This window comes from Polypterus senegalus, chromosome 5 (genome assembly GCF_016835505.1).
Source record: "Polypterus senegalus isolate Bchr_013 chromosome 5, ASM1683550v1, whole genome shotgun sequence".
NCBI lineage: Eukaryota > Metazoa > Chordata > Cladistia > Polypteriformes > Polypteridae > Polypterus > Polypterus senegalus.
In genome coordinates, this window is record NC_053158.1 from 54,901,075 (window position 1) to 55,016,823 (window position 115,749).

At 36.8% G+C, this 115,749-nt stretch overlaps 1 protein-coding gene across 1 annotated transcript; it reads left to right on the plus strand.

Moving 5' to 3' along the window:
- The first annotated feature begins 13,983 nt into the window (after positions 1-13,983).
- On the plus strand, positions 13,984-112,198 carry b4galt6 (UDP-Gal:betaGlcNAc beta 1,4- galactosyltransferase, polypeptide 6). The gene is made up of 9 exons (XM_039754659.1): positions 13,984-15,021; positions 64,857-64,973; positions 69,153-69,266; positions 72,613-72,737; positions 76,348-76,464; positions 84,630-84,817; positions 90,166-90,288; positions 107,482-107,583; positions 111,586-112,198. The coding sequence occupies exons 1-9, from the start codon at positions 14,907-14,909 to the stop codon at positions 111,731-111,733; spliced, it is 1,149 nt and encodes a 382-aa protein (XP_039610593.1). The 5' UTR covers positions 13,984-14,906; the 3' UTR covers positions 111,734-112,198.
- The last annotated feature ends 3,551 nt before the right edge of the window (positions 112,199-115,749 follow it).

Sequence of the window (115,749 nt, forward strand, 5' to 3'; positions counted from 1 at the left end):
AAAGTTAATGTTTTGGAATGGCCAAGTCAAAGTTCTGACCTTAATCCAATTGAAATGTTGAGGAAGGACCTGAAGCGAGCAGTTAATGTGATGAAACCCACCAACATCCCAGAGTTGAAGCTGTTCTGTATGGAGGATAAGTATAATATTTTTGTCTCATTAGTTTAACTGGTTTCTCTTTATCTACTTTTAGGACTTGAGTGAAAATCTGATGATGTTTTAGGTCATATTTATGCAGAAATATAGAAAATTCTAAAGGGTTTACAAACTTTCAAGCACCACTGTAAATCCACATCTGGCAACACTCAATACCCCAAAATGACAAAACAAACACAGGACTTTAGAAATTTGTGCAAATTTCTAAATAAATACATAAAAAAATGGAAATATCCCATTGGCACAAGTATTCAGACTCATTACTTAGCACTTACTTGAAGCACCATTGGCCGCAATTACAGCCTGGAGTCTTCCTGAGTATGACGTCACAAGTAGAACCTCCCAAGCTCTGTCTTGTTGGATGGAGACTGTGGGTGGACTGCTATTTTCAGTTCTCTCTCTGAGTTGTCTGTGAGACACTCATGATTTGGCTTTGCTTTGTGCTTAGCGTCATTCTTCTGATGGAAGGTGAATCTTCAGCCCAGTCTGAGGTCCAGAGCACTCTCAAGCAGGTTTTTATTAAGGATATATCTGTACTTTGCTCCATTCAGCTTTATTTAAATGGTATCTACACTTGCAGTCCCTGTCATTGAAAAAGAATTCCACAGCATGATGCTGCCACCACCATGCTTTACCATTGGAATGCAATTGCACAGGTGATGAGTGGTACTTTGTTTGCTCAAGGGATGAATCTTTTCTTAGTTTCAAAAGATTGTAGAATCTTGTTGAAGAATCTCCCAGTTGAGAGTTCTTTAGGTGCCTTTCCACAAACTCCAAACGGGCGTCCATTTACTAAGAGGAAGCTTCCCTCTGGCCACTCTGTTATAAAGGTCAGACTGGTGAAGTGTTGCAGTGACAGTTGTCCTTTTGGAAGTCTCTACCATTTCCATACAGGTTCTATGGAGTTCAGACAGAGCGACCATTGGGTTCTTAGTTACCCCTCTTACTAGAGCCCTTTCCCCATGATTGCTCAGTTTTGCTGGACGGCCAGCTCTAGGAAGGATTATAGTTGTTCCAAACATCTTCAGTTTAAGAAATATAGATGCCAGTGTGGACTTGGGAATCTTCAATACTGGAGGATTTTTTTGTAGTCTTCCTCAGGATTTATGTCTCAACAAAATCTTTGCTTAAAGCTCTGCAGGCAATTTCCTTGACCTTGTGTTTTGTTTTTTTGCTCTGATACACATTGCTAATTGTGGAACCTTTTATAGACAGGTGTGTGCTTTTCCTATTCATGTGTAATTAAAATAACTGACAACAGGTTATTCCAAATAAGGCATAGGAACGTCTCAATGATGGGCAAAAGAATGAGATTCATCTGAGCCACAGTAAAGGCTCTGAATATTTGTGTAAATGTGACATTCATTTTTTATTTTTAATAAATTTGCCTAGATTTCTAGATTTCACTTTGAATGTTTTCTGAATACACTATGCATCCAGTATACAGGTCATCCATCTGAAGTAAAGGATGTTTGGGCCTGGCCAGGACTTGGATGGGAGACCATTTAGGAAAAGCTTGGGTTGCTGCTGGAAGACGTATTGGTAAGACCTGCAGAATGCGCTTACCCTATTGTCTGAATGTGGATCCCAACACCCTAGTGCAGTGATGGGGACACAGTGCTGTATAAATGGCACTATCTTTCGGATGAGATGTAAAACTGAGGTCATTAAAGATCCTCAGGCATTCGTCATAAAAGTATGATGTATCCCAATGTCCAGGCTAAACTGACCACCATGGCCTAGTCATTCTGGACCCAAAATCATGATCTGTCTCTAATTGGCTCTCTCTCTCACCACTTCATCACCCAACAGTGAGCATACTGGCTCAGAAATGGCTGCCGTCCTATTATTAACCAGGTGGGTGCTACACATTAGTGGTGGTTGAAGTGGTTCCGCCACTCACTGAAGCGCTTTGAGTAGTGAGAAAGCACTATATAAATTTAAAGAATTATTATTATTATTAATAATAATAATTATCTAGTCCTCACCATGACCTAAAATAAAAATAATCTCAGGTGACAAATACCACACAACAGAATTTTACCTTACTCTTATATTATATATTAATAATATATTATATTATATTTACCTTACTCTTTTACTTACTATTCATCAAAAAATGTAGCAAAACACAGAAGAGATGTGTGAAAAAGTGTTCACTTTAAATAACATTGTTACTCATACAATGCTGTTTCTGAGAAGTGAGGAAGGAGACACATATATGTCTACAGGTATCCCTAGTAAAGCAGCCAGTCAGTGCAAACAGGAAAATATGACTTTATAGCATGTCAAGGAAAGGTTGTTCCTGGTTACATAGAACACAATGAACTTGTGGAAGTGTACATAGCAACTTAATTTTCCTTTTACAGATGCAGAATTAATTTTAATTTAGAAATTTACTTTTTACTTTTAGGATGATTCAGCCACATGATGGTTAAGTTTCAAAAATAATAGAATCAAGAGCTCCCGCACTTTGCTTGTTTTGGTTTAGGTGCTGTCAGTAAACAAAATAATTCTCATATAAATTGAATTTTAAGTTGAACTTAGTGATTTGCAACAGCAGCTTTCCATGTACTGACCTGTCTTGTGGAAAAAACACAGTAATGTTCTGTGTTTTTCTGTGTCTGCATAAGGAAAATATACAGCATGTGGCATGTTTAAAAAATGTATTGCACTCCTCTGCGTTAATATGAACAAAGGCATAAATAGAATTGATTTTACTGTTGTGGTACAAATTTAATGCCATACACAGGTGCAGAAAGTAACAAAGGGAAACACTGAAGTGTGAATGAAGTATTAATGAGTGGTATTTTTTGTTTTTCCCTTTAAATCCTCAAAATCCCTTTAGTGAGTTTCTTATGTTTCTTTTGTTTTGCAATTGTGAAATAGCCTGTGAAATACATTTCAGTGTCCATTTTGCAAAACTGTTTGTGCATCATAATTTGACTGTTTCACTCATCACTAGTGGTAATCCCTTATACTTCACAAGTGATGAGTGTAAAACGTCACTTGTTTCAGGAACACAAGAGTATCTGCTCTAATGGATGAAGAATAAAACTTATGCTGGGTGTTAACATTTACCCGGGGAAGATAGGTACAGTTTAATGAAAACAACCAAGTTCCCACCTACAGATGGTGAGAAATCCATGCACCTTTGCCAGAAAGAGGCATCTGGTATCAAGAAATTTGAACATTTTTTCTCTTTGTTTGGCCCTCCATGATTAGTCTTTTCTTGCTTTGCTGATGAAACAAAGCTTTACTAATGTAGCTTTCTTTAATTTTTGGTAAAGTTGTTATGATATTAGAATGATGTCAAATACTGTATATGCTACATACATATATATATATATGTTTTACAATAAAGAAACATCACTCTGTACTTAAACTAGTGGAAATACCAGAGGACCTCCAACATAATAAAATAGCCACTATATTTAACACTTATAAATAGGAGGGGTAAATAATACAAGCTAAAATCAGCAAGAAAATAAAGGTGACACAATGATAAAATCCTGATATTTCAGGATGTCATATGTTTGCTGACTGGTGGCATGTTTACCTAATTGCTCTTTCAAAAATCCGCAAAAGCAATCTCACAACTAGAATAACTTCTTCTCACCTTCAACTTCTTCCTTGACACTTTTTCTTTTTTACCTTTTTGCCAGTTCAGGCATAACTGCAAGTGGCTTGAGTATCACCGGAATCTGGATGGACACTGCCTTTTAGACCTAGTGTTACCAACCCCCAAACTAAATCCTGCAATCCTGACATTTTTTAACCATGTTTTAAATTCAATGAATCAAAAATGCATGGCAGATTGTAGGTTGTCAACGCACTTCCCACCAGAGTGTCTTTTGTACTGTCAGAATAATGTAGGCTTACCTGCCAGTCTGCTGAAATGTTCCTGTCAGTATGATGGCCCTTGAAAGTTTCCATATGGGGCATTCCCTAAAGTATCAGTGAATACTGACCCATGACTACCTCAAACATCGGCACTTAAAGGCTCCCAAGTCTCCAGTTTGGGTTCATTTGTTTCTCACAGTACCTAGAAATGGACTATAGGACTTTTTTCCTGTCTTTTCCCCTTTTAAGAGTTTCATTAGTCATTATGCAATATTCATTTTGTGCTATCTATTTTGGTATCTCAGTTCTGCTTTGAACAGTATGTGTTTTTATTTTCATGGAATTTTTATTGATGCAATGATGTCAAATTAATCTGATTTCCATCAATATGTGATCCACATACAAGATTTAAACCTAGCATTTATCAAAAAAAGTCCTGGCAGGATTCAATGTACAAAGTATACAAATGTCATAAAATTAGGTGGGTGATGTCCACCTTGTGAATACAGTAATTACTGCCCTGTACAGATAAGATTTAATATTTGCGTAAATTGATTTATTATTTAAAAACCAGGAGTGAGCATATATCAAAAATAGACTATAATTGATGTTCACTTGTTCTTTACTAAAACATTGTGTACAGTAATAATGGACCAGTTTACACTTTGCACAATTTACATGGAAATATGTCAGTTTCTCCAGAGAACTTCATCAATTATAGGGTAAATAATTACTACTAAAAAGAGAAGTAAAGTAAATAAAACAGATTTTTGATAAATAAAGAAAGGCCACAAGTTACCTCTGGCAAAGTTACTAATTACATGTGTGCTTGGCACAATACTTTAACCTGCTGCTTGGGTGGAGTTTGTACTTTCTGCCTGTGTCTGTATGGGTTTACCTTGATAGACAGGTTTTGTTCAACATCAAGAAAGATACGTATGCTAGATCAATGGTGGATGTATTATGTGACAGATTTGCATTCTGTTTGTACTAGGTTGCAATCCTTGTACTGGTTCCACAGCCCAGAGCTAGATTAAGTTATTTAAGTAATGGATGGTTAGTTTCTTTTCACTTAATACTTTAACCTTATAAAATCAGCGTGTGTCTGAGTCTTTTTTTTTGATAAATACGCATTTTAGGTGAGTAGGTCTCCTAGCTTGCAATTAATCTTAAGGAATCTAAAGACTGGCAACTTACTTTTGATATTGCTGGTCAACCATAAACACCCTTAAGGTCAATTATAAAGTGAAGTTCTAACTTTCTTTTCTCTTGAATACTACTCCAAACTGTTTTACAAAAAAAGCTAAATATTCTTACATTTGTGCCAAACTGACAGCTGATAATAGAACAGCCAGCATAGATTCCAAGGTTTTAATGGTTAAGTTACTAGAAATAACACTTACCAGTATAAACTGGACTATCCACACAAAATTTCAATGACATTTCTATTCTACAGTATTATGTTCACATAAAGCCTTAAATTATATGTCACATTACCGGTATTGCTGAGTTCACAGTGTAAGTTCAGCAGTAAGGCCATTTTGCTTCTTTTGTTAATCAGCAGAGAATATCGAGTTCCAGCGCTGCTGAGGCACTCCCATTTGTTTTTAGCAACACAGGCCAGAACTGAAGACGATCCTAACTACATTCTTTCTAGGAAAATCTAGTTTAGAAAGTAATCAGTAAACAAGTGTCTGCACTGGATTCAATAATCACAAATCCAGAAATCTATTTATTATTAGAAAAAGTCTCAGTTTTAGATTACCTATTATGAGTGAGGGCACAGATCTCCAAGCAATCCAAGTAGTTTTTTACTAGGGTATAATAAAGGCATTTTAAGTGACCAAACAGATCTTCTTGCTCACCAGTACAGAACTGTGATTCCTGTGGTTATACTCCATAAATATAACTAATTGTCAGACACACAGAATTTTATATGGTGAATCTTAATAACAAGTTAAGAAAGCATGGACATACCTGAGTTCTTGACTTGGAACTTCCTAATGCTGGACAAAGCCTGGCAGTCAGGGTTCTGATTGGGTTATAATAATTAACCCTGGTTTAGCTATTTCAAATGAAACAGTATTAGGTTTAGCTGAATGTAATGTTAGCAGCTAAAGATTAATTCAGCCAGAGATGTTAAAATTATATACTAATAATACTTTATTATAAATAAAAAAGCAATTTGAAATATTTAAGTATAACTGAGTGTGGGTGTGTGCCCTGAGATTGGATGATATCATTTCTGGAGGTTAGTTCCTGCCTTGGTTTCAGTGCTGATGGGAATGGCTCTTAATTCCATCAGCCCTGTAGTTGAGTTAATGGGTTCAGAAACTGGATTGATGAATGAACGGTCTATATTGTATTTGGCAGGCTGCTGAAGGATGTGTATATGTAAGGTAATAGGCAGATATTTCCACTGTCTGCAATCATGTAATTGAGCCACTTCTGATTTTCAACAATGATTTTGTCTGCCTCTCAGAATGTCAATGCTAAGCTCAGATGAGGGTTATCTCCCTGCAACAATGAAATCAAAAGAGATTGTTCAAAAAATGGACAAACTGCTGGATAGTCGATAATAGTTATGTAAACCAACCTTAGAATGAATGTTGGTGGTTAAATTTATGTCCACTTTTACTTGATTCTGGATTCTGAGTGGGGGTCCTTTGAGTTTAGCCTGTATTTCAGAGTTTTGCCAGCAGTGTTTTTCTGTTAGCTAACAACAAAATCATAACAACCAATGCATACTCAAACATCATCATGAATGGCTGAATTTGATGCTTGAACAACATACCATTACTCTTCTTGTTCTACCTAAGCTTTTTCTTGATCTAGATGTCAGACTCTGCTTTCATGCATATGCAGTGCTTCAATTTATCCTTTTTATTACATTAAGTTTCAATTAAATCATTTTGTTATATTTCATATTGTATAAAATGACATAAATGACATAAAATAAAAAGTGAATAATTTAGATTAGAAACCACAAAGTTAAAGTTACTTCCCCCTACCATTGACTTATTCATTTTGAGACTTTAAAAATACTGATTTAATCTGCTCACATTCCAGATACAGAAAAATTGAACCTTAATAACAAAAAAGGTGCTGAACTGTTTTGTTAAAATAAAGTAGGATGCTACATTATACTATTCTATTTTACAAGTACAAATAAATAAAGGATTTTTCTTGCAAACTGCCCAGATAGTGCTCCATCAAATGTAGCTTTCCTGCACTGCATTTAATAGTTAGAGTGTACAGACCTATTTTAAAATTACCCTTTCCTTCTATAATATAATACAGTACCTCTATACCGGAAAAAATAATGCTCAATTTCGAGGACTCAGACAGCATTTCTGCAATATATAAAACCATTTTACTGTCCCTCCCTTTCAAAGATCCAGGAGAACAGTGGGAAAATGACCTCTTACTCCATATTTCAGAAAAGGAGTGTAAAGTAGCAGTGCAGCTACTTACAGCTAGTCAAGCTCCATATGCTCAAAGCATACAATTATTCAACTCAAAATTATATATCAAGCACATCTGTCTCTCTTAAAATTGTCCAAAATGTTTCCAAAATGTTTAAAAGCCTATTAGACGGCCTTGGTGTCACAATCCATCCTAATCCACTAACAGCTGTGTTTGGTGTACTTCCAGATGGGCTTAAAGTGGAGAAAGACAAACAAGCTGTAATTGCCTTTACTTCACTACTGGCACGTAGACTTATCTTGCTCAACTGGAAGAATTCTAACTCTCCCATTCTAAGTAAGTGGGCAACTGATGCTATATACTATTTGAAATGGGGAAAAAATCAAATTCGCTGGATCTGTACAAAATGTTTTCAAAACCTGGCAGGATCTAATCAACAACATTTCAGAATAAGGATTTAAATTAAGAAAGTAGGTTGACTCCCCTATTTTACTCCATTTATCTTTATTCATTTATTATTTTATCTATTCATTTGTCTTTACTAGCATAAAGTTTTACACTGCTGGCCTAGCTCTCTTTCTCAGGGGTGGGGGTTGATTTATTTTGAACCTTTTTCATTTTTTTTCTTTTTGTAAAACTCGAGTTATGTGTATTGAGTGTTATTTGATTTTGAAAAATTCAATAAAATTAAAAGAAAAAAAAAATACTTGGAAAAAGTAGTTGCCGTGCAGCATCAGTCTCATCGTAAGCATCACAATTTATGTGAGAATTTCTGGACTGGCTTTTGCACTGGTCACAGTTCAGAAACAATGACATTATAAGGAAATGTTACAGTTTTCAATACCTTTGACCACTTTATTCTATAACATTACGTTGGGCTTTCAAACGCTGACCTCATCTGGGGGCTTATATTTATCAGATTCACAATTTCAAACGTGTAGAAAAGTGCTGAGAGTACTCTATCATTGTATTCAGAAGTTAAATATGATGTCCTACAGAACACAGTACTTAGACCTTTACTGTTTTCATTTTACACACTTTCAATGAGAAATATTTTTTGGTATTTGGTACACATATAATTAAAAGACAAAAAAATCATTTTTACTCATATGCAGATGATAATCAACTATAACTTTGTTTTAGAACAATTGACATGTCTCTATTAGTGTCATTAATTTATTGTGTTAATTAAAAGAGTGGAAAGATAATACCTACTTGTCATTGAATACAGAAAAACAAATCGTATTAAATGGAGGAAAAGATGCAAACTGTAACAATATTATTTTACTTTTTAACTTTGTCTGAATATTAGTTTTAATGAATCAATACACAGTTTAGGCATTTATCTTTGACACTTTATGCCTTGTAAAATACACATTACAATGTTTTCCATCTTAAAAATACTGAAAGATTAAGACAGGTTCTAAATATGTAGGATATTGGCACATGAATGCATACATTTATATCTAATAACCTCACTTCGCTCACCAACCCCCGGCCTGTGCTACGTGCCAGCCACTTCGCGTTTCACCAAACAAAAATCTTTTAATTCTCATGGATACACCTCTTCATTGGGAAGAAACACTACTTTTCCCTGAAAGCAACATGAATTAGACGATCTACAAGTCTCTGACTTAAAGTTTAACTCCGAGCAATATCTACATACTTCTGTCATATCACCTATGTCCATATATTCAATCTTTTTTCGCTGTTCCGTTGTTTCACCAAGTAATAATTTCCATTTGTTTGCACTAATGCGATCTTTACTATCAATTTTTTGAGACTTTCATTATCTCTAACCTGTTCTGCATGTGTATCACACCACCATTTTCTGAACCTCTTTATGATGTTCTACTTTGTCATCTACTCTTTGTCTTTCATTTCCAGCCCCGGGTGTGGTTAAATCTCTTGGTACAAAGCCTCGTCTCATGGGACATGAAATTATATCTCTGATAAAGGATTTTTTTTATATAATAGAGATAACTGACTACTGCAATGCATTATTCACAGGCAGTTAAAACTATTCTGTATGCAGCTTTCAGTTAATTCTAAATGCTGCTACAAGAATCAGTAAAAGAATGATAAAGTATGACCACATAACTCCAGTTCTTAAATCATTACATAGGATTTCAGTTAAGGTTAAAGCTAATTTCAAAATTCTCCTTCTGACATATAAAGCCTTAAATGGCCTTGACTCTACTCACCTACCTGAATTTATCACTACTTACACACCAAAACATGCATTAAGATCTCAAGATGCCAAACTACTAAATATTCCACTGATTAACAAAATTGTGGCCGGTGGTCAAGAGTTTAGCAACAGGGTCCCAAAGCTGTGGAATAATCAACCTGCTTATATAAGCAATATCCCATCGGCATTATCTTTAAAAAGCAGGCTGAAGACATACTAATTTAGTATTGCATACACTCACTACAGCTTCCGATTAGCTGTGCATATTGCATCTGTTTGTTAGTTATGTGTATCAAAATGTAAGCATTACAATAATTATGAACTGGTACTAACCCTCCTCTAATCAAATTTGATTCTTGGTATCATGCTATGGTATTTGATGCCACTGCTTTACCTCCAACCTGTTTTCAAAGACATTGAAGATACTGGGAGTATCGTAATCGATGCATGAAAAGATTCTGTAATCACATTAGATAGCCCAGCACAGACTTACACTGCAGAAAGTCCAAAACAGGTTGGCTATGCAGTTGCCCTAGGTCTCTTGGACTGTGATAATGTCAGGCATTGTCTTTTGACTTTGTGAAATAACTGGCTGTGGACTTCTCAGGTTATTTATTTATTTTATTTCAGAGATGCTGCTGAATGAAGCTTTTGTTTTCCACTCCTCTTTAATCAACTGGCCATCGCTCAAGTATAATGTAAATGGATATGAATTGTTAACTACCATTTGTGCTATTCAATTTGGTAATGTTTACTTTTACTGTATGTTCAAACGATGTTGTATCTTTATGTGTACTCATGATGTTATTAGTAATTTGGAACTTGTTACTAACATTTTACCTGTGAATGTGTCACAGCACTTTAAACCTGCACTTATTTAAGAGAATACAAAAATCAACAGAATTGAATTAAATCTTATACCCTTAGTAGCCAAGGGAAAAGCAAACAATTTTGTAAAATGTTTAATAAGACTAATGAAATAAAATAAGAAGTTAACTGCCGTTTTAGACAAAGATTATTACCATACATCTGCAAATATAAAATTGAATGTATTGTTATAAAATACCCAGTCTAAATACTAAATGAGGATAAACAAATCCAGAAAAAAAGAAACTGTACTGTTTCTTTGGTGTCTGAAATGATATATAACTGAGTGATCAAAATGTTTGATTTATTTTCAAGTACATCATCAAAGACTATAAATAATTAAGAGTACACTGACATCAGCTGTCTATATCAACTCGTTTGTATCTTTCTGTGTTTAGTCCATGATGGGTGCATGGGCCCAATGTTCAACATCAAGTGTGGAGAGAGCTGCAAAGGTTAAACATATTTTATTTTAATTCTAATTCAACACATAAATGCCTGACTCCCATTAAACCTGTTATATTGTTTTATATTATTTTTGTGGGTTAGTCATGTTTGGTTAGAATGTCTGGACTTGAGCCCAAATCCCAAGATGCAATGCAAATCACTTCACAGATGCTTTTTTACAGTGAATGTCCCTGTTTGTTTATTTTCTTCAGGTATACATTCATAGTATTACTTTTGTTTTAGTACTGTTTCCCTTTCAACAAATGTGTTCTTTATATTTTCCATCCTTATTTTGACATTTGGTTGAGGCAGACTTTGGATACATACGTACACTTTTCTTTCCAATTTTTCCTTTATTTTAGCAATTGGTATTACAAGTGGTTTTAGAAGGATCATTGATGCGCTTGTTATGAATCCTGGCAATATTTAATGAAAAATATACTAAGGCCTAATTGCTGAACTGGTCACAATACATTTTACGGCCTTGGCATTTCTTGAATTGCATATGTAACACTATATACTTATGATGTCTATTTTATATTAATGTAATTATTATTTTATATTAGTATTTATGTGAATAGTTTGTTAAATTAGTGAAAATTACAGAGAAACCATATCATACAAAGTACAGCACTCATTTATGTGGTAAATGGGAGGTGCAATTTACTGCTTCACCTAGGGCATCAAAAATGCTTTAGCCAGTACTGCCCGTACAGGCCACACTCAGGCAAGCACCCTCAGCCCTCCATCCATGGTCAATTTCAGAATCGTCCATCAGCCTGACAGGCACACCTTTGGAATGTAGTGGGAAACCAGTGTAGCTGTGCAGACAGCTCTGACTATTGCAGATGCGCCTTATACTGTATATATCAAAGCTCTAGTCAATGCAAACTCGACTGCAAGTGTTCTTACACAGACCTGGAACAGCGAGTACGTAACACTGCTCCCCTTTCACTGGCTCCCTGTAGGATTGAATATAAAATTATGGTACTAACCTATAAAGCGTTAAATGGGCTTGCTCCAGACTTCGAGTAACCTCCTCCATTCACTATGTCCCCATTAGGCCACAAAGGTCCACTGATTCTGGCAATCTTATTGTGTCCCAAAGCAATCTGTGCCATGTGAGTTACAGAGCCTTTAGCTCCACTGCACCCAGTCTTTAGAATGGCCTCCCTAAATTAAAAGGCTCAGCTGACTCTTTTCATTATTTTTAAAAATACCTGAACTCCTAAAAAGTATTGGTTCACGAAGGCATTTAATGTACCCTGACATTCTGAAGCTTCTTCCAACATATCCTCTCTGCCCTGGGGTTCAATATTATTTGTATTTGTATTACATTTTTTATTTGCTCAAGTTTTTTTTATAGTATTTTGTATATTTTATATTTTACTGGTTAATTGTCTCTTATTCTAATTAAAAGTCGTGTACTTCCTGTATTTATCTATATTTAGTATTTTATGTGGATATTATTTGTTTCCAATGTTGTATATGCTCTGTTGTTCATTTTGAATTTACATGTAATACTCTGAGCACGGGAAAGGAAAATTATAAAAAAAGTGTATTATTACTATTGTTATTGTGTCCATAGAAATTATGTATGAATGGTATGAATTTACTTCACTTTTTTGTCTGGCAGCGCCATGATTCACTATTCATGTTACAATTTTTGGGCTTCCCTCTATTTCTGGCCCACTGGACCTAAGAACCATAATTTTTAGGTAATTTTTGGAACATTTTCAGGAAGGTACACCTTTATGATAAGGAGTAAGGCGTAAACCAATACATGCCTTCAGCAAAAATGATCAGAAGAACCTAAAGTTGTGCATGCCCCATCAACTGACCCCAGAGGTTTACCTCCCAATGAGATAAGACGGGTCAAACTTACTCCTTTTAAATAAGCTTCGAAAAAAATGGGGATCGGTAATATAGGCAAGTGGAGTGAAATTTTATGCTTTTTTGAGGTTGTTGATCAAAAAGATGGTAATAATTTTGGTATTGGTGATCCTAGTCCTCTAAAAGCAATTTACAAAAGGTTAAGAATAACAAATGTCAAACACAAGCATGCATTTTATACTATTTCAAGGTCAGTGGCTACAATCTTGATGTGATTTTTCGTCCTTTTTAAGGGGGGAAGTCCAGGGGGTGAAAAATTACGGATTTATATTACAATTGCGATTATTTAGACATCGAATATTTCTAATGAATTACTTCATACAACTTAAAATTTAAAATATTTGACATAACTATTCTTGTTTATTAATTACTTATAAATACATTGGGCTATTGCTAATTGCGGAAATTACATGAGCTGGATAAGAACTTCGATTTCTCACCAGTGCCGTGAATTTAGATGTTATTTTTACTTTGTTAAAATCATACCGTGTTGAAATAATCAGTGTATCAAACAGTGAATGCCACAGAGGAAATGTTACGTATGCTGCGCCTCCCCGCCACCATATATGGTACATCAATGTACTCATTATTTTGAACTCGCACATGTGGAATACCAGTACAACAGTAATGTCGGATTTAGCTGAAAATGTATGAATATTCAAAGAAGAATAGTGCAGCAATATTACTGTGAAGTGCTAAAACAGACCAAAAACTCTGATATAGTGCTCTTGCAAGTGTGAAATCTATCTACCAATTACCTTAACAAAACATCCAAACCCATTGGGATGCTTTTTGAATTTGACACTTTGCCCAGTCGACACATAAAATGAGAAGCACGTACTATGCGCCAATGACCCACACTGCATTTACGAGGGGGAGTGTACATCATAAGTTTCTTCGCTAAGTACGTAGAACAAAATAAGCATCCAGCAAAGATATGATAAGTTATGAGCTCGACATATAACATGAAAAAATTAATAGGCGTCAATATAATAAGCAAAGCTACACACGTCCACTTCATCCCAGTAACAACGCTTTCCCCCTAACGGCATACCAGTAGACTAGCCCGGGAAACTGTATACTTGTATTTGGGAGTTCTAAAAACGTCACCGCTTCAAAGCGCGAGAGGCGGGGAATGACAGTAAAGGGCGTGGTTTTTTTTAGAAAACTCCGTAATCCCACAGTGCTCTACTGCAGTTAGCTCGTTTCTTACTCTTTTTTCCTTGAAAAGAAGATAAGCAAGCGTGGGAGGGGATCAGACAGACAGTGAAAGCAATGGACTACACCCACCGGAAACATAGTCCGCAATGAATTAAAATGGAAGAAAACAGCTGTATTGCAACACCTTTTTGATCCAGAAAGTGGGGACACAGTTCATCTCACGGATTTGGCATATTTGCGCATTCGGATGACTTTTGTCTATATGTTCATTTTAGAAATGTAAAGGTATGTGGCACGTAAAAGCCTGTCAATGACGAAAAACGGGAAACTCAAGTGAGTGGCGTCTCCCCCCCTTCCCCACAACCCTTCTACTGCTCCCGGGAAACCAGCAAACGCGGCCAAAGAGAACAAGAGGGGGCAGTGCGGACACAGTCGTATTGTTTTAGGATCATTTTACATTTTTGTCGGCGAGTGAAAGAAGTCGTGAACAGGAAAGGTCTTGTGGTTTCTTCGTCAGAGTCAGCCGGCATTCTCGGTTGGGACGCTTCCATCGTTGATAATGGGCGGACAGTGCTGACATTCCTTTCGGACAGGCCCCTTTTTCTTCTTCCTTAACTGTGAATCTGCGCTTGTTTGGCAAAGAAAACTACTTCACATCTTGGCTTTTTACCATATCTGTATTTTTGCCTAGGACCCACTCGAACGCCCGGAATGATGCCGACAATACCTGCAGCCTGACGTCTTAAGACATTTTTTGACATTTCCTCGTTTGCCAGAAGGAAGAGGAGGGGAGGAAACTCGGAATCCACTCACTCTTCATATATGGGCATCCGCGGTTTACCCCCAGATATTAAGAAATAAAATATTTTAATGGGATTGGATTCGTTCATCGTGTTCCACCGCCACCACCTTTAATGAGAAGATGCCGATTTTCAAGAGGTTACTGCGGGTGTCCAACCGCTCCTTCCTGGCCTTCATTTTCTTCTTCTCCTTATCGACATCCTGTCTCTATTTCATTTACGCCGCCCCTGGTATAGGTAAGAATACATTTGTATCTTTTTTCAGGCATATTGCTTCACACATCTTTAAAATGGTTACATTTTTAAAATTATGATTTGACAATCGATTGTGTTGTTTTTTTTCAGTGGACGTTGCATTTCTGTATTTTTTTCGAATGCTGTCTATTAATAGGATGCGAGGAAAAGTTGGGCCGATATGCTCCTATCATTCCTAGGTGTTTTGGGGGTGACTAAAAAGTCCCCTCTTTTCTGTATGTGCTCGCGCCTTTATCTCCCAGGTTTATTCTGTAAACTGGAGAAACGAAAGGGCACAAACAGTTGGTTCATACGTTGTATCCCAGCAGGTCTTCGGTTTTCCTACCGTTCAGTTAATAGGCCAGTACAACCAGTAAGGAAGGATTCGGTTAATGAATCCAATTGAGGATCAGTGACAGTGTGTAGTCACGCCTTGGAATGATTGATCCACCTTGAGGCGCAGTATGCATTAGTAAGCCCAGCACACGTGCGAGCCCATGTATACAGGGGGCGTCATGTGTTCTTCACTTGTATATTGGGGATGTACACATGTTGACAAAATGAAATGCCAATATTTCCTGTAGAACAGTTTCAATCGAAAAGGCGTTTTAACAAAATTAAATACCCTGTTCATTGGATCTATTTAGTTAACAACCAGGCATGCCAGATATTTTCAGTTTCTGTTTTCTAGTTTGTAATATGCACAATCATAAATTTTTGAGAATCGGCACATTACATTACAGTAAGATCGAATTGAATACCACACATAAACCCATAATATTGTAGAGCATGTGAATAAAATACCTGCCAACAAAAGGGAAGAGCCGCTCATTCCAAATTCAACGCTTTTTTATCTCCTGCACATGTTTTAGGTATATCCACACACCTTTTAGAGTTTCCTGATCAAGTAGAGTTATGCATTTAGAAATGGTCGATGCTATGTTTAAGGTGTGGTTTGTGTTAAATTTTCTTGCTGGTTATAATTTTATGTTACCTTAAATTTATCATGATATTATAATGCAAAGTCACCAATTTACATTTTTACAGCTTGCATTTCCTTGCACAGCATCTTCAGAAAAGATATTGAGATTTTACTCAGAAGCACAAGTCAGCATATCCATGTCAAATACCTTACTGGGTATGTGAAAAATGTAGGCATGGGTAGCTTTTTAAAATAATGTTTTGACCTTGCACACAAAACCACAACGTATTTAAACTATTTTTGTAGTGAAAATCGTATCGTTTGTTATCTGTGGAGGAACGGTATAATCGGGCACAGTGCTTTAAACAGTAGTGTTTATTCATGTTGAGGTAATTTGTGAATTTCAAACTTTGATGATGGAAACCAGTTGAATTAAGAAAGACTTCATTGAGTGTTCCTGTTGAATGTTGTGTTTTGTTTTTATAAATCTCATTTAAAAAATCTTATTTACTTTTGAATGAAGTGACTTTGGTTTTATTTATATATGATGTCTTAATGCTGTCATATTGATCTTGTTTTCTTTGGGGTCTGCTAAGAAGTCATTGTTTTTTTTTTGTCTGTGCAAATTCTTTTTGAGGGTTCCTAAACATTTCAGAAGCATATAGTGCCAATAATTTTAAGTTTGCATAGTGTAGAATCATTACTGTCAGCACAGAGAATAAGGAAGTGATGAATGTAGGGTTCTTTTTCAATTGAAATTTAAATAGTTTGGGTTCAGATTGACAAACTGTTTATTAGGCAAATCCAAACACACATACAACTCTTATGGACTATGACTCTGTGTTCTGTTGTGGTAGAACATCTGGACCTACTGAATTTTGCCTATCAGGCAAAGATTGAAGTGGAGGATGTAATTATCTGTCTGCTCCATAAAGACTTATTCTCCTCTGCACGATGTGAAGATTGTTTTCTTTATGTCCAGTTCCTTCAGTACCACCCAGCCATCCCTGTTAAGAGTTAAGTTCAGAGATATGCAGGTGGATAAGCCAGTGGTGCTCTGGTTAATGGAATATATGTCCATCAGACTGTAGTTTTTGTAAGACTCTAGCAGAAGTGAACTACACTGGAACACTATAAAGACCACTCCTGTCTCCTTATAAAGATCACTCCTGTCTCCTTATCTCTTTATGCCCCAGACTATAAATATGACACCAATTTATCTGAAATTTTCAGATGTTTCTGAACATATGCGGTGTATTGATAAGGGTAATGAGACAGAATCAGGTGGAAGACTTTGTTACTTCTTGCAAAATAATTTTCTGTTTCTTAACCTAGGCAAAACCAATGAACTGATTGATTCCCAGTGCACCAAACAATCTCTACAATTACCCATTCTATTGTTTATTAAGATGGGACACACTCTTAGCTCCATGGTGTAATAGTGATGGAGAGAATTAGGACAAAATGGAGTGCCATTATGAACAATTTTGCACATCCTCTTTTTGACACACCTACACTGGGTACTTTGTGTCAATGAATTATTCAGCAGAAGTGTGTCAAGAAGTGCAGTTGGGACTTCTTCATATCAATGGCAATGTGCTTGCACAAGTGTTTTTTTTTTAAAGTACAAACTGGCCTTGCAGATGCACAGAAAGTAGAAAATAAGAATTCTGAAAATTAAAAGTGTAGCATAATGCAGTACATTTTAATGCTTCTCTCTTGACAACACTGTACTGTCAGGCCTTATAATTATTTTTACTCACAAGCATATACTTAAGGTTCATAAAATGTTTAGAGGTTGTTTGTTTCCTTGGAGAGGTGTAATGTTAGGAGTTTTGTCTTAATCTGTTAATACCTGACAAGGTTAAGGTTAATAAACAAGATGAGTCAAAATTATGTTGGCTCTAATGGTACTGCTATGTATATACTTTTTTTGTGGACAATTTATGTGCCACATATAGTAAATGTGTTGAACATGATAACGAACAGGTTGAGACATTCCTCTAAATCATCTTGCGTATATGAAGTATGTTTTGTGAATAAATTGTTTCCACCATTCAAAATGTTAACATAATTTTGACTCGCCCTGTACTGTATCTAAACATCACCATCAGCCTGTTTAAGAACCCAATTATTAGTTTGCATAAATATATGTGTACATGTATGCATGTTGTGTGACCCACTAGGGTATGGATGCAATAAATACTCTTTATTGAGGGTATGTATATTGTTGTTGTGTTTTTTTTAATTTTATTTTTAGTAGGTTTACATCCATATGTCCGTCATTGCTAATTTAGACTTGAAACCTAAGTTACCACTAAAAGCAAGAACTACTAGACATACATAGATTCTTCTGGTTAAACACGGTCTCTGATTCTTGTCTGTTTCTTTGTGATCTTAAAATTATTTGTGTATAATGTTGGAATGATGTCATGTATTGTAAATTATGCTGTTAAATGTATTTTCCACTTGTCATGTATATGGATGTATCATCAAGAGATATTCCTAGTGTTGCCTTACTGTAATAATATTTAATTTCCTATGTGACATTGTAAGTTGAAACGGTTCGTAGTTGATTGCAATTGGGGATATAACCACTTTAAGTTAAACTGTACAGGATATTAAAATTAAATACTGATCACAATCATGAGCTGAACTTGATATTAACAAAAATGTATATTACCTATAAAGAGACTTAACAAATTAAAGAATTATGATTAAAGCAACTGAAGCAACATGAAAATATTTGTAACATTAGTTTCATTGTTTTATCACAATTTGGTGGCAAGGTTCACAATGCTTTTGCCCATTCACACTGAAACAAGCTCTGGCGGTGGGCGCACTGTGAATACTATACATTAGAACTATTTGAGCTCCATCAGTGAAGAATTTAGTTTCACATACTGTATGTCTGTATCCAATTATCTATCCTCTGATTATTTTGGTTTGTTTTTTTGTTTGTTTTTCCATTCATTTACTGATTAGAACAATATTGTGGAAATTTATGCTTCACACACACTGCATTTTGGCCACCCCACATACCCAAAAGTGTGATCTTTTCGCATTTTTATCACTTCTTTTTCAATTGCATTGCAATTGCAAAGAGCATTTCAATTAATTAAAAAGGAACAAAAAATGAATATTGGGGTTTCAAGAGCTTGTTTCTTTAGTAGTTTCTTCAATGTCATCTGTGATTTATCATGGGATTAGTAGAACAGTGGACTCCAGTGATGTTGTCAAAGGTTAGTCAACAGTTTAGTGTAACATGCCCATTTCATCTTTAGCAACACTTCTTCAGAATTATGCCTTTCTTGTCTTTTATGTAATTTGGATGGTGTTTCTTTTACTGAACAATCCATTGCATTTTAATAATTTTGTTTTTTTGTATGTTTGTGATACTACCGATACATGTTATACTTTATAAGGCTGGATGGTTCACATACCTACTACAACAGGCAGCATACGGATCATGGACAATTCTTAATATGTCTCAGCATGAAGAGTGGTTACAGTTGGCTTAATCAGCAGTAAGAATGTATTTATGTCCTGAGCTGTTTCATAATGTCGTATTAATGGAAGTAGAGTGGGGAGGTATAGAGGTCTCAATTTTGAATATTCAAGACTTTAAAAACATTGAAAGATATTCTAAACTCAGATCTGTAAGGCTTTCGTGCCTTGAATTTTACAGTTAGCTACTTTTTGTTTTTAAATGCAGCTTGAACTTTGGAGTAGAATACTCTGGTCTACTTAGAATGCTGTATGATGAAACTGATAGTGAGTACATGTTCTTATGGGGCAGAACTGACCTGAAAAGGGTACCCTATGGAGGGGTATTAATGCATACACTGACTTTTTCGGTATCTCTACCAATTGTTTTATTTCTTTGGTTATAATTAAAAAAGAGAGAACATCAATAATTAGGATGCATAGCCTTTAACTATTGTTAAAAAAAGAAAGTATAGATTTTATAGCAAATTACTAGGAGCAGAGTTGTCAATAAGTGCTGTGAATATTACAGTAGGAAACTACATGAAAGCATGTTTACTGTAATTGCTGTACAGTACTCTATAGTTCACTGTAAACACCACTTCAGTAATTTACAGTAAAATAAACACTTAAGTCACAGTGTAAAAGGAAAAAAAAGTGTCGTACTTTTACAGTTTTCAATGAACACAGTTCAAAATTGTAAGCGTGTCATTATAAATGTTTATCTGTTATACATAACACACACATACACACAGCCTATATCAATTGTTAATATAAAATGAAAGCAAAATGTAAAACTTTTTTAACAGGAGTAGATTACATCGTGTTCTCTGCTTTAGTTATGGAAAGATACTCTGGTTAAGAAAAGGTTATACATGTTGCCTTGTGGATAAGGATGTGTCTACGATATATGTTGTGTGTCAGGATGATCAGTTTATTGAAAACAACCCACTAGGTCTGTGCCATATCCTATTGTCCAGTTTAAATTTTTACATGACGAAAAGTGTGTTTCCTGATATCAAAGATAAATGTTCGCCATATCCTATTGTCCAGTTTAAATTTTTACATGACGAAAAAGTGTGTTTCCCGATATCGAAGATAAACATTCCTGTACACACACAGCAAAGCCACAAGCCCAAACAGGACAGAGAGTGAGAACAGCATGTGACCCTCTGATGATGATTTAGTACCTTAAAAGGGGATCTAGTTCAATAGTATGAAAGTGGTTTAGCTAGAACATGACAGACCTCCAACAAAGCAAAATATGCAAGAAACCTGTTACAGCTAAAGGTGGAAACACAACAAACTTGTTACTACTTGAAGCAAAAACACACCGTCCAGAACAACCAGGTAATGAGGGCACACAAGGAAATCCTGGCAGCTGGTGATGTACAGCCAAAAAGTGACAAATAACTCAAGTATGCATCTCTGGAACATTCACTAGTTGCACTCAGTATGACAGGAGGTGCAAACGGTGGATGGAAATGATTGATGTGGTTACATGTTGTTTGGCTAAGGAAATGCAAATCTAAATAGTGGAAAAGGAGGGCTTTACGCAAATGGTTAAAAAGCTCGACCCAAGATACAGCATCCCAGGTAGGTTTTGTTGTTGACCGCCTTGCCTGCGATGTGTAAAGTATGTTGTGACAAAATTTAGCTTTAATTTTAATAAGCTGTCAAAAGAAAAAAACAACAAATAAAAGCGTTGTTTGAAAGTGCCTGGTTAACATTCTGAGCACACCCCCATCTTGACAGTATCTCTAATGTGATTGGTTGAATGAGATGAAGTATTTTGTTCTTGCAATTGGATTGGCCAAAAGAAGCAAATGGTGAAGACTTGACGAAGACTGTGTGTACGTGGAATCCGCTCCCTGACTCCAGCTTCTTTTTGCTTTGAATAGGGAAAGGAGTGAGAGAGAGAACCACCTGGAACACAGAAACACAGAAAGGAAGAAGTTTAGTGATAAAGTACCAAAGTGACCACTAGCCTCATACTCAATAGTGTGGCAGCCACTAATGATGGCGAGAGGTCTTAGCGTGCCGGAAAGTTTCCGTCTGGACTGGTTTGCAGTTACGAAGGAATTGCAAAGAAAAAATGAGACAACGCTCTGTGAGCCAGGAAAGAGAAAGCTGTTGGTTTTCTTCAAACAAAGTTTATTTACTGTTTTACTAGGGGGCTATGCCCCCTGCTTGCTTTGCTCGCCAACCCCTGTGTTTGATTAATCGGATATACAATTTTAAAAGCATTTTTTTTTCTTTCATTTCATTATTTGCACTTTTACTTTAAAGCTTCATTAAAAACAATATTTGGAATTACCTTTTCTTCAAGGTCGCATTAAATTTTGATTCCGTTTTTGGAGACACATTGTGACAATGCAACTTATAAGTGCCCATGAGTAAATATTGCTTCTGTTTCTCTAATAAATAATCTGACTTTTTCAAATGTTTGTCCCTGTGATTTGTTAATTGTCATAGCAAAAGCTATTCTCATGGGAAACTGTAAACATTTTAATACGATTGACATATCAAGATCTCCTTTGGTGTCTAATGTTATTTGCGGAATATATACATTACCTTTCTTGTCGCCCGTTAAAATTTGCATCGCTTCTCCATGATCATAAATATACACCTAACCGAATTGTGTTTTCTATGAAATTAAACTTGTTGTTGGTTTAACTGTTGCGGCACCACAGATTCTCATAGTGTATGGTCCATTATTGTGTAAATCTACGTTTTGTGCATTGAATGATGTGAAGATGAAAAGACTTTGTTTTCTGCTCTTTGCCTTTTATTTCTGACCTCGCTTTGTCCTGCTTTTTTTTTTCAATTACACCTAGTCCTGATGATTAATTTCCTTTTATTTGCGCTAATGAGATCTTTTCTATCTTTTTTTGATACTGTAGCGACTGACGTAATAAAGTGTCTCAAAAGTTTTACTTGAACAATCACTGACTTTGTAACCCCAAACACAACTTTCTAGCACCCTCTCCAACCCCTCACCCCCCAGGTCTCACCCCCTCTTACCGCATCAATCAATTCCCGCTATCAGTTTTCCGTGCTGTACTTCGCCCTCCCTCAATCGGATCTAACAGTCGCTTAAAATAAAAAAGGCTTCAACCTGGCTGGCACGCTGCACCCATTCTTAAAGAAACATTACCCCAATAAAACTGAAACCTCATCTACCCCTATTCTTAATGCATAAACTAATCTTGAACTATGAAATGAATTTAACATATCTTGGCAGAACACAAAAAAAAAGTTAACACACAACTTGGTTCACGCAGGCTGTTTTATTTTTGTTCTGCTACGCATATAAGTATGTGTGGGGTGGGGGTGGGGAGAGTGGCTTGCTTAAGATTTAATGAGAAGTACTGAAGTCTGTAAGATTATAAATTATTTTTCTGTAAACTTTTGACAATAAGGATGGCTTGTTAACTCTCAAAGTGTTTACTTGTACGGTTCCAACACTAACATTCTAACTTGCCTTATTTCATGGTATATCCATTTTAAGCTTACACAAAAAATAGAGGCAATGTCACAGTTCCAGCACTGATATTCTACATCATTTGATGACAATCTGAAAAGGCAATTGCTATTATTTTTAGTTACTGTTACTGTTTATATTTTGACTGAAGGTTTGCTTACATGTGATCTTAAAATTTGAAGTCAATTTTATTAGTTGACAATATTGTGCAGGCTCCGGAAGAGTTAGAAAGTTAAATTACTTTAGTTATTATAATTGAAGATGTGAGTTCCAAAATCTGCTAATTACACCTTTTGTTAAAATTTAGTGAACACGTGATTGTGACTTTTCATGCAGTTGGTCATGTGCCGAACATATGTTTGAGCTTCAAAATCTGCTAATTGCAACAGTGTACCGCTATAGTTTTAGGGATTTAGTTTCAAAATCTGCTAAGTATGGACCCAGATTAATTCCAAAGTCTGTTAAGTAGGGCAGCCACTCGGCGCCTTGCATTTTGTCACGTGATCGAGTTTAATGGCAGACATTAGCATGGAGCAAGGAGAGTATGAAGAGTTAGTTTCTAAAGCTAAATATCCACGAAAGCGAATTAGAAATGTTGAAAATTTGAGAAAAGTTGTGGGGAAAAAAAGAGACAATATAGCGGCAGTGGAAAAACGTCACACGTGTCCTGCAAGCATGCATATGTTACTCGACATCGGGGAACACGATGCGAAGTTGGGCGGCTGACTACTGCAGACACTCTGAATTTTTATAGCGATTTCTACTGCAGCCAAGACAAACGCAGCCAAGATGCATTCATTTTGACACATCTTTCCATATCGAAACCAAAGCTTCCAAGACAAAAAAAGTCACTGAAGAGAGCAAACACAGTGCAGTATTATATTCGGAACACAACAGGAGAAGAAATAAGAGTTTGTCAAGCAACATTTTGCTTGGTTTTTGTTGTTGGACTATCTCAAGTAAATGGTTTGACAAGTCATTGGATAAAGATGGGTCAGCAAAAACTAGATCATTGTGGTGGGGCACAAGTGAAATCTTCACTGACAGTTGCAAAGGATGAAATCAGGAAACACATTGAGAGTTTTCGGTGCCGCAGCAGCCACTACAGACGTCCAGAAACAAACATACCGAAAATACTCCTGAATGCTCCTGAACTTTGTGTTAGACGAATGTGGAGGATGTTTCTGAAGGCAAATCCTGGAATGAAAATCAAGTATAATCTGTACCTCAAAATTTTCAACGCTGAATATAACCTTTCCTTTGGAAGCCCAATAAGCGACACGTGTTCTTTTTGCAAAATAAAGAAGGCAGAGATAATTCAGACGACAGATTCGGCCAGAAAAGCTGAACTTATCAAACTTCGTTTCCACGAGATGCAGGCGAAGCGTTTTTACACTTTATTAAATCATACTGACAGTCCGGGCCTCAAAACAATGACTATTGCTTTTGACATACAGCAAAATCTGCCTTTACCAAAGACTTTGATTTCTAAGGCATTCTACGCTTGTCAGGTTTGGGCATACAACATGACCTTTGTTATACAGTGAGTCCTCGTTTATCACGGTTAATCTGTTCCAGACTCTACCGTGATAAATGAATTTTCGCGAACTAGGATTCTTTATTTATAATTCGAATATTTTCGCAGTTAGAGTATAGAAAACCTGTTTACGACCTTCTAAATATGTTTTTTAACATTATTAGAGCCCTCTAGACATGAAATAACACCCTTTAGTCACCATTACACTCGTATTACCCAATATATTAGACAAAATAACAAAAAATAAGACATATTAGACATTACAAATATCATATTACTAGACGTACTCGCCTTTTAAGGCGACCGACTTTTATCCTCAGTTTTTGTGTGCTCCATGTGTACATCAGGCATGTAAGCGTAGAGAATGAGAACATCAAAGTGCCCATTCATAACATCTCCCGAAAACCAAACTTTTTTTTTTTTATCCCCTCAAGTGCCTGTCCAAAGTCGTACAATGTCAGCCCTAATCTGTACCGCTAAAGACGGAGTTTCATGCACTAAATAAGCTATAGATGAGAATAAGCAAGCACCATCTCCCCTGATATTTACTACGCTCTGAGGCATTTGTACTCCATCAACATTAATTATTTCCAGAGACATAATTTTGTCTATTTTTCCAGTGTATCATGCACAAAAGCAAGGGAACGATGAGAGCACTAGAACTCTGCTCACATCGCGTCGCTTCGTACCTCAAGCCGCAAGTAGTAAGTCTGTAATAAGCGGAATACCGCTACGATTTGCACTCGCGGGACGGAAGGACAATCCAGAACGCTTTTTTATAGTAGATTATTGTACTGTACATTTAATTGCACACAACCACTAACCTACGAAGGTACAACCTCAGTAGGAGAGTCTTCAGCAGGTGCGTTGTTGTCTTCAATGAAGAAGTACTAGGCAGTGGGTGTCTGGGTACGCGGCTTAAGAACATCTTGATAGGCAGTTGCTGGCGCTGTCTTTTCATATGCATGAGGAGGCTTTTGTAGGGTATTGGCATCTTTAATCATATCCAAGAGTTTCACCTTCTCCTGGATAGTAAGCATCTTTCTCCGCCGCTTAGTTTTATTGTCAGAAGGCTTAGAAAAAGCAGCACATTTAGGAGCCATTGTAGGGCTTAGATAAAAGTTCTCAGAAAGCGCATGCGTAGTGATGTAAGCGTGTATGAGAAAAAAATCGCGATAGAGTGAAACCGCGAAAGTCGAAGTGTGATATAACGAGGGATCACTGTACATTCAATTGATGGAAACAAGGCTGCACAAGACAAGGACCATGTTTTTATATATACTTGGTGTGAAAGTAAAGCAATGAAAACTTCAAATGAATGTACAAGTGCCAAATTCCTCAAGATGTTCAATTGTTGAGATTATTCTCAGACAGCTGCGCAGCTCAGAATAAGAATGTAAACTTGCTCTCAGCACTTAAACATTTTGTTGCAGTAAATCGGCCAAACACCATCATTCAACAGTTTTATCCGATACGAGGTAATTTGTACATGCCTCCAGACCGAGTGTTTGGATGTATTGAACGAAGGCTTCGGCAATATGAAACTGTTCTGCTGCCTGAAGAATATTACAGTGTGGTATCCGAATTTGCAACTCTCCGAGTTTTAGGATCAGGCTGGCAGGTGTACAACTACAAGTCAGTAGCTGCAAAAGTCTGCAAGAAGAAACTGCTGTTTCAGCTCACAAAGGCTCGATTAACGCAAGTTACCAGCATTAATGTCGAGATCAAGATGACATACTCGGAGAATTTTGCAGCCACTCTATTGTGAAATGTGGCAGCAAAATAAAGAACGTTTCACCAACTGTACTGCAACTTCACTGCTGTGTCAATCCTGCAAAGGCTAACAATGTGAAAATGCTCTTAAGCAAAATGGGAGTCAACATTGATGATTCAGAGACACTCGAACAGTTTTATAGCCCCATCATAATAAAGGCCAGCCAAAACAGTAAAATAGTTGCTGATAGTGATATGGAAATGGATGACGATGAAGATATAGACTATTAATGTCTCGAGATTTGACATTCGTTCTGTAAACAAACATTTTGGATTTTAGGTTTCTCAAACTTTCTATGTACTATTCGGTAAATTAATACTTTTGAAGAGTTTTTCAAATATTTTTGTTAGGACACTGTTTAGACTTATTTTTGTGAAGTTCTTTGTTTTCTATTAAATATTTCTTGATCAGCTTGAGTAAAGATGAAACTTTCTTACAGTAAATCATCTAAAACGTAGCCTTTGGTTAGCACCAAAACCTGCTAAATATACATTTTTTTTTTCATTTATTTGCAAAAAATAAAAAAAATCAGATTTCTCATCTATACTGTAAATGACATTCACATATGAGGCAAATGACATTCAGCAAATAGAAGTTTCAAAATTTGATTTTAATTTCTTGAAATTTATTTTCCTATTTATCTCCAAAATTTATCTTTTGTACTTTGCTGATTTTGGAACTGAGCTCTTCAATTGTTCAACTAAAAGGGAAAACATTACCTTGGCTACTTTTGTGCTTACGTTTGACTTATGCTGTGTCACACTGTATACAATGCTGTGTTACTACTATTGCACTCTAAGGCCGGGGTTATACTTCACGCGACACGATGCATGCTGCAGCGGACACTCCTGCTACGCAAGCGTTGTAGTGTTTATACTTGCGCGCGTACTTTACGTAAATCTGGAGGAATCCACCAGGTAGCAGTGCGAGATATTATCGCTGTGAGAACATGTTCGGCTTCTCTGTGTTCTGAATTGCCTAAAACCCCTATTAAATTCCGATAACACCTTACCGCAATATCTCTGAAAAGGATGTTTATTGTTTTAATCCATAAATCCAGGGATGTATGTGTCCATTCCAGGAAGCATTGGGCACGAGTGAGAAACAGTCCCTTGGCGAGGCCTCAGCTCATCGCAAGGTGAATACAAGCACACACATACACTAGCGTCATTTTAGCGGCACCAAATCCCCAAATCTGCATATCTTTGGAAGGAAACCGGAGCACAGTGTGGAATACCAGCAACATAACTCCCTGCGAGACAGCAGTGCTATCGCTCCACCACCGTAACACCCCCATGTGTGTAATTATTCCCCCATGTGTGTATTTATTAACAGTATTCATTATTTAAACGAAATTATATGTAAAATGTAACATACACATTTTAATGCATTTCATCATGAAAGTGATATCAAGTATAAATCTAAAGATTCTAAATGTGCAGAGAGTTGGAATATCATACATTTAATTTGTTCTGTTTGGCGATCTATTGCTGCTTTCCGCTGCTGAAGCAAAATGCCGACATACAGATGCATTCATGGTGCTTTTATATTCAAGCGTCGCATATTCCCGATCATAATGACACAATAGATTTTAAAAGTCTCACATACCATACCATCTTTTGTGCCATCTATTTTTTATTGTTTTACTTTACCTGCTGTCAGGTTCAAGAAGCTCGTAGCGATTGAAAACTGGGATGACGTTTACGACCGTCTGCTTTAATGATAAAGTAAACTACGAGGTTAAAGTGGACATTTGAGATTAAAGCGAAATTTCCACTTTAATCACAAAATACACGTTTTCACCGTGTCCTTCATTTTTTTCTCAGTGGCTCAAATATAATGCTATACATTATGTTGCTGTTGTTAAGTTGCAAAAATTAAAAAATAAAAAAGACATATATAAATTTTTTAAAGTCTCACATACCATCTTTTGTGCCGTCTATTTTTTTTTTTTTTCTTTTTGCAACTTCACATCGGCTACATAATGTATAGTGCTGTATTTGAGCCATTCATCAAACAGCAAAGTGTGCACATCAATCCCTGAAGGATCTCCATAGAGGCTTGCTGTCACATGTAGATAGTAAACAGAGACTCTGACGTCACGTTCCGACTTTTAGCACACTGCGCCCCCTGACTTTTTGCTGGTACTGCAACTTGCGCACGTGTCGCGTTAATTTCTGAGGACCTGCTCAGAGGACGCGTGAAATGAACGTTGGGAACGCGTGGCAGCCATGATGCGGACACGTACGCATTCTGAGTGTGAAGTATAAATGAGCCCTAATGCTGCACCAGCTGGCACCTTGTGGCAGCAGATTCACACTTTGAATTAGGTAGTCTGTCATCAATGACAGTAGCTCATTGGAAAAGAAGGATGGAAAATACCTTTCATTTTGGTTTCACTAATAAATGTTGCTGCCTACAAGCTGCAATGACTGATAATACGGTGTTTGGCATTTTTGTTTCTAAATTTCCTTGAAATATTGTGATATAGTTTCAAGGCTATATCGCACACCTCTACAACCCACCCTAAATTCTCTTCCACAACCACACAAAGCCTGCAGCATTTGGGGAAATTTTAAGTTTCTTTATGATCTTTAAATTTCTTTCTCACTAGCCTTTATCCCTAAGGGAGCATTTCCATTCACAAATTGTCTGTGTGCAAATAGTGTTTTCCACCATGAATAATACAGCAGAAAATGTAAGAAACGTCCTGAAAAATGGTCTTAACTGTACAAGGTAATCCACTTAACTGTTTTTTTGGTCTGGTTCACATTACTCAAAAATAATCAACCTGAGGTGAAAGGCTATATAATATTTTAAGTTGTATCAATTTTATACAACAGTACCTTGGGGAAAATAGTCCATCCAGATTCTGAGGTTAAAAAAGAAAAGCTAAACTATGTTGTCTCAAGAAGGAGAGGTTATGTAGTGTGTGCGACTGGATGCTTTTATTCCCAGCAAAAAAAAGTTAGACATCTCTGGATGCACTTCATTTTTCCCCCTAAAAGTAATTAAATGTAAACAGAAGCATAAACAGCTTTCAGTGGCATATGCCTACACGTATAGCTACAGTATAGGCTCTATGCAGTAGTATAAATCAGCCATAAGGCCGCTCTCGCCCTTAAAATAAACAGACATCTTCTACTAGATGAAATAAGATATACATTTTCATTTTACTACCTTTAATTATTTCTATTGCGCACACACATTTGGAATATGATTTTTCTATTATCAAAATTGTGTAATGATGTTTATTACAATGCATTTTAAAAACATTTCTTTATCCCCTTTTAATTGTCACAAAAACATGCAAATGCTTACAATTTTGAAACAATTGCATTTTCAATCTTAATTGTAAATTTCTGTAAGTTATCATACCTAAACCTTTAATTACAGCTGTGTCTATGGCTTATTTGTATTTTAAGGTTATTTCTATTAGTGAAATGAGACAAAGTTTAGCTGCACCTACTGCCTGATGCTGCCAAGCTTACAGGGCTTGTGGTTTTTTAAGAGCACTATACTGGAATTTATAGGTTTAGATAATTGATTTTGGGTTGACTTGTGGTTGGTTGTGTTTTTAGTATACAGACCAGATTTGATAAAAGAAGTGTTGGCGATAGAGAGGAATGCATGCCTTTCAGCATTTTTATTCTATAGACTTCATTTTTTTGCCTTCTGAAAACCCACAAGATAGAGTTGCAGTACTTTTTTTCACTCATTTGGAAAGAGCTTGTCTGCCTTCTGTTGTTTAATTAATAACTGATATTGTACTTTCAAGAAACCAGTTGCTGACCCTGATAATCTGAACAATTTCCGACCAATTTCAAATCTGCCATTTTTATTTTAAATACTTGAAAAACAGTTTCAGCACAGTTACAAGTACATCTAACTGGTAATGATCTATTTGAGCAATTTCAGTCTTGTTTTTTTCTCTTTCCATAGTACAGAGCTTTGGTTAAAAATTCTAATGATTTACTAATGGCCACTGACTGTGGGCTGCTGACCATTTTGGTATTGCTTAACCTGAGTGCAATGTTTGATTCATTCTTCCATAGTATTTTGTTAGACATATTAGTTTCAATTAGAATCTGTGATATTTCTTACACTTGGTTTACATCATATCTCTATAGTCATACACAGTCTGTTTAACTCAAGAAGTGGTGTTTCCCAAGGCTCTGTTTTGGACCCTCTTTTATTTATTGTCTATCTTCTATGCCTTGGTAATATCTTTAGGAGATTTGGCATTCAGTTTCACTGTTAATGGTGATAACACCCAGTTGTATTTCTGCACAAAGTCCAGTTCTGCCCTTCCTCTCCTCATTCTTTCTGACTGCTTATCTGAAGTAAAAAAAACTATCTCTTTTCTAATTTTCTCAAACTTAATGATAACTTAATGATTCTCTTCATTGGCACAAAATCTGCTCTCTCCAAACTTGACCGTTTTTCTTTGACATTTGATGGTTAAATAGTTTGTCCTCCTCAGGTTAAGAGCTTGGGTGTCGTCCTCGACAGCAGTCTTATCTTTCAAAGCTCATGATAACAATATTATCCAGTCCGCTTATTCTCACCTTTGCAATATAAATCATCTCTGTCCATTCCTCACACATAACATTACTGCTGTTCTTGTACATGCTCTGGTAACATCACATATAGATTACTGAAATTCTGTATTGGCTGACCTCCCTTACAAGCTCCTACATAGACCTCAGCTGGTCCAGAATTCTTCTGCTCGAGTTATTACCGGGACCACCTCTGTAGGACAAATTACTCCAGTTCTTTGTGAACTTAATTGGCTCCTGGTTCAATACTGCATTACTATCAAGATTCTGCTATTAACATTCAAAGTTCTTCATAGGTCTCGGCTCTTCTAAATATTTATACACCCACTTGTGCTCTTAGATCTTTTTACTTAAATCTCTTAGATACACACACTGCTCGTTTATCCACCATGGGGCCTAGATCCTTTAGCTGTGTTTCTTCTCATCTTTGGAACTCCCTTCGTCAAGATATCTACAACATTGATTCCCTTCCCATCTTCAAATCCAGACTTAAAACTTAATCTTTATAACTTGCCTACTCCCATTGATTATACAGTGTTAAACTTTTAGGATCACATATATAAAATGTTATTTTAATTGTGTATTGTTATTTTAAATTGTATTGTTTATTTTTTAGTATTTATATCATTTTATTAATTCTTCGATTTGGCAAATTTTCTTTTGAGTTTTTTTTTATTTTTTATAAAGGTGTCCTTGAGTGCCTTGAATGGTGCCTTTAAATAAAATGATTTTATTTTTAAGACTTTTGCCAGTCCTAAAGCTCAGTTATACTTAGAGGGCATCACAGCTGTTAGGGTGCACTAGTGTGCGTGTTGTGTACATTTCGTCAGAAGTTGTGGTGCTCAGTCCCATGCCATGGTGTGGTAACTCAGTTTATTGCTCCACTTTCTTTAATATAAAAATCAGTTTACTGACCACTGGGTGAAAATCATTTGATTTAGATTGGCGACAGATCAGTCAGATCATTTAAACTAAACAAATTAAATTTCTCAATATAAAGGCCATGAACACTAATGTGTTTGTTGTAATGTTCACAAAGCTTTCCTGGGTAATTAAGATAGCTTTGTTTATGCAGCCACTCCTCAGAAAATTACTTGAAGTAATTTTCATTTGTATGAGGTATCCCACAGATGTAGTTGTTCAGATTAGGAAACAATTACATAGTATTTTCAGAGTATCATTTGCAACTTGTAGAACAGGGGTTCCCAAGTTCAGACCCAGAAGACCACTATGGCTGCAAGTTTCTAACCTAATTATTCAAGATACTATTTCTCAGTCTCTGTTTTTTCAAAAAAGACAAAACTTGCATAGAGATATTTTAATGTTCTAACTTTATTTTCAAAATTTTCATTATCATGGTCTTCATTACAATTTTCCAGGTGTCCTGGCCATTGTTTGCTAATGAGCACATTAGTGGGTCTGATACTCAAGTAGCTGCAGCTAGGGCTGTGCGATAGTCACATAATTCTTTCAAAAGATCAGTGGTCGAAACCATCATGGTTTGGGAAGGTTATGATTAGAGACATGCTTTTGTATTACGAATAATTAGCTGTTTTACCCTTGCATCACGTAGAAATTGTTTACACTGAGTGGTGGAGTAATAGTGTGCAGGCAATTTACCTCGGGGTGCAAGAGTTAGTTTTGTCGTCTCACAGTTGGTTGGTTAATTCCAAGTTCATTTCAGATAACTACAAATCACAATGTCATATTAACATTAAGCTCTCAAATGATATCTGCCTCATTAAGTGGAATTGTTTCTCTGCTGGGTACTCAAATGTGGCACTTGGTGCTATGGCCCACCTACCATGCTGTTTTGCTTGCCTAAGGTAAAGTCCTCTCTGATGGAGGATTGCAGGAATCATGGGAAAGAGGGGTCCTTTCATCGGATTAGTGCTATTCCAGCAATGAAATGGCCAAATGGGGGCAGTTTGATGAATGAGGTCTTCAGGACTCTAAACAAATCCAAATCATATAATGTGATATCATCTACTGTTAAATTCTACTCCATACTTTTAAAATTTTTATTTTTATACTATATTGAGTTTTTGTTCTGTTCTGTGTATTGTACTGTATTGTATTGACCCCCTTCTGTTTGACACCCACTGCACGCCCAACCTACCTGGAAAGGGGTCTCTCTTTGAACTGCCTTTCCCAAGGTTTCTTCCATTTTTTCCCTGCAAGGGTTTTTTTTTTTTTGGGGAGTTTTTCCTTGTCTTCATAGAGAGTCAAGGCTGAGGGGCTGTCAAGAGGCAGGGCCTGTTAAAGCCCATTGCGGCACTTCTTGTGTGATTTTTGGGCTATATAAAAAATAAATTGTATCGTATTGTAATTGAATAAATGTCTACCAACAGGAAACTTGAAGTTAATTGTTTCTCTTTCTACCATCTTCTGGGCAAAATAAAAGTGACTTGGTATGTATTACAGAAAAAAAAACGTACTTTGTATTGTCATGGCTTGGCTATGGCAGATTTTTTGCCTGTTCTTATCATGGGTGCAAATGAGATGCTGTCAAAGGTGCATAATGCTGAGTGTTGATTGGTATTGAGAGTTTACAGTATAAGATGTACATGCAGAAGTACAACAACACTGGCTCAAAAAAATAAAGTAACACACTAATTTTATATAGAGAGTAATCCGTTTATTTCAGGTTTATTATTATCTTGTGTGCACAGTTCAGTTACATTCCTATTTGCATGCAAGCACTGCTTGAATTGGAATCTCCTAAATTGTTTTTATTTTTATACAATGGAGCATGGGGCTCCTCTTTGAAAGATGGTGGGTGTGTGTGTATTAGGATACGATATTGATCCCAATGAAGCGTCAAACACCACTCATATTGGCCCACTTTAATTACTGCCCACAAGATCAAAAGACACACTACCACTTTGCTTGTCCACTGTTAAAATCTTAACTACATAGGTAAAATATAACACCACAATGTTAGACTCCAGCTGTCCTGCAACCCTTCCTGGGATAAAACAGATGGTGAATTAAAAAAAAAAAAAAACACTGCAATGTTGCTTACAAATTACATTAGGCTGATGATCAGCACCCAACGTATTGCATGACATTCCATCACACAAACGAGCAGCTTCAGGGGACTCTTGAAACGAGCAAACAAGACAAAGTTTCAAAAGAATTTGAAATTGTGTGGTTACAGTGAGTAAATATTTTAAGGATAGTGAGCTATCTAAAAGAGTGAGAAACCATGGGTACCAAGAGTCAGCCGGCACCACAGCAAGCATAGACCTGCACGCGACCAGTTGAAACTTTTCGTCTGATGCATTGATCAGGCTGCCTTCCCTCAACTGCAGTGCAGTCCTATTAAGTTAGCTAAAATAAGAAATCTCACATGCCTACTAATGCGAATATAAGTGTACATCAATGATGTGCCCAACCAAATGGCGATGGATGATATCGTTGGCTCAGTCCTAGCTGCAGCCTTTCAGTGTTCAGTTTTGTATATCCTGGTGTCTGCCTTCATTCATTGATAATTTCCATTATTGGATTGCAATTAAGAGAGTAATAAAAGGGAAAATTACTAAAGAGAGGCGTGCTGTGACAAACATTCAGATTATTTCTAAATGTATTATAAATGTAAATCTCGCATCACTGTGATTGCATAATGCATTTAAAAGAAAACAATTGCCTGTATGTATCATTCATTAATTTACTGATGCCTACTGGTGCATATTTATCATTTTCCTTGCATTTTAAATTCTGTTTTGCTTATTTTAATAAAGCAAATTTAATACATGCCTGCATGGTATTTTTAAAGCATTTCTCATTGTTTTTTAATTTATTATCTAACTCATTATTCCTCTGTTTCCTGTAATAAATGATTCACTGTGACAAAGACAGAGGTTGGCTTCAAGTGCCTTCTTTGTTTCCAGGAGTAGATTCTGATTTCAAGTGTCTAGGATATGTTACTGTAATTTACATGTAAACATTAATCACATCTTTAATTATAAAAGGTTTGCCACGTATTTGCAAAATAGCCTTCAGTCGTATAACTATTCCAAATCAAGCTCTGCCATTGCCCTCTGTTCCCCATTAAAAACTGAGGGATCAGCTGAAGAGGAGATTGCCAGTTATTGTGGTATGTGTTGTTTTGTTAAAAATGATTATTTCTTGAGGAGGAATGATTTTTTTCTCAGAATAAATATACTTCAGTTAAATGTTGGAATTCGCTTTTATTTTTTATTTATTTTTTTTAAATAAATAATCCTTTTTACCCCAGTTTATTAGGAGTGCCAATAACTGTGGAGGAGACTGTGTAGCATTTTAAAGAGCATAAGTTATATGTAGAAAATTTCAGCTATGTAAAAAGTTACCTGCAGATGCACAAACAGATTTATATAAAATTAATAATTTGTGATGATTGACATGGAACAGTGTCTAGAAGAATATTCTTTTTATGGTCTAAAAGTGTTTGCTTTTGTGTTATACTGTATTAATCATTTGAACGCCTGGTATGTTTTTTGTCAATTAAACAACATTGTGTTTAATTGTAGTGTTTTGAATGAGTATTTAGCTACAGGCACTTTTGATACATTTTGATGTCTCGGATTGTAAAGGATTGATTGGTTAAGTTGTATTTTTTTTTCTCCTAATTGATTCACAAAGCCTGATACACATTTTTAGCTGATGTATTAAAAAGGGAAATAACGTGCGGTATTGTGTATACAATAGAAGGTCTGAAGTTGTAATTGCAAGCATACATTTCCGGTGATTAATACTTCAACAAGTGACATATGTCTTGAACTCGAACCATATAGGAAATTGTGGGTCACTTGTTTTAAATGAATTAGTGAGGTTACCATATTTCACATCTTTATACAAATAGGTCACACAGTATTGTAGAATAGAATAAGTTTGAACTGTGATTTTACTAGTGGAGCAGTAGAAGTCCGGCAAATGGCACAAAACTGCAAAATGGTTGAATTGCAGAATCGATTGCATATACAAAGTTTTTACTTTTAAAACATACAGTACAATCAGTAAAGAAATTTTTAACTGGAGACCTATTTTTAAATGCTTAAATTTTTTATAAGACAAATATAAACAGTAAACTAGGTGAATTCTTTTCAGAAACCAAATTTAAATTAAATACCCAGTAGTTTTTATTTAGACATTTAGTGAACTACAATTATTTATATTGTAATTGCTATGCGTGTCTCTTTTGAAAAGTAAAGTTTTTAAATGGAATATTTTACTGAATAATACAATTGTTACCTTGTCACAATTAACAAAGATGTATCATGACAAGGTATAGGTAGGTATGTATTAGCCTTGTTTAGTAGAAAGCTGTTATTTCTGGTTGTACTAAAACATGACAAAAACATTTTAGCCTAGTCAAAATAATGACAGTTCATCATTCAAGCAATTAAACTCAATCAATTCTGAAAATTTAAATAACTTTGAAAAATTCCTCAAGAGCAATTGCCAAAATCATCAGCTGATATAATAAAACCAGTTCTCATGAGGACTTCAAGTTAAAAACAGGCCAAGGATACCCTTTAAAACATGAGATACGCTTACCAACTTCAGAAACTGTCAATTAAATGCAGATGACAGCTCAAATAATGCTTTATTGAGTTCAAGTACTAGGTACATCTCAATATCGCCTGTTCAGATAAGTGTGTTTGATTCGGGTCTTTGTTAGAATTTCTGCAAAGAAACCACAGCGACCACTCTTGAAGGAGACAGGATAAAGTACTTGGGCCAAGACATATGGAGAAAATCTGTCTTTTCCAGTTCAAAATTGAGATATTTTTTTGGTTCCAATTATGTGGCTTTGTGAGATACAGTAAATGTGTGCTCATACCATGCAGCAAGTCTGGTGAAGTTTGTGGGTGTGTTTTACTGGTGACACACTTAACCAGCATTCATACTACTATATTAATCAAGTGCCCCCTTTTAGGTTTGCTTTGAGTTAGGTTGTCATTTGTTCTTTGTCAGAGCAGTGGGCAACCAAAACTCCTCTCCAAGCTGTGTAAGGGCTATTGATGTTAACTCACCACTTTTTATCTTTCTTGAACTATTTACACAATTTATAATACATTCAACATCAAAGCTTGTATTATGAGTAAAACATGAATTTTTGTGCAGGATTGCAAGAGTCGCATGTTTTTAAACCCATGCCGGGAAAGAGAGTTGAAAATTCCACTCTGGCAGTTCTAGGTACAGTTGAGGCAACTTTTAATTCAAATTGACCATCTTAAGATGTATGACTAGTCTGCAGCCGTGATGAAATGAGGCGCTCTTTATCTTCATTCTAAGCAATTTTTTTTTTTTTTTTGAAAACTTCCACAATTATAGACATAATGCTTCTTTGAGGCAGACCTTTGTAGTTAGTAGTTAAATGGTATAGAATGCATTAGCTGTAGCATAGAATTACAGAGATAGCAGTCAGAGAGGCTGCTAGAGTATATCTGCATACTTGATTGTTAAATTGGTGCTGTTTCTTCTTCCAAAGGAGTGAATATTAACCTTGCATCTAAAATGTAATGAGTGTTTTGAAACCATGTGCATATTACATTGTATGGAATCAAATAGGATTTAGATTCCAGTTATGAGTATATTACTGCTGAACAATTGCTGTTCTGCGGTTAATTCTGAATGAGGCAGCAAAAAATAACAAAAGCAGTAGACTGGTTATGTGTGTTATGAGGTTCCTTGAAAACAATGCAGGAAAAACTGGTTTTACCGAACTACAGTACTCTAATGTATTGATCTTCAGTAGAGTAGCTTATTGTTATCTTTGCAAAATGAAAACGAGATAAAATTTTAAAAATAGGGAGATATTTGGAAAAGGAAAGTATCAGAAGTATATTTTATAGTTGAATAATTTGCATTGACAGTCAAATATTTTTTTCAGCAATTATTTTTAATCAGGTAAAGTTTCCTTTACTGATACAAACAAAGGTCTCAAAAACGCAAATGTTAAGAGTGATAAGTCTGATTTGAAATGTGTTTTGTTACAAAGTGGACTATAATGAGATCCAGTATATCTTTGTATTTACTAATTAGTGTGACACTGACATCATAATTGTATTTTAATTTTTTTTTGCTATTCATTTACACCATAATTTATCAATTATTGAACAGAAAATGCCTAATAAATTGGTATGCCATGTGATAAGAGAAATCATGCAGACCTTTGTCTTAATGTTATTTTTTATTTTTTCAAATGAGCTTCACCATTGACAATACAGGTACAGTGATCCCTCGCTATATTGTGCTTCGACTTTGGCGGCTTCACTCCATCGCGGATTTTAAATGTAAGCATATCTAAATATATATCACAGATTCTTCGCTGGTTCACAGATTTCTGCGGACAATGGGTCTTTTAATTTATGGTACATGCTTCCTCAGTTTGGTTTGCCCAGATGATTTCATACAAGGGACGCTATTGGCGGATGGCTTAGAAGCTACCCAATCAGAACATGTATTACGTATTAAATAAAACTCCTCAGTGATATACGATATGCTTCCCACGCGGTGCTTGATTGTTTGCTTTTTTCTCTCTCTCTCTCTCTCTCTGACATTCTCTGCTCCTGACATGCATTCCTTTAAAGAGAAGATACGTTTGCATTCTTTTAATTGTGAGAAAGAACTGTCATCTCTGTCTTGACATGGAGCACAGTTTAAACTTTTCACTAAATGGTGTTATTTCATGTCTAGAGGGCTCCAATAATGTTAGATAGATAGATACTTTATTAATCCCAAGGGGAAATTCACAAAAAGTAGTAAAATAGTAAAAAGTGTCCAGGAAGCAATTCCACATAAAAGAAAGTGGTAGAAGTGATCAGTGAAATAGAGAAAAATAGAGATAAAAAGGTAAAAAGATGGTCATATACAGAGCTGCTGGAAAGGCTGCCACTCAGATGCGGCGCCGGAAATTAACAGTGTGGGAGAGTTTATAAGGGTTTAAAATATATAAAAATAACCATACAAACATATGGTTTCTATTTCGCAGATTTTCATCTATCACAGGGGGTTCAGGAACGCAACCCCCACGATGTAGGAGGGATTACTGTAGTCCCCAGATTACAGACATTCAACCTACGACTTACGAACGGGGCCACAGCTGTGACACATGCGCCTCAGTAACTGCCGCTCTGTCATCTTCGGCCAGAGGATGCTGCAAGCGGTGGCTGGAGAGGGGCGATTTCGCTGCTTGCGCAATGTAGTGTCCCTAAGTGGTTTCACTACCAACCCACCACACATGGCTGTCCCGTTCGTTCTCAATGTGCGGCTGGTAATGCTGCCAGCGGTGGCTGGAGGTGGCCAATTTTGCTGCTCGCTCAGTGTAATGTCCCTCAGTCGGGTTTCACTGCCCGCCCAGCATACACGGCTGCCCCATTCGTTCTCGGTGGGCGGCTGGTAATGCTGCAAGCGGTCATCCTGTTGTGGCAGAACGGAGGCCATTGAGGGTGAACGGGGCGGCGGGGGGTACCATTGTAGTGTGCATCAGATAGGCTGCCTATTGAATGGGGGCGATTCACTATCCGTCTTTGGCCGCACCGTGTTCGTTCTCGGTGGGTGGACACTGCAGGCAGATACTGTAGTGGAGGTGACTGTGAGGTGGGCTGGTGATTAACTGCACCTCGATGCCCCCATTCATTCTCAATAGCAAGCCTGCTTGTACTGTTACATACATAGTAGGAAGTTTATTTTTATTAGACGCGCTGACGAGGGGTGCCTTCCTCCTGTGATAGCGTGTACAGTGCTGGGCAGAAGAGCTCATCTTAATCTTTTGTATTCACCCTTCAACAATGTCTCTGAAACACAACTCTGATGCAAATGCTGGTGATACAGTAAAGGGAAAAATCATCACCATTTATAAAAAATTAAGTAGAAATAAAAAGATCAGGGAGAGGTGAAACTCCATCATTCATTGGCTGAGTACTTGGTTACAGTTGGTCAACAATAGCATTTATTAAATTTATGCACTTGTTCCGACTTACATACAAATTCAACTTAAGTACAAACCTATAGTCCCTATCTCATATGTAACCCGGGGACTGCCTGAACATTTTTCTAAATGAGTTTGCAAAGTGTTCAACATAACCTACAAGAATTTACAAATTCAATAAACTCAGTTAAAAAAAAAAAAAGTAGCTAAATTATTCCAAAACATGTGCACACTATTTGTATTTTATATTGAGACAGGAAAAATCCTCTCAATTCAGTGAGCAGTCAGTTTGAAATCTTCAATACTATTGGCTTTACACCATGTGGAATGTACACAGCCTTTCATATTTTGTGCTGTTTTTTTAAAGTTCTCAACCGTTCAGCAAACATGATCTTCCTACTAATAATTTAGTTAAATTAATTGATCTACTTGATTTAAATGTATTGATCCACTTTAAAAGTGTTAAAATAAGCAATTCTTCCTTGCAGAGTCACATTAAACTAAACAAAATTCTCTTTGCACCTCTGCTACAGATTTAAATTCGATGCTTGCAGTAATAGCGAATATGTGATTAAATAGAAACCAGTAATCCATAACCACCAAAACTGCTTTTAATATGACACTGCCAAGGCACTTTATACATACCCCCACCTTATTACTCACACTTTACAATCATCCAGAAAGTCATTACATTCTTGTGATGCATCTGTCATTTTCATTTCAGTATTTCAATCTAGTGTCAGTGGTGTCTTTACCCATGTCATTGATCTCATCCATTTTATTGGAAGTCAAGTCAGTTAGATTGTTTAAATGTTTATGGGGGTTAATGGTATCATAGGTGGTATTGGTTTTTTTTTTTTGTATATAATATAAACTATGGTCGGCACGGTGGCGCAGTGCTAGTGCTGCTGCCTCGCAGTTAGGGGACCTGGGTTCGCTTCCCGGGTCTTCCCTGCGTGGAGTTTGCATGTTCTCCCCGTGTCTGTGTGGGTTTCCTCCCACAGTCCAAAGACATGCCGGTTAGGTGGATTGGCGATTCTAAATTGGCCCTGGTGTGGGTATGTTTGTGTGTGTCCTGTGATGGGTTGGCACCCTGCCCAGGATTGGTTCCTGCCTTGGGCCCTGTGTTGGCTGGGATTGGCTCCAGCAGACCCCCGTGACCCTCTGTTTGGATTCAGCGGGTTGGAGAATGGATGGATGGATGGATATAAACTATTTTTGCTATAGAAATGAAAGCTCCCTGTGATGCATCAAAAGCATTGTTTCGCATTCTAACTGAAATAAATCGTATGGTATTCAACAAATTCAAAGGTTTCAGGACAACATATTTCTAAATATTAATGCAAAATGAATGTGCTAGATGCTTAAAATCATTTATTGTAATTCGTAAACTCAGGTTTGGAGCTAAATAAGAAATACAAACTGAAAGTAAGAATAAAATGGCAGAAATGTAGTTTATTCCATAACTAATACACAAAAAATTAAAATAAGAAAAAAAAATTAGAAGGTTACTGTTTTTATTCAGTATGGAGCAGACAGTGCATGAAATGAATGGAGGGGCTTATTCTGCATGGCCATGTCTGCTGTGATTTCGATTAGTAGTTAGTGTAGTTGTCTGACCACTGACAAAAAAGATTATTTTCAGGGTGTATGCTTTGTAGCCAAAACTGTGTTTTGCAACATGGAAAGTGACTGTGGCTCTGTACCCCTGATGCTTGTCTGCCAATTTGAATATGCAGCAACCACTTTATGTAACTTTGCTTACCGGGGACCTGTGTTGCTGGGCAAGCAGTAGGGCACTTTGCTGGAACTGAATATTTTTTAATGGCCAACCGGTGTGCTTTATCTTTAAATATTGTGCTGCTTGAAATGTCATCCTGTGTAAAACCAACTCATTTGCAAACAGAGCCAACCCTACGTGTTGTAAAATCTTCCTCTTCTTCCTTTTTTTTTTTTCCCCCTCTTGCACTCACCACTGCCAGAAGAAGCTGAGGCAATTAAAGTGCTGAATGTTTCAGTATTAATTTTTTTTGCATATTGTTTTTCTTAAATATCTAATTGAAAATCCAATATATTGCCCAGCCCTAATGAGAGTATTTATGTTTTGCTTATATTTTTGGAATATTTTATTTTTGTATTTCATGCATTGTCCCGATGAGTTTCTAGCAAATGAGCAGACATCTTGAACTGTGTGATTTTTTTTTTTTTTTGGGATTATTTATTTATGTATTTGTTTATTGCTGATGCTTGCTTGTGGGTATCAAAATGGAAATGTCTGATATCCGTTGGTGAGGTGATGAATAGTCTGACTAGTAGGTGCTGCTTGTACTTGCTAAAAGCTACCCGGCTGTGCTTGCCTTTTATGGTTTTGTTTCAGTCACTGTTGGGGAAAACCCACCACCATTTTTAAAAATTAGAGTGTCTGTTGTTTGATGGGGCCCTCTACAGCAGATTGGGGAGCTAAAAGTTTCATTAGCTGCAACAAGTAAAGTTCTTCAATTTGTTAATTGTGAATCTGGATAAGTCAAGAAAGCTAGTTGGCTTGGCTTAGTCAAGTACAGTTTGATCAGATTCACACCATGCCCCCCAAATTAAAACTATGTCCTTTAAAGATGCCCAAACCCACCACCACAGAATATAGATAAAAGCATATGTATGTTTTTTGTTTCATTAGATGTGACTCTTAATCCTAAACATCTAGTATGATGTCCTTGATATAGGTATTTTGTCAGTAGTTCTGTTTTTGTCCCCCCATCATTTAGTCAAGAGACACCTGATGCTTGTTGTACATTTGTATATCCCCCAGTCACCTCAAGTTCTAAAAGCCTTTTTGGATTTGAAATATCTAGATTATGACTTTCATGTCCTTGGCCAGATGGTTGTAAGAAGGTTTTCAGTAGTCCATTACATAGTTTAAACAGAACTCTACTTTCAGCTCTACTGAAAGAATATTAGCCTTAAGGGCTACTTCACTCAAACACTAGCATATAGAGTACTGTAAAGCAAGCTCAGGATTTTAATTTTGATAACAAGGGTTATTCTGTGCTCGACAGGTTTTTGTTGCTTTACGTTTGATAACAAAATTCAATTCAATACTAAATAAATTATAAGGAAACATTTTTGAAATGATCTAAGCATATTAACATAAATTAGGAGTAGACTTGACAATATGATATCACAATACAGTTTCTGGTCTTCAATTGGTATACTGTGTTACTAATCTATGTCCTATTCCATTAGGTTAAAACTGAATTTCTTCAGTTTTCACACCATATTTTTTGCCATCTTCTTGGGTTTCAAGATGAAATTTAGTTCATTGAAACAAAAGAAGGGAATATGTACTTGGTATCTTTAAAGCTGCAGGCAGACTGATGGAGACACTGCATCCATTTTTATTAGTGTGAACTGTAAACTCAATTTTAACCTGCTATATCCTGTCACAAACTTGAATAAGAGCCATAACAAGGTTTGGGCAGCCACCCGTATATTGTTTTCCTAGCTGCAAAATTTCAAACAAATGGTAGCACTGGTATGAACAAATCAGAGTCCAAAACAGAACTGATTGAACAGGGGAAAGGTGAAGGCTTTTAAAGGTCAGGATAGGAAGTGATATCAAAGGGGCCGGGACCAGTAGGGTCTTCAACCAACATAGGCTTGGGCCCAAACATGACATCAAGGAGGCTGAAATTAAAAAGGTCTTCATTCATAGGTTTCAGACCCAGAAGTGACGTCAACAGGGCCAGGCGGAATTTCGCATGAATGGTCTGCAGGAAACCGAGAAAGAATCATTGTACTCTGCCACATGCCGGTCTGATTCGGAATTGCCCTCATTCAAGCCCTTTAGCTTCCTCCCATGCGCATGTGTGTGACAATCCATTTAGAATAAAAATTTTCAGGTGCAGGATGATTCTCCAGGCTTTGTAAAATATTCAGACTACATTGTTAACATATAGGTTCTATTATTTGTACTTGTACTAATGAAACAGCAGAAATTATTTGTTTACATGCTGTTGTACAATTCCACATAGACTTACATAAAATTGCATTTCCATTTACAGTTCAATGCATCCAGTAACACTGCTGTCATTGCATCATATATTTGGATATTCATGTCTGGAATTTTTATTATCTTTCTCAAACAATTGAATATTCAAGCAGTTATAAAACTGTGTCTTATGGTATTTTCATGTTGTCTTTTTTTTTGTGTCATTCATCTCTGCCATTTGCATGAGATGTTTCTCTTTTTTTTCTTTCAGGTACAGTGAGCTCCTGAAATGATCAAGATTGTGAACGTATGTTTCACTAATCGGATCATTATTACTTGGACACTGCAAAAGTGGATTAGGCATATATCCAGTCTTAAAAATACAAACCTGCCTTACTCTAGCCTTTAAGTATTTAAGACTATCCATTTCCAAATCTCTTAGTAAGCCTCAAAAGGAAGTTTTAAGTGCAACTTTAAGGTTTCAGATGTGTCAGAAAGGAGTAATTGGCTTTCAGATTAAGTGTCTGAACAAGAATTTCATGTTTACAGCATTGCAGTGCCCATTTTCTAATGGTGATTTGAAATAATAGCTCAGAACTGTTTTATTTTTAAAGCAAAAGGAACTAGCATCTTCTGCTTATGCTACCAAAATGGAAAGCACCATTACCAACATTTGCCATAAACAACTGTATTCTAATAGGGTGTGGTGTAAAACAAAATTGTGTGAAGAACAAGTTGAATTAAAAAAATATGGGAATCATTAAGTAGTTGATCTCCAATTCCAGCTTTGCTTCTTGATGGTATGGCCTAAAGCTCTGGATCATTCGTTGATAGTGTTACACAACTGGTGTTAATTTATTCTGAGTAATCTGTAATGTACTGATATTTGCTATATGCAGTTCTCTATTTACAAGGATGTGGTAGAAGGTACTCAATTTGTCTTGTCAAGGCATATATCTGAAATTGTGCAAAATTTGTTTAGTTTTGTCACTTATTCCAAATAGCCTAAATAATAATTAATAGCTCCAAATGGCTTTTGTGGCTGAGGGGATAGTAAGTTTAAAAAACATTATTTTTGAGTGTTTCCCATAAAATCCAGTATTGTAACATCATTATAGAGGTTTGTCTGTAGTCACAGACATGTATTTTAAAAATTGACCAGACGTCATAGAGCAATTAAAATGGCTATTTGTGCAGATCACAACTAGTTCTAAACATATAAGCAGGAATCTTTGCATTGATACTGTATGTATTTGTTGTGGCCTTCTAGCATTCTAATCCAAAATAATATTAAAATCTTTAAACCTAACTTTGGCTTTGCTTTTTCTTTTTTCATCATTGTGCTCAACGCTTTGGACATGTGAGATTTCAGTTTCTGTACTGGTCTGGCTACCCATCCTCTAATCCCTCTCACTTTGCTTTTCATCCATACTCTCACTCGCAAAAAAATAAAATAAATAAAAAAAGACAATCTTTCCATGAACTGTTCTTTTGGTCTTGTTTCTGAACCATCTTCATTACAAGCTTTTGCAGACTAGGGCTGGGTGATAAAATGATAAAGATAATTATTGTGAAATGTTTCTTGATGGAAATATAACACATCACTGATACAACTTCAATAGAACTCATTCCATTCATGTTTTGATAGACAATATGACAAGTTAATGATGAGAGTAATGCTGTGCCAAACCAATCATGTGGTTGGAACAGCATAAGAGTAGCAGCTGTCCGCAAAAAAAAACATGCTAGAGCAGCTGTAAACACCAGTTACTCAGGTGTGGAAGGAGATAAAAGAGAAAATGATGACAGAAAATGTTAACAAAAACTCAAAAAAAAAAATCTGTTACTGAAGTAGACACCCTAAAAGATGCAGCCCAAGGCTTAAAACATAAGGACATTGTTGAAAAGAAGGGCAAAAGGAATTTGGAAATGTCAAAATATTTTAGCTGTTTAAAGTCCAGAAGCAGACTAGCTTGCACTGCAAATTGTGTTGAAAGCATGTTTCCACAAAGACAGGTAATACCACTAATCTTTTATACCAACTGAAACAGTGCTATCCTTTAGAGCATGCACAATTCAAGATTTTATGATCCCAGATCTAAGCAAGTGCTGCGCTAATAAAGATTTCCTGTACCATATTTGTTTTATTTTTTTTTATTTTATTTTTTTTTTGCTTTTGAGTAGAGGTCTGTGCTGGACTGATTTTGTTTTTAAGCCCACTTCTGCAGAACTCCATCCTGCTCCTGCTGGCTCTCGCGTCTACTTGGCTTTATTTGTCTTGCTCCCAAAGAAACACTTTAATTTCATTAAGGGTAAAAAAATCGTGTATGTTTGATAAGCCTGTTTAACATGATTGTGTACAAGGAAGTGCCTGAAGGTTTCCCGTTTGGCCCAGTTGTCCTTTTCACTTTTTTTTGTTGAAATTCTAGTTCGTCTGTATTTAAAACAAATCTTCAATAGGACTTGAATAATAATTTCTGAGCTCAAGTTCGCATGTCGCTTTCACAGAAAAATATCAATAAAAGAACATTGTAAGCAACATGTCTTGTGAAAGCTTTGTAGGTAGGCAACCAATTACTGTTCTATATTGAAATAAAGTACGATCTATGTTAATATCAACTGTTCATTCCACAAAAATGTGAAACGGAAGGTAGGAGCTGTTTTGCGTACAATTCGCAACATAGTCAACACAAGTTTAAGTGTAAAACATACACTTTTCTAGTTGGCAAATTAACAAACACTCCCCACTTTCTCACGGGCAAGTTGCACATTGTCACACAAGTTTAAGCTTAAAGCGTATGCTTGTCTAGTTGGCATATTACTGGTAGCTTAACAAACACTCCCCACTTTCTTACAGTACTTTTTGCTGTAACCAAGCAAAGCTCTCTTCACGTACTGGCATCTCATTTGCTTGTAATGCAAACTCTGTAATAAAAGAGGCCATTATTAACAGCCGACCAGTGAAATTCACCGCATGCTTTGATTGGTGCAGTTGCATTAAATAGCGATTATTACAAATCTCTTCTTGTTCCTGTACCTTTGCGATTCTTCTTAATAAAATAAAAAATAGAGAAACATTAGCTTTGGGTTTAGAAATGTTGCTACTTTGTCGAGCATGTGGATAAGAGCTAGTGCTGAACAGTTTGTTGACAAGTTCTTTCAGTAATATCTGATTTTAAATCAGTCGTTACAGTTGTGGGGTCTCTTCTGAAATCATTCATATATGCATTTTTTTTAATTATTTATTTATTTTTTTTGATGCAGCTAATTGTCAAATTGGTGCAACACTGAATTCAGTACTATATATTGTCTCCACAGACCTGTTTGTCGTCCTGTACCAGGGGAGTTTAATAATTTATCTACCCGAGTATGAAAGAAAGTAGCAAACATATTGAAACAATTGGGCTTGTTGGGAAATGGTTCAAAGGTTACTCGTGCACAGTTGTGGCTCAGTGCAAGTCTAACATTCCAAGAAACAGGAGATCAGGAGTGTCCTCGTACGAATCAAATAAGAAAATGGTAGATTTGGAGCAACATTCAGTGATGCAATTTCTCACCAAGGGAAAAAGCCAGAGGAGATCCATGAACATATGACTGCAGTTTATGGTGAGTCTGCCCTATCATCCTACAATGTAAAAGTTTGGAGCAAGCAGTTTAATTAAGTAAGCTCGAGAGTCCTTTGAAGGTGACCCTCACACTGGACGGCCTATGGAAGCAACTTCCACAGAAATGTGCAAGAAAGTTGTGGATTTCATTTGGTCAGACAGACAAATTAAGGTTTCCCAAATAGCTGAAGAAATTGGCATCTTGGCAGGTACAGTTAGTAAAATAATTCATAAAAGGTTGGGCATGTCAAAGGTCTATGCAAGATGGGTTCCAAGAATGCTAATGCCATGTCAGAAGACCACGAGGCGCCAGTGCTGTCAGAAGAACTTGGAGATAACTGCGTGAACACCAATTTAGTTTTTTTTTTTTCTTTCATCGTTTGGTGACTGGAGATGAGACTTGGGTCTATCACAGAGATCCTGAGTCCAAAATGGAGTCAGTGCAGTGGAAGCACAAGTCATCCACCACCCCAGAAATGTTCAAGACAGAAGAATTTAAGGGCAAAGCTTTGCAGCCATCTTCTGGGAAATCGAAGGACTTCTGCTTCTGGAGTTCATGCCACACAGGCCAACCATAAATGTGAAGAGTTAAGCCAACACAATGATTGCTTTGCGAGAGTCAAAGAAGGAGAAAACATTAGGAAAACTGACAACAGGTGTGCTGCTTCTTCACGACAAAACACAGATTCACATGTCACATCAATCAAAGGTTGCCATCCGAGAATGTGGGTTCCAGCAGCTGAAACGTTCACCCTACAGTCCTGACCTTGCTTCCTCACATTATTTACTGTTCCAAGTTTTGAAGAAATCTCTCCATGGACAACAGTTTTCAAGTGATGAAGACGTCAAGGCAGCTGTGACGTCTTGGTTTGAAGATCAGTTTTTTTTTTTTTCATTGCAGGAAAAGTGGATGAAGTGTAAGGAGCTATCTGGGGACTATTTTGAAATATAAAACAAATATTTGGAAACTCTTTTCTTTCCTACTGAGGTAGATAAATTATTGAACACTCATTGTATGTTTAAAATACCTGGCTAACTTTTTTCACACTAGCCAGAAGCTGTGCAACTTCAAGTGCATTCTTTATTACTGCTGGTGTAAAAGCACTTGAGAGAATCATGTTAAGAATTTGGGCACAGCCGTTTTATCTGGTGTAGCCACACAAGGCAGAGACCATGTGTGCACCTTGGTCAGTAAGTCTATTCCAAAGGCTAAATCCCAAATGTTTTCATCTGTTTTAATCATGCTTGCTTTAAATCGTTTTGCAAAAAACACCATTGACATAAGATTGCAACTCTCATTAATATAACGGATAGTAGCAGATATAAAAGAGGTTTTCTCAAAAGTTTTCGGTCCGAATATCAGTATAACAGTACACCCATAATTATTAACAGTTTCTAGCATGTCATACATAACAGGGGTCGGCAACCTATGGCACGTGTGCCACACTTGGCACGCCAAGCAATTTCAAATGGCACGCAGACTCTTCACGTTTCCTGTATAAAGTTGATTATAAATTGATTAGCGGGGTTTCCTCGCTCATTTCGAGCAGGGTATTGTTGTAACGAAGTAGGTCAGGGAACAGTCTATTTGCAAAATATAGACAGTAACGCCCACTACGTTGGTTTTGCATTTCGTTGTATAAATGTTTTCTAATATGAACATTGGTTTATAAATGTTTTCTACTTTCCGGTCATGTGCTGCAAATATGCAGATCTACAGTAGATCTACAAAGGCGGATGCCGTAGTTGAATAATATATATGGTTCATATTGATTAATCTAAATATATCCATTGTATAAAAAAACTGAGATGGTCATATTTTTATTAGTTCCTAGATCTACTTAGAAAAAACGTCAATATAATTAAGGCCCACGCTTCTAAACAAGCTGTGTACAGCGATCGGCATTGTAGTGTCATTATGACTAGTTATAGCTGACAGTTTACTGACGGTTTTCCTCTCATATGCACGTATGTAGATCTGTTGGACAAAAGAATATGGATTTGTTGGACAAAAAGATCGTGCTGTGTGTACTTTCTGTTGTGAAAGCGTTGCGTGTCGCACATCTAGTGTACAAAGACACTTTCAAACAAAACACCAGTCTAAGTTTAAAACCTCAGAAGAGAAAAGTGAAGCTATCAAAAAGCTATTTCTGGTTTGAAAAACAAACTAGTATTTTGAGCAAAGCAGTTGGAATGAAGATTAAAGCTACTGAATGTAGTTATAAAATAGCTGAATGTTTTGCTTTGAAAGGGAAACCGTTTACAGACGGAGAATACATCAAAGAAACTTTTTTAAGCAGTGCTGAAATTTTATTCGGTGATTTACCAAATAAGGAGATTATATTTACTCGTATTAGAGAAATACCAATTTCTGCAAGATCAGTTGAGAGGCATAACTGATTTAGCTGAAAATGTAACAACTAAACAAATATCTGGATTAAAACAATCTCAAGTATTTAGTGTTGTGCTTGACGAAAGCACTGATTTAAACGATTTGTCTCGCTTAGCCTTGGTTGCATGTTAATATCAACTGTTCATTCCACAAAAATGTGAAACGGAAGGTAGGAGCTGTTTTGCGTACAATTCGCAACATAGTCAACACAAGTTTAAGTGTAAAACATACACTTTTCTAGTTGGCAAATTAACAAACACTCCCCACTTTCTCACGGGCAAGTTGCACATTGTCACACAAGTTTAAGCTTAAAGCGTATGCTTGTCTAGTTGGCATATTACTGGTAGCTTAACAAACACTCCCCACTTTCTTACAGTACTTTTTGCTGTAACCAAGCAAAGCTCTCTTCACGTACTGGCATCTCATTTGCTTGTAATGCAAACTCTGTAATAAAAGAGGCCATTATTAACAGCCGACCAGTGAAATTCACCGCATGCTTTGATTGGTGCAGTTGCATTAAATAGTGATTATTACAAATCTCTTCTTGTTCCTGTACCTTTGCGATTCTTCTTAATAAAATAAAAAATAGAGAAACATTAGCTTTGGGTTTAGAAATGTTGCTACTTTGTCGAGCATGTGGATAAGAGCTAGTGCTGAACAGTTTGTTGACAAGTTCTTTCAGTAATATCTGATTTTAAATCAGTCGTTACAGTTGTGGGGTCTCTTCTGAAATCATTCATATATGCATTTTTTTTAATTATTTATTTATTTTTTTTGATGCAGCTAATTGTCAAATTGGTGCAACACTGAATTCAGTACTATATATTGTCTCCACAGACCTGTTTGTCGTCCTGTGCCAGGGGAGTTTAATAATTTATCTACCCAAGTATGAAAGAAAGTAGCAAACATATTGAAACAATTGGGCTTGTTGGGAAATGGTTCAAAGGTTACTCGTGCACAGTTGTGGCTCAGTGCAAGTCTAACATTCCAAGAAACAGGAGATCAGGAGTGTCCTCGTACGAATCAAATAAGAAAATGGTAGATTTGGAGCAACATTCAGTGATGCAATTTCTCACAAAGGGAAAAAGCCAGAGGAGATCCATGAACATATGACTGCAGTTTATGGTGAGTCTGCCCTATCATCCTACAATGTAAAATTTTGGAGCAAGCAGTTTTAATTAAGTAAGCTCGAGAGTCCTTTGAAGGTGACCCTCACACTGGACGGCCTATGGAAGCAACTTCCACAGAAATGTGCAAGAAAGTTGTGGATTTCATTTGGTCAGACAGACAAATTAAGGTTTCCCAAATAGCTGAAGAAATTGGCATCTTGGCAGGTACAGTTAGTAAAATAATTCATAAAAGGTCGGGCATGTCAAAGGTCTATGCAAGATGGGTTCCAAGAATGCTAATGCCATGTCAGAAGACCACGAGGCGCCAGTGCTGTCAGAAGAACTTGGAGATAACTGCGTGAACACCAATTGAGTTTTTTTTTTTTCTTTCATCGTTTGGTGACTGGAGATGAGACTTGGGTCTATCACAGAGATCCTGAGTCCAAAATGGAGTCAGTGCAGTGGAAGCACAAGTCATCCACCACCCCAGAAATGTTCAAGACAGAAGAATTTAAGGGCAAAGCTTTGCAGCCATCTTCTGGGAAATCGAAGGACTTCTGCTTCTGGAGTTCATGCCACACAGGCCAACCATAAATGTGAAGAGTTAAGCCAACACAATGATTGCTTTGCGAGAGCCAAAGAAGGAGAAAACATTAGGAAAACTGACAACAGGTGTGCTGCTTCTTCACGACAAAACACAGATTCACATGTCACATCAATCAAAGGTTGCCATCCGAGAATGTGGGTTCCAGCAGCTGAAACGTTCACCCTACAGTCCTGACCTTGCTTCCTCACATTATTTACTGTTCCAAGTTTTGAAGAAATCTCTCCATGGACAACAGTTTTCAAGTGATGAAGACGTCAAGGCAGCTGTGACGTCTTGGTTTGAAGATCAGTTTTTTTTTTTTCATTGCAGGAAAAGTGGATGAAGTGTAAGGAGCTATCTGGGGACTATTTTGAAATATAAAACAAATATTTGGAAACTCTTTTCTTTCCTACTGAGGTAGATAAATTATTGAACACTCATTGTATGTTTAAAATACCTGGCTAACTTTTTTCACACTAGCCAGAAGCTGTGCAACTTCAAGTGCATTCTTTATTACTGCTGGTGTAAAAGCACTTGAGAGAATCATGTTAAGAATTTGGGCACAGCCGTTTTATCTGGTGTAGCCACACAAGGCAGAGACCATGTGTGCACCTTGGTCAGTAAGTCTATTCCAAAGGCTAAATCCCAAATGTTTTCATCTGTTTTAATCATGCTTGCTTTAAATCGCAAAAACACCATTGACATAAGATTGCAACTCTCATTAATATAACGGATAGTAGCAGATATAAAAGAGGTTTTCTCAAAAGTTTTCGGTCCGAATATCAGTATAACAGTACACCCATAATTATTAACAGTTTCTAGCATGTCATACATAACAGGGGTCGGCAACCTATGGCGTGTGCCACACTTGGCACGCCAAGCAATTTCAAATGCGCAGACTCTTCACGCCTGTACGGGTTTCCTTGCTCATTTCGCACTTGGGCGTAGCAGCCAATTTCAAAGTCGCAGACTCTTCACGAAACTAACCTGTATAAAGTTGATTATAAATTGATTAGCGGGGTTTCCTCGCTCATTTCGATATTTTAACGATACCCACTATAGAACAACGTTGGTTTTTGCATTTTATAAATGTTTTCTAATATGAACATTGGTTACGACTTTCCGGTCATGTGCTGCAAATATGCAGATCTACAGTAGATCTACAAAGGCGGATGCCGTAGTTGAATAATATATATGGTTCATATTGATTAATCTAAATATATCCATTGTATAAAAACTGAGATGGTCATATTTTTATTAGTTCCTAGATCTACTTAGAAAAAACGTCAATATAATTAAGGCCCACGCTTCTAAACAAGCTGTGTACAGCGATCGGCATTGTAGTGTCATTATGACTAGTTATAGCTGACAGTTTACTGACGGTTTTCCTCTCATATGCACGTATGTAGATCTGTTGGACAAAAGAATATGGATTTGTTGGACAAAAAGATCGTGCTGTGTGTACTTTCTGTTGTGAAAGCGTTGCGTGTCGCACATCTAGTGTACAAAGACACTTTCAAACAAAACACCAGTCTAAGTTTAAAACCTCAGAAGAGAAAAGTGAAGCTATCAAAAAAGCTATTTCTGGTTTGAAAAACAAACTAGTATTTTGAGCAAAGCAGTTGGAATGAAGATTAAAGCTACTGAATGTAGTTATAAAATAGCTGAATGTTTTGCTTTGAAAGGGAAACCGTTTACAGACGGAGAATACATCAAAGAAACTTTTTTAAGCAGTGCTGAAATTTTATTCGGTGATTTACCAAATAAGGAGATTATATTTACTCGTATTAGAGAAATACCAATTTCTGCAAGATCAGTTGAGAGGCATAACTGATTTAGCTGAAAATGTAACAACTAAACAAATATCTGGATTAAAACAATCTCAAGTATTTAGTGTTGTGCTTGACAAAGCACTGATTTAAACGATTTGTCTCGCTTAGCCTTGGTTGCAATGTATCTTGAAAATAATCACATTTATGAAGAGTTGTGTTGCTTATTGCCACTTCATGACACAACCAAAGCAGAAGACATTTTGACTGCATTTATTAGTTATTTTGCTAAACATGACATAGACTTAAACAAGTTATTCTGTGTGACAACCGATGGTGCTGCTGCAATGGTTGGCAAGAAGAAAGGATTTGCAAAACTTCTTGAAAATTATGTTGGCCGCAAACTTTTGAATTTTCATTGTATTATACACCAGGAGAGCCTATGTGCAAAGACCTCATCTCTGAATTTGGTCTCTGTGATGACAACTGTTGTTGAAATAGTCAACTTTATAATTTCTCATTCTTCACTGGTTCACAGGCAGTTCAAGTTTCTTTTACAAGAAATTGAGTGTGAATATGGAGATCTTCTGCTACACAGCAATGTTCGCTGGCTTAGTCGAGGCAAAGTTTTAAATAGATTTGTCAGTTGTCTTGGAGCTATTAAGGTGTTTCTTAATGAAAAAAAGAAACATTTTCCTGAACTGAATGATGAAAACTGGGTGTTAAAGTTGATGTTTCTGACTGACATAAGCACACATTTAAATTAACTTAATCTGAAATTACAAGGACAGGGACAAACAGTACTTGATCTTTTCAGCTATTGGAAAGCATTTACAATGAAACTAGACATTTTTACCTGTGATATCAACATCAAAGCATTCAGGTACTTCCCGAATGTGAAGAATCTCTCAAATCATTTTGAAGTAAATGTAGATGAGCTTCAAGAGTACATTGAAGCACTCAAAGCAGAATTTGATAAACGAAGTAAAGACTTCCACATTCATGGATCCTTATTTTCGTATCTCATTAAGCCTGATATAATTGATTTGGAAACTACCCAGTTGGAACTATTTAGTTGGATGGATATTGATGACTTTGAAATGCAACAGATTGACTTCAGATCTTCAGAATTATGGACATCAAAATTTGTTGAACTATGGAAGTCTCTGGAAAATGAAAATCTAGAAAAGTCTGCAGCTATTCTCAGCTGTTGGAGATCCCTTCCGAATTATTACATCTGTTTGAAGAAAATTGCTTTTGCTCTTCTTTCAGCTTTTGGATCAACCTATTCCTGTGAGCAAATTTTCTCTCACATGAAAGCAGTGCTAAATCCACAGCGTAGTCGCCTAACGCCTGAACATTCAGAAAATTATGTCAAACTCAAAGTGACAAAGTATGTTGTCGATATTGAGCAACTGGCCAAGACCATGCAAGGGCAAGGCTCCCATTAATAATAAAAAAGTTTTTTTAAAAATCTTTCAAGAAACTCTTATTTCTTTTAATGTTGTTTACAACTTTACATTTTATTGAATATCACTATATATTAATTAATTAAAATATAAAAATAAAATATATGGTAAAATAAGAATATTGACCTCGACTTGTATAAAATGATATGTGATGTTGGCACTCTGAATAATTTGAAACCTTAAGTTGGCACACAGTTAGCAAAAGGTTGCCGACCCCTGATATATAATATCCTTTCTCAGTGTTTGGCTTTATATACCTCATGCTGTGGTACTGTGTGTTGGATGGGGCAGTATCTTTATATTTAAAATGTAGCAGTTTTGGCTGCCTTGTCAACCAGGTACTGCTCCAGTTAAATATAGCCACTACCAGACACTGTTGTAAAGCCCTATATCTCTGCAAATAAAATCCACACATTTATCCTGTGCTTTGCTTTTAACATCAGTTGGTACTTTTGACAAGTATGTCAGTTTAGTTTGACCCATTACTACTGCACATGCGCAGCATGGCACTTTAAACCTGAGGTGTCTGACTTTTGTCCACTGTATGTTAGCACATTTATTGCAGCAAGCAAACAGCACTTGGTTGCCATCATCATCGATGACAACTGAAAATGACTGCCCAATATCTGGCTTACCTTTACTGAGTTTTGCAGACATGTACTCTGCATTTTTTTTTTAATGCTGTGTTCACCGCTGTGGATGTAAGGCTGTCTCCGGGGTCTTCAGTCATGGGAAGGCTGCAAGGGAGACGGTATATGCATGCGCCCTAACTGATTAGGTAAATGAATTATGTGAATTCATGATTTTTTTTTAACATAATCTATAGAATGAATGCATGTTATGTTTTAATCTTAATTTCAATTCCTAGACTCTAGCTCCCACCCACACACGAGTGTCAACTGGCTCTCTCCTGCTCACAATACTGAAATCAATTGCAATTGCATTGAGTCCTGCAGTACAGACCTCTACCTTAGATCATAAGCTGACCACAGCTGAGTGAATATGTTAGTTTTGTTTATGTTCTCCTTCATTTACATGTGAAAGCTGCTTGAATTTGTACAGAGGATATATACAGAATGTTTTATCTGTTTTTGGCTTTGTATCTCAACCATTTAAAATGGTTAAATAAATGAAAGGATACAGTATAGAGGTTTTGAGATTTTATTTTGAATAAGATTTTAGAATTGAGATTTTGTTTGCAATTGACCAAAGAATTTACTTGTGCATTTTGTTTGTGTTGTCCTGTAAAACCTGAAGCTTTTGACTGGTCAGAATTAATATGTTAATTTATTATATATACACTATATTGCCAAAAGTATTGGGACACCCCTCCAAATTAATTGAATTCAGGTGTTCCAATCACCTCCATGGCCACAGGTGTATAAAATCAAGCACCTAGGCATGCAGACTGCTTCTACAAATACTTGTGAAAGAATATATCGCTCTCAGAAGCTCAATGAATTCAAGCGTGGTACTGTGATAGAATGCCACCTGTGCAATAAGTCCATTCATGAAATTTCCTCACTGCTAAATATTCCACGGTCAGCTTTTAGTGGTATTATAACAAAGTAGAAGCAGTTGGTAACAACAGCAATTCAGCCTCGAACTGGTAGCCCACGTAAAATCACAGAGGGGGGAACAGCGCATGCTATGCAGAACTCTCCAATTTTCTGCAGTCAATAGCTATAGACCTCGAAACTTCATTTGGCTTCCAGATTAGCTCAAGAACAGTGCGTTGAGAGCAGTGCAGACGTGTCCTCTGGAGTGACAAATCACGCTTCTCTGCCTGACAATCTGATTGAAAAGTGTGGTTTGGCAGTTTCCAGGAGAACAGTACTTGCCTGACTGCATTGTGCCAAGTGTAACGTTTAGTGGAGGGAGTATTATGGTGTTGGGTTGTCTTTCAGGGGTTGGGCTTGGCCCCTTAGTTCCAGTGAAATAAACCATTTTCAACAATTTCATGCTCCCAACTTTGTGAGAACAGTTTGGGAATAGCCCCTTCCTGTTCCAACATGACTGTGCACCAGCGCACAAAGCAAAGTCTATAAAGAAATGGATGAGTGAGTTTGGTGTTGACTGGCCTGCACAGAGCCTTTTGGAATGAATTAAAGCAGAGACTGAGAGCCAGGCTTTCTCATCCAATTATCAGTGCCTGACCTCACAAATGCTCTCCTGAAAGAATGGTCAAAAATTCTCATAAACACACTCCTAAACCTTGTGGAAAGCTTTCCCAAAAGAGTTGAAGCGGTTATAGCTGCAAAGGGTGGGCCAACTCCATATTAAAGCCTATGTATAAAGAATTGGATGTCATTAAAGTTTGTGTGTGTATAAAGGCATGCATCCCAATTCTTTTGGCAATATAGTGTATCTATTTTATTTATTTGAAATACAGTTGTAAAATGTAGTACAGTACATTTGTCGTGTTCAACTTCTCACAGAAAATAAGGTTAATTTTGGTTTAAATATTTACGATATCTTCACATCTCACTTAAGAGTAGAAAGGAGTCTTTAAGCTTGTCAGAAGTAGTGATTTGATTTATATCATAATATATATTAATATTCTTATTTTCGTGATAAGATTTTTTTCCATATCGCTCAGCAAGAAGTACAACCCAGTAGCTGCATTAGTGAGCCACCTCTTGGTCTATGCAAAAATTTAGTTTTTCCTTGTATTTCTTGGAGGATTAAAGGCAATTACCAAACAGATACATTGTTTCTTGCATTGCACAACCTGTAAAAGAAATTTTAAAATTTTTGACAAAAGTGAAAAATCTAAGACCCTATGAGGATCTGTATTTTTGTCTTCATTGTTAGTCTAGAATTTGTTCATAGGTGCATTTGAAGAGTTCTGTATTTGGCTGCTGCGGTGGGCTGGCGCCCTACCCGAGGTTTGTTCCCTGCCTTGCGCCCTGTGTTGGCTGGGATTGGCACCACCAGACCCCTGTGACCCTGTAGTTAAGATATAGCAGGTTGAATAATGGATGGATGGATGTATTTGGCTGAATTTGTGATATCATTTAAACTAGAGTAGATATTAATGGTAGGAATGTTTAGAATCAGCGGGTATCTACATCCAGTATAAAAACCTGACAAAACCGTCGGGTAGCAAACTACATTGGGTGAAACCTAGAATAGTGCTACTATGATGGTGCAAGCACTAATTTAGTATTGACAGACAATTGCATTTTCTTTTAAACTGAAATGCTCACGAACCACTGACTCTTTCTGAAACTTTCTGCTTGAGATCCTTATCCATGCTTTGATTTATACCATTTCCCTAATCCTCTTAAAGGTACAATTTAATGAAAAATTTTGTTTTTAATTCGTTTACTCATGACACCCCTTGTTCAGTGTAATCTTCAATTCTGTGTGTGTGTGTGTGTGTGTGTGTGTGTATATATATATATATATATATATATATATATATATATATATATATAAAATACACACAAATCAAATGTTTTAGAACACCTCAGTTTTTTTTAGTTTTTATGGAAGTGCATACAGATTAATGTCTTATTTTATCCTAAAATCAAAGCATAGAACAAAACAATGGTAATTTAAAAATATAAGTCAATATATCATTAAGTGTCATGATGCCCAAGGGCGCATACAGCGCCCTAATCCCAACACAGACAGGCAGAATACAAGTGCAAGCACAGACACTTTTATTTTTCTTTCTTTCCCGTGGGAAACTCCTTCACCTGTTTCCCACCAGTACAGCACAGTCTCAAGCACAAAGCACAGGGCCGCACACAGCTTTTTCTTCTTCCTCTTTTCTCTCGACTCCACTCCTCCTGGCGAGTTTTGTCTCCTCTCACCCGACTCTGGCTCACGGAGTAGTGGCTGCTGGCTCCTTTTATAAGGCACCTAGAGCTCATTGACCTTGCTTTGATAGCACTTCCAGGTGTGGCAGCAGTGGCCACGGGCCCCAACAGGGTTGAGCTTTCATGCTCCAAACCTGTGGTACCACCACACTCTAGTGCTTTGGGGGAGGCAATGCTCCGGAAATGCTCCTTCCCCCAGTCCTTCCAATGTAGAGGGTATCCTGGCCAGGTAAAGGCTCTGGCCGTCCACCCCAGTGTATAGAGTGTTTTTCATATTTTAATTCATCAAAGTAGTTACCTTTTCCTGATCTAGCAGCCAAAATGTGGTAACACTTTTGACAGAGAATACCAGTCACTCTGCAAGCCACAAACTCTGCCTCCAGCAAAAGAACCCCCAGACCATCACACTTCCTCCATGTTTGGTAGTTGATGTCGCACACTGAGGAGGATATTTTCACCAGCTCGACAGCATACAAACATCCTGCATGATGAACTGAAGATTTGAAATTTTGATTCATTGGTCTTCCAGTCTGCAGTAGTCCACAGCCAGTATTTCAAGGCCCTATTTTGTCCTTTTTGGAAATGGCAGCCACTCACCCTGTCAAACCTGCGACATAAAATCGCCTATTCACAGTAGAAACTGAGACGAGTTTTTCAACCCCAGTTAAGCTGTGCTTGAAGCTGTTATGATGTGAGGCACCTGTTATGCAAGCTGGTTGCCTTCTGATTGAGTTGTGGCTTTGGGTCTGCCAGATTGCTTCCTATCAGTTTTTCTTCCAATTTCCAGGAGCCTTTGCATTGTATAGGACACCGTACTCAATGACACTTGGATTTTTTTTTGTAATTTCTGTAAATGAAAGGTCTATGCTTCTAAGAGTAATAATGCTCTTGTATCATTTCATTTGTTAATTGCTGTTTTCTTGCCATTATTATAGGAATTTACAACTTTCTGCAGTGTAATATTGCTCAAGTAGTACTTGTGACAGTAACCGTCTGTTCCAGCTTTGCTATAAGACAAGTGGTTTTTAAGTAATCAACAGACGTTGAGACATCCGTGCAAAATGGTTGCTTCAACTTGTAAAGTTTATCTTAATTGCTGCAGAGCATGTGTAGGTTGTAACCTATTACAGTAATCCCTCCTCGATCGTGGGGGTTGCGTTCCAGACCCCCCCGAGATAGGTGAAAATCCGCGAAGTAGAAATCATATGTTTGTATGGCTATTTTTATATATTTTAAGCCCTTAGAAACTCCCCCACACTGTTTATAAATATTCTATGCACAGTTATACAGTAAACCCTTGTTTATCGCGGTTAATCCGCTCCAGACAGATAAATGAATTTCCACGAAGTAGGATTCTTTATTTATAAATATTTATAAATATTTTCGCAGTTAGAGCATAGAAAACCTGTTTACGACTTTCTAAATACGATTTTAACATTATTAGAGCCCTCTAGACATGAAATAACACCCTTTAGTCAAAAGTTTAAACTGTGCTCCATGACAAGACAGAGATGACAGTTCTTTCTCACAATTAAAAGAATGCAAACATATCTTCTCTTCAAACGAGCGCCATCAGGAGCAGAGAATATCAGAGAGAGAGAAAAGTAAACAAAAATCAATAGGGGCGTTTTGCTTTTAAGTAAACGAAGCACCGTGATAAAGCCGCCAGTGAAGGGATCAATTTGAAGGTAGTCTTTTCAGCTTTTTTTAGAGGAGCGTCCGTATCTTCTAAGCAAACAGCCTCTGAGCAAACAGCCCCTCTGCTTACACCCCCTCCGTCAGGCGCAGAGAAAAGCAAACAATCAAAAATCAATACGGGTTGTTAGAGCTTTGAAATGTGCGAACGTATATCATTGAGGAGTTTTAGTTAATATGTAATACATGCTCTGATTGGGTAGCTTCTAAGCCATCCGCCAATAGCGTCCCTTGTATAAAGAAGGTACAAAAAACTGAAAAGGTCTATCTATATATCTATATATATATATATATATCTATATATATATATATATATATATATATATATATATATATATATATACCCGCGCTTGGCAGCGGAGAAGTAGTGTGTTAAAGAAGAAAAGAGAAAGAAAAGGAAACATTTTGAAAATAACGTAACATGATTGTCAATGTAATTGTTTTGTCACTGTTATGAGTGTCGCTGTGATATATAGCAAAATACCCGGCTTCACAGCGATGTCATGTGTTAAAGAAGTTATGAAAAAGAAAAGGAAACATTTTAAAAATAATGTAACATGATTGTCAAAGTAATTGTTTTGTGTATTTGGCGGCAGCGTCACGAAGTTGTTTTCGGCAGCTGCATCAGAAAATGTACCACGATGTCTGACACGCCTCCTTTTTACTGTTTTCTCACAGCTTGGATTGCTGCTGTCATACATACATACACATACATATCTTCATATCTACATATCTATATACATATCTACATATACACATATATATATACATATCTACATATACACATATATATATATATATATATATATATATATATATATATATATATATATATATACCTACCTACCTATATCATATATACACATACATACATATATATATATAATTTGTGTGTATGTATGTATGTATGTGTGTGTATATATGATGTAGATAGGTAGGTATGTGTGTGTGTGTGTGTGTGTGTGTGTGTATGTATATATATATATATATATATATATATATATATATATATATATATATATATATATAAAATATATATATATATAAAAATATATATATACATACACATACATATACTTGTGTGTATGTTTGTATGTGTCTATATGTGTGTGTATAGGTTTGGTCACTGAGTGCAAGGGAAAAATAATAAATTATAGTCTATAAGTTATTAAACAGTAAAACATTAACGTTTTAAGAAGTACAGGTACATTGAAATTACATTTTCTATGTGAATGTTCAAATTTGTGCCTCTGGTAATGTGCCTTACCAGCATTTAAAGAAAATTAGTTTTGTGTCCTCTGCAGTGTTAAGAGAGAAAGGCTTTGGTTTGGGATAAAAGGAAAAAGGTGTAAAGAAAGGAAAGTTGCCTTTTTCTTTTATATAGTATAGAGAGATGTGTTCGCTGACGTTATGATCGCCTTTTGGGGACAGTCGCGTGGGTCTTGTGTAGACTGGTGAGACGTCTCCGCCATTAATCGGCTGTGATGGCACTGTCAGTCCTGCACTCGTGTGCGTGTCTTCATAATTCGAGGTGAGGACCTGATAATCGTATCGTGCAAAAGAAAGTGTGAATCGCCTTAATATTATTTTGCCGGTGTAGAAAAGGGGTCCCGTGTTTGCACTTGTCTGGGCTATAGCGCAGGGGAGGATGAAAAAATTAAAAGTGCTCACTTTGACTTAAGGCAGAAGCAGTCAGTGTCTCAAAGGCCGGCACAGCTATGCGCGCTGGCTGCTCGACTTTTGCTGGGCAGGAGTCCCCAGTTTGCAGACACGCTCATGATATCAAAAGTCTCAGCGCTCTTTGGAGGTCATTCATATATTATATATATAGCAAAATACCCGCCTCGCAGCGGAGAAGTAGTGTGTTAAAGAAGTAATGAAAAGAAAAGGAAACATTTTAATAATAACGTAACATGATTGACATTGTCATGAGTGTTGCTGTCATATATATGCCTGCCTAAATAAGTCACCCTCGCTTTGCTCTTACTTTTTACCGCTCATTTAATCATGGCTAGTGGCGGAAAAATTATAAAATGGAAGGAGGATGGCTTTACCAAAACAATTATTGATGGCGAATCGATTATTCATAAAGCTTGAATTGGTGATCTGTTTTTCTGTGTTAACCTCATATTTTTCATACTTCTTCTCAAACTAAGGTGGTGCGAGGGTAAAATGAATCGGATGCTGATCAATGTAATCGGTGTACCAGGAAATCATGCATTGACAAAAGCTCCCTTTGCTTGTAATGCAAAGTGTGATTAAATGCATTATTTTTAACGTTATGGAGCACATGCATCGAAGCTTCTCAGCTGTGCTTGTGCTAAGAAAAGGAAAGATTTTAAAAATAACGTAACACGATTGTCAATGTGACCTTTTGTAAGTAGTGCCTGGAGGATTCAGTGTGTAGAAACTCTAGAGACAGCGTGTATTAACTTGTGGATTTTTCTGTGAGTATTTGGTGGCAGTCTGACGGTTGCTTCGAAGACAGCGTTAGCTGAGCTCAGCTCAGAGCAAAATGAGGTGGGAGGGAGATGATGGCGTGACTCCCCACCCGCCTTAACTGTCAATCCCCACAAACACAGTCTCTCGAATTTGCATAAGCACACCCCTTCACCTACAATTTTAACTTAGTTACAAAGTGATCAAAACTCTCGCTTATATCCTCGTCCCTCTCATTAAACTTGTATCCCGCATTACCTGTGGGTATGTGAAACGCCAGCGTAGCCTGTCTATGAACTTAATTTAAAGTTTAGGTTTACACCTTGCTTTCTTTCAGCTGGCAACACTCATGAATATGGTAGTATATGTCACTCGCTCACTTCTTATTGTTTCGCTGCCTTCTCAATTATAAAATGCATGTTTTCTTAAGCGCTTTTTGGAGGTCTTCCTGGTTTTCTACGCACGCGCTGACAGTCAGTTCATGTGATTACGTGGGAGGCGTGATGATGTCACACAAAACTCCGCCCCACGCCATTTCCAGCTCAACTCCATTTCAGTTAATGGAGAAAAATACCTTCCAGTTATGACCATTAGGCGTAGAATTTCGAAATGAAACCTGCCCAACTTTTGTAAGTAAGCTGTAAGGAATGAGCCTGCCAAATTTCAGCCTTCTACCTACACGGGGAGGGAGGGAGGGGGGGGATGTAATACATGCTCTGATTGGGTAGCTTCTAAGCCATCCGCCAATAGCGTCCCTTGTATAAAATCATCTGGGCAAACAAACTGAGGAAGCGTGTAGCATAAATTAAAAGACCCATTGTCCACAGAAATCCGTGAACCAGCGAAAAATCCGTGATATGTATTTAGATATGCTTACATTTAAAATCTGCGATGGAGTAAAGCCGTGAAAGTCAAAGTGCGATATAGCGAGGGATTACTGTATTTGGTCCCTGAAGTAGCCCCATTTGTAATATTCTTAAATTTCATTTTTTCAGATTTTGCTAAACTAAACTTTAAATTTAAACCTTTTGCAGTTTAATGCTCACTTTTTCACCATTTCATGTCACCTAGTTAAATTTAGTAGTAGATAGATTGATAGATAGATAGATGATAATATTTCAACACAGTGCGTTAGTGGGGCAAGATGTCCTAAAACTGAAATAAGCGTTGGAAAGGACAGTTTTGGTTGCAATTTCATTTTATTATTAGTTGTAGATTTAAAAGGAAGAAAATGGGTGAAGTTAATAGGTTAAATCACAGTCTATAATTTTACTTCATTATAAAACTGCATCTAAAGCTGAAAACTTAAAGATTGACCATCTATTGATTCTGGGATCACATATTTTCCTTATTTTGGTGGTTGATGTGAACATTTGTTTGATATGAACAAGTTCCTGACCTGATTTCAGCATTTTATTAATTGTGCTGCAGACTGATTGGATAATTGCATGGATTAACAGGTGTACAATGGTGCCTAATAATTTGCTCAGTGGGGTGCAAGTGTTTGAGACTGCTTTTTTTTGATCCTGTGAACTTTTGCACAGGAAACTAGCTAACCTTAGTAGAACTACAGAAATGGATGTTACATCGCTGATAAGAACAATGCATTTTCCTTAAACATTGATTTAATAGGTGTCTGTAATAAAACATAGGCTTCAGCACAAATGTTTATTTCAGATTGACCAGTTTTAATGTGTGCGTGTGCGTGTGTGTGTGTGTGTGTGGTAAGAGAGTATTTCCATCGATAAACTCAAGTCTTATCCCACAATTTTTTGACTATGGAAGTTTTAATGCCTGTTAAATGTTCATTTTTTTTTCTCCTCGCTCTCTATTAAAAGTAGTAAAAAGGCTCCTCCATTAAATGTCATCGTCTTGGTGTTCCTTTCCTCTAAATAAAAGTTTCCACAGATTGTGTAGCTTTAGAGTCTGGGTGAAATATGTCATTGGTTCAGTCCATTTGCTAGTTTTTGACAAAATTGCATGTTTGCCTTATTTGTACATGTTTGCTATGTAAAATTTGATTGTATTACTCTGAATGAAAGTTACAAGTTTTAAATAGTCCATCTTATTAAACTTTTTTTGATTTTTGAGGTTATATGATAGTCCACAAAGTGTGCTGAGTTGATTAAATCTTTGATTTAGATTGTTAGATTGGTGACCATAAGCTTAAACCATAAGCTTATACCACTTGCTATATAAAAGCAGGCATAATGTTGTTAAGCTTAACTGAAAAATATGATATTGCTTATCACAAACCATGATACTGCTTTTATCTTGCAGCAAACACCTACCTCTTTATGATGCAAGCCCAAGGTATAATGTTACGAGACAATGTAAGAACAATAGGCCACATGATACGGTTTTACACCATCAAAAACAGCACCATTAATGGAACAGGTAAGAATGTTTTTGGAATTAATTTCTAGTACTTGCTGATTTTGTTATTTCTTACTATGTTTTGGCCAGTATTGCCTTTGAATACACAATATTATTTGATAAGTGAAGTACATTCTATTTACTGTTTTTTTTAAACATCGCGTTTGTATTCATTAGCAACCATTATATCCCAATGGATTTCAGTATAAAGATGGTGAGTGTGACTTTTCCCTTGCGTTAAAAGTGGTATTAAAACAATTTAAATAAAATTAATATTTGGTTATGGATCAGAAATGTTATAGTAGTGTGTCATTACAGTTCTAAAAATAAAATAGAAATTAATTGGGACATAATTTGATAAAATGTATGCAATATCAGATTATTTGTTGAGTAATGACTAAATTGTATTCATTGATAAAAGTCTGATTAAATAGGTCTGTGTCATTTAGTAGCATTACATCAAGTGCATAATTTCTTAGTGTGCTGAAATGTCTCCTTGCTATAACTCCTGTATATTTGTGACAGTCCAGGTCGTCAGTGAAAAGTTTTCATATCAAGACATTACATCTTGTTTTCCATAATGTAAGATTTATAAAAGAAATTGTATTTAAGAATATAAAACACATTTAATAAATCTTGTCAAGTGCATTTTGCTTACCACATTGGTACATTTATTTTCTAAATAAAAGCAAAACAACTATTTAGGAAAAAAAGTTCTGCTAGTGGTGTAAGCAAAATGTACTTGACAAGATTTTTTTATAAAGCCAAAAATCTTAAATACAAATTTCTTGATAAGTCAAATCTTAAAACAAGGTTTAATTGGTTGATATAAAATCTTTTCATTCACAGTGGAACCTCAGGTCACGAACGTCTCGGAACATGTACAAATTGAGTTACGACCAAAAAGTTCGCCAAACTTTTGCATTTGTTCACGACCACACACTTGGGTGATGAACAAGCCAGTTTCCCTTCCGGTTCGTACGTGCCAATGATTTCCGCACGTGTTCAGTCTCTCCCTGTACAGTACATTGGTCTCGGTCAGACGTGCATAGCGCAGAGGGACTTTGCCTCAAAACTGTAGTCTCCTCTCCACCCAGTTTCTCCTCACTTCCTTCATGCCGGAACTCGACTCATGCAAGGTTAGTTTTCTTGGTTGTTTATGGTTAGTTTTTCTATAAATTACAGATTTTTCAAATGTTAATTTTTTTCCCTTGTGCTTTAAAACTCATTAAAAAAAGTGTTTACAGCGAGCGGTTCATAAGGCTGAACTCTTGCAATGTCAAGTGTTACTCAATGTTTTTACATTTAGTTTACTATTACACTGTGCATTCTATGGTATCATTAACTATTTTTGTGCTTAAAAATCTTTAAAAATATATATATATTTACATACAGTTTGTACGTTCCAGAACGGATTAATTGTATTTACATACAATCCTATGGGGGAAATTAGAGTTTTGGAACGAATTACGGTCGTGACCCGAGGTTCCACTGTATATTTAATATTTTGAAGTATTAATCCTTAAGTGTGCATATGTTTTGTTTTTTTTTTTTCTTTTCATACCTTGAATTTTTCCTTTACTTCATTCATTGCTTCTCCAAATTGCACCCAACACACTTTATTTACACTATGTACTGTCACGTGCACCCCCAGTGCCTCAGTCCAGGCCCACAGTCCTTTGTGCCTTCCTGGCCGCCTCCTGTCCTCGCTCTCCAGCTCAGTCTGCTTCCTCCCGGACTGGAAAAATAAGGCTCCCGGATGAGCCCCAGGTGTTCCGTCCTTACCTAATGTCGGCTGTCTTCCTGGCAGCCTCCGGGTGCCAACGAGGGTGTGGCGGAAGTGCCAGGCTCCCGGGATAATAGGCACCGGCGCCGCCTGGCGGTGGCTCCCTACACTGGGCTTCAAAGCCCTGTACCTGAGGCCCCTGCCTAACCAGGACGGACGCCCCACTCTGTCTGGAGGAGTCCGGTCCTCACAGCCCGACCGGCAACCGCGGGATAAACTCGGGCGCCGCCTGGCGGTGACCACGGGCCCCTACAGGGAAGGGCTTCCATGCCCTCAACCCGTGGCCCCAACAGAACCAGGACGGGCCTTCTGACAACCCTCCTCACGCCCTCCTGGCCCCGGCCGGGCTCCAGCCCCGGCCGGGGGCCACAACTGTTTCAGTGCAGGTTTTGGTACCACTTGGTAAAAAGGCACCAACCTAATACCAACGAGGTTATGCTCACACACGAAGAGCCAATTTAGAGTTTACAGTCTTTAACACCTTTACAAAAAATTGACAACCCCACATAATCATGAGACATTCAAGTGCCACAAAGAATGCCAATGCCATGATTTGAACCCAGAATCCTGAAGCTGTTAGAAAGCAGCGCTGACCTCTAAGCAATATGTTTTGTTTTGTTTTTTTCAAGGTAACTTTTAGGCTTACAAAGGATGCTCTTGATAAATTGTGAATGACTGACAATATTGTCTTTCCTGACTGATTTTTCCACCTGTTTATGAAGTTGGGAAGCTTCAGCACCTGCAGCCACCATTATAAGTGTTCTTTCCTCTCCCTTTCAGTGTACAAGTCTCTCTTACAGCCCTAGATCAATCATTTCACCTTTGTTCCAATTAACTCACATTTAGGTATGACAGTATTTCTGTCATTTGTTCGTTTAAACTTGAAACAACCTGGTATGGGTAAGTATATAGCTGTGTGCATGGTAACGGGCATTTCATGCAGCAGGCTAACCCTTAAAATTCTAGCATATTCCCAGCTCACCCAGCTTTGGAACCATCTGCAGTCTGATATTAGTCAGGCGAGCTGTTGCTATCCATATGCTATAAGGTAAATTGATTTGTGTTCTTTCAGAAAATACTGAAATGCAGATTTTCATTCTTCATATGTATGTTTTTCTTTTTCCAAATTGTGGTCCCATGCATTCTGTTTAGTTTAATTACACATGAGATGTGTCAAGAATATGATTGGAAATTTTCCAGAAAGGCACACATCCAATGTATATAAGGTCCCACCATGCATACTGTATATCAGGACATAAACTAAGTTATGAAGTCTGAGGTACTCTCTCTAAACCTCTACAATAAAATTGTGGTGAGGTATAGACCAGGGCAAGGGTATTAACCCATTTCTAAAGCTTTCAGTATTCCCAGGAGCACATTGGACTCAATTATTTTGAAGCTGAAGAAGTTTGAAACCACCAGGACTCTGCTTAGAGCTGGGCAAACTAAGTCACTGGGAAAGAATTGCATTCGTCAGGGAAGAGGTGACCAAGTAACCAATGGTCTCTGTAACATAGCTTCAGAAGTCCTTTTTTGAGATTGGAGAACCTGTCAGAAGGATGACTACCTTATCAGGACTCTGCTGAATAGAATTTAAAGACACTAAGAGCATGAGGAAAAAGATTATCTTGTCTGATAAGACAAAAATTGAACTCTTTGGGCAGAATCAGCACGAACCTTATCATTCCTACAGAGAAGCATGGTGGTAGCATCATATTATGGGTGTGCTTTTCGGTGGCAGAACAGAGAGACTGGTCAGAATTGTAGGATGAATATAGCCAGATACAGAGAAACCCTTGAAGAAAACCTGCTTCAGTGTTCACGCGATCTCTGCATCAGGCAGCTGTTCACCTTTCAGCATGACAATGAACAGGAGTGTACATCCCAAGATAATACTGGAGTGGCTATGGAGCATGCAACACTGGAATGATTTTGGGGCAGGTCTCTAACTCTCCTTGAGTAGCTTGACCAAAAGTCAAGTTTGATCCCCATAGCATATCTGTGGGAGATCTGAATATGTTAGCTTACAGACACTTTCCATCTAGTCTAGCAGAGTTTGAGAGGATCTGCCAAGAAGAATGTGATAAACAGCCCAAACCCATACAGAGTTTGTAGAGACTTTAATTGCTGCCAAAAGGGGTTCTACAAAGTGCTGAAATAAATGTCTGTATAAATACTTTCAGTATTTAAATGAAAGATTTCAGTTTTTGATTTTTAATAAATTTGCAAATCTTACTGAAAATGTATATAGATGGGCAAAAATGACAAATTTATCCATTTAAATTAGTATCTGTAAAACTGTGCAGAAAGTTGGAGTCTGAATTAAGTTGTGAATCAACTGTTTATTATTCTGTATAATATATGTAAATGTGACATACATGAAGTGTTTTTTAGATTATTTTCTTATCATTTAGATTATCCAGATGGCAATAATTCCAGCGAGTTAATTGCTCAGCCTACTACATATCTCCCTGAGAATTTTACCTATTCTCTAAACCTTCCCTGTCCAGAAAAACTACCTTCTATGAGTAAGTACTTGAACTGAAATACCTATGTGTTATTAGCTTAACATTATCTACGGTAGTCCCTGATTAGCAGACATTCTGTTTTGTTCAATGGTGTCATGATTCAGTAACTTCTAAGTGTTGTTTTAAATGCTTGATCTTCCTAATTAAAGAGGTGGCTTGTGATGCAGTAGCATTTGTTAAATCAGTGATGGCGAACATTTTCGGCTCAGCGTATCAAAAATTCTGAAAATGCCTAACTTGACTCTGCTGGTGTGTCACTCCCACCAGACAAAAGAGAAACAATTCTTTACATATTCATTTATTTTAAAAAAGTCCAATCGTGTGGTGCTATGTATTATAAAAGTAAAAGAAAAATCATTGACTTACTGTAGAGAAAATGGCATGCACACTGATTGTAATTGGGCTTATAATAGTGTGCTAAAAATGCTCTTCTTTTAATAGTAATTTTGAATTGAACTGAAAAACTATAGAACACATTGCATTTGATTTGACATCAGGTTATGACTTTTTTTGTTGCTGAGCTTTAATAGATAAGTCTGAAATTGAAGGTAAGTACTTTGTGAACTTCAAGCCCAAGCAAACAGTACTAACTTCATCTGTAAGTCTGTTTCTTTTGTACGTTTTAATGTTGTTAACGCCTAGAATAAGGTTTTGCAAAAGTATAACGTGGAAAATAAGACCATGTATCATGTCACGAACGCAGTACGTACAGGATACGTGCGAAATGAGGGTTATCCCATAATTTCTTTTCATTGTGAGGTTCAGAGCTTCCATAGTTGTTAAATTGGGTCCTGGCACAAAATAATTCAGTGCTCTTCACACGAGCAATGAATACAAAGCTGATTTCATGCAAATGCTGGTAGTGTGCTCATTTTAGAGACTGCAGTTGCACGCGCACACTTTGACCATGAAAATGAGCTTCCTTTGCAGCAGTTAGAAGTCAACTGAACTGTATGGCTGCTGTGATGAAAGATGAAGTGCTGATATGGCTAGTGAGAATCAATTTTAAGCTGTGGGTGGTGCAGCGTCTCAGAATATTGTTCGTTCAGTTTCTTTGGTAACTCTGGTGTTGGCGAATACTGGCGTGTCACTGAAAATGTTGTGGCATATCACATTTGACACACGTGACATCGGTTCACCATCACTGTGTTAAATAATAATTTATATCTTCAGTAAAGTTCCTGTTTTTTTATTTATCTTGCTTACAGTTGACTAGCATATTGAAATTGTAAGAGGTTAATGCTTTTGATGTTCCTTACCATTATGTACATATGCAATATGTTTTATACTAGGGACTGGCACAATATTAAGCAAAGCTGTCTTAAAACTTCATGTTCTCTCAAATAAACATATGTATATATACTAATAAAAGGCAAAGCCCTCACTGACTGACTCACTCACTCATCACTAATTCTCCAACTTCCCGTGTAGGTAGAAGGCTGAAATTTGGCAGGCTCATTCCTTACAGCTTACTTACGAAAGTTAAGCAGGTTTCATTTCAAAATTTGTTTGTTTATTACGATTATAGTTATTGTGTAGGTATTTTAGACTTAGTTTACATTGTTCAGGTACCCATTTCCTTTATCATTCCAACCGTACCCCCATTAACATGTCTATGGAGGTGATCACCATCGATCAAAGAACTGTCACTTACCGAGTGGTTTCCATGCCCAGGGATGGCACCTACCTTTTCCATTCTCTTTGTTACATATTGCACGGCCATATCAGACTCACTCTTGATATCTGGAGGAACATTGTGTCTTTTGTATTGTATGACTGGGACAGGTTCAAGGTGTGGACTGATGACGGTACAGGAGATAATTATTCTACTCAAGAGCACTAGAAGAGTGAAATGCTTAAGCCCTTCACCTATGCATCTGCATGTGAGTTTATGGCTGCCGGTGAATTGTTCGGTTGTCGCTTTCAGGTGTATCGAAATGGCCAAATATTTTACACCTTTTGACAACCGCCAATGCCTCTTAAACATCTTCGATTGACAGGTGACGATTTCAGTAGTGGACACTTTGATGTTTATGAATGTTTAAACTCTCAAAAGCTGGATGTAAAGTTATTGATGAAACCGGTTGTATACTTACAACGCTTGACAGATGCTGAATGTCTCTTCAACACAAGTCCTACAAATAATGTCGTAATTGAAACAAACCATGAAACGCAAACCGATTATGACCGAAGCAATCCATGCTGTGAGATTTGAAACAAGATTTCTGTTCACATGGCCAACAGTACGTTGCATGCTCAAGAGTAAGCTCAGCGCACAACTTGGTCATATTACAACCGGAGGGCCGAACTCACAATGTGGTATACAAAGAGATACTTAACAAATAATTATTGGTATATTTTCCCTCAGTTTAAAAAGGTTTAATTTTCTTCTTAATAAAAATTTTAAGGCAGTACTTCGCCTCTGCGAAGCGAGGGTATTTTGCTAGTGTGAGTATATACAGTAATTTTTTTTAGTTTTAGCATTCTCAAAATCACTTAATATTGTTAAGGGTCATGGTGGCTGGAGTTGATCCAGTGAGCCATTAGGCACTTTACATTGTAAAAGTACACTTTTCCATCTACTATGCATGGTTTTAAGATATATGTTTGTGGAGCTTAACTTTTATGACAGAGTATCCCTGTGGAAAACTCGAGATTTTAATGCATGCCCTAAAATATAAACAAGTTCTGTAAAGTGCAAAGTTGTCTATTGTACCTGCATTTTTATCAGTCTTTAATTTAATATTGTTTTTTATCAGTATGCTGCTTCTGGAGTATGTGAATTTCCCCTTGGGATTAATAAATTATCTATGTGTCTGTCTAAAGGCTAAATTATTTAGGACAATATTTATGGAAGGGAGAATTTTAAAATTGTCTCTGAACTATCTGGAAAACCCTGTCAACATTTAAGGTTGCAGTTCTTAGTTCATTTTATTATCCTTTTTGTACAGCCCGACTAAAACATTAAAGTAGTCAAGTCTGCATTAACCAAATGAGTAACCATTGAAATCTTTTAGCTTGAAAGACTGCCAAAATCTTATATTTTATTGTTGGAAGAAACAGGATTTCAGAAGAGCAGAATACTTGAATCCATCCCTTTTTGGATTTCCAACTCATTAAAATAACTTTTTTTTCTGACCTAAAAGGTAAATGAGTATCAGTCATCTATAGCTTCACACAAGCAAGTGCCATTTTGTTTAAATTATTCTCAGTTGGGTTTGATCAGCATATGAATGAGTTAATATTGTATTCTTATGTAATATCTGTTAAGAGTCAATATAGTCATATTTTAAATACTATGCCCTATGTGTTGCTTTTTTATTTATTTTTTTAAATCTTTATCTAGAGGGACTTATAGATGTTAATATGACTGAAATTACACTAGAAGAAATTTATCGCAACCTTTCTAAGAATATGCATATTAATCCTGCTGGACATTGGAAGCCTGATGACTGCCAACCACGGTGGAAGGTAAATGAACATGGACAATTCTCACTAATTTTGGGGTTGAAAAAATTTGTGGAGTGTTAAAAATCTTTATTTAAGTATTCACATATTGTTGTGAATGTTTTGTGTTATTACATTTTTTTACTTTTTTTAAAGTGCAACTTGTTTTGATGCCATCTTGTTTGCCATAGGTGCCTCCATTTTGTGGCACAGTTACTATCAAATTACTAAGAGAGGCCACTCAGATGTGCACAGAGATTAACATCATCATCATTGTACATTTGTCCATTTCCAGGTTATCCAAGATTCATACAAAACTTACACTAACAAATCTATTTTATTAGTTTATTCTTGGTCATTAGAGTTCGCTTTGACTTTACAGCTTTGAGTTTTGGGTTTCATTTCTGGTTAGAAGACAGGATTCTTTTTTTTTTCGTTTATAAAAGTCTTGCATGCTGTATTGTGTCACAAATGATTTATTGAGCATCAACAGCAAGGTTATCTCAAGCCCTTCAACAATCTTCTAGTACACTTACATTTATAGGACAAAGAGTCCAAAGACATTTGATAGTTTACATTGTAGAAAAACATTTCATGATGGTATGGCTTTATTAAAATAATTAATTTACAAAGAAATAAGTTACTTTGAAAAAACTGTTAAAACTGCAGAAATCAGTATGCTTTTGATGTCATACTTGTAGTCACCAAACCCTTGTCATTTTAGCGCTGCTGTTTTGAAACTCACTTCTAGCAACTGTATTTTACACACCAATGGCAGGATAGCAATCTTACTCTTATGCAAAAATAACTCACTAAAAAATACTTATTTGAATTATATTTTAATTAAGTGTAATTTACATTTTTCCTTTGTTCGTTTTAAAGTTCTGTATTATCCAGGAGAAAAAGCTATATACAGTATAGTAGATTAGTGCCTTTTACCCTCATGCACTGTCTTTAAGGAGTATTGATGTTTTTTGCAAAAGCACAGTTGGTGAACACTGAGTATATCGTATTATTTTGTTAATAGGATTCATTTTGAGTGATGCTGTAGTTATTCTGTCAGGGATACCTCAGTTTTTTGTGGATTTATTTGGAATGAATATATTGAACAAAAAAGGACAATCAGTATTTATTGCTCAGATCATCATCCTGATACGTTTGTGTCTCCATTGTTCTTGTATTTGTGTCATTTTTTGAATCTTCAGCAATTATCCGTGCTACCATTCCTGCAAGCATGTGTATGAAACAAAACTGTCAAGTCTAGCACTTCAGGCTATTCTAAACAAAAGCAAACCAAGAGCATATATATATTATATATAATATATAATATATATATTCAAGCTTGTTAAGTATAAATACCTGTAGTTTCAACTAAGCACAACTCTGTTAACTTTGAAGGTATTCAATAAAATTTGATACGGTTTATGAACAGTTCTTGTGTTGCATATACATGAAGCATTGTCATACTTCTGTTAAGCAGCAATATGGGATTTTTAATTCCTCATTTTTCTCACCATGTCACATAGTGGTGTCTGCAGTAAGAGGAGGTAGCTGAGAGGAGAGAAATTTGAATTCCTCTTTGACTCTTCAAACTAAAAAATATTGAAATACTATGCCATGAAAAGTATTCAGCCCATAACCCTTTTTTTTCTTCAGATAAATGATTGTCACAACTTAGGACTTTTATTAGTTTGGGAATTTTTATTTTTGTACATTTTAAAATCTTTTTAAAGTGCTACTCCAAAAATACAAAATTTTCAACCATTAAATATTCCAAAAAAAGAAATATTGACATTCGCTCAGTAATTGCCTTGCCGTTACCAACTGTTGCAGCTATTACAAGAAGTATTAATTGTTTACAATGTACTGGAACAATATTCCCCAATTCCTTCTGTCAGTATACAAAGTTAGTTAGGGAATGGCAGAGGACAACAATTTTTAGATTTTACTACAGGTGTTTGATAGAGTTAAGGCCAGGACTCTGACTCGGCCAGTCGAGAAAATCAGTTTTCTTAACCTTTAGCCTCTATTGTGTTGTTTGGGTCATCGTGTTGTTGAAAGATAAATCTCCTTACCATTTTAAGCTTTCTGACAGATGAGAGCAGTTGTCCTCCAGAATCTGTGTTGTGCAGCATTAATCGTCCCATCAGTCCTGATCAGATTGCCACTAACTGCTGCTGAAAAACATTCCCACAACATCGTGCTGCCGACACAAAATTTTACGGTGGATATAGTTTTACCTGGCTGATAGCCTAGCCTCTGACAAGTGTGCCATTCTTGTTTAGTGGACCACATTGGAACCCAAAGTATATTTCTCCTTAATTGTATCATTTGATTTTTCAATTCTGTTTTGTCCTTAATTTGGTTTGCCTTGTGGAAAATATTTTATATAAATTTGGACCTCAGTGACATCGAGGACTTCATCTGAGCAAAAATGGCCTTGTATTTACAAAGAGTAGAAATGCTTCTTTAATCTCATTTTTTTAGCAAATTGTTGAAAGGGTTTCAGTTTGTTTCTTCTGATTTAGCCTGATTTGTGTTTTTTAAGCTGTAGGAATGATATATCTAATATATTGCAAGTTTAGAACTTGAGACTATAAAATGTGAAAATAGTTTTTGATGTTCCAATACTTTTTCAAGGCACTGAATATTCTAATTTCATAGCCATATTGGAAGCAAAATGGACTCTTCTGAAAGAACCTGCATGAAAAGGATGGTCAATATTGAAGAGGGAGTAGTAGTAGTTAAAATGGGAGTAGTAAATGTGTAACATGGAATGTTTTTTGCAACTGGCACTGTGGTCATTTCTGCCCTCTGAAAAGACAACAGATTTTCTTTGCTGTGATGGATGAGTTGGCTACCTGTCTTTGCAACCATGCTTTATATTTTATTACTTGGCCTTTTTTATTTTGATGCCTATTTCACTCTGTGACTTAATACTTACCTTGAACTTAAGGAGCTGAAGGGGAGGATAACAATGCTTAGTAGTATGATAGCATCCAAATAGTATTCTCTTAATCTCTAAAAGGACTTATTTGTGTGAACACTCCGTTAATGATTGCTTAGATCACTAAGGGTGGAATTGGTATTCTCTGTATTTAGCTCTTTCTCATCTGCAGAGAAGGAGCTTCTGTTTGTTCAGATTATACTAAACACAGCAGCTGCTGCATTGCTTGTTTAGTTTGCAGTTTGCATGCTTAATTAATCAGCACATGTGTTACATATGCTTTATAGAGTGAGTAGCGAGTTGGCAGTTGTTGTGAATTTGTATTACACTTCAGAGTTGAGGATTAATAGGCTCACAAAGTGCTGTATTTTTCCTAGTATTTATCAAAAGTAAAAATGCCATCTCAAAAATACTTATTTGCTGCTAAAAGGAAATTGCTGTAACATAGAGTGGTTGTCATACAAAACATTTGACAAAGACTGGCATTTTTAACTGCTTTAATTAGATAACCAAGAAATATTTTGTAATGTACAAACCCTTAAGTAGAATTTACATGTCAAGAATTATGATATTAATGTGATTAAATAGAAACCTTCTGCACCTATCTGAAAATTGGTTTTGTACAAAATGGGAATGAGAATCTTTCTTTGCTTTGTTTTATAATATCTGCATGTGTTTATTTTTTAGGTTGCCATCCTTATTCCCTTTCGGAACCGCCATGAGCATCTCCCAATCCTTTTCAGACATTTAATACCAATGTTGCAAAAACAACGTTTGCAGTTTGCCTTCTATGTCATTGAGCAGGTAAAACTACTTAAAATTCAATCGAATGCTTGCAGTATTGGCTTTTAGTGATAGCAGGATCGTGATGTATGCAAAACAATCACCTTTCCTTGAGTAAACATCTTGTCTCTTGTATTTCCTGGTTTTCGGTAACTAGAATTGATGCATTACAAAGTAGCATTAAGATTTATCTTTTGTATTTAAGTAAATGGCTTCAGTGTGTATGTATTTAAAAAGGTGCAATATTTTAATATTTTTTATTTTAAAAACCGTTCAAGTACCTTCACCCACAACTGCATTATATAAATGGGTGCACAAATTGATTTGATATTTGGGAATTTAACAACTATCTTTATGAAGCAATAAAGAACTAATTTGTTACAACGAATATCACTATTTAATATAATTTGAATCTATATTAAAAATTTCTTGTTCAAAGGGAAACTAACATTTGATTGTAAAAGAATATTTTTTTATATATTTTATATATATATATATATATATATATATATATATATATATATATATATATATGTAAATCCTTGCCATAATTTCGGCATCATGTTGCACTGCAACTAACTGTATTTTGCATGTGTTTTGAACATCATCTCTACGATCAGTATTTTGAAAATATTTAATTGCATCATAATTCATGAAATGGACAGATTTTTCTATACCACTGCACTGCTTTTTGGTTAACGGGTGTAATAACAGATTTTAAACAATTGTTTAGCACCCTAAAAGTATTGTTTTGCTCCTGATCCTGTTCCATTTCATTCTTGAACCTGAAATCCCTGAATTGCTGCTGATTACCGTTACGAATCCATTTGTACAGTCATTGCCAAAAGTTTTGTGAATGACACAAGTATTGGTTTTCAAAAAGACTGCTGCTTCACTGTTTTTAGATCTTTTTCTCAGATGTTTCTTTGGTATACTGAAGTATAATTGCAAGGATTTCATAAGTTTCAAAGGCTTTTATTAACAATTACATTACGTTTATGCAAAGAGTCAGTATTTGCGGTGTTGGCCCTTCTTTATCAAGACTGCTGCAATTCGCTCTTGTTTGCTGTTAATCAACTTCTGAGCCAAATCCTGACTGATGGCAGCCCATTCTTGCATAATGAATACTCGGAGCATTGACCACAAGTTCTCAATGGGATTAAGGTCTGGGGAGTTTCCTGGCCATGGACTCAAAATTTCGATATTTTCTTCCCTGAGCCACTTAGTTATCACTTTTGTCTTATAGCATGGTGCTCCATCATGCTGGAAAAGGCATTGTTCATCACCTAACTATTCTTGAATGGTTGGGAGAAGTTACTCTTGGAGGATGTTTTGGTACCATTCTTTATTCATGGCTGTATTCTTAGGCAAAATTGTCAGTGAACCCACTCCCTTGGCTGAGAAGCAACACCACACATGAATGGTCTCAGGATGCTTTACTGTTGGCATGGCACAGGGCTGATGGTAGTGCTCACCATTTCTTCTCTGGACAATCTTTATTCCGGATTCCCCAAACAATCGGAAAGAGGATTCATCAGAGAAAATGACACTAGCCCAGTCCTCAGCAGTCCATTCCCTGTACCTTTTGCAGAATATCAGTCTGTCCCTGATGTTTTTCTTAGAGAGAAGTGGCTTCTCTGCTGCCCTTCTGGACACCAAGCCATACTCCAAAAGTCTTTGCCTCACGGTGCATGAAGATGCACTCACACCTGCCTGCTGCCATTCCTGAGCAAGCTCTGCACTATTGGTGCCCCGAACCCACAGCTGAATCAACGTTAGGAGATGGTCCTGGCGCTTGCTGGACTTTCTTGGGTGCCCTGAAGCCTTCTTCACAACAATTGAACCTCTCTATTCTAATTCAGACAGCATGACTGAGTGATCTCCAACCTTGTCCTCGTCAGCAACCTGTGTTAACGAGAGGATCACTGAAATAATTTCAGCAGATTCTTTTGTGGCAGGGCTGATATGCAGTAGAAAATGTTTTTTTTTTTTTTGGGATTAAGTTCATTTTCCTGGCAGAGAGAGAGACTTCATTGGTCCTGTTTGGTTGATCTAGGGTTTGTCAGTGTTGCCTATAGCTTGTTTAGGATTGTAGTGTTTGTACACTTGTGTTCATTAGCTCATGCTTATTTTTTAAATTAACATAGTAGTCACTAGGGGTGGGCGGTATGACCAAAATTCTATATCACGGTATTTTTCTAAATTATCCCGGTTTCACGGTATTCAACAGTATTTTTTTTCCCCATGCACGAGTGGATGTTAACCACATTTTCCACTGCAATTACTGGCTAAGAATATAACCTATTCCACTGTCAGAAGTATTGTACATTATACAAAAAAAAAACATTTTAATGTGCAAACAAGTATTAATACAGTTTCGCATTGCCCCATAAAGTGATAGTTTTCAAGGGGGTGGCACTAATGGAGAAGGTATCACATTGCATGACAGATGCAGTCAAAATATAGAACCTTTTTATTGAAAACATTTAGCAAAAACAAACTATAATTTTGACAACATATTTTCAACCATACAAAGAGGCATTTAGACTTAGTAAAATATCCAGAAGTGCTTGTCAAAAATTGTATTGCACCGAATACGTCTTAGAAAAGGAATAAATAGTAAATATTTTTTGTAAACCAACTGCACTTTCTGTTAATGTTAACAATCTCTGTCCACTGACACGTTAAAGTGACTTTTTAAACAACTTTATCATCATTAAACTGCATAATATTTAAACTAATTAATAATGACAATAAAATAAATAATAGTATTATTACTGACTAGGCTGACCAGCCTTTTAAGGCGACCGACTTTTAAGTTGACCACTTCTTAAGGCAATTCAATATGTAGATCAATTTGATATTTTATACAAACTCATTAATTTGGTTATATTGCATTTGAGCGGTATTACTTTAATACTCGTAGTTTCTGTTATTTTTGTGATGAAATTTAAACTTTTTTCTATATTGAGGTCGCCCTTTTGAACCCCCCTGATATTTACTACGCGGTGAGGCATTTGTACTCCATCAACATTAATTATTTCCAGAGACATAATTTTGTCTATTTTTACAGTGCATCGCGCACAAAAGCAAGGTAACGATGGGAGCACCAGAACTCTGCTCACATCATGTCGCTTTGTACCGCAAGCTGCAAGTAGTAAGTCTGTGATAAGCGGAATACCGATACGCTTTCCACTCACAGGATGGAAGGACAATACCGACCGCTTTTATATAGTAAGAAAGAAGAAGAAGATATTGCACAGTCTGGAGTAGAAAATCATCTTTTACCTGGAAATGGACGGGGCGTTTGTTAAACTCCGCGCCTGATTAGCACTCACGGGACGGAAGGACAATCCCGACCGCTTTTATATAGAAGGATAGTTGCACTATTACCAGTGGCGGTTTTAGGCATGGGCGAACGGGGCATTTTTTCATGACACGTGGGGGGCGGCACACGAACTTGGAGGAAAAAAAAAAAACATCTGTGCCACTAAGCGGTTTTCTATTATCTATGATACCTGCGCCGCCCCTGCTGCTGAAGGAGCCACACAGAAGCTGAGCGAGCGGAGAGGAGAAGGAATGAGGGGTGGGGGTTGGGGGTGGAGGCGCAGAGTACAGTTCACCTCTCCCAAATGAAGCGGACAAGGAGGGGGGCTAAACTATGTCAGTGACACCTGACTTTCTTACAAATAACACATTTCATTCAAAATATTTTAAACACAGACCAATAAGTGGCACATTTTTATTTATTTATTTAATTGTGTGAAATGGCTAATAAAAATAGGTAATAAAAAACGATTATGATGTGGAGGTGAATTGGTTTAGGGGGATGATGGGAAATCTGTTGATTGCCGATTACTTAGTAAACACAGCGATGGAGAGAAAAAGGCCAAAGCTGTCAGGTGCCCAATTTAGGAAAAGATGATAAGGAGAAACGGGCAAAAGATAAAGGTATGCAACAATATTCTCTCTGTATGATTAAGGTATTCATGTCATTGTGTTAATTAGTGGTATAACGTTAACTCTTACTTTGTTAGCCTTCTTGCTTATGATGCATGCTATGCTTACCTTGCTAAAAAAAAAAACACAGTAAAAGCCTAATATACAAACCATCACAGAACCATCTGCACGGTTGTTTGGTATGACATGCTATCTGCAATACAGCATGTCAGCAAACTCATGCAGTCTCCAAATATGCATGTCGACCTAGCTGTGAATCTTTTGAAGAAGACTGAGCAAGGTCTCCAGAGCTACAGGGCAAGTGGCTTTGTGACTGCACAGATGGCGGCCAAAGACATTTGTGAAGAAATGAATGTGGAAGCTGTTTTGAAACAAAAAAGGCTGAGGTCCACAAAGCGCCACTTCTCATATGAATCACATGATGAGCCTTTCAGTGATGCCCTTAGGAAGTTGGAAATTGGATTCTTCAATGTTGTTCTTGATGTAGCCCTGTCAGCCATCGCGGAGAGATTTACCACATTGGAAAATGTGGAAAACAAATTTGGGGTTTTGACAAATTTCCCTAGTCTTGCAGATGAGGAGCTGGCAGAGCAGTGCAATGCACTAGGTACCACACTGCATTTCGAAGGGCATTCTGATTTGGACAGTAGAGAGCTTTTGCAGGAAATCAAGAACTTCCTTCACCTGCCATCAAAAACCATGAGCCTCCTTGAGCTTATCACTTTCATGCACGATAAGGATCTATCTGAGATCTACCCCAACTTTTGGACTGCTCTCAGGATTGCACTTACCCTGCCAGTGACTGTGGCTCAAGCAGAGAGGAGCTTTTCCAAACTGAAGTTAATCAAGACATACCTGAGGTCAACCATGTCTCAGGAACGGCTCACGGTCCTTGCTGTCATAAGCATTAATCATTCAGTAGGGGAGCATATCTCATATGATGCCATTATTAATGACTTTGCATCTAGAAAGGCCAGAAATGTCAGATTTTAGTTTTAGTTTGTGTTTTCTGTTCTGCAGTGAAATAATTTAATTTTCTTAGTGTGATTTATTCTATATTTTATTTGTATATTATTCTTAATGATTTAAAATATTTTTCTTAAATAATATTGGTTTGTACAGAGTATAATTAAGTTATGAGCAGTTTATTTATTTATTTTTTTTTGCAAAATTGGTCTGTTACGGAATGACAGAATTACTACAATAAAGCGTGGTGTGTACAAAATGTGTAGTTTTGTCATGTTATTTTTTTTGTGTAGGTGTGCTGGGAGGGAGTCTCGCCCGGGGAGCAATTTAATGTAGAACCGCCACTGACTATTACTTCAAGAATCCAAGCCCAGGTGCATTACACAGTATTCACCAAATTAAAATAAAATAAAACAAGTGCAACTTGGTGATGACATCTTTACCAACTGAACCATCATTTAGGCAAAATGCATTAATATGGACCTTGCTTCAGGCTAAGCTATACTGGGAAGAAAAAAACAAACTATATGTCGAGAGTAAAGTCAACATTTCCACTTTATTCTCAGTTCCTAAAATCAATGTTTAATCAATTACTTAATTTACCCCGTCATAAATTAATGCAGCACATTAAATGCTTTGTGTTACGTTCCCCGACCCAGTGGTTAATCACTACGCTTCTTAAACTGACTTCCTCCGCACTAAGAGAAGACAGCAATCACCATACAGAATCCATTCACTTCATGATATTCCTGCTTTCTGAAAATTTAGAATGCTAAGATAAATACTTGATATCATTTCCATGATGAAATGCATTAAAGCACGTATTACACATGCACGGTAGTGAGGCGGTAGTGCTGCTCCCTCGCAGTAAGGGATCCCCAGGTGTATGTTCAGTGTAGAGAACTTTATGGCAGGTGTGACGAGGCTCCAAAAACTGGATGTATGAATAGCAATCGCACAGGTTTAACTTAAATATTGTGCAAATGTTGGGTTTCTGATCTGCTGGTCGGAGACACTAACACAGAATTCAATGTTCTTCTGAGCGGGCTATCTTTATTGCATGCATGCTGTCTCTATCTGATGTACCAAAATCCCAGTTCCTTTTTCCATCCTTCCTTTTTCTTTCACCACATAACCAATCACCACACGATAAACGTCTTTGTGAAATTAAAACTAGTTATACACTTAGCCCATGGAGTGTTCAGAACTTTAAAAATATCTTCGTTATACATGTTCAATTATGCCACCCATTCAGAGTTGCGCTCATCTCTGAACGAGTTGCCAGCACATCACAGGATGAATACAAGTAAAACATACACTAGCAGGGTCAATATAGCACAACAAAACCCCACTTCCTACATGACTTTGAAAGGAAACTGAAGCACGCTGAGTAAACCCACCAGAAAAACATGCAAATGCAAGGCAGGCATGCAGCCGTGCCCCTATATGATTAATGTATGCTTTAATGCATTTGGCCATGAAAATTATATTATTTATCTTAGCATTCTAAATGTTCAGAGAGCAGGAAGATCATGAAGTGAATGTATTCTGTGTGGCGATCGCTGCCGGCGCCTCCTCTTAGTGCAAGAAGTAGTCGGCTTAAGAATCACTTAACACAAAGCATTTAATGTGCTATATAACTTATGACGGGGTTTGAGAAAATCTAGTAAATTAAATATTAATTTTAAGATGAAGTTTAGTTTACGATGGTCTACTTTAATGACAAATTACGAGAATAAAGTCAACATGTCGTCACACTATTACACAGTACCCAGGTACATTACACTGTATTGAAAACAAATAAAACAATTACAACTTGGCTTGCACTATTATCCAGTAGTATAGAAACAGTATTTACACATCTGACCTTTTAAAACTAAAGTTATCTCCAGGCGACGGACCTGACGTTTTTTTTTTCCGGCAAAAGTTCTTCTGTTCATCATGTTCAACTTTACTTTTAGTTCAGTTTCGGAATGCTCTCTGTCCATTTTCACCGCGCTGCATACCAAAGCTACCGCCCACTATTTGGTGGTGTAGCAGTGAAAAAGGTCCCCACTTCAACAGTTTCCCGCTGCGCAAGTTCCGAACGTTGTATAGGCAATTTAAACCGGTGTTGAGGTATAAGAAAAATCCATATCATAAAAAAAATAAACGGTTTCCGGTATGATCCGGTATACCGCCCAGCACTAGTAGTCACTATGTGGTCATTACAGTTCATTAATACAGGAAGTTCTAATTTTATTGTTCAAATGTTGACATAAAAAAAAGAGAGCCTGTTAATCAGATTTACGTCAGATTTAATCAGTTAAAGGGGCATGTTGCCACAGTGGGTTGGTCTGCTGTTGGGTCGTATGGCTGCTTCAGATCCTTTAGGATTGTCTAATAGACAAATATGTTTACAATCACAAATTGTATAAAATATCTGTGTTCAATGCACTTTAAATTATTTAAAAATATATGTTAAAAATCCAATATAATGGGCAAAAAAAAACAACAATGTAGTAATGCATCCTCAATGCACATAATTACAATGCTTAAATTGTGTATTTAATCTCTTGCATGCTTTCCCTTTTTATTTTGTATAACTCTGAAAATCACATTAGATTTAATTTAGCTGTTTTTGACACTGATGAACAGAAAAAAGATTTTATTGTCAATGAAAACAGATCCAAGTTAATTACAAATATAAATCGCTGGTGGTGTACTAGGAAAGAAAATTCTTCCTTTTTTGATGAACCAGGCTTTGCATCACTTTAATTTACTTTGAAGTATTTTTGTAGCAAATAAAGACCAAACCAGTGGAGTATTTTTGAGATTAGACATAGAATGTGGAAGCAGCAGCAGCACACCACATGAAATAACTCTAAAGATCTGATTATGTTGTACATGTTACAGCAGCTGCTTAAGAACCAGAAATTAATTAAATTAAATAGTAAAATTTCAAAATGAATATGTGTCTAGTCTGTTAAAGCATTAACTGCCAGATTTTTTTTGTATGTATATCACAAATTTAACCAGTGACAGTAATTAGGAATAGACAAAAAAAAAAAAACAATTTGTGCTAGTGTTGCAGTGTTTGGGAATTCACCCTGACATTTTGTAATTTAAATGTGAAGGCTATATATTTAAAGAACAGTTTGAAGAAATTGTCTTGAAGACTGTTTTTTTAAATATAAGATATACTATGCCCCTGATATGGAACAACTGGAAAATAATTTGTGGGTAATAAGTTTTCTTTTCTTTTGATCTTCACAAATTAGGCTGGAACTCAACCTTTCAATCGTGCCATGCTTTTTAATGTGGGTTTTAAAGAAGCAATGAAAGACTTAGACTGGGACTGCCTGGTTTTTCATGATGTGGATCATATCCCTGAAAATGATCGCAACTATTATGGATGTGGTCAAATGCCTCGCCACTTTGCTGCAAAACTTGACAAGTACATGTATATGTAAGTTGCTTTTGTCATTGCAAGACTTAACCAGAAATACAATACAGTAGGTGGTAAATTGATTGTGTGAATATCTTCAGAATCTTTTATGCTTGAATGGTATATATGTATATTGCATTTTCAAGTCAATATTCATGTGTTCCAATTCAAAAGTTAAAATGCTATACTGCTTCTCAGGCATGTTTGTGTCTTGTTACCATTCTGCTGGAAACATTTAATTTCAATACTCTTAACTAAACTTTTTTTTTCTTAATTTTTTTTTGTTTTTCACTTCTCACTGCTCTTTTGTAGTCAGCCTACCTGCTGTAACTTCTGCAGAAAGTACACTGCACAATGAAGAAAAATGATTGGAATTTTTAAGCAAATTCATGATTAAATATTAAAATGCATTTATTATTTTAAAATTCTCATTTAAACAAGTTAATTTCCTGCATTTATATTTTTATGTTAAGCAGCATATGCCAGGATTCTTATATTTTGTTTAATTGACTATTTTATAAATATGTCTCTTAAAAAGGCTTATTACAAATGGTTGCGGGTTTATGCTCCTAAAAGTGTGTTTTTTTTTTTTTTTTTTAATATAATGTAATTAGAGTGTAATTTTCTGTCATTAATTGACCTATTTTGATGGTTCTCCATGCAGAAAGTTGAAGTTGGAATCAATTTTTATTTATATATTGTAACACTTGCCAGGGTCACTTTCCATAATCAAGTATGAAATCATATTTCAATAATAAAATATTTTTCCACTCATATCTAGGCATATGCAAAACAGGGAATTCATAAAATAACATTTAATTAACATCTCACTGTTAAGTAGTCAACCTTTTTGAACCATTCAGAAAATTGCATAGCAAGTATTTGGATAAACATCCAAAACACTCAACACGTATAAAAGAACATAACAATGCTGTCAGAAGGAAGGACCCCATGGTCTCTGGTATATGTACATTCTTGGTCAACCAGGCACTCATTTAATTGGGACAACAGTTCAAGTGAGATTCAAGGAAAATACTAAGAGTGTCAGAGAACTGGCTGAATTGTGGGTATCAAATGAAAATGCCATTAACAAACATGAATCCAGCATATACTGGTTTTAAAAGATATCCAAATAATAAAGACTTTTAAGATGAACACCCTCTATACCCCACCTTACTAATCAACCCCCTTTCCTCATTTGCTATATATTGTCTTGATTCCTGAGCATCTACCTATCTACAGTGGGAGAAATAATTATTTGATCTCCTACTGAATTTGCCAGTTTGCTCACTTACAAGATATATAGATAGATAGATACTTTATTAATCCCAAGGGGAAATTCACATAATCCAGCAGCAGCATACCGATACAAAAAAAGCAATATTAAATTAAAGAGTAATAAAAATGCAGGTAAAAAAGAAATGAACAGTCTCTAATTTTTATGGTAGTTTCATTTTAATGGAGAGAGACAGAATATCAACCAAAAAATCCAGAAAAAACACATTGCATAAGTTATAAATTGATTTGCATGTCATTGGGAGAAATAAATATTTGATACCTAAGCAAAACAGGACTTAGTACTTGGTGGAGAAACCCTTGTTGGCAAGCACAACAGTGAGAAGTTTTTTGTTTATGGTCACTGGGTTTGCACACATCGCAGGAGTGTTTTTGGCCCTCTTTACAGAAACTTTCTAATTCCTTTAGGTTTCTTGGCTGCCACTTGGCAACTCAAAGCCAAAGCTCCCTTCCCAGATTTTCTATAGGATTGAAGTCTGGAGACTATCTAGGCTCCATGACTTTAATGTGCTTCTTCTTTAGCCACTCTTTTGTTGCCTTGGCAGTTGTGTTTTGGGTCATTGTCATGCTGGAAGACCCATCTTCAGTGTTCTGGCTGAGGTAAGGAGGTTCTCATCCAAGATTTTATGGTACATGGCCCCTCAATGCAGTGAAGTCATCCTGTACCCTTAGCAGAAAAACAACCCCAACGCATAATGGCTCCACCTCCATGCTTGACTGTGGAGTATTATTGCTGACCATGCTCACCCCTTTATGACCACAGTGTACCCATCTTCTAAAGGCTACTTCTATGTCACAAAGCTCAAATCATCTCAAATTGGTGTCTTGAACATGACCATGAGTTCACTGTACTCAAGTGGCTTCCACATTGACCAGATCACAATCCAAAAGAGTACCTTTGGGATGTGGTGGAACGGGACATTCGCATCATAAATGTGCAGCAACTGTGTGATTATATCAGGGTACAGTGATCCCTCCTCGATCATGGGGGTTGCGTTCCAGAACCCCCAGCGAAAGGTGAAAATCCTCGAAGTAAAAAACATATGTTTATATGGTTATTTTTATATATTTGAAGCCCTTATGAACTCTCCCACACTCATAAACATTTCTCACGCAGTTATAGAGCATAAACCTTTTATATATTCTTAGATATTAGGTAAGATTTGTTGAAATTATGTATGTAAACACACTGTTTATATACTACGCAGAAACATACATATCTTATATCATTAAGGAGTTTTATTTAATACGTAATACAGTTTTAAACACATTGTAAATGATTAGGTAATCTATACTAATAAAAGGCAAAGCACTCACTCACTCACTTGTCACTAATTCTCCAACTTCCCGTGTAGGTAGAAGGCTGAAATTTGGCAGGCTTATTCTTTACAGCTTACTTACAAAAGTTAAGCAGGTTTCATTTCGAACTTCTACACGTAACGGTCGACAACATCTGCCATGTTGAACTTTCTTATTTATTCCCCCCTCTTCACGAAATTTGGTAGATGGCTTCCCTGCGCCAACCAAAACCGATGTACGTACTTATTTCAGTGGTATGACGCCACTGTCGGCCGCCATATTGAACTTTCCAATGTCACTAATTCTCCAACTTCTCGTGTAGGTAGAAGGCTGAAATTTGGCAGGCTCATTCCTTACAGCTTACTTACAAAAGTTAAGCAGGTTTCATTTTCAAAATTCTACGCGTAACGGTCATAATGGTCGACAACGTCCGCCATGTTGAACTTTCTTATTAATGGCTCCATCTTCACGAATTTGGTAGGCGGCTTCCCTGCGCTAACCAAAACCAATGTACGTACTTATTTCGGTGGTATGATGCCACTGTCGGCCGCCGTATTGAACCTTTCAATGGTCTTTGTTACTTATGGGCCCAACTTCAAGAAATTTGGTACGCGGGTTCCCATAGCGAACTGAGTCCTACTTACGTACATATATACGTCAATAGCCTGCAGCTCGGTCACCGTGTGAGGCGGCATTGGGTCCCCCATCCCAACGCCGCCCACGTTGTTGGCTGCCTGCCTATATAAGGCTGTCCGTCGCTCCAGTCTCTACATTCCCTTCCTTGCTTCGCCGCAGGATTCACGTCTCCCTGCTGAGAACTACAGCCTTTTTATTTAATCCACAGCTTCTCCGCTGTTTTATTGTTCATTTATTATGATTATAGTTATTGTGTAGGTATTTTAGACTTAGTTTACATTGTTCAGGTACCCATTTCCTTTATCATTCCAACCGTACCCCATTAATATGTCTATCGAGGTGATCACCATCGATCAAAGGAACTGTCACTTACCGAGTGGTTTCCATGCCCGGAGATGGCACTTACCTTTTCCATTCTCTTTGTTACATATTGCACGGCCATATCAGGCTCACTCTTGATATCTGGAGGAACATTGTGTCTTTTATGTATTGAATGACTGGGACAGGTTCAAGGTGTGGACCGATGACGGTACAGGAGATAATTATACTACACAGGAGCACTATAAGAGTGAAATACTTAAGCCCTTCACCTATGGATCTGCATGCGAGTTGATGGCTGCCGCTGAATTGTTCGGTTGTCGCTTTCAAGTGTACAGAAATGGCCAAACATTTTATACCTTTCGACAACCTCCTATGCCTCTTAAACATCTTAGATTGACAGGTGACGATTTCAGTAGTGGACACTTTGATGTTTATGAATGTTTAAACTCTCAAAGCTGGATGTGAAGTTATCAGTATAACTGGTTGTATACTTACAACGCTTGACAGATGCCGAATGTCACTTCAACACAAGTCCTACAAATACTGTCGTAATTGAAACAAACCATGAAACTCAAACTGATTATGACAGCAGCAATCTAAGCTGTGAGATTTGAAACACGGTTACTGTTCACATGGCCAACTGTATGTTGCATGCTCAAGAGTAAGCTCAGCGCACAGCTTGTTCATATTACAACCGGAGGGCCAAACTCACAATGTGGTATACAAAGAGATCCTTAACAAATAATTATTGGTATATTTTCCCTCAGTTTAAAAAGGTTTAATTTTCTTCTTAATAAAAATTTTAAGGCAGTACTTCGCCGCTGCGAAGCGTGGGTATTTTGCTAGTTTAAAAATAAATGAAAAATCAACAATATGTAAATATAAATAAAACCTAAATGTGATTTTAAAGATATTGAGTGTCTCTGATATCACATATGTTACAGCCATTACGATAAACAGGCCACCAGTAATAAATACGTACAATGCAAGAAAAATTGTATAAAATGTGTGTACAGTTACACTAAACATACGTACATATACTAGGTATGTAGAAAATTAGTTATGGGTACTCACCAACAATGACAACGACTTTTCTGATAACGATGAGATAAATGTTACAGTACTTCACAACAAAGGAGAGCATTACAGCTCTTCTAAAGGAGCCCCTTCAGGCGACTGTGTAGCACCACTGTCGTCGTCTGGAGATTCTTCTTCCACTGAAGGCGTAGTAGGCGGTGTTTGAATGAACCTCACTGAATGAGCAAAATAAAATGCTGGCTAACGTAAAGCGAAATCGAATGCTGCTGTCCGTCGCTGAGCCAATCAGATTTGGTAGCTTCTCAGCCATCCACCAATAGCGTCCCTTGTATGAAATCAACTGGGCAAACCAACTGAGGAAGCATGTACCAGAAATAAAAAGACCCATTGTCCGCAGAAATCCAGCAACAACCGAAAAATCCACGATATTTATTTAGATATGCTTACATATAAAATCCGTGATAGAGTGAAGGCACGAAAGTCGACGCGCAGTATAGCAAGGGATTACTGTACTAGCAAAGTGTACCTAATGAAGTGGCCAGTGAGCTTGTATATGTATGTATGTGTGTAATAGTGTTGAGTATATAGTAGTATTTTAGAACATTTTTTTTTTTTTTTTTTTTATTTTTATTTTCTATACTACTACAGTTTTATAGATTTTTACTGAAATTTATGCTCTGTTAAAATAAGAAATCATTAATGTTTTTTAAATGTGCACAATAAAAATACATAATTACTATTGGCTTTTTTTTTTATTATTTTTTTTATTTCAATTTTAGCCTTCCGTACAATGAATTTTTTGGTGGTGTCAGTGGACTAACAGTAAACCAGTTTTTGAAGATCAATGGATTTCCTAATGCCTTTTGGGGCTGGGGTGGAGAAGATGATGATTTATGGAACAGGTGAGTTATCACTTTATAAGTTAAGTAAATTTGATATATACTGTTATGGGAAAAGACATTCTGACTGAATGATTTATAATTATACAATGAACACCTTAAAGAAAACAACATAAATTTCATCAATTGATGAATATAAGTATCAAACTGAATTAGCTTCTCTTAGAAATTTCTATGCTGTAAAGTATTGTACAATGAACAAAAATACAACTCTGTAGACCTGGTTACAAATCCTAGACTAGTCTTTATGGAACAACATGTGACAAGGTATTTGCATATTCAGAGTTTATCTAGCAGGCAGGAAATGTCTTCCTAGTAAATGAACAAGGAAAGCTTGTCCATTAGGGAAATAAAGAAAAATACATTGGCAGAGGTGACTCATATTATAATGGCTGTGCGAGGGAAAAGGTAGCATCAGGGGACAGTAATATCTGGCACTGTAATAATAGTAATAATAATTCATTACATTTATATAGCGCTTTTTTAAAAATTTTATTAATTTTATTGTAATCATTCCATACAAATAAATCAATTTTTACAAAAAAATAGAATGAAAACAACTTAACCCCCACCCCTAAGAAAGAGAGCATGGCTAAAGCTTGAAGCTTGTAAACATACCTAAATTGATAAGTTTAAAAGGGCAATAGAAATGAATGGGGAAGAAAATGAAATGCGGAAAGAATTGCTTCCTCGGTGCTTTAAGAGCTTATTGTAAAATATTATTGATTAGATCCTGCCAGGTTTTAAAAAAATTCTGTACAGATCCTCTAATTGAGAATTTGATTTTTTCCAATTTCAAATAGTGTAAAACATAGTTTTCCCACTGACTTAAAAGAGGAGAGTTAGGATTCTTCCAGTTTAGCAAAATACGTCTGCGTGCCAATAGTGTAGTGAATGCAATAACAGTTTGTTTGTCCTTCTCCACTTTAAGCCCATCTGGAAGAACACCAAACACAGCTGTTAATGGGTTAGGAGGGATTGTGACACCAAGGCTGTCTGAAAGGCACTTAAAGGTTTGGTCCAAAATGATGTTAATTTGCTGCAGGCCCAAACATATAGCACTTTTCTCACTACTCAAAACGCTACCACACAGGGAGAACTCTGGACGCGAACCCATGATCTCTTTACTGCTAGGCAATAGTGCTACTGTTGCATCACTTGTGTGTACTCTTTTACTGGGAAAGGTAAGTGGATAGGGATAACAATATGTATTTCCTTACTGACTGCAAAGATTCCTCTACTGAAGTCAAGAGTAAGGTCCCTATCTGTTGATACAGATGGCTGTACCTCATTTTGTAACTTTTGCAGAGGACATGAAATGATGGGTGAACTGTTCCTAGACAACAGCAGAAGTTCAGCAGGCAAGTTAGATCATGAGGACATTGCGGCCTGGTCAAAACTGGACCTTTTATGGGCTCTGAAAGATTTAGGGAGGATTTAGTTTTTTTAGCACCTACCCTTGAATCAGTAGAAAGATGCAAGTTGCACAGGATGTGACTTGCATGACTTAGTTTAAAGCAGCTTCAGGCCAGCAGCTGTTTGAGCTGGGGAAATTTCTAACCAATGAGGAGAGAGGCCATGTTAGAGTGAATACATTTATGAGAGGAGGGCAGACAGACAGAGTGAGAGAGAGAAAAACAATGGGAGGTTAAGGAAGTATTGTAAAATGAGTTAGACACACCACACCCTAGACAGAGCTTCAAGGAAAGGCCTTAATGATAGCAGGGTTTTGTTTGTTTTTGGTTTCTTTGTGTCTGTGTCTTTTGATTGGGAGCATGCACTGATAGCGTGTTGCCGCACCCATCACATGATGAACCACCTTGATTGGGGCCCATTGCAGCAGGTGACATCTCAGCACCACACTGGAACAGTGGGAGTTTTTTTTTACGGTGTCAGGATGGCACAATCCCCAAGTTTTCCCTTTAACTTGGAGGACCTACTTGCAGGGCTGGATGCAGATTAATGTCATACGTAGGATGAAGTAATTACAGGTTTGCCATGTGTTTAATAGTAATACATATTTTGCTCTTTAGGTCTCAATTAGAAATGAGTTAATTTCGAAAAAATGGAAATGGGTTTGTTTCAGGAAAGCAATATTTAAAAAAAGACTTTATATAAACTGAATTACCCACAAGTAGTTTAATTGAAAAAAATTAATGCCACAGTGTTAAACATTCTGTCTTAAAATCGTCATTCCAAAATGCACCAATAAATTGTGCAACATGTATGCAAACTTCCTTATTGTACAAATTATGCAAGTATTCTTGAATTATTTCATATGCTACATAGAAACTTTTAACTAATTAAAGAACTGTTGAAACATGGTTTCTGGCTAATAGGGTCACACAAGTGACTCTAAGATTTCTTAGTTATCTTTCGACAACATCTTTTCTCGGCCCATTCAGTGTTTACTCTAAATTATCCTAAGGTGTGTTTTCTATTTATTTATGTATGTATGTGTTCATGTGTGTGTATATGCGGTGTGTGTGTATATTTATGCATGCATGCATTCATTCATACCGTGTGTATTCTAGGGTCAAAAGTATCATGATAATCTAATTATCGATTGCAGCTTTTTTTTGTTCCAATACATTTTTCATGGTATTGATTCTGTAGTACAGTCGACATTACAAACACATCTCATTAGCTTCATTGGATACCAATGGAAATTACTAGAATTGCAGCCCCATTTCTTTCAGTATCTTATTTTTCAATTGCTGAAACATTAATCAGTATAAGCCTGTAAAATTTTGTATTTGAAGTAGAAGTGTAAAGTTTGTTTTCTGTAGGTTGCAACTTTTTTGCAAGAAGAATGTTGTTCCATTCTTGTCTGATATAGGCTTCCAGCTGCTCAACAGTCCTGAGTCATCTTTGTCCTATTTTTTGATTCATGTTGTGCCATATGTTTTCAGTTGGTGAATGGTCTGGACTGGAGGCAGGCCACTTCAGCACCTGGACTCCTCTACTACGAAGCCATGCTGTTGTAATAGATGCAGCATATTGTTTATCATTGTCTTGCTGAAATATGCAAGTCTTTCCTTGAAAAAGACACTGTTTGGATGGGAGCATATGTTGCTCCAAAACCTGCATATGCCTTTCAGCATTGGTTGTTCCTTTCCAGATGTTCAAGATGCCAATTCCATAGGCACTAATGCACCCCCATACCATCAGAGATGCAGGCTTTTGAACTGAGTGCTGATAACTAGCCAGATGGTCCCTCTCCTCTTTAGTGTGGAAGACACTGTGTCAATGTTTTCCAAAAACAATCTCATATTTCAATTTGTCTGGCCACAGAACAGTTTTCCACTTTGCCTCAGTCCATTTTAAGTGAGCTTTGACCCAGAGAAGATAGCAGCATTTCTTGATCATGTTCGCATATGGCCTGTTCTTTGCATGATAGAGCTTTAACCTGCATTTGTGAATGACACAGCAAACCATGTTCATAGACAATGATTTCTAGAAGTGTTCCTGAACCCATGCAGTGATTTCCATAACAGAATCATGTTTATTTTTAATGCAATGCCGCCTGAGGGCCTGAAGATCACAGGTATACAATATTGATTGTTGGCCTTGTCTGTTACACTGAGATTTCTCCAGATTCTCTGAATCTTTTGATGATACTATGTACTGTAGATAATGAGATATTCAAAGTCTTTGTAATTCTTCATTAAGGAACGTGTGGAACAAGCCCCGGACACAGACAGGCAGACATGTTGTAAATCACCACCACGTGTTTATTTACAATATTTACAATGTCAAATAGTACCACACAACCCCTAGACTTCCCCAAACTCCAGGTCTCTCACACACTTTGCCTTTCTCTTCAGGCTGCCTCTACTGTCTCTTCTCTTGCTTCGTCCTCTCCTCACCCGACTCCAGCCCTGAGTGAAGGGAAGGCGGCCCCTTTTATAATCACCCGGATGTGCTCCAGGTGTTTCCTGGCAATCTTCCACCGACACGCCCCAGTATGGCGGAAGTGCCAGGTGCATCCCCGGAAGCACTCCGGGTGTCCCTCTCTTCTTCCCCAGCACTTCTGGGTGTGGCGGAGTGCTGAGGTCCAGGGTCTCCAAGGAACTGGGGCACCCCCTGGCGGTGACCACGGGCCCCTAAAGGGTTGAGCTTCAAAGCTCTGTACCCATGGTCCCCATAGCAACCAGGGTGGCTGGCCCAACGTGGTCTGAGGTGGGCTTACGCCCTTTTCTGGTCCTCCAAGGCGTCCCGGCTGGGTCGTCGCCCCAGGCATCTTCCACAAACGTTACTCTAAAATGGTTCCATAATTTGTAGACATCGTTTTTTGCAAATTGGTGAACATCTGCTCATCTTCTGAGAAACTTTGGCTCTCCAAGATGCTCTTTTTATACCCAATCATGATACTGACCTGTTGTCGATTAAACTAATTAAATGCAAATGGTCCTTCTACTGTTTCTTTTTAGTACCACTTGTTTTTTCAGCCTTTTGTTACCCCTCTTCCATCTTTTTCGAGACATTTTGCTGTCATCAAATTCAAAATGAGCTAATATTTTCCATGAAATAGTAAAATGTCTAACTTTAAATATTTGATGTATTTTCTGTGTTCTGTTGTGAATAAAATATGGCTTTGAGATTAGTAAATATTCACATTGTTTTTATTTACATTTTACATAGCATCCCAGCATTTTTGGAATTGGGGCTATATTTTTTTTCCTGCGGGCCAGTTTTATTCTGCGCTGTTCATTCAGGTTAAACACTCTTGAGCACTATGACTCCTTCAATTCTTGAACCCTCTTCACCTAATATGCTGCTATAACACAATATATATATTTTTTAATGTAAAATTTTAAAATGGTGTTTTATCACATTTATTATATAATGTAAGGAGCTATAGTTTTTTTTTTTTTTTAATATAGTTTTTCATTTGCTCATATACTCTGTGCATTATAGTAGAAGTTGAATTGCGGGATTGGTGACTAAAGTGAAATTTGATTGGATTTGGCTGGTTGTGGCAGCTGCTTCACTAATGGCAACTGTGTGACTGTAGCAACATAGTCCATTTTCTTTAAAATGTATCATTAAGAGCGCAGCTCAGCACAGCAGTGTTTTTGTCTGGTGTTTCTATTTGTAGTTTCTTCGTACTTTTGGAGAAACCAGCTCAGCATTCAAATTTGCCTATATAAGATTGACTGTGGGTGAACAGGAACTATAGTTTTTGGGATGGATCGTAATGTGCATTAAAGTTAATGGCAAGGCTATTAACTACTACTGCAGTTAATTATTCTTATTCTTCAATGACTGAAATTTTTATTTATTTTCATCAATGTAAATGCATACAGAATTGCAGTTTATTTAAATGTTTTCTTGAGTTACACTATATATTGTATTAGGAATTGAAAATGGTATTGAATTGCAGTACTTTTCTTAGTATCATATTGAAGTTTGATGTTCTAGTGTCATGATAACCCTAGTATATACTATATATGTATGTACAACACTGTGCAAAAGACTGAGGCACATTAAATAGATCACAGAGAATTTGTCTTAGACAGTTATTTTATGTGTTCAGGATTAGTGTGTCAATAAAAATTAGTGCATTTTAGTGTGCCAAAGATTCCTTTCAGGATATTTGAAAGTCCTTAAAAAAAGAAACTAATATATTAATTGAGCACATTCTATTTAAAATCATGATCATTTCAGGCATATAGCCTAGTGCTTGATTAAGGAAATAAAACAAATTGATGGTAGTGATCAACTACAGTAATGTATAGGTTGAATCAAAGGGATTAACTGAAACTGAAGTAGCTATGTACAAAGAATAAAAACCTGCCAAAGGACAAACATACTAAAGAAGTGAGTATGCGATCGGTGTGTGAGGTTAACCTGCATGTCTTGCACACCATGGCAAAAATGAGCATTATCAACAAGAACCAAGATGGTCAACCTATAGCATTAAGTTTTTTCTCTTGAGAAAACATTTTTTTATCAGACTAGTATATCCAGATGTGTTTCAAGCGCTTCTGCAGAAACACAAACAATTAAGGTTTAGGACTGCAAACTCTGTAGTTGACCACGAAATTTTTGGGCAGAAATTGTAATTCTAATTTAAAGTCATGGAATGATCAAGAACCTTGGTAGCATCAAGTTCTTGGCAGAAGCTAACTTGTCACCAAGCCAATTTCCATAAAAATTTAGAATTGGTGTTTAATATAAAGCTTGTTTTTTGGGGGGTGGGGATAGTAATATTGGGGTGCCTGAAAAAAAAAATCTAAGACAAATAGCTGAAAAGAAATGATAGACTTCACCCAGACGTCGCCCTTGTGTGAGATTCAAACCCAGGATGATGGATCCATGAGGCTGCATTGCTAATTATGGTTTCAGCTTTCTGTCTAGAAAAGGCAAAGTGCACACAAGGACTTGGTATTTTTGCTGAATTACTCTACTTGCTCATTTATTAATAATAATAATAATGCATTTATTTATAAGGCACTTTACATTTATAGTAAATCTAAAAAGTTTAAACAAAGACAAAACAAGTTAAAAACAGAGATAAAACAACAATAATTAGTAGCATCCTTGTTAATATGCTTTTCTAAACAGAAAATTCTTTAGCTGTTTTTTAAAACATCCGACAATATGCTGTGTTCTCAGGCTCTCTGGTAGGGCATTCCAGAGCCGTGGAGCAGCCACTGCAAAGGCTCGGTCACCCATTGTACGAAGTTTGGTCACAGGGGGGCAAAGGTAGGTATTTGCAAAACGGAGGTTTCTTTTAGTGGATTGTACTATAAGGAGTTCCTTAAGATATTGTGGAGTATTTCCATGGATACACTGGTGAGTAAGCAGACAAAGTTTGTATTCAATACAGAGGTGAATAGGGAGCCAATCAAGTGACCGAAGGATTGGTGAAATGAGGGTGCGGAAATATGACCACATCAGGATCCTTGCAGCACTATTTTGAATTTGTTGTAGCTTTTGAAGGCTCTTGTTGGGTATCCCGATAAGGAATGCATGAACCAGCTTTTCAGCATCACAGAGGGAGAGGCAGGAACGGAGTTTGGCTATATTTTGGAGATGAAGGAATGCAATTTTACAAAGGTGATGGACATGTGTATCAAATGACAGATGGGAGTCTAACTTGACACCCAAATTTGTAACTGAAGGGGAGAGGGCAATGGTACGGTCAGAAAAGGAAATACAATTTACGGAGGAACAAAGTTGATGGGGGTACCAATTAAAAGAGCCACAGTTTTGGTGCTGTTCAGTTTGAGGAAGCTCTTGGACATCTAAGCCTTAATCTCATCTAGGCAAGAGGAAAGAGTTAATGGAGGTATAATGGAGATCGAATCCAGTCTCACTTAGTGACTGTATGTGCAATGTGTCAGGCAATTGGTTTTATCAGAGTAAACATGTTATGTGAATGGATGAGTACTTTTTGACAGTATAAAAGCATTGTTTATATATAAAAATTGCAGCAGCAATAAGGCTTCCTAATATTTTCTGTTGCAGTTTAGAAATTAAGCACTTATTTACTTTATTACATACATGTATTTGTTGCAGCACCACAAAATGCTGAAGACAACTAAGACTGCTTGCTTATTAAGCACATTTTATTGTCAAATAACTGGCTCATGATTCCAGTAATTCAGTCATGTTAAAGTGGTAAGCGTATTTAATTTTATAACCAATTATGTGCTTTCTTTAATGGACACACTCTTGGAGGCCAGTGGATTATGAGCTTTAGTAATAGTTCCCACACTCTTTTTTTTTTTTTTTTTTTTAAAACTAGATTTGACATGTGAAATAGTAACAAGCCTCCTTTATAAGTTTTATTTTAGGTACAAGAACTCATTAGGATATATCGTTAGCTTGCTTGTAACATCATTTTATATACAGTCCTGTAATAAACCTTGGGCTTGTTAGATCGTGGCATATCCAAATGTAGCTGGATTTACTGAAATGTAAAAGATTTTGGTAATGGACTTGTTCTACACTGTGACTTTAAAAGCCTGATTTGTTCATTGCTAATTGCTAAGATCACCTCAAATCACAATTTTAATTTGACTGATGCTTTCTAAATTTCTTAGACCTATTAGTTATGCTGTTTTAATTTATAACAGTGAGCTACAAAGTCGTAATGAGCCAATGATTTTTTTATAATAAACAGGGGCTCTTCGTAAGTATTCCAGAACTGTTTACTTGACCCAAGCAAGTTTAAGTCCCATACCTTTCTAAAAAATGCAAAACTGAATGCTGCCCATGTTATCATGAACAACTGATCCTGCTTGTGCATGTCTTCATTTAAAATATAATTTACATCTAAAATTGAAGAAAGTTTCATTATAAACACTATGATTTGAAGCAGTGTTCACAAATAAAGAATATTTTAATATAATATTTTAATATCATCATCCGTAAAACATTGTTAGCAGAAGTGGTCTAGTCTGGTAAATAGATAGTTGTAGATGCCCAAGACTATTGTGGCACCTGTCAGCTTGTAACTCAAATAAAACATTTTGATGTCTAATGTTTTTTAAGTTATCCTTTTTGTTTTTAAACCTCCTCTATTTCTTGACATTTTGCTAGTGTTTCCCCAAGTAAGGTTTGCATTTACAAGTCATGTATTATTCATTTGTAAATAATGATCTGTTTCACTTGCTAGTTTGAAAGTGCAATGTTTGTAGAGTCTCGGTGGCCATCACTTTTGCTGACGTTCCTAAACTCTGTCAGTTTAGTCTTGGCTAGTTGTGTCACATGGCTCTTAATGACAGAATAATTAATTGATCGAAATAACCAGGGTCAAACATTGTCTGGCTTTGCTACTGGTTTACTAATTTTATTTTTTTATCCCTGCAAACTTGTTACTCTTCCCTGTGCCGTGTAGAGGCCAGAGAACAGGAGTGAGATCCCAGATATTGAAGCTTTTGTCATAATACCATGTGTAATGAAATTAATGAGCAGCAGATGCAATGAAAAAAAAAGTTTTTTTACAGTAACTGTAAAGTACTACATATAAATCTGCCAAATAAAAGAATATATAAAAAAAAAGGCCAAAAGTTATAATGCGGTATTGCTAAGCAACAAATGTGGTTAGTAAACATTCTATTAACTGATCATGTGGGTATTGCACAATGAATTACCAATGATATTATAATATTGCACTAGACTGTGATTATTACACAGAGGAGTATTGCACATACAAATAAAAGGTGAGCGGTGGAGGGGAAAGAGTGAGAAAGAGAGAGAAAATACAGAGGCAGAGAGAAGGATGCTCAGTGCATGTTGAGATTCAATGTAGTTATAACTCCAGGAAAGAAACTGTCCCTGAGTCTGTTTGTCCTTGATTTGATGGACCAGTAGTGCCTACCAGAGGTCAATAGGTGGTCAAACAGGTGAAAGCCTAGGTGTCAGGTGGCCGTTCAAGATATTTTTTTTTTGCCCTGCCAAGGCAGCGAGAAGTATTCAACTAATTTAGGGAGTGCAGATAGCAGCCAACAATCTTCTGAGCTGTATTGATGACACGCTGAGGTCCCCACTTGTCTGCTGCAGTGTAGTTTCTCTACCGCACTGTGCTACAGTGTGTCACTATGCTCTCTGTGGCAGAGTGGTAAAAGTTCACCAGCAGCTTTTGATCCAGATTATTCTTCATAAGTCTTGGGAAATGAAGTTGCTGCTGTGCCTTTTTAATGACCGCTTGTGGTGTTTATGATTCTATATGTAAGAAAGGTCATCAGAGTTTAAGGTATCTAAGAATTTGAAGGGTTGGGACCCTCTCCACACAGCCCCCGTTGACATTGATGGGGGCCAGATCTACACTGCTTTTCCTGAAGTCAAAGATGATTTCTTTTTTTTTTTTCATGGTGTTTAGTGTCAGGTTATTTGCTGACCTCCAAGCTCTCAATTTCAAGATCTCCTCTCTGTGATGAGTCTAACCACTGTAGTGTCCGTGGCAAATTTGACAATGGTGTTATTAGCCTGGGGTGTACTGCCGTCATGAGTGTAGTGGGCAAACAGCAATGGACTTAGCACACAGCCTTGTGGAGGACAAGTGCAGTGAGGGAGTTGAGGAAAAGTGAGGGCCGAGTCTTATTCTCTGGGGTGATAGATAAGAAATTCCTTTAACCTTTGTCTCATCCCGCCCCCCTCCCTTTTTCTGCACCTGGATAGACAGTTTCCTGACTGACTACATTATCAAGAATAATGGTGTTAAAAGCTGAGCTACACTCACCTAAAGGATTATTAGGAACACCTGTTCAATTTCTCATTAATGCAATTATCTACATCGACCAATCACATGGCAGTTGCTTCAATGCATTTAGGGGTGTGGTCCGTGTCAAGACAATCTCCTGAACTCCAAACTGAATGTCAGAATGGGAAAGAAAGGTGATTTAAGCAATTTTGAGCGTGGCATGGTTGTTGGTGCCAGACGGGCCGGTCTGAGTATTTCACAATCTGCTCAGTTACTGGGATTTTCACGCACAATCATTTCTAGGGTTTACAAAGAATGATGTGAAAAGGGAAAAACATCCAGTATGTGGCAGTCCTGTGGGCGAAAATGCCTTGTTGATGCTAGAGGTCAGAGAAGAATGGGCCGACTGATTCAAGCTGATAGAAGAGCAACTTTGACTGAAATAACCACTCGTTACAACCGAGGTATGCAACAAAGCATTTGTGAAGCCACAACATGCACAACCTTGAGGCGGATAAACTACAACAGCAGAAGACCCCACCGGGTACCACTCATCTCCACTACAAATAGGAAAAAGAGGCTACAATTTGCACAAGCTCACCAAAATTGGACAGTTGAAGACTGGAAAAATGTTGCCTGGTCTGATGAGTCTCGATTTCTGTTGAGACATTCAAATGGTAGAGTCAGAATTTGGCGTAAACAGAATGAGAACATGGATCCATCATGCCTTGTTACCACTGTGCAGGCTGGTGGTGTAATGGTGTCTGGGATGTTTTCTTGGCACACTTTAGGCCCCTTAGTGCCAATTGGGCATCGTTTAAATGCCACGGGCTACCTGAGCATTGTTTCTGACCATGTCCATCCCTTCATGACCACCATGTACCCATCCTCTGATGGCTACTTCCATCAGGATAATGCACCATGTCACAAAGCTCGAATCATTTCAAATTGGTTTCTTGAACATGACAATGAGTTCACTGTACTAAAATGTCCCCCACAGTCACCAGATCTCAACCCAATAGAGCATGTTTGGGATGTGGTGGAACGGGAGCTTTGTGCCCTGGATGTGCATCCCACAAATCTCCATCAACTGCAAGATGCTATCCTATCAATATGGGCCAACATTTCTAAAGAATGCTTTCAGCACCTTGTTGAATCAATGCCACGTAGAATTAAGGCAGTTCTGAAGGCAAAAGGGGGTCAAACACCGTATTAGTATGGTGTTCCTAATAATCCTTTAGGTGAGTGTATAGTCAATAAAAAGCAGCCTCACATCACTTTCCAAGTGTTTCAAATAACACAGTGCAGTGTTGAGAGCATCCTCAGTGGACCGGTTTCCTCTGAAGGCAAATTGGTATGTATCAAAAGTGGGAGGGAGACAGGCTTGATATATTGTGAAATCAACCTATCAAAGCACTTAATGACATGAGATGCAAGTGCTTTTGGGTAATAGTCATTTAGAGTGTCAGTGGCTGATTTTTCGGGTACAGGAATTATGGTCGCTAACTTCAGACAGGGTGGAATGAATGCTTGTCTCCGGAAGTTATTGAAGATGCTGGTTAAAACGTGTGAGAACTGGTCAGCACATGCTTTTAGCACCTTTCCAGGTACCTCGTTGGGACCAGCAGCCTTCTTCAGGTTCAGCACCCCCCTTACTTGATGCTCATGTAAAGTAAATGTCTGAGCGCTATAGCCCAAGGATGGGACAGAAATAATGAGATTGGTTGAAAGAAGTAGTTCAGCTCCTCTGACAGTGAGGCCCCCAAGTCCACAGATGTTGTGTTGTAGCCCCTGTAGTTGATGACCTGTATTCCCTGCCTCACATAGTGAAGGTCTTTTTCTGCAAAGTGGATTTCTTCTCTCACAGATCACATTAGCTTCTTTTATTCCTCTTTTCAGCTTGGCTGTAGTGGCACTGTATAGAGCACTGTCACCTGATCTGAAGGTTGAGTCACAGTCCCTTGACTGTGACCTTTCTGGTCATCTAGGGTTTCTGGTTGGGGAAGACCCGGATACATTTCTCTACAGAGATATTGTCGGCACAGTATTTGATATAGGAAAGAACCGCCTCTGATGTTCAAATATGTCCCAAGCAGTGTGTGCGAAGCTGTCCTGTAGTTGAGGGTGTGCATCCTCAGGCCATGTTTTAACAGAATTTATGTATGGCTTTATTTTTTCCTAAAGAGGGCTGTTAGCAGAAATGAGTAGCGAGTAGAGATGTGGTCTGACTGTCCTAAGTGGGGGAGGGGTGTGGTTCTATATGCATGTTTAATTTTGGAATAAATATAATCAAGTGTATTTTCACCCCTTGTCGGACCATTCACATGTTGAAAATATTTAGGAAGTATTGACTTCAGGTTGGCCTGATTTAAAATAAATAAATAAATCTCTCGCTGTGATGTGAAAATTATCAGGGTAAGCCTGCTGGTGTTTGTTTATGGCATTTAGCAGGAGATCGAGAGCTATACTAACTTTAGTATCAGGTGGTATTTAGACAGCAGTGTTAATCACTACTGCTAGCCCTCTCAGATAAAAGAATGATCGGCATTTAACTGGAACAGTGGCTGTCTATGATTATACTGTTTTTTGACCAGTCATTATGTACGTAGATGCAAAGGACACCACCCCCACCCTTACTAGACTTGAGGTATATGTGACATTACTCTTTATTCTCTGCATCTAATATTAGGGCAACAAATCTGTTATGTTAATTTTGATATTTTTTAACTGATTCAGAATTATATATGGGGGGGCACTTCACGCTAGCCACTTCACATCTCCGTGTTGTGAAGGGGGTTTGGCTGCTGAATGCACGCTAAGGAGATGCGGAAGGATCAGCTGCTGCTACCAAGCTGCATGTTCTGCATGTCGCACTGCGCGTTGGTCACTTAAAAGCCTATACAGAAGCTCATGCTGCGTGACGATCATGTAAAAGCCTATACAGCAGCTGCTGCTACCGAGCTGTGTGATCTGCATGTTGCACTGCGCAACAATCATTTAAAAGCCTATACAGCAGCTGTCCTTTTGTGTCACTTCTTTGTCTTGTGGGATGTTAGTGTCTCTGAGAAATTGTTTGTAAGTAGGACGTGACGTGTAAGTTTTCTTGCAGGACTTCTAAGTGTCTCCATGAGATGATCACGTCTCGACTCCAAATTTTTTTTATAAATTTATTTTTTTCATTTTAAAAGCATAAGTTGGATTGTTGGGTGATTTGTCCATGTCAAACATTAAATGGTATTTATAATTTATATAAATTGCACTAGTTTTTTTCCACAAAATTTAAAACAATAAATAATAATCTACACTATGCCTTGTATTAAGGTATCATGAAACATGCTAAGGTGAAAGGTCCAGTTTCATATTAGACATTATCACTGTAGAGGTGGAAAGAGCTCCTTTTATTATTTATTCATACTAGGGGCATGCCCCATGCTCGCTTTGCTCACCAACCCCAAGGGGTGGACACTGGGTGCCTGCTATCTCGCGGCTTAGCTGCTTAGAGGGTTTCAGGGCACTGCTCCATTAGAGAAAGTGATTGTTTTTAAGGAGATGGTATATAGAAGAGTATGTGGGGTGCAAGAGGAAGACGGTTTAGTGCTTAGTCATTATAGATAGGAAATCATTTACTTGAGTATTTCACTATAACTTTCTATTTTGTATAGCATTAAATAATAAAATGTAATACAAAATAAAAGCAAAATATAATAAACATAATAAAAAGTAAACAAAAAATAAAATTACATTAATGCCTTGTCAAAAACAATATTCTGAATTACTTTATCCTCTGACTTACATCCTATAAACGTGCCTTTTTGCATTTCTGTTCACGTATTGTATGGTATATTTTTCTCTTTTTCGTTTGTTTAAAGATTCTCTTTGTTCTTGATTTTTATTATATGCAGCTCTTTTTTATGTATTTTCTTCGAAATCTAAAATTAGACATCCTTGAATAAACAATTTCCCTTGCCATTATAACGGACTGCACTGAACGGGGAATTAGCACTGAGAATATCATGGGGTGGTACAGAGACTGGATGTGCGTATTAGGGGTAATGATTGGGAGAGCAGTGTGGAGGGGAGTGGTCAAGGCTGAATATCGCAGACACGTCGGAAAACTATAATAGAAACTTTATTTTTTTCCTTCATACACAGGTTGAGGCCTGAAATTTTAAAAAATGTGTTACACCAGTTAATATGATGTCATATAAAACAAAATTTTTTTTTCTCATTAAATACCTGGTTAATTGCATATTGTATTCTTATTTCTGGATAGCGTTAGTAGCCACTAGGTGTATTTGTAAACTGTTTATATACTTTATTTATTGTATATCAGTGAAGATATACTATTAGCTTTCTGAAAAGTGTACGTTTATTTATTTATTTTTAAATCTTAACAGCAAAAATGTATTTTCCAGTTTAAATGTAATGTATTTTCTTAGTGTCACCACATTAAGGATTAGTATTTGCAATGGTGTAGATTCTAGCATGCTGTAGTACTTAGTGATTATTTGTTAAAGAAATGTACAGGTGAAAATTAAATGTAAGTAATGACTATTGTAAAAAAAAAAATTAAAATGGACATTCAGAAGTTTATGTGGTATTTTTGGGGAGAAAAGTAAAATGGAAATCTCATGCATTTAGATACATTTGATTAAATGTATTTTTTAATAACATACAGTGCCATCCTAAATGTTTGGGACAATGACACATTTTCTCTTGTTTAACCCTTCTACTCCACAGTTTAAATGATTAAAATGCGCATTGCAAACTTTTTAATTTAAAGGGTATTTGCATACATTTTGGTCATACCATGTAGAAAGTACAACACTTTGGTCCCTCCATATGAGGGCAGCATGTTATTTGGGACATAGCAATAGCAGGTATATTAAAGTCAGTCATAATTAGTACTTTGCTGCATATCCATTGCATGTCATGACTGCTTGAAGTCTGTGATTCATAGACATCACCAGGTGCTGAGTGTCTTCTCAGGTGACTCTCTCCCAAGTCTCTTATGCAGCCATCTTGAGCTCTTGCTTGTTTCAGAGGCTTTTCTCTTTAGCATATGGAAGGCAAGCTCGATTTAAAACCATTCGAGAATTTTTATTTTTTATTTTATTCTTTTACTTGAAAAACTTGTGTTGGTTTGGCAGTATATTAGGGATTGGATTATTATCTTGTTGTAGGATGAAGAAAAGATGTTTCTGTATACCTCAGATGTCATTGTGCAACTGCCATCAGTACTTATATAATCAATGAAGATTAGTGTGCCACTACCTGTGGCAGTCATAGCCCTACTACCACCACTATGTTTAACAGATGAGGTATGGTTTGGATCTTGAGCAGTTCCTTTTCATCTTCACACATTGCTCTTGCCATCACTCTGATACAGGTTCATCTTTGTCCCATCTGACCACAAGTCATATTCCGTTATTCTGTAGGCTCTTTTAAACTTTTTTCGCAAACTATAATCTGGCCGTAATGTTTTTGTGGCTAACATGTGGTTAAAATCTTGCAGTGTGGCTTTGTATTTGTGTGAAAAAGGCGCTATATAGGCACCTGACCCGGCACAGATTTCACACTGAGGCACGTGTCAAACACACAAGACTTTTATTTTTCTTCACCTGTGGAACCCCACAAGCAATACACAATCCCAAAGCACTGAAATCACAACACACTCCCTTCTTCTGGCACCATCAGTCCTCTCAGGTAACCTTGTCTTCTTCCTCCTGATTCTGTCCCTGAGTGGTGGTTGCTGGCCCTTTTTATTGCCCACCTGGAAGTGCTCCAGGTGCTTGATCACCTGCTTCTGATTGCACCTGCGGACGGGGCTGTAGAGTTGTCTAGCTGGGCTGTGGAATCCATGGAGCACCCCCTGGTGGCCACTGCAACTCCCAACCGGTCTGTTGAGGACTCCATCTCCCATGGAGCCCTGCAGGAGGTTGAGGCATCACCGCAGGCCAGGAAGGCAGCCACCAAGCGTCCCAGAGGGAGGTATTGAGTTGCCCATGGTTGCTCCTCTGGAACATATGCATCAGGGGCATCCCAGCTGCCAGTAAAAGTATTGTATTTCTGATTATGAAGTCTTCTGCGAATAGTAATCTCTGACACATACACATTTGCCTCCTGAAGACTACTGATCTGTTGGGTAGGTGTTTGGCTTTTTCTTTACCATAGTGAGGATTCTTCCGTCATTAGCAGTGGGGATCTTCCTTGGCCCACTAGTCTGTTTGCGATTTCAGAACTCACCACATTGTTATTTCTTCTTTATTGATAATCCAGATCATTGATTTAGGTAATACTATGGGGTTTTTTTTCAGTTTTTTTAGCCTCAATGGTTTCTTTGCCTTTGATTGGCACAGATTCTGACCTCATGTTGAACAATGGCAACTACAGACCTCAAAAGCCTAGGTATTTTAGGCTTACACTAATTAATTAAGGAAACACACCTGAGTAATTACAAACACCTTTGATGCCAATTGTTCCAAACATTATGATGCCCAGAAATAAGGGGACAATGTAGAAAACATGTAATTTCTATAAGCTATGATTAAAGTTTTGACCCAGGATTGTTCTACATTTTATGAAATCTGCAGCTTTAAATCTAGTGCATTAATTTATGTGAACTCATTTGGATTGGTTTTCAACAAGTTACTAAAAACAATGTGATACTTGTTAAGCAGATTTATTTTTTAGAAAACTATTAAATAATATGCATGAAAAAATATTTGCCTTATTTCATTTTAAGTAGGAAAATTGATTTTAAAAAGAAAAATTCCATTGTCTTTGCATTAATATCACACATGATGTAGATCCCAGCTTTGAATTAAATATTCTGGTGCCCCCGATAAGGCAGTTTCTCTTTGTTGGTTTGTACACAATGCTAGCTATTATCAGCATCTTCTCAGACATCCATTGTAATGCTGTTCTCAAGTATAATATTATTATTATTGATTGCCTTACAATATGTAAAAAAGTGCAATTAGTGACAAAGATTGACAAAGCATTTCAATTTTTACTTTTTCATTCTCTATATATTTTAGAGTCAAGTTTGCAGGATTCAATGTGACGAGGCCTGATGGGGACCTGGGAAAATACAAATCAATTCCTCATCACCACAGAGGAGAAGTTCAGTTTTTGGGCAGGTTGGTGTTTTAATTGTATAATTAATAGAAATACATGAAAATCTTGATGATATGTTTCAGAAATATAAAAATGTTGGATGTTATTCACAGTAAAACTGCAGTTGTCTTACAGACATTCACTGTTTTGATTTTTTTTATTATTATTATTATTGATTTTGTTGTAGTGCAATGGAAGTAGCTAGATAGAAATTTAGGTATGCATTTTCAGCTAAATTGAGATAATGAGGGTGAGCAGCAGCATGTTTAAACCAAAGTCATGGTCTAAAAACAAAAGTTAAAATGTAATACATTATTGTCTTTTTTAGTTGTTGTTATAGCTTTTAAAAACCCGTTTAAACATCAGAAAAAACATCATCGACAAGTTTAATAGTTAATAGAATAAAAAATACATAACTTGTTTAATGAAATTGGTCTGCCTTTATATCTGTTGTCCCCCCCGACCCCGGATGAATTACCAAAATGTCAACATAAATACAGTAGAAAACATATGCCTAGTGTCCACTGCTGCATGGTCTTTGTAGGATCTATTTTGAGACCACCAAAACGCCACCAAATGTTGCAACTGGGATTGTAGAACGGTATTTCTTTGGGCACTTTTTTTTTTTTTATATATATATATATGTAGCTTGCCCATGAGAGGGTAGAATGTCAGTGCCTGAATAGAACAATCATCACACCCTTTGTATTGTTGCAGGCTACCACAGCGCAAGTCTTTCTGACATCTACATTTCCCCTGACACAAAGCTTCATAGTTGCTACCTTATGAACAGTTCTTAGGGGGCTAATGTCTTTCTTGTCTTTCTACTTGATTGCAGTCATTTTTCTTTTTGTCACATACTAATTCGCTCAACGGTAAAGCTTCACATGACCTAATTCATCAGGTTATCACAGTGGTTTGGTCGTATAGTGCCATATTAGGCCTCACTTTCTCTTTTCCGTGTCAATGTCTGATGACTAATTCACATTGCCATTACTATTGCTTTATTCAAGATATAGTTCAGTTCATTTTAAAATTATCTTTACGGGTTTTTGTTTGCCATTGTGTTTTTAGTTAGAGGCCCCGACCCACTCATGAATATTAATGAGTTACGGTAGAGTATTAAAACAAAAAGAATTTTATGATTTTTTTGCAGCATAATGTTGTTTTGTCAAGTAGATGGCAGCTGTCTTCTGTCCTGAGCTTTATCCAGGCTTAAAAATGTAAAGTGGATCATCATACATCATCCCAAATCTAACTTGTGGTTAACTGTAATTGTGTAGAATTCCAAATGTGAGTCACACTTGGGGTTAATGACAGAAGCTGAAATAGATAACAATTTAATGTATGTATTTAGTTCCCTCCTTCAGTCTGCTGTGTTCAAAAGGCATATGTTGAAACCCCTATTTGATACATGCTACTTAATTCTGAGGGCTGAATATCTTTTCCAAAAGAACTGTTTTTCGAAAAGCACACACATCTGTTGCTGCATGCTGTGGCTGTTGTTGACACCTGTTTAGCAACTCTGGCAGCATTGGCTGTGCGGTGGCAGCTTGATGCCCAGCAGGAATGTGCAGCGGGCTGGCTGTTTTTGTGCCACATGGCAGTCACAGTGCGATGCAATCTGATTTGGTGCATCATGATCAGCTAGGGACCGATCAGCTGATGCTGGTACCTCACTTTCGTTTTTGATCTCCATCTCCAGGTCACTTGCATCAAAATTGGAGTCCCAAGAGTCCAATTCAGCGATAAAATATGCAAAACGTTGCCCACAGAGCATTTTGCTTTGCATATTCGCTTTGGTTTCCCGCTAGATGTCAATGCCATATACAGTGGGTATGGAAAGTATTCAGACCCCCTTCAATTTTTCACTCTGTTATATTGCAGCCATTTGCTCAAATCATTTAAATTAATTTTTTTCCTCATTAATGTACACACAGCATTCCATATTGACAGACAAAAAAAAAGAATTTTTGAAATTGTTGCAGATTTTATTAAAAAAGAAAAAACTGAAATATCACATGGTCCTAAGTATTCAGACCCTTTGCTGTGACACTCATATATTTAACTCAGGTGCTTTACATTTCTTCTGATCATCCTTGAGATCACCTTCATTTGAGTCCAGCTGTGTTTGATTATACTGATTGGACTTGATTAGGAAAGCCACACACCTGTCTATATAAGACCTTACGGCTCACAATGCATGTCAGAGCAAATGAGAATCATGAGGACAAAGGAACTGCCTGAAGAGCTCAGAGACAGAATTGTGGCAAGGCATAGATCTGGCCAAGGTTACAAAAAAATTTCTGCTGCACTTAAGGTTCCCAAGAGCACAGTGGCCTCCATAATCCTTAAATGGAAGACGTTTGGGATGACCAGAACCCTTCCTAGAGCTGGCCATCTGGCCAAGCTGAGCTACCTGGGGGAGAAGAGCCCTGGTGAGAGAGGTAAAGAAGAACCCAAAGATCACTTTGGCTAAGCTCCAGAGATGCAGTCAGGAGATGGGAGAAAGTTGTAGAAAGTCAACCATCACTGCAGCCCTCCACCAGTCAGGGCTTTATGGCAAAGTGGCCTGTCGGAAGCCTCTCCTCAGTGCAAGACACATGACAGCCCGCATGGAGTTTGCTAAAAGACACCTGAAGGACTCTGAGATGGTGAGAAATAGGATTCTCTGGTCTGATGAGACCAAGAGAGAACTTTTTGGCCTTAATTCTAAGCGGTATGTGAGGAGAGACAACTAGGCACTGCTCATCACTTGTCCAATACAGTCCCCACAGTGAAGCATGGTGGTGGCAGCATCATGCAGGGGGGTGTTTTTCAGCTGCAGGGACAGGACGACTGGTTGCAATCGAGGGAAAGATGAATGCGGCCAAGTACAGGAATATCCTGGACAAAAACCTTCTCCAGAGTGCTAAGGACCTCAGACTGGGCCGAAGGTTTACCTTCCAACATGACAATGACCCTAAGCACACAGCTAAAATAATGGAGTGGCTTCACAACAACTCTGTTTGAGCCAATTGAGCATCTCTGGAGAAACTTAAAAATGGCTGTCCACCAACGTTTACCATCCAACCTGACAGAACTGGAGAGGATCTGCAAGGAGGAATGGCAGAGGATCCCCAAATCTCGTTGTGAAAAACGTGTTGCATCTTTCCCAAGAAGACTCATGGCTGTATTAGCTCAAAAGGGTGCTTCTACTAAATACTGAGCAAAGGGTCTGAATACTTAGGACCATGTGATATTTCAGTTTTTCTTTTTTAATAAATCTGCAACAATTTCAAAAATTCTTTTATTTTGTCTGTCAATATGGGGTGCTGTGTGTACATTAATGAGGAAAAAAATTAATTTAAATGATTTTAGCAAATGAAAGCAATATAACAAAGAGTGAAAAAACTGAAGGGGGTCTGAATACTTTCCGTACCCACTGTAGATTCTTCGCTCTTTGCTACTCATGCACATACAGGGAATTCGAGGTGCTAACTTTCCCTCTAGCAAAGAGAGGTGAATTAAAGCGTAATTGTGAGTTTTGTCCTAGTTTACAGATGATTACCGTCTCTACCTCTGAATTTCGACAAGTAGATATCCTCCCTGAAAAAGTTAATCACTTAATATTTAAAGATACACACTGGTGCTACACTCTGTACATCCCCTAAAAGCATAAAATATCTTTTGTTTTATTCTTACTCACAGTTTGACAGTGAGATATATGAAATACTTATTACTTTTATTATGACATTATATATTCTTTGAAGCCTACCTTGCACTATAAGCATTGCAGCTGTAAAATAAGGAAGTGTGTTATTAATATGCATAAATAGTCTAGTCCTTTGCTAAATATGTGTGCTTGTTCCTAAGCAGGTTATTGATGTAAACATTTTATACTAGACTATTAGACTACCAATTGCAAAGCCAGTTTAATCCATGCCTTTGATTTTTTTTCTTTTGTTTAAATCTAAAAAGTTTGAAGTAGAATTAATGTTTAATATCAATTGCAAAAGCCTAAAATATTTTTGTTTTCTGTGCAGGTACAAATTATTAAGGTACTCAAAAGAGCGGCAGCACCTTGATGGTTTGAACAACCTGAACTACATACCTGAAATAAGAATACATAGTTTATATAAAAATATTACTGTGAACCTCACTCCAGAACTAGCGCCAATTGCAGACTATTGATCCTTATTAACATGCAACCTTTTAAAGAAGCTATTGGAATCCATCTCAGACTGCCATCCATGGTGGTTTATATACAAAAGCATGGTGCCACTTTGCCAAGTTCCTCTTTTATTATTCAGATTTTTATTTATTCTGAAATGTATATATTTAATTTGTATACACGTACTATGTTGAACCCATTTAATTGAACATTTGATTGTGTGTATATATCACACCATGACAACCCACCAGTGCTGACCTTCACAGTTCAAGTCACTTTTTAGTTTTAAAGAACAAGGAAGTAAGCAAACAAAAAAGTAATATGTTTACGGCAATGCCTTAAGTAATAAATCAGGCTTTATATCACTATCTCTTATCAAAATAAGCCACACTTCTAAGTCTAATTGTACTGTCTCTTATATTAAATATTGACCGTACAACTTAATGATTTTACTCCTAAATGCTTGAGGTAATTTTTTCCTTTTTTTTTTTTTTTTTTTTTTTTTTTTTTTGAAATGAAAAACATCTTGTATAGGTTATTTTTATATATATATAAATATATATATATGTCATGTAAATGGTCTCTCTGCTGTATTTTTATTGTTTTATTATCACTGTTATTTTTACGTAACCTAAGCATTATTCATTCTCTGAATTTGTATTGTATTGTAAATCTTGACTGCATGAAAAGCATATGTAAATACAGGCCTTTTAAAATTGTTTAGAATATTACAGTTTTATCTTTTGATTTTTTTGGCAGCTACAACTTTTCTTAATATTTAGATTAATAATATTATTAAATGCTTGTGTCTAAAAAGGGGTAATTAAAAATATTTCGGTATTTTATTTCTGGGAATAGGGTCTGGGTGCTGCAGGGGGCAGTGTGGAAGAAGAGTGTTTCTTAGGGTGACTATCCACAACATACGCTAATTTATTGAATTGTAAATTTGTTTCTCTCAAATGTTTTTTATTTTGCATTTTTGTTGTAAAATTCAACATTTTTGTTGTATGATCAAATTTGAAGTGCACTGTTTTAAAAAACTATTTAGCGTTATATGCTTATGAAGGCATGGCAGGCAGACACAAAATGTTCCTAAAATGGATGAATTTGGGATACGTGTGCCGCAACGGCTCAATGCCAGAATCCTTCTATAAGTCACGTTAGTGTAGTTTGATTGCAGTGTTTAGTATGACTTGATAATGAGTTACTAATTTTAACATGCTGCATTATTGGAATTTAGCCGGAATGAGAGGACATACTGTTTTAGTCCTTGAATGGCATGTGGAGTAAATCTGGGCCATGAGAACTTTAATATATTAAAGTTTTGAGCACTGCACATATGTGCAAATAAAAGGATTTTATTTTTATACTTGTTATATTCTTTAAGTATTTATCTTTTTTCTTAATTTGGGCATACATTTTCCTATTGTTAATGACTTTCCAAATGTAAATGTTACTTTTTCATTGTCTGATTTGGTGCTTTTTATAATTTGCAGAATTGCCAATTCAAGTTAGTTTCTACAACACCCAATCAAGAAATACAGACTTAATTTGAATCTATGTATTGTACAAGATTTTTAGTGTGGTGTATGTAATATTTTGTCTACACATGAATTTAGCCAAAGTTAAATTTTATTAAGAATCTCTGCAAATGTGTAGACAAGTGGCAGAGAGAGGGATTTTGAAATAGGCATTGTAATGCCAATGTTTCTTCAGTACAAGTTACATTTCTAAAGATTAGTTCTGATTTTAAGATCTTGCCTTCTCAAACTGAAGCTAAATGATTGACTGTGGTAATGTGGTCCAAAGATACTTAGATGTTTTTGGTAACCTATCAGTCTTGAATACAAATTGACAATAATTATACTGAGGGAGCCTGTAGCATTTAGGTCCATTATTTTCTGGCATGCGGTTTATCATTTATTAAAAGAAAATTATAAGCATCAGTGTTTTTTTCCTGGCATCCACAATTTAATTTTGTCATACCTAGTTGTTAACTAGTATCTTCATATTTCAGTCATAATTTTAATCTTTACAAATGAAGGCAAACAACCCTAAGATCAGTGCATTTATTTTTGTTCAGTGGACATTTTTAAAGCTGCAGTCAGTGGTCCAGGGTGTGTACATTTAGTTTAGGAAACTTCGAGACAGGCCATTTGTATTTAATTGAGTAGTTCTGATCCTATCTGCCTTCTTTAATTGTGTTGTTCAGCCTGCATGCTAAATTAACAAACTGTTGTTAAACTGATAGGGTACACGGTCTCTGTAAACAGTGAGGCCAATTGACCTACACAGCCCAATTATATTTAAAGGGTAATCCAAAAAATATGCAAGTTTTATTGTGGGATAAAGACAAGATAAGTGTGTGTTCTGCATAATTATCAGTGTTTTGGGTTAAAACAGAAAATTGATTATTGTGCAGTAAATATTTAATTCACAGAGCACTGTTGGGGGGTAAATGGTGCTGAATGTAAACAAGTAGGGAAATAAAGTATAAGAAAATCTTTGGAAATCATATCTTTACACCCATGTTTATCTTTGCAAATAAAATGCTACAAGTACTTTAAATTACGTTTCCCTCAGTTTCCTGCAATAAATTAAAAAATAAATATATATATATATATATATATATATATATATATATATATATATATATATATATATATATATATATATATATATATATATATATATATATATATATAAAAATATAAATAAATGCACCTAGATCTAAAATGTCAAGCCACTGGCTCAGCTAATTGTTATTCTGTGGAGCAACTCCTTTTGATTTTCTGAATGATCATATATCTGTCATTTAAACTGTTTTAAAATATTTTGTAATGTATACAGTTTTGCAGTATTCATATTTCTGTGCCTTGATTTTTTTTTTTTTTTTGTTTGTTTGTTTGTTTGTCAGCTAAAGATGTAATTGTTTTTAAGTTAAATTGTGAGTGCACACTTCTTAGTATTTCTTATCTTCTAGAGACCTTGCATTTCATTTTGAGCAAAAAATAGTGTGTTTGTTACTGGGAACTGCATTTGCAGCAATAATTTTAACAGCAAAACAGATTTAATGGTACACAATGACCTTATCAGTGCCCCTTTTTCCCCCCTCTGAATTGTATATTCCAGCTGATTTGCTGTTTTCCAATAAAGTGTGCATACATTGTCATGGCCTGTGTCCTTTAAATGTTTCATTCTGGGATGCAGAAAAGCTCAAGAGTTACACTTACAAATTTTAATTTCATACAGAGTAACATTTTACGATCAAACTGTAGATATTAATGTTGAAAATCACATAATTTTGCTTTTATCATAATTCAGCATTGCAAATGTCCTTCCCTCCCACATATTTATTTATTGTACACAAATTGGTATAGTGCCACAAGGTAGAAAAGTTGTATTTAGGACCTTGATGCAAATGTGGAGAAAACTCAGTCATTTCTCTCACCATGGTGGACTTGCAGGGTGCCCATAATGGTGTATGATTGTTGAATTCCAGCAGTGTGATGAACCTGCAAATGTGCAGACACTTTGACAGGACTAATAAAATCACTGCATTATAAAAAAACAAAAATGCTTTGTTCTTAAATGTAATCATTTAGATTGATGACAGAAGTATGCCATTAATATTATTGTTAATGAATAATGGTAAAAAGTCCACATTTCTTAAGGGTGCACATTGTAAATAAGTACAGTAAATACAGTAGTCTGATACTTGATAACTAAATTAAGTATTTGAGAAGAACCTTGTCTGCCAGGGTATCATGTAGCTGTGCTTCATCCATCATTTAGAGATACACAGACACTTAGTGTAGTATGTTTTGATATTAGTCAGACAAACACAGTTAACACTTTCAACCTTATAGTTTTGAAAGGCATACTGCTATGCTGGACCTTCTTAAAATTTATACTTACCTTAATAGGGACAATTTGCAGAAGTAAGTTGACTCAAAATTAATTGCACTGAAAATTTTGAAGTAGCACAGCTGCAGATGAACTTCCCAGTGGACTGTAGTCGTCTTAAATTTTTCAT

Coding starts and splice junctions, on each gene's coding strand:
- b4galt6 (XM_039754659.1), top strand. CDS start 14,907: ATGCCGATTTTCAAGAGGTTACTGCGGGTGTCCAACCGCTCCTTCCTG. Junction 69,267..72,612: donor AGAAAAACTACCTTCTATGA/GTAAGTACTTGA, acceptor ATCTTTATCTAG/AGGGACTTATAGATGTTAAT. Junction 72,738..76,347: donor ACTGCCAACCACGGTGGAAG/GTAAATGAACAT, acceptor TTTATTTTTTAG/GTTGCCATCCTTATTCCCTT.